General features: G+C 44.0%; 2 protein-coding genes across 8 annotated transcripts; both read left to right on the forward strand.

The window, feature by feature from the left end:
• Positions 1–552: 552 nt before the first annotated feature.
• LOC106609351 (uncharacterized) lies at positions 553–58,081 on the forward strand. 5 transcript variants are annotated; one of them, XM_082977714.1, is made up of 7 exons: positions 553–847; positions 40,244–40,414; positions 42,809–42,896; positions 55,273–55,497; positions 55,637–55,740; positions 55,870–55,955; positions 57,779–58,081. In XM_082977714.1, the coding sequence occupies exons 2-7, from the start codon at positions 40,365–40,367 to the stop codon at positions 57,961–57,963; spliced, it is 738 nt and encodes a 245-aa protein (XP_082833840.1). In that variant the 5' UTR covers positions 553–847; positions 40,244–40,364; the 3' UTR covers positions 57,964–58,081. The 5 variants fall into 5 exon arrangements, with proteins under 5 accessions (XP_082833840.1, XP_014063571.1, XP_014063574.1 ...); XM_014208093.3 differs by lacking the exons at positions 553–847; positions 40,244–40,414; positions 42,809–42,896 and adding exons at positions 53,743–54,401; positions 54,503–54,591; positions 54,808–54,905; XM_014208096.3 differs by lacking the exon at positions 553–847 and having other exon boundaries at positions 39,118–40,414.
• A 386-nt stretch (positions 58,082–58,467) lies between these two features.
• LOC106609352 (neuroepithelial cell-transforming gene 1 protein-like) lies at positions 58,468–95,415 on the forward strand. Of its 3 annotated transcripts, none has more exons than XM_014208104.3 (10): positions 58,468–58,720; positions 74,711–74,777; positions 79,143–79,205; positions 90,804–91,088; positions 91,811–91,873; positions 92,075–92,248; positions 92,439–92,696; positions 92,808–92,978; positions 93,331–93,517; positions 93,627–95,415. In XM_014208104.3, exons 1-10 carry the CDS (start codon positions 58,578–58,580, stop codon positions 94,070–94,072), a joined length of 1,857 nt encoding a protein of 618 aa, XP_014063579.2. In that variant the 5' UTR covers positions 58,468–58,577; the 3' UTR covers positions 94,073–95,415. The 3 variants fall into 3 exon arrangements, with proteins under 3 accessions (XP_014063579.2, XP_045577997.2, XP_014063582.2); XM_045722041.2 differs by lacking the exon at positions 58,468–58,720 and adding an exon at positions 74,276–74,331; XM_014208107.3 differs by lacking the exons at positions 58,468–58,720; positions 74,711–74,777; positions 79,143–79,205 and adding an exon at positions 87,017–87,272.
• Positions 95,416–140,032: the final 44,617 nt, after the last annotated feature.

Raw genomic sequence — 140,032 nt, forward strand, 5'->3', positions numbered from 1 at the left:
TGGAGGGGCACTTTTTATTCCTGACTTTTTTGTCCAATGCACAGCGGACAAGAGATTATTGAGTGACATTGAGAAGTATAGGCTATATAAAATTATGACTCCTTTTGTAAACTATTTCATTTTTCACTCACTCAGTTATGTATTCGAAATTTGGTAAAATTATAGGCTACATGTTTATCATAAAACATATATTAACCTATAGGTCTATGGACCACGAGGTCACTAGACACTGCATTGGTCCTATAATAGCAATAAATGCACCTGCTCCTCTCATTCCTGAGTCATGGTCATTTTGATGTTATAGCCTATACATGAGCTCATATATGCGGGAAATAACTCACTATGTGAATCTTTTGGAGACTTATACTATTATGTAGGCTAGCTTATATTATATGGGCCAGAACTTGGACGCTGTAGTCTTTATTATGCGATCAATGGCTCATTGCTGTTTACAGAGCGCAGTGGACTTCCCCCTGCCCATAGTGACTGCGCATGGACTGGATCACGTGGGAGGTCCCTTTAAGTTTCCATTGAAAGGCTTGGCCATGTCACATGATGGTCATGATATAATGAAATAGCAGGAAAACAGAGACGGAGTGTACCCTGAGCTGATAAAAAAAAAAATCTACGCACTCATCTGCAATAACACCCGCGCAATTGCCTCGGAGCAAGTGGGGACCAAGTCCGGGACAGTGGCGGTCCAGAATACGTCCCCATCGGACGGGACATGTCTGTCGATTAGCGATTGTACTTGCAGATATTAAGCACTTTTTGAAGGGGAAAATCCCTTGAAAGTGCGTGTTTATTCCATCCATCTACCTGGGAGTGGAATCGGTGCTCATCTCACGTGAGTAAACTTATTTATATAATGTCCCAGATGGTTGATACGCAGCTGGGTAGAGGCACTGTTTCTCTATGCTCTTCTCAGCTGTCATTTCTGCGCGTTACCGCAGGTGCTTTCCGCGTGTTATTTTGGCTTTCTCGTGTTGATACAGCGGAGGAATCGCATTGTGTTCTGTGTTTTCTGTAAGTGCGTGATACGAAAATTCCCTCCTGCGCTTGTGGCTGAACAGATTTTTTTTTAATTTTCTGCCAAATTTTTGCTCTATAGCTTTGCCAATGTCCGCATTCCAGTTTGTGTTGCGCAGATTGAAGTTGAAGTAAGCTCGACAACTGGGTCTTTGCTTTCTACACATATTGCATAGCCTATTGAATGTATGTTGTTTAAAAAATAATGCCTATAGGTCGTCCACCTCACCCATATCTTGAAGGATGGCACCGCAACAACACACAGACCGCTGTCTGGTCCAAGGCTAGAAAATACGAGCAAGAAAATGTTTTGTTTAAACTAAAATTGAAGTCGCCACTATAGTCTGATTTTGCGTTGTCGAGACAGGTTATTTGGAGCTTGCATTGACAGTCGAGAGGGCGGCATTTTTATGAGGACGCACTTTCATAACTTGTGATGTTCAGATCTCTCCAATTGTCATCATTACGCAACATTAACAGAACATAACTACTCATCTTTATGATTTATTGCCGATTGTGATGTAAAATATTGGGTAGAAAAATCATTCATAACCTGGTTAAAGTGTATTTCTGTTAAATAATTGTAAAGTTCTAGAATTAACCGGGTAGCCTTTATATGTCCGATGCATGGAGAACTTTCTACTGTCAAATCGGAAACTGCGTAGCTGTAGGACCGTCCCCATTTGATACATCCTATACCCCCCTGTTATCCTACAGGTGGGGCCAAATCCATTATCAGCATGTTCTACAGTCCCTCTGTCGGACGGGGACGAGATGTTAAGGAAATGTGGCAATAACATGCGACGTCACTGCCTTGTACCATATGTCGGAGTAATATCAGGGACAAATGAGCGTTCAAAACAGGTAGGAATTCGAAAATCTCAGACTTCAGTGTGTTCATGATAACTGGGAACTCGAAAAAAAACTATCTCTGAAAGGGAAAAATCGTTTTGAAAGTTCATCCAACTTGGAATTCCAAGTCGGAATCTCGGATGTACCAACCTGAATATTTTTTATTTTATTTTATTGAACCTTTATTTAACTAGGCAAGTCAGTTAAGAACAAATTCTTATTTGCAATGATTGCCTACCAAAAGGCAAAAGCCACTCCTACAGGATGGGGGCTGGGATATATATATATATATATATATATATATATATATATATATATATATATATATATATATATATATATATATATATATATACTTTAGCCTGCAGCTGTGATATGTGCTGAGAGAAGGACAGTGTACTGTCTAGCCATACTCCCAAGTACTTGTATGTTGTATGAGGTGACTACCTCAAGCTTTAAACCCTCAGAGGTAGTAATCACACCTGTGGGGAGAGGGGCATTCTTCTTACCAAACCGCGTGACTTTTGTTTTGGAGTTGTTCAGAACAAGGTTAAGGGTAGAGAAAGCTTGTTGGACACTAAGAAAGCTTTGTTGTAGAGCGTTTAAAACAAACTCCAGGGAGGGGCCAGCTGAGTATAAAACTGTATCATCTGCATAAAAATGGATTAGAGAGCTCCCTACTGCCTGAGCTATGTTGTTAATGTAAATTGAGAAGAGCGTGGGCCTAGGATTGAGCCTTGGGGTACTCCCTTGGTGACAGGCAGTGGCTGAGACAGCACATTTTCTGACTTTATACACTGCACTCTTTGAGAGAGGTAGTTACCAAACCAGGCCAAAGACCCCTCAGAGACACCAATACTCCTTAGCCGTCCCACAAGAATGGAATGGTCTACCGTATCAAAAGCTTTGACCAAGTCAATAAAAATAGCAGCACAACATTGCGTAGAATCAAGGGCAATGGAGACATCATTGAGGACCTTTAAGGTTGCAGTGACACATCCATATCCTGAGCAGAAAACAGATTGCATACCAGAGAGAATACCATAGACATCAAGAAGGCCAGTCAGTTGATTATTGACAAGTTTTTCCAACACTTTTGATAAACAGGACAAAATAGAAAAAGGCCTATAACAGTTGGGATCAGCTTGATCTCTCCCTTTAAATAAAGGACTAACCACATCTGCCTTCCAAGCAATGGGAACCTCCCCAGAAAGGAGAGACATGTTAAAAAGTCGGAGATAGGCTTGGCGATGATGGGGGCAGCAACCTTTAATGAAGAAAGGGTCTAAACCATCTGACCCAGATGTTTTTTTGGGGTCAAGTTTCAGGAACTCCTTTAGCACCACAGATTCAGTGACTGCCTGCAGTGAGAAACTTTGTAGCGGGGCAGGGGAAAAGAGGGAGAAGCATTGGGGATAGTCGCATTAGAAGGGGTGGGAGATGAGGAAATGTTGGATGGGCAAGGAGGCATGGCTGAGTCAAATAGGAATCCTGACTTAATGATGTGGTGATTAAAGAACTCAGACATGTGCTTCTTGTCAGTAACAACCACATCATCAACTTTAAGGGACATGGGCAGCTGTGAGGAGGAGGGTTTATTCTCCAGGTCTTTAACCGAATATCACTGACACCATGATTTGACATTGTTGTTTTCCGAGTTCCCAGTTCTCTTGAATACACAAAAAAATACTTGCAACTGACCGCCTTTGGAACGAGCACAGAGCGCGGGAATGCGCATCTCCATCTCCTTTGCACGTATGTGACAAGACCTAGACAGACCAATGGCCAATTGATAGATTGTGACATTGCCCAGGACAACTACATTTTATCATTGTTTTTGAGTGTGTATAAGAAAAGAGCACATCAGTGTAGTCTAAATCTCTATCCATCTCATCCCTTTAAATCTGACAAGGTAACCAACAACCAGGTGTTTACCTCTAAATTGAATTCCCTTTATCCACAAAAACTAGCTTAAGAGCCAAAAAACAGGTGGCATGAACTCTCCTTCTGTCACAGCAGAGCAGGCTGACATCCCTCTGTACAGTATAAGAAATATGCTTTTTAGCGATGGGGCTCTCTAACCCAGCACTCTCAGTAAACACAGCCATAGCTGCAGGAAGTAGGGGTGCTGAGGGTGCTGCAGCACCCTCCTAAAATATCAGAATTAAAAAAAGAAGAAGAATTAAAAAAATTAAATAGCGCAGCACCCTCAAACTACTTCCCGCGGCTATGAACACAGCTATAAAAATGCTCTCATGTCCTGTCCTGTCAGCAAAACTAGTAAGATAGTAATGTACACATAGCTACATGCCTTTCTCCACTACAGGTTACCTTTATTTGCTCACAACTCTATGCAGGCTTAAGGCTGTACCTACTGCGGTCCATTGTCCATTTATGACTTTATTTATTGATTGAGTCACTGCCAGCCTGAATCACTTTACATAAAAAGAGGAAGCATTGAAGGACGTGGTAAATTTCACAGGAATCGAGCTCTTTTTCATGTAACACCTTGGGGTGTGTGTGTCTGTGTGCATGTCTCTTTGAGTGTGTGTTTTGGTGTAGGTTTCCATTTCTGTGGTATTACAGGTGTGTTATTCTAGAGAAATGTTGATGTATTGTCCTCTTTTAATATGTTTCCTTTAATCTTGTGTTGGACCAGCATTTAATTAATTCTGAGGGATTTTGGTTTTGTTCCTCATGTCCTTGTCAACAAAGTGCCAAATTGTCCTAAATTCTAGACCTCAGCTCAATCTGATAATTCATAATCTAGCTATTGAGCAAATTGAAGAGACTAAATTACTTGGTGTCACCTTGGATAGTAAACTGTCATGGTCAAAATGTATTGGTTCAATTGTTGTGAAGATGGGGAGAGGTCTGTAATTGATAAAGAGATGCTATGCTTTTTGACACCACACCCCACAAAGCAAGTTCTGCAGGCTCTAGTTTTATCTTATCTTGATTATTGCACAGTCATATGGTCAGTTGCGGCAAAGAAGGACCTAGAAAAACTGCAGCTTACCCAGAACAGAGCAGCATGTCTTGCTCTTCACTGTAATCAGAGAGCTAATAGCAATACTATGCATACCAGTCTCTCTTGGCTAAAAGTAGAAACTGAATGGATCACTTCCTGTTTTTAAAAGAAACATTAATGTGTTCAAAATTCCAAATTGTTTGCATAGTCGACATACACACAGAACTGACACACACACTTACCGTACCAGACATGCCACCAGGGGTAATTTCACAGTTCCCAAATCCAGAACAAATTCAAGAAAACGTACAGTATTATAAAGAGCCACGATTGCATGAAACTCCCTTCCATCTCAGATTGCTCAAGTGAACAGCAAACCTGGTTTAAAAAAACAGATAAAGCAACACCTCACCACACACCTCTCCCCTATTTGACCTAGATATTTTATGTGTCTGTACTGTACTGTACTGTATCGTTCCAGCCATTATTATGAGCCGTCCTCCCATCAGCAGCCTCCACTGATGTACTGATATGTAGGCTATGTGGGATGTTTAAAATGTATGTAGTTCTGTTCTTGAGCTGTTCTTGTCTATTAATATTCTGTATATGTCAGGTTTCATGTTTTATATGGACCCCAGGAAGAGTATTTGCTACTATCGCAACAGCTAATGGGGATCCTAATAAAATACCCCAAATAAACAGTTGTCAACAACAAGCAGAAGAAATGTGAATGAAGCATGTTTGAGTTGAGCAGGGTTGACATTCCAAAGCGTTGAGTGAGATTGAGTGTGTCAGCATAACTCATGTTATTATAGTTGTTATTAGTGGGGATATTCTAACACCCATTTCAAAGGAGAGGTTCAGGGATATAAGCAGTTGTTTCCTCTGGAGGGTGCATGACTTAGCTAAACTATGCGCTGCACTTCACTACAGAGGAAGCAGCGAGATTAGTGACATGTTTAAAATGGCTAGAGTGTCACTCAAGTACTGAAGTGTATTTGTGTTTGTGTTTGTGTGTGTGTGTGTGTGTGTGTGTGTGTGTGTGTGTGTGTGTGTGTGTGTGTGTGTGTGTGTCTGGTGTACGTCCATGCTGAAACCGACATCGCAGTCTGCGTCACAGGCCATGTATGAAGTCCAGTGTTAACAGTCTCCCTGTTACAGGCCAAATAGGTCTGTTCTTGTCCATTACAACAAACATACCATTTAATTGAATGATATGTTGTTGTGTTTGTTTTTTAGCCACGGCTGTATTTAAAGTTGAAGCACACAGACAACGCCTGTGTCTGGGTAATTTGCAGCAGACTGCAATTTAATTCCTGTCCTCTTTACCCTCCCTCTCTTCCTCCCTCTCTTCCTCCCTAACTCCATAAGCCATCACTACTGGTGAGTCAACAGTAGCTCAGCAAATGTTACTTGAAAACACTTGGATTGCAGACTGATGTGAGTACAGAGATCACTGAGGTTGGTGGTTTCACTGTGTGTGGGATGTTGTTGAATTATTGCATTTCCTCCGGCAGGTGTGTTGTACTCAGAGTGTTGGTGTGTGTTGCTAGTTATACATTTGTCTCTGTATGTATCTGTGTGCCTCTGAGTAGGAGACAGCTGGTTTCTAACCCAGCTGTTAAAGTTGTATTTCCGCTTGTGGTTGTGATTAACAACTCCCTTTGTGTGTGTGTGTGTGTGTGTGTGTGTGTGTGTGTGTGTGTGTGTGTGTGTGTGTGTGTGTGTGTGTGTGTGTGTGTGTGTGTGTGTGTGTGTGTGTGTGTGTGTGTGTGTGTGTGTGTGTGTGTGTGTGTGCGACTGCGACTGTGTGTGCGACTGTATTTGTGCGTGCGTGCGACTGTGTCTGTGCGCTTATGCAAACGAGCATGGGTGCGCTTGTGTTTACATCTCACAGTGTACTAGGAGGGGAAGTGACGCAGGAAGCAGCAGAAGAACAAGATCTGCAGACATTAGGCTACACTGTTGCAGAGAAACGGAGGGAGAAACGGAGGGAGACAGATGGAGAGAGAAACTAGCTGTACGTGCGGCGCTGCTGAAATGCTCCATCATTTGCCTCTGCTCACAAGAAACAGACGTAGACAAGTTTAGTGCGTCTGTTTGAGTGTGTGTCTGTTTGAGTGTGCGTCTGTTTGAGTGTGCGTCTGTTTGAGTGTGCGTCTGTTTGAGTGTGCGTCTGTTTGAGTGTGCGTCTGTTTGAGTGTGCGTCTGTTTGAGTGTGCGTCTGTTTGAGTGTGCGTCTATGTTTGAGTGTGCGTCTATGTTTGAGTGTGCGTCTATGTTTGAGTGTGTGTCTATGTTTGATAACAAGATGTTAACCGTAACGTGGCATGGCATTTGCGTATCCAGAGCCCTCCCTGTTCCTGCTCTCAGCAAACTCTACTGTTGCCAGAGCTACAACAGCTCTAACACAGTTCTAAGTCTCTCTTGAACACTAATCTAGACTGTTCTAGAATGGAAGGGTTTTAGCCCTGAGGTGAGCAGCTGGCTCTAGTCTAGAGCAGGTTGATTCCAGAACCGAGCAGTCTGGTGGATGGGTATGCAGTGTCAGTGTGTCTGGGCTGGCAGAGTTGGCACAGGGGTGTCCTGGGGAGGGTGTGAAATGTAACCTCAGTAGGGTACTGGCAAACGAGGAGAACACTCCTGCCCGCACCTTTATTTAATGAAAAATGAGATGTCTACAAATTGCCTGAAAAGATCTCCCTTATGTAACAAAGGTTTTCAACCTTTTTTAATTTCCATATCAGTTATTTATCATTCTGACAATAACTGCAGTTGCATTCGGGTCTTTGTCAGTGGGTAAATGTTATGTAAAAATTATAAAACAACTCTGGCAAGGCTGTCTAAATGGGTGGGCCCACCAATTAAGCATACTGGAATTTGGATGAGAGAGAGAGGGAGAAAGAGACCGAGAGATGAATAAAGAGAGGTGAAAGAAAGAGCGAGCGAATGAGTGAGAGGGTTGGTTGTCAAGCTGACCGGGAGAGGGGTGGGTTGGGTAGAGAGCGGGATGCATTTTCACACAGCAGTCACATGAGCTGTACTTGGCAGCCGCCATTTGCTTTGATTCTGTCCAGCCAGGGAGAACAAGACGTTCTCATTCCGGAACCCATCCCGGACCCTGGCCTGCCATGAGGAAGTGGAGCAGTCGTTAAAAGAGAGAGCGAGAGAAAGCATGGAGCCTCATTCAACCCAGAGTGAGAGTTAGAGGGGAAGTGCAGAATGCTACGGCTAGCTAAGTAGGCCACAGGCACAGCGACTGTCACATGAACGCTGCTGCAGCGTTAGCCATTCTCTAGTGTATGTGTTGCCACAGAGTGGAAGAGAGAGTTCATCATTTACTGTACATTAGACCTAATGGGGTTGGCTATATATGGAGAAAGACAGAGTGCTTTAGGTAAAGCAGGGCAGTGACTAGCTACGTCAGAGCTTCCGATATCCTGTGAAAGACAAATATCGACAGTCAAACTTTGGTATTTGATTAAAAAAAAATAAAAGGAAAATTCAGATGGCTTCTTGATGACCCCCCCCCCCCATGATCACATGACCCTTGGATCTCAATAACCACTAGATGAAGTGGAAGTACTATTGTTCCCTTATAGATGAAATCCACAGTAGGGGAAACGGTGCCACGGTCCGCCCCACGGCCGTTGTTATTGTTTTTGTTTTGTTGTCAAAGCAGAGCTGGGAAGCGTTGTGCATCATGGTAAAAGGATTCCAGCTTTAAACACTAGTTAATGATCTCTCTAACTCACCTAGTTAAAATACAGAAAAAACCCTGAGAAGAAATCAAATGTTAAGGGATTGTGTCCAGTCAGAGAGGAAGAGGCGAAGCAAGAGGCTCCGTTCCCATCAAAATCTGTCTACGTGAGAATACAGCGATAAGCAGACCAAGTGGGGATTTTTTGTATGGTGGTCTATAAGAGAGATTGGATTTGGATTTGGTCAATAAAATGTTGTATTGCTGATTTTCTAAGTGAGGCTTATTTAATGCAATAAAAGTTTCATAATGTTAAGGTTGTTCCGAATGTATTGATATGCATTGAGTGTTCAATACACTAATATTGAGTTTCACCCCCTTTTGCCCTCAATTGCACCCCCTTTTGCCCCACAATTCGTCGGGGCATGGACTCTACACGGTGTCGAAAGCGTTCCACAGGGGTTCTGGCCCATGTTGACTCCAATGCTTCCCACAGTTGTGTCGAGTTGGGTGGTGGACCATTCTTGATACACACAGGAAACTGTTGAGCGTGAAAAACCCAGCAGCGTTGCAATTCTTGACACACTCAAACCAGTGCACCTGGCACCTACTACCATACCCCGTTCAAAGGCACTTAAATATTTTGTCTTGCACATTCACCCTCTGAATGGCACACATACACAATCCATGTCTCAATTGTCTCAAGGCTTAAAAATCCTTCTTAAACCTGTCTCCTCCCCTTTGTCTATATTGATTTGAAGTGACATCAGTAAGGGATCATAGCTTTCACTTGGATTCACCTGGTCAGTCTATGTCATTGAAAGAGCTGGTGTTCCTGATGTTTTGTACACTCAAATATTTGATATCGGAGTTGTCTGTTGTTCACACGAGTATCTGCCCAAACAGTGTGCTAGTCTAGTGCGAGAATGTTCCCACCTGATCTCACCTGCTCCCACCTGCCTTTTCGCCTTTCTGACAACGACTCTCATTGTTAGGGCAGAGACAAGACCATTTCAACATAATATAGATTATCTCTGGTCCAGTTCTTATCTGAAGTCACAGGAAATGAGGTCATCACTTCACTCTAGTCTAGTGGTGAAACAGCGTCTGCTGCTCCCTGAGTCCCTGCTCAAATTCTCAGCTATCCCTCACCACCCTGACATTCTCTCACCAATCAACAAGTCACACCACTACTGTAAGGAAGATAGCACTATCCCTCTCTTGTGTGAGGATCTAACATCCAGAGAGAGAGAGAGAGAGAGACACACACACACACACACACACACACACACACACACACACACACACACACACACACACACACACACACACACACACCACACACACACAGAGGGAGAGAGAGGGAACAGGAAAGAGACAGAGCGCAAACAAATAAAGCAACAGATCGATGGAAGCCCATTTTGGGGCCCCTGTTGTCAACAGACTTGTATTTACATTTGGATTTATTCCCTGTTCTGTCTCTGTGAACACCCGTCTCTGAGTGCTACTGCTGCTGCTGCTGGGAGATTTACCCCCAGCCTGTCATCTGTCTTTGTCTGACTGGAGGAGGCCTCTCTCTCTCTGTCTCTGTCTCTCTCTCTCTCTGCTTCTCTCTCTCGCTCGCTCTCACTCTCTCTTTCTATCTCCACGGAGCTGTGTCGTCTCCCAGTGACTACATGAAATGTGATGACTGGGGGGGGACTTTGGTTCCCAGTATGAGATGGAAACAGGGTTACATGGGGATAGAAACTGGTACATTGAGGATTAGGATTCCCAGGAAGATGTTTAAAACTCTTGTTCTGGTCTAAATGATGGTGACAGTGGGTCTCTCACCTCACTCACTCACTCACTCACTCACTCACTCACTCACTCACTCACTCACTCACTCACTCACTCACACAGGTCGTCAGATCCAGGATCATTACATTCGTCCCACCCATTTCCAGGCGTGACTGGCCTAGATTGATGAGTGACTGGCCTAGATTGATGAAAATGGACCTGGAACACATACCATTTTAAGACTTCCCTCTGCTTCTACCCAAGCAAGGTTTTCCCCCAAAAGTTCCACTGAGTCTGACCATTTTGTAGTGCATCGAGTCTATGAAATTATATTTGTTTTAGCTTTACAAAGTTGTTTGATGTTTTGTGCCAAATATATAATGTGGGATAAAGAATAACTTTTGTGCGTATATAGTACCAGTCAAAAGTTTGGACACACCTACTCATTCCAGTGTTTTTCTTTATTTGTACTATTTTCTACATTGTACATTAATAGTGAAGACATCAAAACTATGAAATAACATATGGAATCATGTAGTAACCAAAAAAAGTGTTAAACAAATCAAAATATATTTTATATTCTAGATTCTTCAAAGTAGCCACCCTTTGCATTGATGACAGCTTTGCACACTCTTGGCATTCTCTCAACCAGCTTCATGAGAAAATCACCTGGAATGTATTTCACTTAACAGGTGTGCCTTGTTAAAAGTTAATTTGTGGAATTTCTTGCCTTCTTAAAGCCAATCAGTTGTGTTCTGACAAGGTAGGGGGGGTATACAGAAGATAGCCCTATTTGGTAAAAGACTAAGTCCATATTATGGCATATTATTACATTACATTTACATTTACGTCATTTAGCAGACGCTCTTATCCAGAGCGACTTACAAATTGGTGCATTCACCTTAAGATATCCAGTGGAACAACCACTTTACAATAGTATATCTATAGCTTTTTTTGGGGGGGGGGGGGGGGTTAGAAGGATTACTTTATCCTATCCCAGGTATTCCTTAAAGAGGTGGGGTTTCAGGTGTCTCCGGAAGGTGGTGATTGACTCCGCTGTCCTGGCGTCGTGAGGGAGCTTGTTCCACCATTGGGGTGCCAGAGCAGCGAACAGTTTTGACTGGGCTGAGCGGGAACTGTGCTTCCGCAGAGGTAGGGAGGTGAGCAGGCCAGAGGTGGATGAACGCAGTGCCCTTCTTTGGGTGTAGGGACTGATCAGAGCCTGAAGATACGGAGGTGCCGTTCCCCTCACAGCTCCATAGGCAAGCACCATGGTCTTGTAGCAGATGTGAACTTCAACTGGAAGCCAGTGGTGTGTGCGGAGGAGCGGCGTGACGTGAGAGAACTTGAGAAGGTTGAACACCAGACGGGTTGCGGCGTTCTGGATGAGTTGTAGGGCTTTAATGGCACAGGCAGGGAGCCCCGCCAGCAGCGAGTTGCAGTAATCCAGACGGGAAATGACAAGTGCCTGGATTAGGACCTGCGCCGCTTCCTGTGTAAGGCAGGGTCGTACTCTGCGAATGTTGTATAGCAGGAACCTACAGGATCGGGTCACTGCCTTGATGTTAGCAGAGAACGACAGGGTGTTGTCCAGGGTCACGCCAAGGCTCTTAGCACTCTGGGAGGAGGACACAATGGAGTTGTCAACCGTGATGGCGAGATCATGGAACGGGCAGTCCTTCCCCGGGAGGAAGAGCAGCTCCATCTTGCCGAGGTTCAGCTTGAGGTGGTGATCCGTCATCCACACTGATATGTCTGCCAGACATGCAGAGATGCGATTCGCCACCTGGTTATCAGAAGGGGGAAAGGAGAAGATTAATTGTGTGTCGTCTGCGTAGCAATGATAGGAGAGACCATGTGAGGATATGACAGAGCCAAGTGACTTGGTGTATAGCGAGAATAGGAGAGGGCCTAGAACTGAGCCCTGGGGGACACCAGTGGTGAGAGCACGTGGTGCGGAGACGGATTCTCGCCACGCCACCTGGTAGGAGCGACCTGTCAGGTAGGACGCAATCCAAGAGTGAGCTGCGCCGGAGATGCCCAACTTGGAGAGGGTGGAGAGGAGGATCTGATGGTTCACAGTATCAAAGGCAGCAGATAGGTCTAGAAGGATGAGAGCAGAGGAGAGAGAGTTAGCTTTAGCAGTGCGGAGAGCCTCCGTGACACAGAGAAGAGCAGTCTCAGTTGAATGACTAGTCTTGAAACCTGACTAATTTGGATCAAGAAGGTCATTCTGAGAGAGATAGCAAGAGAGCTGGCCAAGGACGACACGCTCAAGAGTTTTGGAGAGAAAAGAAAGAAGGGATACTAGTCTGTAGTTGTTGACATCGGAGGGATCGAGTGTAGGTTTTTTGAGAAGGGGTGCAACTCTCAATCTCTTGAAGATGGAAGGGACATAGCCAGCGGTCAAGGATGAGTTGATGAGCGAAGTGAGCTAGGGGAGAAGGTCTCCGGAAATGGTCTGGAGAAGAGAGGAGGTGATAGGGTCAAGCGGGCAGGTTGTTGGGCGGCCTGCCGTCACAAGTCGCAAGATTTCATCTGGAGAGAGAGGGGAGAAAGAGGTCAAAGTATAGGGTAGGGCAATGTGAGCAGGACCAGCGGTGTCGTTTGACTTAACAAACGAGGATCGGATGTCATCAACCTTTTCAAAATGGTTGACGAAGTCATCCGCAGAGAGGGAGGGGAGGGGGAGGAGGATTCAGGAGGGAGGAGAAGGTGGCAAAGAGCTTCCTAGGGTTAGAGGCAGATGCTTGGAATTTAGAGTGGTAGAAAGTGGCATTAGCAGCAGAAACAGAGGAAGAAAATGTAGAGAGGAGGGAGTGAAAAGATGCCAGGTCCGCAGGGAGGCTAGTTTTCCTCCATTTCCGCCACAGGAAAGGAAGACCCAGAGTTAAAGGAAATTGCAGCCCAAATAAATGCTTTACATAGTTCAAGTACCAGACACGTATAAGGACATCAATAAGAAGAAGAGACTTGGGCCAGGAAACACGAGCAATGGACATTAGACTGGTGGAAATCTGTCCTTTGGTCAGAGGAGTCCAAATTGTAGATTTTTAGTTCCAACGGCCGTGTCTCTGTGAGATGCATAGTAGGTGAAAGGATGATCTCTACATGTGTGGTTCCCGCTGTGAAGCATGGAGGAGGTGTGATGGTGTAGGGGTGCTTTGCTGGTGACACTGGCGGTGATTTATTTAGAATTCAAGGCACACTTAACCAGCATGGCTACCACAGCATTCTGCAGCGATATGCCATCCCATCTGGTTTGCGTTTTTTTTAATTAAACATTTTATTTAACCTTTATTTAACTAGGCAAGTCAGTTAAGAACAAATTCTTATTTTACAATGACGGCCTACCCCGGTCAAACTCTCTGGGCCAATTGTGCGCCGCCCTATGGGACTCACGATCATGGCCAGTTGTGATACAGCCTGGGATTGAACCAGGGTCTGTAGTGACACCTCAAGCACTGAGATGCAGTGCCTTGGACCGCTGCACCACTCGGGAGCGTTTAGTAGGACTGTCATTTGTTTTCAACAGGACAATGACCCAGAACACCTCCAGGCTGTGTAAGTGCTATCTGACCAAGAAAGAGAGTGATTGAGTGCTTCATCAGATGACCTGGAAAAGCAGTCAACAAGTGCTCAGCATATGTGGGAACTATTTCAAGACTGTTGGAAAATCATTACAGGTGAAGCTGGTTAAGAGAATGCCAAGAATGTGTAAAGGTGTCATCAAGGCACAGGGTGTCTACTTTGAAGAATCTAAGATCTAAATATATATTTTGATTTGTTTCACAGCTTTTTAGTTACTACATGATTCCGTGTGTTATTTCATTGTTTTGATGTCTTCACTATTATTCTACAATGTAGAAAATAGTAAAAATAAAGAGAAACCCTTGAATGAGTAGGTGTGTCCAAATGTTTCACTGGTACTGTACATTTTCTATATGTTTTATGTGGAATGAAGAGCTGATTACATTCTATAGGTTGTATCTCTATGGCGCTGACTGTGCTGCTTCCAGACCTTTCATTAGCTCAAGGACTTTGCTTTGACTCCACGCCAACCAGCGCCAGACACGTAGGTAGCTGTCTGGAAAACACACAGAGTCAGAGCAGCTCAACGTCACACACACACACACACACACACACACACACACACACACACACACACACACACACACACACACACACACACACACACACACACACACACACACACACACACACACACACACACACACACACACACACACACACACACACACACGTACACACATAGACAAGTGTATATGCAATAAACATTATATTACCAATGTATAATAGTATGTGTGGACAAAAACATGTCACATGTCATGCCATGTCACATGCTATGTTTACACTGTGTCTGTATCTGTGTGGGTTGAGGAGGAAGTTATTTGTGACTTTGTTCCTGGTGTTGTCATGCCCTTGTTGTCATGCCCCACTGGCCGCCACAGAGCTGGAGCGGGATAGAGCTGGGGACAGGGAGGCAGGGGATCAGAGCTGAGGCAACAACAGACCTCGAGCACTCTGTTCCAGACTTATCAGTCTCATCACTCACAATGACGTGCGTGCATCATCCAATAGATGTGAGTATTACACACTCATAAACACAAACTGACACACTCTGTCCCTCTCTCTCTCTCTCTCTCTCTCTCTCTCTCTCTCTCTCTCTCTCCCACTTCCCCCTCTTGTCTTTAACACTTTCCCAAAGGGATGTCTGGTTGTTGAATGCATATAGTTATGTCATCAAAATTCATCATGCTTGACACTGGCAGTAATAGTGGTGTCATGGTTACTACTGAGCGGAAGAATAAAACACGACGCAACATTGTTGCCCTCATCATACTTATGAGCCAAGGTCATCTTTCTTGTATTATTTATCAGTAATGTTGACTCAAATTTCTCCCCAAATGTATATGTGTTACTGCATCATGCATGGTGATTACTGAATGTGTTCATGCGTACTCTAATAGTCAATTTGACAGCTGTACACTTTATCTCCACTAGGTGTCCCTACCACCTCAGCACTGATGCACTTTCTGTTAATCTAGTTTGCTCTGAAATACCGGCTCTGTTGTTCATAACATGTACAAAACATGGTTTTAAATAGTGAGTTAAAGAGGTTAGTGCTACTGATCCTCACTTTCTTCAGGTTTCACCCTCCTACTGCCCTGTGTGTGTTCAAAGGAGCACTACACAGACACTCACCATAGAGCCCCACAGTGGAGGTGTCATAATACCCATAAAACCTAGCGGTCAAACAGGTTCCAATTGTTTTTCCACCATTCATCTTTCTCATAGAGGATTTTAGAAACACTTAAAATAAGGGCTATGTTTCGTGCAGGCTTATCGTGGCGTGACTTTTTGATAACATGTAAATCTCTCTCGAACAAGATGACTTATCTATATATTCACCTCTATTTACTCTCAGATTCAAAAATGATAATCAGCATCAAAGTAGACATCAAGAAAGACTACAAATCCCTGCAAGCTTCTGCACGTCATCTCTAGCTTACACCTTTTCTAACAGGTATTGTGTAAATTTAAAACTTGCACAAAACAGTTCACAGAATTGTCAATTTAAAGAAATGTAGCCAATTTATTAATTACTGCATTTAGCTAACATTAGATAGTTAATCCAGAGATTCTTAACTTTGCCTCGATTCGGCAGTCTCGTCCAGATCATGATGGCATCTGTAGTTCTTTATGATAGCCACATTAGCAGCTAATTAGCGTTTCATTTGGGAGGGAGGGGGAACAAGTCACCTTGTCCTAGGGAGATTTACACGGTTATCAAAACGTCACGCCAGAGTAAGCATACACGAAACGCAGCCCTTATTTTAAATGTTTATAAAATTACCTATGAGAAAAATGAATGGTGGAAAAATGATTGGAACCATTTCCCTGTTTGACTGCTAGGTTTCATGGGTATTATGAATCATACTGTGGTACTCTATACACGTGCAGAGTTACCTGGAACTCTACTGTTTTGTGTGTGTGTGTGTGTCCACTGTCTTGCTGTGATGATAAATGGTGATGAATGTTTCTCCTTGCCCCCCGTGTGGGATCCTGCGTTGAAATCAGTGCAAAGTGCATCTGTGGGAGTGGTACATTGCATCGAAGTGTCCTCTCTCTTACACACATAAACACATGTTTGTTTTACTATCCTTGTGGGGACCAAACAGTTGATTCCCATTTAAAATTATATTTTCCTTAACCTCTAAACCTAAACTTAACCCCTAACCTTAACTCCTAACCCAAATTGTAACCCCAACCTTAAACCTAAACCCTACGCCTAAAATATCATTTTTCCTTGTGGGGACTGGTGAAATGTCCCCACTTGTCCGAATGTTCCTTATTTTACAATCCTTATGGGGAACAATAAAACTAAAAAACACACACACGTGGAGAGTGCTGCCCTCAGATCCCCTCTAATGGCATTAGTCAGGCCTCACCAAAGGAGCACAGCTGCTGTTCATTTCAATTAAGAGCATGTCAAGACCAAGTCCCACACGGCGCAGGAGTGAGCTCTGCCTATTTGAGCTCATTTCTTATTTATGAGAGCGAATGCAAGTAATACATAAACATTCTGTTCTCTCTCTCTCTTGCTCATTCTCTCTCTCTCTCTCTCTCTCTCTCTCTCTCTCTCTCTCTCTCTCTCTCTCTCTCTCTCTCCTCTCTCTCTCTCTCTCTCTCTCTCTCTCTCTCTCTCTCTCTCTCTCTCTCTGGATGTTAGATCCTCACACAAGAGAGGGATAGTGCTATCTTCCTTACAGTAGTGGTGTGACTTGTTGATGGGTGATGTCAGGGTGGTGAGGGATAGCTGAAAATTAGAGCAGGGAGCAGCAGACACTGTTTCACCACCAGACTAGTGTGAAGTGATGACCTCATTTCCTGTGACTTCAGATAAGAACTGGACCAGAGATAATCTATATAAGAGATCAGGTGGGAACATTCTAGCACCAGACTAGCACATTGTTATGGCAGATACTCGTGTGAACAACAGACACATCTCCGATATCAAATATTTATTCTCAAAGTTTCCAAGATGCCACGTGTGTCCACTAACACTGAGTGTACAAAACATCAGGAACACCAGCTCTTTCAATGACAGACTGACCAGGTGAATCCAAGTGAAAGCTATGATCCCTTACTGATGTCACTTCAAATAAATGCAGATAAAGGGGAGGAGACAAGTTATAGAAGGATTTTAAAGCCTTGAGACAATTGAAACATGGATTGTGTGTGTGTGCCATACAGAGGGTAAATGGGCAAGACAAAATATTGAAGTGCCTTTGAACGGGGTATGGTAGTAGGTGCCAGATGCACTGGTTTGAGTGTGTCAAGAACTGCAACGCTGCTGGGTTTCCCGTGTGTATCAAGAATGGTCCACCACCCAAACGACATCCAGCCAACTTGACACAACTGTGGGAAGCATTGGAGTCAACATGGGCCAGAATCCCTGTGGAACGCTTTCGACACCTTGTAGAGTCCATGCCCCGACTAATTGTGACTGTTCTGAGGGCAAAAAGGTGTACAACTCAATAGTAGGAAGGTGTTCCTAATGTTTTGTACACTGTGTATATCAATACATTCAGAACAACCTTACCATTAGGAAATTTATATTCGATTTAAATAAGCCTCACTTAGAGAATTAGCTGTACACCATTTTATTGACCAAATCCAACACTCTCTCATAGACCTCCATACAAAAAATCCCTAGTTGGTATGCTTATCGCTGTATTCTCACGTAGACAGATTTTGATGGGAGTGGAGTCTCGCTTCAGTTCTTCCTCTCTGACTGGACACAATCCCGTAACATTTGATTTCATCTCAAGGTTTTTTTCTGTATTTTAACTAGTTGAGTTTGAGATCATCCAAATAGTTTCAGGACTAGAGTTTAATGGTGAACATGTCATGCCCATTTGTAATATTACAATAACAAGGAAGTTACTGCAAACATCCAACCCTGTTTTTTTCCCCTCTGACATCATTGCATGCGCGATAGAACAGCCGCATATGTAATGCAACAATGAGACAATGTACTGTAATAAAGCTCCCAACTCTCTTGTCTTTACGACCTGTGCTGTGCTGCTGCTCTCACTGTGACTAGGCCTGTTGCTATAGTACCCCACCAACCCTGCTCTATAAATACAGCCCAGACTCAACACTGGGGAGGCATTTCGGTGGATGATATGTAAATAAGCTTTTTCCCTACCCACTCTGTTACCTGGTGTTGGGTTTCAGAACTGATCCAGGGACAATGTTTTTTTCTGCTCATATTGCTACATTTTAGGATGGGGATGGAGTTGGGGAAAGGTGCCATATTGTAACCTTCTTAGTGTGACACAGTTACAGTAGGTTCAAAATGCAGTCACTTCCTCATACCATCAGAGTAGAGTAACTTATTAGCTGAAGAGCCTTAGTCATTATGACGCTGCGTCTGTTTGTGGGTGCTCATATTTGTGCTATTTCACACATGTACAAGTGTGTATTAATGTAGTGTGTGTGAAGGGGGTTGCAGACTCCCGCAGACTCCCGTTTATGTGGAACAGTATAGATTTGAAAAGCCATGTATTTTCCTGTCATACTTCCTTCCTCCAGTAATTGATTAAATCAATCAACTTCGTTGTGGCGGGGCAGGGTTTATACTTGCCCGTGAATAAAGGGTTATTGGTCATAAACTGACAACGATACACTTATGATTTGCTGAGGAACACATATTTGTGTTGGGTATCGCGTGCGTCATTGGCTGATTGCTTCAGGTCTCACTCTCTGATTGGTTCTAAGACTCCGTCTTCAGCTGCATCAACGCCGACGGTCTTCTGACGGAAGCCTGTGATTGGCTGAGAGCCACAGGTCATCCATTCTAACAGGGAGGGACTGAACTTTACACAATGTGTTTCCATAGCAACTGCATGGAGGTCAGTTGCTGGTAAAGCATGCATGAGTCCTTTAGTAATAAACTCTCTTTATAGTGTTTTTTTCTCAGTCACTATTTCTTTCCCTCTCCCTCTCTGTCCTCAGAGCAACAGCAAACATGCCTAAACTAATACAGTCAAACAAGACGAAGAGGAAGAGAGAGAGAGACTGAGGGAGATTCGGGCAAAAGACTGTCCTCTTCTTGACTCCTCCGTCCTCTTACCTCTGTGACCCGGAAACCGATAATTGGGGGGTGTCAAATCATTAGTAGACGAATGAAGGAGGCTGCTTCCCTCCCTGATTACCAGAAAATGCTCAAGAGTGTGGAAGTGTTTTATAATTTGCCACATCCCCTTTGAATCAGCTGTTGTTTTCTAGAAGAAGAAAAGCAATTACACATTTAAAAACAATATGCTTCTTATCCTTTTATCTAAAAAATGTCTTGCCCAACTAGCCATTATTACATTTTTTTTAATCAATTTACACATTTATTTTGGGATTGCACCCCTGTAAATGTAATTTGCCTGATGATGCGCGAGTGGAAGAGTGTCTCATTTCATGCAAGCGCATTTGTTTCAACATTTCCTCCCCTCCCATCTTCTCCTCGATTACCTTTGAACTTGTTCAAAAAGAGGCGGGGAGAGAACGGAGGACGGAGGAGTTAGCTAAACCAATAGAGAATCTCCCTGAGGGGGAGACTGAGAAAGTGATGAGTGAAAAGGAGAGTGGGAGAACCAAAAACAGGGAGGGAAAGAGAGATGCACAGAAAAGAGAGAGAAAAGGAGCCAGGCTTGGCAAACAGAGTGAAGAGGGGAGGCTTTAAAAGAGAGGGATTCCAAAATGATGGCCTTCTTCTCCATTTTACTGGCTTGATCCCAACTTTGTGTACCTTGACCTCGTCTTTATGGCCTATTATTGTGTCCCTGACCCATTGTACAGTGGGGATGTTTAATAAGCACTGGAAGTGAAACCAGGTCACAAAATAGTAGCAGTGTAGTGTGCTGACACTTTGGACTGCACTGTGACCTCCAAAGCCAGAAGAACCATTCATACCCGTTTGTTAATGTCGACCATTTTCTGGAACCTACTATGGCAAAACAAACCATTTGTTTCCACTGTGTTCCCAATGTGTTCACAGTTTAGTCCTTGGCTATGATAAAGTAATGGAAAGTTTTCAAACAAAGAAACTCTGGAGAGAGAGATAGGGAGATAAGGAGAGAGGGAATGGAAAAAGTGGTAGGCTGGTATTTGCATCTGTTTGCGGCTTGTGATAATTTTAAACCTTTAAATGATTCATTGTTGTCAGTGTTTGAGGTGGTCGCTTGATATAAACCCTCAAATGGGTGGGGATGATGCTGCATCTCAGGGGTGTAAGCAGTGGAGCAGACGTCATAACAAAGGTGATAACTAAAAGGAGATGTGTGCCGCCTGCCTGAGGAAGAGTGGATGAAGCTAGCTAGCTAACGAAGAACAACAAAGAATATCTAGTTAACAGAAGAAAAGAAAGAGAAAATCAGGACAGAAGAAAAAGGATATCAAAGTGAAACAGTTCTCTAAAGACACAAGAGACAATAATACAAGAAACAACACTTCTGTAGCTTGTCAACTATGTGTCTGTCTATCCCTGTTCTCTCCCCTCTGCACAGGCCATACAAACGCTTCACACCACGTGGCCGCTGCCACTCTAACCTGGTGGTCCCAGCGCGCACGACCCACGTGGAGTTCCAGGTCTCCGGCAGCCTCTGGAACTGCCGGTCTGCAGCCAACAAGGCTGAGTTCATCTCAGCCTATGCTACCCTCCAGTCCCTAGACTTCCTGGCACTGACGGAAACATGGATTACCACAGATAACACTGCTACTCCTACTGCTCTCTCTTCGTCTGCCCACGTGTTCTCGCATACCCCTAGAGCATCGAGCCAGCGGGGTGGTGGCACTGGAATCCTCATCTCTCCCAAGTGGACATTCTCTCTTTCTCCCCTGACCCATCTGTCTATCTCCTCATTTGAATTCCATGCTGTCACAGTTACCAGCCCTTTCAAGCTTAACATCCTTATCATTTATCGCCCTCCAGGTTCCCTTGGAGAGTTCATCAATGAGCTTGACGCCTTGATAAGTTCCTTTCCTGAGGATGGCTCACCTCTCACAGTTCTGGGTGACTTTAACCTCCCCACGTCTACCTTTGACTCATTCCTCTCTGCCTCCTTCTTTCCACTCCTCTCCTCTTTTGACCTCACCCTCTCACCTTCCCCCCCTACTCACAAGGCAGGCAATACGCTTGACCTCATCTTTACTAGATGCTGTTCTTCCACTAATCTCATTGCAACTCCCCTCCAAATCTCCGACCACTACCTTGTATCCTTTTCCCTCTTGCTCTCATCCAACACTTCTCACTCTGCCCCTACTCGGATGGTATTGCGCCGTCCCAACCTTCGCTCTCTCTCCCGCTACTCTCTCCTCTTCCATCCTATCATCTCTCCTGATTCTGCCTCCTCAACCCTCCTCTCCTCCCTTTCTGCATCCTTTGATTTACTCTGTCCCCTATCCTCCAGGCCGGCTCGGTCCTCCCCTCCTGCTCCGTGGCTCGACGACTCACTACGAGCTCACAGAACAGTGCTCCGGGCAGCCGAGCGGAAATGGAGGAAAACTCGCCTCCCTGCGGACCTGGCATCCTTTCACTCACGACTCTCTACATTCTCCTCTTCTGTTTCTGCTGCTAAAGCCACTTTCTACCACTCTAAATTCCAAGCATCTGCCTCTAACCCTAGGAAGCTCTTTGCTACCTTCTCCTCCCTCCTGAATCCTCCTCCCCCTCCCCCCCCTCCTCCCTCTCTGCGGATGACTTCGTCAACCATTTTGAAAAGAAGGTTGACGATATCCGATCCTCGTTTGCTAAGTCAAACGACACCGCTGGTCCTGCTCACACTGCCCTACCCTGTGCTTTGACCTCTTTCTCCCCTCTCTCCAGATGAAATCTCGCGTCTTGTGACGGCCGGCCGCCCAACAACCTGCCCACTTGACCCTATCCCCTCCTCTCTTCTACAGACCATTTCCGGAGACCTTCTCCCCTTCCTCACCTCGCTCATCAACTCATCCTTGACCGCTGGCTACGTCCCTTCCGTCTTCAAGAGAGCGAGAGTTGCACCCCTTCTGAAAAAACCTACACTCGATCCCTCCGATGTCAACAACTACAGACCAGTATCCCTTCTTTCTTTTCTCTCCAAAACTCTTGAACGTGCCGTCCTTGGCCAGCTCTCCTGCTATCTCTCTCAGAATGACCTTCTTGATCCTAATCAGTCAGGTTTCAAGACTGGGCATTCAACTGAGACTGCTCTTCTCTGTGTCACGGAGGCTCTCCGCACTGCTAAAGCTAACTCTCTCTCCTCTGCTCTCATCCTTCTAGACCTATCTGCTGCCTTTGATACTGTGAACCATCAGATCCTCCTCTCCACCCTCTCCGAGTTGGGCATCTCCGGCGCGGCCCACGCTTGGATTGCGTCCTACCTGACAGGTCGCTCCTACCAGGTGGCGTGGCGAGAATCTGTCTCCGCACCATGCGCTCTCACCACTGGTGTCCCCCAGGGCTCTGTTCTAGGCCCTCTCCTATTCTCGCTGTACACCAAGTCACTTGGCTCTGTCATATCCTCACATGGTCTCTCCTATCATTGCTATGCAGACGACACACAATTAATCTTCTCCTTTCCCCCTTCTGATAACCAGGCGGCGAATCGCATCTCTGCATGTCTGTCAGACATATCAGTGTGGATGACGGATCACCACCTCAAGCTGAACCTCGGCAAGACGGAGCTGCTCTTCCTCCCGGGGAAGGACTGCCCGTTCCATGATCTCGCCATCACGGTTGACAACTCCCTTGTGTCCTCCTCCCAGAGTGCTAAGAACCTTGGCGTGATCCTGGACAACACCCTGTCGTTCTCCACTAACATCAAGGTGGTGACCCGATCCTGTAGGTTCATGCTCTACAACATTCGCAGAGTACGACCCTGCCTCACACAGGAAGCGGCGCAGGTCCTAATCCAGGCACTTGTCATCTCCCGTCTGGATTACTGCAACTCGCTGTTGGCTGGGCTCCCTGCCTGTGCCATTAAACCCCTACAACTCATCCAGAACGCCGCAGCCCGTCTGGTGTTCAACCTTCCCAAGTTCTCTCACGTCACCCCGCTCCTCCGCTCTCTCCACTGGCTTCCAGTTGAAGCTTGCATCCGCTACAAGACCATGGTGATTGCCTACGGAGCTGTGAAGGGAACGGCACCTCCATACCTTCAGGCTCTGATCAGGCCCTACACCCAAACAAGGGCACTGCGTTCATCCTCCTCTGGCGTGCTGGCCCCCCTACCTCTGAGGAAGCACAGTTCCCGCTCAGCCCAGTCAAAACTGTTCGCTGCTCTGGCACCCCAATGGTGGAACAAGCTCCCTCACGACGCCAGGAGAGCGGAGTCAATCACCACCTTCCGGAGACACCTGAAACCCCACCTCTTTAAGGAATACCTAGGATAGGATAAAGTAATCCTTCTAACCCCCCCCCCCCCTTAAAAGATTTAGATGCACTATTGTAAAGTGGTTGTTCCACTGGATATCATAAGGTGAATGCACCAATTTGTAAGTCGCTCTGGATAAGAGCGTCTGCTAACTGACTTAAATGTAATGTAAATGTAATGTAATGAAGAGCAGCTTGGGTCGTAACAGACCGCGCTGCTGTACCCGTCTGCTGCTGTGTTTGATATAACCATTAGGGATCTGTTTTTCCTAAACACTATGTTTTTACATAGTCTTACAGATTCCTTCTACTTTGCGAAGACCAGGTGGGTATGTTTTCGATGACTCCATGAGTTTGGTCTAGAAAAGAACCAGTGTGACAGACACAGAGAGGCTGACATGTTGACTATTTCAGCAGCCGTGTTTCCTGTCTCTAGTGTTCGGGGGTGTTAGTGTGTAGAAGGCCTTTAGACGTGTTTTGTTACTTGTCAAAGGGTGCAAAGGTAACTTCATCTTATTCACCAAAATACCCCTCCCCCCCCCCTCCTCCGCCCCCACTCACCACTATGCAAGATCATTGCTCAAGCTTGTTATTTTACTGCATGTGTCATCAATAGCCCTTTCTATTTTCTATCCCTCCGCTCTCCCCCCTTTCACTCTGCCTCTTAAAGAGACGTTCCTCCTCTCTCTGCCTATCTCCTTTCTCTGCCTCTTTCTCTCTCTCTCTGTGGTCAGTTTCCTGTTTGTCTGTTTGTCAGTTAGTCTCTGTTTCAGAATGACCAATTGCGCTGAGAGCCAGTCGTCCATTCTATTTCCTGGAAGAGAGGCTTATGTTGTCTCATAGGAACGGGGGATTTTCTCCACACAACAATCAGCCAGTACATAACCCAATTCTAATTACTGATAGAGACACTGTGACATACTGAATCATAACTGGAGTACTGTAGTGACTGGTGTGAATGGACAGAGGTGACTATGTTCACTGTGGTTATACAAGGCCTTTTGGATGATTGTGTCTTGTGCGTGTGTGTGTGCGTGAGGTGCTCCTCTTTTCCATGTGTTGGTTTGTGCCATAATCCATATATACAAAAGTATGTGGACACCCCTTCAAATTAGTGGATTCCTCTACTTCATCCACACCTGACAGGTGAATAAAATCGAGCACACCGCCATGCAATCTCCATAGTCAAACCTTGGCAGTAGAATGGCCATACTGAAGAGCTCAGTGACTTTCAATATGGCATCCACCTTTCCAACAAGTCAGTTCGTCAAATTTCTGCCCTGCTAGAGCTGCCCTGGTCATCGGTAAGTGTTGTTATTGTGAAGTGGAAATGTCTAGGAGCAACAACAGCTCAGCCGCGAAGTGGGAGGCCACAAAAGCTCACAGAATGGGACCGCCAAGTGCTGAAGCGCGTAGCGTGTAAAAAATCGTCTGTCCTCGGTTGCAACACTCACTACCAAGTTCCAAACTGCCTCAGGAAGCAACGTCAGCACAATAAATGTTCGTCGGGAGCTTCATGAAATGGGTTTCCATGGCTGAGCAACTGCACACAAGCCTAAGATCACCATGTGCAATGCCAAGCGTCGGCTGGAGTGTTCGATGGAGAGTACGATGGACAAATCTGTGTTTGACGGATGCCAGGAGAACGATACCTGCCCCAATGCATAGTGCCAACTGTAAAGTTTGGTGGAGGAGGAATAATGGTCTGGGACTGTTTTTCATGGTTTGGGCTAGGCCCCTTAGTTCCAGTGATGGGAAATCTTAACGCTACAGCGTACAATGACATTCTAGACGATTCTGTGCTTCCAACTTTGTGGCAACAGTTTGGGGAAGGCCCTTTCCTCTTTCAGCATGACAATGCCCCTGTGCACAAAGTGAGGTCCATAATGAAATGGTTTGTCGAGATCGGTATGGAAGAAACCTGCAGAGAGCCCTGACCTCAACCCCATCGAATACCTTTGGGATGAATTGAAATGCCAACTGCGAGCCAGGCCTAATCACCCAACATCAATGCCGGACCCCACTAATGCGCTTGTGGCTGAATAGAAGCACGTCCCGGCAGCAATGTTCCAACATCTAGTGGAAAGCCTTCCCAGAAGAGTGGAGGCAGTCATATCAGCAAAGGGGGGACCAACTCTATATTAATGCCCATGATTTTGGAATGAGATGTTCGACGAGCATGTGTCCATATACTTTTGGTCATGTAGTGAATGGTTAATGGCTCATGTGCCTCTTAGCGGGAAAAGGCTGTCACCTTGTTGATAAGTTGTGTTCATTCTTGGAAACAAGTCTGGCGGTCTGACATCACCAGAATGGGAGAGGCAGAGAGCGGCAGGTAGCCTAGCGGTTAAGAGTGTTTTGGAATGACCGAAAAGTAACCGAATCTCGCGCCGGGCCGTACCCATATCCGCAGCAGGTCTCCAAGGTGAACAGCCTCTGGCATGTTAGAACAAGTCGCTGGTTCGATACCCCAAGTTGGCAAGGTGGAAAAATCTGCTGTTCTGCCGTTGAGCAAGGCAGTTAAGTCCCAACAACCACTGCTCTCCGGGCGCCGTGGATGTCGATTTAAGGCAGCGCCCTGCACAACTCTGATTCAGACGGGTTGGGTTGAATGCATTCAGTTATGCAAGTGACTAGGTATCTTCCCCCATCCTCCTTCTCAAGTCCCGATCAGATAAAAAACTAATTAGGTTACTTCAGAGGCAAGGGCACTGTATTGCCAGAAGTCAAGCCATTTCATCATATTCATTTCATCATATAATACACACACAGTTACGCACATTTTGCAGTTAATCACAAGATATCGGATCACTAAGCCTCCTTAGGCTGTGGCCTAGTCTTAGTGTGTCTCTTATGGGGCCACTCAATCAGAAACCAAACATTTCTCATATGATGCTCTCATCTCACAGTTGGTAACTAACCATCAAACCACACCAGCACAGTCAATGACAGTTTATTCATTCAATGGGAAAAGTACCTGCTGTCTTTGACAGGGTGAAATTAGTGTGCCAACCAAAAGCATTCAATAGAGTGGAACTGAGACAGCCTTATTCGGCTGTTCTTTCAGATCAAAACACATCATCAACTGTTGAGATTTGAATCAGAGATCAGCACCATTAGTTTCAAACAAACCTCCCTCATTGGTCATTGGTGATGTCTTAGTATTGTGTGTTATAAAAAAATGTCTGACATTTTATACACTGCCAGTCAAAAGTTTTAGAACATCTACTCATTCAAGGGTTTCTCTTTATTTTTACTATTTTCTACATTGTAGAATAATAGTGAAGACATCAAAACTATGGAATAACACATATGGAATCATGTAGTAACCAAAAAAGTGTTGGGGCTATTTTACCAAGAAGGAGAGTGATGGAGCGTTGCTTCACAATACCCGTCCTCAACCAAATTGAAATGGTTTGGGATGAGTCGGACCGCAGAGTGAAGGAAAAGCAGCCAACAAGTGCTCAGCATATTTGGGAACTCCTTCAAGACTGTCTGAAAAGCATTCCAGTTGAAGCTGGTTGAGAGAATGCCAAGAGTGTGCAAAGCTGTCATCAAGGCAAAGAGTGGCTATTTGAATAATCTCAAATATAAAATATGGTTACTAAATTTGGTTACTACATGATTCCATATGTGTTATTTCATAGTCTTGATGTGTTCACTATTATTCTACAATGTAGGAAATAGTACAAATAAAGAAAAACCCTTGAATGAGTAGGTGTTCTAAAACTTTGACCGGTAGTGTACATAATTTCGGTTTGTTATTAGATGAAGGCATTTCTCAGGAAATTCTTGGAATATAAACCATTTATTATCAGTACTATCTCATGATGATGTCATACTGTATCCTGTTGCCTCCCTTTTAAGCGAACGTTTCATTTCCTCCTAAACGAAACTCGCCAAACCCTCTGACGGTTGTGCGACCCCACCCTGGTAGGGTCAGTTCAACGATGAGGTTTTGCTCTTTGAGAAGGTCACAAGTGTGGGTCAGTGCTGGTGTTGAATCGTAGGGCTACTGTATGCTTACCTTCACTTCTGCACTGCAGTATAGCAACTCTTACCATTTCACATACTAATAAGGCTATAGGACAGACTCCTACTGTACACTGTAGTACAGAAGGCCCTTCACCAAGGTCTTGCTATAGCATGAAGCATGTCTGTAGGGATGATAAAGTGCTCGATGTTGTATCTTCATACTTTGTATGTATGGCGTGTTGTAGGGGTTGGTAGCATAGCATGGTCTGCATGTTGTGCATACCAAAGGGAAGGAGAAATGAGTAAGGAAAGGAAAAGGTGAGATAGGGAGGACAGGAAAAGGAGGAGAGGAGAGAAAAGGAGTTGAGATGAGACGATGCCAGCAGGGCAGATTAAGTCCAGTATGTTAACCTCCAGCGTTGAGAGGTTTATTGCAGGGCAGGCACTCATACATACTCTCACACTATTAGTACGTACAGGGGACAGCGCTGTATCCCAGCCCACAACCCACGTTCTTATCAAATGAATTTGATTGGGCCATGTATCCCCATGAGCTTCAGGTCAGTCTCACACTCCCCTTAGAGAATCAACATTGGACTGGTCAGTGATCCGATGGTGTGAAGGGGACCGAGGAGTTCTAGAAGGTTCTAAAATGAGTTTCTGATTTCAACACACTCATGGCTTGACCTCTATCACTCACTCGTTTTCCTGCTTTGTTGTTGTTGTTTGGATATGATGTTAGATTGCATCATCCTCGATCCCTCTACGAAGCACAACATGTTGGGTAACATGATTGACAGGTCACAGAGACACTGCCCTAACATGAGTTGCAATTTAGTTTATATTCATAGGAATCTTACTGCTTGAGACTGTTGACTGTCTGTTGACAGAGATGGTTTCTCACTCTTTGGATGGACTTAGATATCAAGACAGATTGAACAGGTAGTTAAGACATTGCATTATTCCTCCCCTTTGTCTGTGTGGGATGTCCTGCTGTCCGTGGGTGCATGTGCCTGCCCTGAGCTCTGCCTTGGCAGTGTTGTATTAGATGAATCATGCAGTTACCCAGGTCATAAAATGCTGCAGTTCAAAGGGAGAGAGAGAGAGAGAGAGAGAGAGAGAGAGAGAGAGAGAGAGAGAGAGAGAGAGAGAGAGAGAGAGAGAGAGAGAGAGAGAGAGAGAGAGAGAGAGAGAGAGAGAGAGAGAGAGAGAGAGAGAGAGAGAGAGAGAGAGAGAGAGAGAGAGAGAGAGAGAGAGAGAGAGAGAGAGAGAGAGAGAGAGAGAGAGAGAGAGAGAGAGAGAGAGAGAGAGAGAGAGAGAGAGAGAGAGAGAGAGACTGACTACTTTATCAGTCTCAACAGCATGCATGGAGAGATACAGAGGGGTGAGTACAAACTCAGCTTGTGGATGCTATTATCTTGTGTTTTTTTTTACCAAAGTGACTTGGCTGGTGGATGTTGTTCTGACCTCTTCCCCGTGTAGTTGTGCTTGTTTGACAGAGAGAGGAGATGGTTCAGAGGTCAGGGATGATCCGGGGTGTTGTTTTTGCAACTATTTATATTAGTAAATTAAGCCCCTATTTACATTTACGTCATTTAGCAGACGCTCTTATCCAGAGCGACTTACAAATTGTTTTTGCGTCATTCATTCCATGATCCTTGCCTGAGCTTCCAACACTTTCATGGTTGAACTTCTTTCAGTCTCCTCAAGGTATTATGATGGGATGGACTATAGTGGAATGGAAGTGTGGATACAGATGTAATTTTTCCACTGTGTTATTGGTAATTGGTGAACACAAGGAGTTGTTAGACTGTCAGAATGACCACTTCACGATCAGTTATTGTAACACAAGGTACATCCATGCTTCAGGACAGCCATGCTGTGTACTGAGATTGAGCAGACAGATTCACTTAGAAATTGGATGTCCATCCATGTCCCGAGGACGTCGGGAGATGCCTTCAAAACCCTGCTAGGGCATTTTGGATGGAGATGGTGGATGGGCGTAAGCCACAAGCCGTGTTTTCAATCCCAGTGCTAGACAGTGGTTTTACATTTATTTGTTTTAACCCTATCCCAAACCTTAACCTTGTTAGTTCTAGATCTGTCATTCTCATTGAAATCAAGTCTACGAAGTAGTAGATCTGTCATATGCGCACTATATCTATGCTTCCCGTTCTTAAGTTTTGTTTTTGTTTCTTATACTTTCGGTTTTGTACACCAACTTCAAACAGCTGAAAATACTATATTTTTGGTTATTGAAAATATATTTCACAGCAGTTTAGATGGCACAATGATTCTCTACACTATACGGTTAAAGGTGCAATATGCAGAAATCGCTCCGCCATTTCCTGGTTTCTAAAATCCGAATAGTTCACCTAATTTCAGTTTATGCTAAATTGCTTGTTTTGTCACATAAACTGAAATTTTTACCTTTAACCATTGTTTTTGTTTGAACCTTAAACTCTTAACTTAACCATTCAGAATGAGAGACAGCAGCGGTGCAACAAGAGATACAGCTGCAGTAGAAGGAGCAACCTAGGGTGTCCAGAATTTAGACATTTTACGTTTGAAGAAACATGGAAAAACGTCCGAACCTGAAGTCAAATTGGTCAAACCGTAAGATCTTGTTGGATCTTTCTTCAAGGCGTCTAGTTTCTCTATATTATAGACTTCACAGTCACTACGGGACAGCAAGGTACACTAATCTGTGGTGAAGAAGGAACTACCCAGATTACTCTACTACGATAGGGCAGTTGTGAAATGACTCAGTCGCGAATGGCTGGTTTCTGAAATGAGTTGCCACCGATTGGTTGGATGATGTGTCAGTCACAGAAAGGGGTAGGGCTGCCTGGCTTCATTCCAACCAGTGATTCAAACCACCTGTGGGGACTTCACCTGAAAGTAGCAATGTGCTTGTTTAAGGCTATAGGCCAGTGCTCTTTTCTCAAGCACACACACACCATAGTTTCCAAGGCTATGGTAATACAAATACAAGAGAGTCAATTTGAATAATATGTGTGTTCTCTCACTCTCTCTCACTTTGTGGAAATCACACTGACATTGTCACTGTAACCGGGCCTTTCAGAGCTGTGGGCAGGAATGACTGTGACATCTCATTTTCACAGAGAGAGCAAAAAGGGACACGGTTGTCAAACAGACATTATCACCATTTACACTTCACGCACTTGAAAATCCCTCTTCAAAACCGTGTAGGAAGGGCAATGACATTTTAACTTGAGTATGAGTGGGGGTATAAAAGAGAATTTGGTGGGAAATAGAATACGCTGTTGGACATGATTAGAATTGTAGATGTATGCATGTTGGGAGTACTTCAGTCTTCGTTTGAGATGCTTTCGCCCTGTCAAGGGTCAGAGAAAATAAAAATCTCTAATTTGTGAAATTCTTACTTACGAGTCCTTTTCCAACAATGCAGAGTTAAAGATACAGATCAAATGAAAATAGAAACAGTGACATGAGGAATAAAGATACAGTAAATAACAATAAAGAGTAAAAAATAAGATGGCTATATACAGGGAGTACCAGTACTGAGTCAATGTGCAAGGGGTATGAAGTAATTGAGGTGCACTACATGACAAAAGGTATGTGGACACCTGCTCGTCGATCATCTCATTCCAAAATCATGGGCATTAATATGGAGTGGGTCCCCCCTTTGCTGATATAACAACCTCCACTCTTCTGGGAAGACTTTCCACTATATGTTGGAACATTGCTGCGGGGACTTGCTTCCATTCAGTCACGAGCATTAGTGAGGTCAGGCACTGATGTTGGGCGATTAGGCCTGGCTCGAGGTTGGCGTTCCAATTCATCCCAAAGGTGTTAGATGGGGTTGAGGTCAGGGCTCTGTGCAGGCCAGTCAAGTTCTTCCACACCGATCTCGACAAACAATTTCTGTATGGACCTTGCTTTGTGCACGGGGCATTGTCATGTTGAAACAGGGAAGGGCCTTCCCCAAACTGTTGCCACAAAGTTGGAAGCACAGAATCGTCTAGAATGTCATTGTATGCTGTAGCGTTAAGATTTCCCTTCACTGGAACTAAGGGGCATAGCACGAACCATGAAATACAGCCCCAGACCATTATTTCTCCTCCACCAAACTTTACAGTTGGCACTATGCATTGGGGCAGGTATCGTTCTCCTAGCATCCGCCAAACCCAGATTCATCTGTCACACTGCCAGATGGTGAAGCGTGATTCATCACTCCAGAGAACGCATTTCCACTGCTCTAGAGTCCAAAGGCGGCTAGCTTTACACCACTCCAGCCGACACTTGGCATTGTGCATGGTGATCTTAGGTTTGTGTGCGGTTGCTTGGCCATGGAAACCCATTTCATGAAGCTCCTGATGAACAGTTATTGTGCTGACGTTGCTTCCAGAGACAGTTTGGAACTCGGTAGTGACTGAGGCAACCGAGGACAGACTCCACTACAACCCCATCAATGTGGATCGGGGAGTGCTCGCCCCTCCGTTTCCTGTAGTCCACGATCAGCTCCTCTGTCTTGCTGACATTGAGGGAGAGGTTGTTGTCCCGGAAACCACACTGCCAGGTCTCTGACCTCCTCCCTATAGGTTGCCTCATTGTCATCGGTGATCAGTCCTGCCACCGTCGTGTTGCCATTGTGATGATGCTGTTTGAGTCGTGCGCGGCCACGCAGTGGGTGAACAGGGAGTACAGAAGGGGACTAAGCACACAACCCTGTGGGGTCACCGTGTTGATGGTCAGTGTGGCGAATGTGTTGTTGCCTACCCTCACCGCCTGGGGGAGACCCATCAGGAAGTCCAGGATCCAGTTGCAGAAGGAGGTGTTCCGTCCCAGGGTCCGGAGCTTGGAGGAGACTATGTTGTTAAATGCTGAGCTGTAGTCAATGAACAGCATTCTTACATAGGTATTCCTGTTGTCCAGGTGGATGAGGGCTGTGTGGAGTGCAATAGAGATTTTGTCATCTGTAGATCTTATGGGGCGGTATGCGAGTTGGAGTGGGTCCAGGGTGTCTGGGATGTTGATGTGAGCCATGACCAGCCTTTCAAAGCATTTCATAGCTAGATGTGAGTGCGTTCTTGGAAACGGGACTATTGTGGGCTGCTTGAAACTAGTTGGTATTATAGACCGGGTCAGGGATAGGTTGAAAATATCAGTGAAGACACTTGCCACAGCCTTGTCTTACCTGAGGCTGCCGTCCTGTCTAGATGATGCATAGAAAAACCAGTGAGATGTAAAGTACCAGTCAAAAGTGCTCAGCATATGTGGGAACATGATTCCGTATGTGTTACTACATAGTTGTGATGTCTTTACTATTATTTTACTATGTAGAAAATAGTTTAAAAAAAACTTTAATGAGTAGGTGTGTTCAAACTTTTGACTGGTACTGTATATCTATATCCTCGTTCATCAATGAGAGAGAGAGAGAGAGAGAGAGAGAGAGAGAGAGAGAGAAAGTTTCTCCGGCTGGTGCCAAAGATGACATTCTTTGGCAGGGCACAGGGCTGCTGTAAAGCACTACTCAGGAACACAATGTTCGGGATGCTGGATGTAGCAAAGAAGCACTCTTAGATTAAACAAGACCAATGCAATAACTGCTGAACACTGTTGAAACATTACAGGAACAGTCACTTGCCAAAGTTGTCCTCTTTTTTTCGGTTCACTTTGTGGAGTGATTGATTGAGTGGCCTATTGGCTGGAGGAAGTGTCAATCTCCTGGCTGTGGTCCTGGCCCAACAGAGGGGAGTTATTCTGCCTGCAATGCCAAGGGTTTTGAGAACAACGCCACCACTGTATCAGGCTTCCGGGGTCTGTGCCAGTCTAGGGGCCTCTCTCGCCATCCATGGCCGAGCTCCCCTCACCCTCAGTCAGCCACAGATGGGTGATGTGTCCCCTGGGGGTGGTAGTGGAGAACCAAGAGACTGAGCTGAGACATCCGGCCAGCTCCTCTGATGTGCTGTCAGATAATTATATAAAATAGCCATCATTATAGCATATTAAATGGACATTTGACAGACTTCCAATAGCAATCCATTAGTTTATTAAGATGTCCTGTGAAGAGGCAGGTACAACTATTTTTGCATGGAGGTGTATTGTTTGTCCACTAGAGAGCAGTGTGTGCTGGACTGTATTGTATTTTTTTGTGCCAGCTCAGACTTGATTTGTTAACTTCCTGTAAATTTGTTATGACTGGTGGAATATCAGGGGAATGTGTCAGGGATTGACTGGTGGATTATCAGGGGAATGTGTCAGGGTTTGACTGGTGGATTATCAGGGGAATGTGTCAGGGATTGACTGGTGGATGATCAGGGGAATGTGTCAGGGATTGACTGGTGGATGATCAGGGGAATGTGTTAGGGATTGACTGGTGGATTATCAGGGGAATGTGCCAGGGATTGACTGTTGGATTATCAGGGGAATGTGCCAGGGATTGACTGGTGGATTATCAGGGGAATGTGCCAGGGATTGACTGGTGGATTATCAGGGGAATGTGTCAGGGTTTGACTTGTGGATTATCAGGGGAATGTGTCAGAGTTTGACTGGTGGATTATCAGGGGAATGTGTCAGGGTTTGACTGGTGGATTATCAGGGGAATGTGTCAGGGTTTGACTGGTGGATTATCAGGGGAATGTGTCAGGGTTTGACTGGTGGATTATCAGGGGAATGTGTCAGGGATTGACTGGTGGATTATCAGGGGAATGTGTCAGGGATTGACTGGTGGATTATCAGGGGAATGTGTCAGGGTTTGACTGGTGGATTATCAGGGGAATGTGTCAGGGTTTGACTGGTGGATGATCAGGGGAATGTGTCAGGGATTGACTGGTGGATGATCAGGGGAATGTGTCAGGGATTGACTGGTGGATTATCAGGGGAATGTGCTAGGGATTGACTGGTGGATGATCAGGGGAATGTGTCAGGGATTGACTGGTGGATTATCAGGGGAATGTGTCAGGGATTGACTGGTGGATTATCAGGGAAATGTGTCAGGGTTTGACTGGTGGATTATCAGGGGAATGTGTCAGGGATTGACTGGTGGATTATCAGGGGAATGTGTCAGGGATTGACTGGTGACACTATCGCTCATACTAATATAACACACTCTATCTTTCTATCTCTCTTTCTTTCTCTCCGTCCCCCGGAGAGAAATGGCTGTGTGTGGTAGGGCTGGCTGTGTGTGGTAGGGCTGGGTTAGAGGATGGAGATGGCAGTATGGCTGTGTGTGGTAGGGCTGGGTTAGAGGATGATTTTATATAAGGTTCGGTCAACATATGGACATACTGTATACTTAACGTTGTCATGTTACTGTATGTCTCCGTTTCCAGTAATTGACCCCCCCCTGCTTTGTTATTGATCCAGGATCTCCTGGTAGTGATGGACTCAGGATGCGGCTCTGTGTGTGTGCCTGGGTGTTTGTGTTCGTCTGTGTGTGCATGCGTGCCTGTCTCTGTGCATGTGTGTGTATTTGTGTGTCACTGCCACAAATGAGTGTGGAAGCTGTCCATAGGGGTTCATTTCCTCCATATGAGGGGGGGAGTGGAGGGAGTGGGCATGGAAAGGTACTCATTGGGTTGTTGGACCCAGCAGCTCTAACAAGGCTGTATGTGACTCATCACAATGTGTGTGCTGCTAACAATGTGTGAGATTTGCTCTGGCTGGCATTACGAAACCCAGTGTTTAGCCCCTCTCACCCAGTCCAGCCTCGGAGAGGGAAAGAGAGAGGGGGAGAGAGAGAGTGTTTGTGTGTGTTTACTGTTAAGTGATGTTTATGTAAAATCTCTCCCCGCCTCTTTGCTGGGAGTGAGAGGCTTGTTGAAGATTTATCAGCAAGGACAGGCAATAAAGAGATGATGTCCTTATAACACAAAACTTATATAAGGAGCTCTCTCTCTATCTTTCTTTCTCTCTCTGTTTGTCTCTCTCTATTTGTCTCTCTCTGTTTGTCTCTTTCTGTTTGTCACTCTCTGTTTGTCTCTCTCTATTTGTCGCTCTCTGTCTGTCCCTCTCCCTCTATGGCCTTGAGTGGAATATCTAGAAGGAGATCAAAGGTTATATTGAAGATGTACTGTAATCAGGAAGGCAGAAGTTTTCCTCTTGATCCCGTCCACAGTGTTGTTGTATGGTGATGAATGTTGAATTGTTGTGCACATTTTGTGTATGTAACGTACAGTAACTGATGTGTTTGCATAAAGGTGTGTGTTTATGTGTTTGTATGTGCTTAGGGGTATATGTCTTCCCTGTGGCTCAGTTGGTAGAGCATGGTGTTTGCAACGCCAGCATGGTGTGTGCAACGCCAGGGTTGTGGGTTCGATTCCCACGGGGGGCCAGTACAAAAAAAGAATTAAAAAAAAAAAATGCATGAAGTGAAATGTATGTATTCACTACTGTAAGTTGCTCTGGGTAAGAGCGTCTGCTAAATGACTAAAATGTAAAAATATGTGGTTGATTGGGATCTGTACATGATATGTATTCGTTGTCAAAGTTGAAGGCTTTATGTTTGTGGGGTGGGTGTTGACGGAGGTTATTTTTGGTCACTAGTGTGTGTGTGTGTGTGTGCGCGTGTGCGTGTGTGTGTAACAAGATCTCATGTTGCTCCAAATGTCACATTTCTAAGTGGTTTTGACAATCTAGATTCCTCCTTCTGCTCAGTATCATTCTGTTTCTCCAAACATAACATTTCGAAGTTGCTTCATACCGCAAATGTCAAAGTTAAGGGTTAAGGTTTGGGATAAGGTTGGATCCGCAGTCATGGAATTACGTCCATTCACCACCCCTGTCCGCAGCTCCCTAGCAAAATCCAAGCCTACTCCGTGGCATGTATCCATGGATGCCAAGGGAAGCCAGGCTTTCCCCAAAAAATGTACCAAGAAAAAAACAAGATAATGAAATATTTAGTCTCTGTGTTTCATAATTTTCTTTCAGTTTGGAGGAGGCTTTATGCATCCGAGCGAGCAAAATAGCGCCCCTCTGTCTCTGTATGTGTAGCCCATCTATCTGAAGCTGTCTGGTCAAAAAGAGTAAGATATTGTTGCCGCCCATACATTGAATGCAAGGGAAGCCAGCGAGCATTTGGCCTCTCTTAATAAAAAAATTATAAATAGTAGCCAATCAGCATTGAGCTAAACTGAGCAAGCTCAACTGTGAATGGTCCTGGCGCACCTGTCAAGGGAAGCCAGGTTGGAGTTGGCTTCACACCAATCACATCACATCAAAAGCCAAACGACATTGACAGAAAAATCTTAATTTGTTGCATCTCGTTGTTGTTGTCCTCCAGTGGCTAGCTAAAATTGTCCCTTTCCTAAATTAGCCATGGATGGAGATAGGGATTTGGACTTAATTCTCCGTACTCACCAATGATTATAACTGCGATTCTGATCCAACTATAAATTCATACATTTTTGTGCCCCTGGCCTGAGAGGATGGAAGTTCAATATGTAGCTAGATGTAGAAGGCTAATGTTAACTAGCTAACGTTGCCCATGAAAGGAAGTTAGGTTATTGAGCAAGCATTTTAACCAGGGTCATAGACTGTTTTGGCAACATGAAAGAAAGGAGGATGCCATTGGTGTTTCTCCACAAGTAGGGGGAGTCAATATTTTATTCTACTTGCAAACACACACACACACACACACACACACACACACACACACACACACACACACACACACACACACATCAGTACCATGGACAGCCACATCATTTTTAGCTTACATTAATTGGACTGAATTGTTTTTGGTCTTTTAGTTGTCACTGTATTGATTAAGCAGAGGTGATTTGATGATGTTGAAATGTTGAAGATGAAATGGTGCTGGAATAGTGGAGGCAGCTCATGTTTTCTTTGTGACTTGCGGTAACTCTCCGTGGTTCTAAATCAATAGTCCAAAAATGTCGGTAACATGAACCTGCTGGACCATGCTGTAGGTTATGTAACTGTTTGTTACATGCAATATGCTTTGTGGACTTCACCGGACAGATGTTGCTCTCCAGTTTTGTGATGAAACAAAGGTGTGGTTGAATTTATTCTTCCACTGTGTCTTCTTATTGTCTCGGCCTTAGGCCTATATATCAATGTGTCAAGGCATATGAACTAACATGTTTTAGAGCAAACAACTAAATTATCCCAACACGTTGTAATATGACATTTTCTTCTGGCTTGGCTTCCCCAGTGATTTTACTCACGCACCGCTACTGAGCCTACTTGACTTCGATTTCACCACCGCCATTCGCAACGCTGTACCAAAACCCAAGCCGACTTGATGGTAATAGCGCTCACTCATGCCCCTAGTGGACGGTTTTCAAGGCATTTCCCAACGTCGTTAGGAGATGGACAGAAGTCCAATTTCTGAGTCAATCTCGGGCGCTCTGGCTTGTGTGTGTGTGTGCGTGTGTGTGCGTGTGCATGCATGTGTGTGTGTGTGTGTGTGTGTGTGTGTGTGTGTGTGTGTGTGTGTGTGTGTGTGTGTGGTGTGTGTGTGTGTGTGTGTGTGTGTGTGTGTGTGTGAGTGAGCACATTCTAACCCTTCTCTTTCTTTACTTAATTGTTTACCTGGCCAGAGAACTTAAAGAATGTGTGTGGGCAACTTGCAAGGTCATGTTGTGTGTGTGTGTGTGTGTTTTGGACTGGCCATACACACCACACTACTTCATTCACTCCGACTCTGCCTCACATACATACCCAACTATTAGTTGTAGGATGTACTGTATGATGATGCTGTTTTTGACAGATGAATGGAAGTTTGGAGGGAATGATTAAATGGAGGGAGGGATAGATTAAAGCAGGTGGAGGAAGGAGGTAGTATGAGGCAGAGGGGTTGTGGGAAGTGAGAGGGACAGGGTCAGAGTATCGGGTGACTTGGGATGGGATGCAGAACTAGGTGAAGGGTTATGGACTGGAAGACAGGGGCTGTTAAGGGGCTGTGGTGGCCACACACACACACACACACACACACACACACACACACACTGAAACACACACACTGAAACACACACACTGAAACACACACACAGACAGTGCTGGCTGCTGCACCTGATGAAGAACATCAAGAGTGAAAACCTCAGTGACTCATAGTCCAGTCATGGAACCATAAATGCAGAGAACTTATGTGTTCATGGATGTGGACATGTTTAACTAAACTGGTGGGGACCAGAAGTCTCCATAAGAATAGTAAATGAACAACATTTTGACCAACTGGGGACATTTTGTTTGTCCCCCCACAAGTTCAAATGCTATTTCTAGGGGGTTTAGGGTTAAGGTTAGAATTAGTGTTAGGGTTAGAATTAGGCTTAGGGTTAGTTTTAGGGTTAGGGTTAGGGTTTGGTTTAGGGTTAGGGTTGGGGTTAGGGTTAGGTTTAGGGATAAGTTTGGGGTTAGGGGTCAGGTTAGGGTAAGGGTTAGGGAAAATAGGATTGTAAATGGGACTGAATTTTGTGTCCCCACAAGGTTAGTTGTACAAGACTGTGTGTGTGTGTGTGTGTGTGTGTGTGTGTGAGACAGATGTTCCCGCACAGTGTGAAGTGAGTCAGGAATGAGGAATCCACCAGTGAGGGTTAATTTATTTTGGCGGGAAACAGAGAGGTACCCCTCAACACACACACACACACCGCTGGCCACACACCATGCATACTCAACGAGAAAGGACCACAGGCAACTTCCTAGCATTCCACTGGTGTGTGTGTGCGCACGCGCGCGTGTGTATGTATATATGTTTGCATGTAGACGTAGTGCCTCCATGTGTTTCCATTCCAGTGAAATGGTGTTTAACATCTAGTTTGAGCAGATGTCTCTCTCTCGATATCTCCCTCTCACCAAGATTACAACCTTTGAAGGCCAGCCAAAACATTTTGTTTAATCTGTTTAATCTTTTCAATAAGTTGTTTTTGATTGTTGACTGAGGATTCCATTGCCCCCTTCTACCCTCCCAGCTTTCCAACACAATGGCAGCCCATCATAACCACAACCACAATAACACAATCCCAACACAACAGTCACACTAACCATTACAAATGGCAGTCAGAGGATGTTTTCACTCAGAAACAGTGCCGGCTGCTGTGCGTTAGAAGAACTGCAACTGAGGAAGACAACCCATCTATATACAGAGAGGAGTAAAGGGAGAATCTTAGAGAGTGTTTTGGAGAGTGGCAGAGAAAGAAGGAATTGGAAAGAAAAGAGGATAAGTGGAAGAGGGGGAGAGGAAGAGAGAGAGAGAGGCTCACTGCCTGTTGACTCACTGAGCGGGAATGACTTGACTGGTCGTGATCTGTATGACTGAGCAGCGCGCGCACTCTCTCTTTCACACACACGCTCTCTCGCGCTCTCTCGCCACAGACACACTCACCCGCTGAGTGGAGAGCTCCAGGACAGGCTGCTCTCGCAGCACAGCCTCAGGGACTTAGAGGGACTCTGCCGGGGAAGAGAGACAGGCAGGGACCCCCTCCACCCCGGAGCTCACTGGAACTTACTCTGTTTTTCTCTCTCTCTCTTTCTCTCTCTCTGTCTGTTCCCTCTCACTCAGTCTCTCTCCCCTTTCTCTCCCATTATCTCTCTATTTCTACTCTCTCCTTCTGTCTCTTTCCCTGGCTCTCTTTCTCTCTCTCCTTCTCTCTCTCTCTGTCTATCTCTCTCTCTTTCTCAGAATGGACACAGGATGTGAAGAGAGCAGGTGGCTGACAGTCTCACAGCAACAGTAGGTCACTTTTTCTATTTTAATTTTCTGTGTTTATAATATATAACAGGAGTTTGTTAGTGTGTTTTCGTTTCAAGGACACGGAGTCATACCGGAACATATTACTGCAAGTCAGGACAGATTCAGAGGAGATTCAGATCTTGATCTTAATAAGTTGATTGTGTGATTATTCAATCGCGTGATTTATTCAAACGCTGCCGCTTATTCTCAGAACTCATTGTTCGTATACTGCCAGAGTTTGGCTTTGGGCTACCCTTTGGCTAGGTTAGTGATGATATGTTGCAGCTCTGTGCTTAGTCATTAGTAAGGAACTATGATGTAGTCTGTCTATTTGCTGATGATGACAGAGGTATTATATCTATATCTCTTCCTCCTCTGATTGCTGTGGAAGACGAGAGGCTAGAGAGGGAGTTAACCTACCTACTGTACAGCTGTGAACGGGTCAACTCAAATAGGAGCCAATATCAATTAGAAAGGGACACCAAGGGACATTGGAATGGGAAAGACATTCCAAGGCGTGTTTGAATCAGATTTATTGCGCAACATTCTGGTTTCTGAGACCAATCTCACAGAGACAAACACACACACCTACACCTGAGGTACCTATAGCTGTTGACTCAGCTTGTTTTGTGTTTTTGTGAGGCTCCTCCCCACGCCTCCGTATGTTCTTGGAATCAGCGTGTGAATGGCTGGGAGGGGTGGGTGTGGCACGCACCACTGTACCTTGAACTAACATCCGCCGCAACGCCCACACACTCGTAAACCTTTATCTACACAAGCAACACTTACATACAAGGTAAGGGCATGGCAAAGTTTGTGATTTATATTGGACTAGTTCAGGTAGGGGCTACTTCCTTCTCCCTATCCTTTGGATGATAGAGGAACACACCTGGATTGTCCTACTGTGTTTGTGTCTGCTGTAATACAAAGGCCTCACTCTGTCAGTATGGCTGATTCACTATATATATACATACACACACACACACACACACACACACACACACACACACACACACACACACACACACACACACACACACACACACACACACACACACACACACACACACACACACACACACACACACACTCTTATCTCTGCTGGTCAGACTTAGCATTGTGTTTGTGGGGTGTAATCATGGCCATAGATAATGTCTCTCTAATTGAAAATGCAGCTCCTGTTCTCATGGCGCTGGATGTATGGGGGCTGAGGGGGCTGGAGTTGTCTTTGTGCCCCTCTAGAGTTGCCCAGATTAAGTCAGGTCAGCTTGGGTCTCCACTTCAGGGTTGGTAGACAGGTCAGGGTCAATGGCATGGTTGTTTACGTATGTGTAATGTGTACATGAGTTGATTTAAGAGATTTTTGTGTGTGTGTGTTTTGTGTTTGCGTTGGTGGGGGTTGTGTGTGTGCGCGTGTGTGCGTGTGTGTGGGTGTGCGTGTGCATATGAGAGAGAGAGAGAAAGTGGGATACCACAGAGAGAGCATGTGAACTGGGTCCTGTTTCCCACAATGCCAAGTGTGTACAAAGATATGAGACGTGGTCACTCCAGTGGAACCCTCCTCTGTTCCTACATCACCACGGAAACAGGCGTCTCATTTTGTTATCACAGACAGACTAAATTGGGGCTTCATTGGAATTGCCCCACTTGACCAACAATCGCCCGCCCTATTATGAGGGATTATGCTCTTTAAGGAATAGCTAACACTTGGGAACTGAATGGTGGGATTGACAATAATCTGTGGATAATATGTGGATGTTTAAACTTCCTCTTTGCTGTTTGGTTGGTGTCTCTACTGTTTGGTTGTCAACAGCCCTGTGGTGTGCCCAAGCCTGTGGCTATTCCCATTTCTCCTGGTATTCCCAGTCCTCCTCCTGGCTTGGCTGGGCTCCTCTCCAGCTTCCTGTAGTGGAGTGGTTGGCATCACGCCGTGCCCAGGAACACACACTGCAGCCATGCCTGTGAGCATGAAGTGTGCGTGTGGGAGAGAGAGAGGGAGAGAGAGGGAGTGCCAGAGAGTAAAGGTAGTGTCTCTCTCAAACACACACACACACACACACACACACACACACACACACTACTTAGCAGTGCCATACTTTCTAACATGGCTGTGGGCTTCCTTTTCTCTACTAGTTTTTGTTGGTCGCTGAGAAAGACATACCCTCTGTGTTTGGTAGAGCAGGAGAGAGAGGAGAGGACAGGAGAGAGGCCAGACTCACCCAGGTGGACAGAGGTAGGAGTGGACGGAGGGGTCACCCATGGAGGAAGGTCATTCTGATATTCCCCACTACTGACCCTCTTGTCTTGTGTAGCCAGACATCGTATTCTTGCAATCACAAAAATCAAAGCTACTAACACATTGATGACTCGGCTGGTATCCTTGTGCTTTCTCAGGAAATGGGAGGCTGTAGAGGATATGACAAGCAGCCCTCATTCAGTCAGCAGACTAACTGGACAGCTCTACTGTACGCCACAGGAGACAGTGAGTAAACCTATTTATTTACTAAAGACCATACGTTTGTCATGGTCCTGTTAATGACTAATTAGTGTGTGTGTGTGTGTGTGTGTGTGTGTGTGTGTGTGTGTGTGTGTGTGTGTGTGTGTGTGTGTGTGTGTGTGTGTGTGTGTGTGTGTGTGTGTGTGTGTGTGTGTGTGTGTGTGTATTTCCATTCTGAATGTTTTTATTTGTTAGTATTGTGTAGAGTATGCGTGTTTGCGTTTTTGTGGGTGTGTGTATTTGTTTACATCTGTGTGTGTCTCTGTGTGAATGTGCGTCAGTGGATGGTAACCAAATCTGGCCTGCTCTGACCCATCCCTCTGGTGATGCACACACACACTCTGCCACGTCTCACAGCTTTGTTGTAGTGGAATGAATACCTGTTACATACAGGGAGGGAGAGAGGGAGAGAGGGAGAGAGGGAGAGAGGGAGAGATGGGAGGGGGTGTTTGTTTAGTTGTGATGGATGGATGAAGTTGGATCCAGTACTGTGGTTAGGGTAAAGGGTAGGTCAACAGAATAGTAAATATGAGTTATGTGTCCCTCCTCTCCTATACTGGTGTCTGTAACAGTAAAACACAGGGAATTCCCTTTTCTGCTCCCTCTGATAAATACACCTCCGGGGGATGATTTCTGAGTGTTTTTTGTGGGCCTTACACAGAGACACAAAGCATCAGTGGGCGTCAACTGAGTGTTCTCAGAATAGCACAGGAAGTGACTTGATTTGACTATGACATCACTTCCATGTGGGGTTGTCCAGAACAGTTTGTTTCCTTTGGAACAAACGGTTTTGCTTATGTCATCGGGTGTGTTTATGTGTGGTAATCCATGTTTACGTGTCAAATTCACCTGGGACGACTTCTCAGTTCGGAAGCGTTGAAGCTCGCTCCCACACATGATGGAGCACGGTCACTGTTTGGCTGGCCCCAAGGGTGTCTACACATCAGGCCCTGAGTGTTGCGAGAAACCAGGCCAGCCTGTTCCATAGACACACACACACACCACACACACACACACACACACACACACACACACACACACACACACACACACACACGCACCCCTCCGTAGCTATCACTCTGTCAGAGCTCCCATTAGCATCATTGTTCCCTTGACAACAACAGGGTCAGGGGTCACTTAGCAACGGCAGAATGTTGAGGACAATTCCTGTGAGGGAGACTGGAGCTCAGTGCTTCTGGCCTTTTGTTCCAGAACATACCCTCAAGTCTGGAAATAGATATGGGCTGTAATATTTCCACACTGTTTTCCTCCTCAAAGTGATGACACACTCTTCTATGGTAGTCAGATGACGTCATCACAGCTGATGACATACGTTAATGTATACTTAGAGAATCTATGTCCTTCTATGATATGAGGAAGCTGGCGTGATGTTCTACATGACACTGAGTATGATGGAGTGTCTCCTCTCCTTCTGGCTCGCTGCCAAGAAGGGGTTTGCATGTCTTAGAGTAGGCTTCCTCTTTCCTTATTCCCTCTCTGATCAGACAGCACACAGTAAACACAAGACGTGGTGATCGATACAAGCAGTGTGATAGTTATTCCCAGTAACAAATGTTTTTGACGAGGTCAACAGCGGTGATAAATGACTATAGTACTGGAAAAGCATGTGTGTACATTTATGACACCACCAGGTTGTGCTGCCGTGTACCTGTGCTTCATGTACTAAACTCAGCAAAAAAAGAAACGTCCCCTTTTCAGGACCCTGTCTTTCAAAGATAATTCATAAAAATACAAATAAAGGGTTTAAACACTGTTTCCCATGCTTGTTCAATGAACTATAAACAATTAATTAACATGCACCTGTGGAACACTAATAGCTTACAGACGGTAGGCAATTAAGGTCACAGTTATGAAAACCCAGGACACTAAAGAGGCCTTTCTACTGACTCTGAAAAACACCAAAAGAAAGATGCCCAGGGTCCCTGCTTATCTGTGTGAACGTGCCTTAGGCATGCTGCAAGGAGGCATGAGGACTGCATATGTGGCCAGGGCAATAAATTGCAATGTCCGTACTGTGAGACGCCTAGACAGCGCTACAGGGAGACAGGATGGACAGCTGATCATCCTCGCAGTGGCAGACCACGTGTAACAACACCTGCACAGAATCGGTACATCCGAACATCACACCTGCGGGACAGGCACAGGATGGCAACAACTGTTACACCAGGAACGCACAATCCCTCCATCAGTGCTCAGACTTTCCGCAATAGGCTGAGAGAGGCTGGACTGAGGGCTTGTAGGCCTGTTGTAAGGCAGGTCCTTACCAGACATCACCGGCAACTACGTTGCCTATGGGCACAAACCCACCGTCGCTGGACCAGACAGGACTGGCAAAAAGTGCTCTTCACTGACGAGTCGCGGTTTTGTCTCACCAGGGCTGATGGGCGGATTCGCGTTTATCGTCGAAGGAATGAGCGTTACACCGAGGCCTGTACTCTGGAGCGGGATTGATGTGGAGGATCCATCATGGTCTGGAGTGGTGTGACACAGCATCATCGGACTGAGCTTGTTGTCATTGCAGGCAATCTCAACGCTGTACGTTACAAGGAAGACATCCTCCTCCCTCATGTGGTACCCTTTCTGCAGGCTCATCCTGACATGACCCTCCAGCATGACAATGCCACCAGCCATACTGCTCGTTCTGTGCGTGATTTCCTGCAAGACACGAATGTCAGTGTTCTACCATGGCCAGCAAAGAGCCCGGATCTCAATCCCATTGAGCACGTCTGGGACCTGTTGGATCGGAGGGTGAGGGCTAGGGCCATTCCCCCCAGAAATATCTTGGAACTTGCAGGTGCCTTGGTAGAAGAGTGGTGTAACATCTCACAGCAAGAACCTAATCTGGTGCAGTCTGTGAGGAGGAGATGCACTGCAGTACTTAATGCAGCTGGTGGCCACACCAGATACTGACTGTTACTTTTGATCTTGACCCCCCCCTTTGTTCAGGGACACATTATTCCATTTCTGTTATTCACATGTCTGTGGAACTTGTCTAGTTTATGTCTCAGTTGTTGAATCTTTTTATGTTCATACAAATATTTACATGTTAAGTTTGCTGAAAATAAATGCAGTTGACAGTAAGAGGACGTTTCTTTTTTTGCTGAGATTACCTGCGTCACACTACCTGTGCACTCTAATGACCAGTAGAGGAGTGGCCCTATATAGTCCTTACAGTGCACTAAAAACTGAATAATCAGATAAAGATGATATTATGACAAAGCTTATCATATGCTGGGAGCCACGTACAGTGAGGGAAAAAGTATTTGATCCCCTGCTGATTTTGTACGTTTGCCCACTGACAAAGAAATGATCAGTCTATAATTTTAATGGTAGGTTTATTTGAACAGTGAGAGACAGAATAACAACAAAAAAATCCAGAAAAACGCATGTCAGGAGAGGAGAGGAGCCTGAGGAATGATTTGTAGGGAAGGAGAGGAGCCTGAGGAATGATTTGTAGGGAAGGAGAGGAGCCTGAGGAATGATTTGTAGGGAAGGAGAGGAGCCTGAGGAATGATTTGTAGGGAAGGAGAGGAGCCTGAGGAATGCTCTTCAGATGTACTGTCATTGATTCTAGAGGTGGAAGACAGAAGTGCTCAGACTCAGAGGGCTTTGGACTGGCCGTGACCCAGCAAGCAAACACTGGGCGTCTTTGAGGAGAACCGCTATGGTGCTGGCATTCACCTGAGAGAGAGGAGATGAGAGAGAGGAGATGGGGAGGGGGGGGGGGGGGGTCAGAAATAGTTGGCTCATATTCCATCTGCATATCCAACGATATATTCTTCTCTGGAGAACGTGACATAAAGTTGTAGCCTAATCATCAACCATTCCCCACTCACTCAAACACACGCCTACACAGTACTATCAGATCAGATGTCTGAACCTGAAGATTTCTCTCTTGATAAACAATGTTGTACAGTCATAGCGTGGCTGCTGTTGAAGCCGGCTGGGGTTTCCTGGAAAATGAGTTTACGGTAAAAAGGAGCTCTCTTTTTGGGAAGTTGCCTTGGCGATGGGCCAAGGACTCTGTGTGTGTGTGTGTGTGGTGTGTGTGTGTGTGTGTGTGTGTGTGTGTGTGTGTGTGTGTGTGTGTGTGTGTGTGTGTGTGTGTGTGTGTGTGTGTGTGTGTGTGTGTGTGTGTGTGTGTGTGTGTGTGTGTGTGTGTGTGGAGTTTTTGTTATTTGCCGCCATGTTGACAGACATTCTGCTTCCTGATATTTTGAGTGTTGTTGTGACTCAGTGTTTGTGGGCTGTAGAGAACTGTGTCAAAATTAAAAGCAAATGTGTCTCATCTCAAATGGATTTTAGGGCTTTAGTAAGAAAATAACAGTCCTCAGTTTGCTGTGGTAGATGTTTGTCAGAGACTAAGAATGTACTGAAAAATAATCCTGCAGCAACAGGAAATGTGAAGTATTATGTGGATTGTAATTAATGGACATTTTTGTAGGGGTTGATTCATTAAATAAATGTTTTTTTATTAAGTCTGACAATTTAAAGTGGAAATGACAAACTTAAGAAGCCCTTTTAAACCTTGAATACACTACAATTTACATTTCCTGTTGCACTGAAAAATTATCTGCGACAACACAGTGAGCAAATTACGATATCATATCTGTGTATAATTTGTTTACTGTAAACATGAACCACTTTGTCAAAATGTGTGAGTTTTGTCTCAGCTTAATTCCAAGGAGCGTGATGGTTCCCCCCTTTCCCCTCTCTTGCAATACACACACACAAACACACACCCTGTCAGTTGGGAGGTGTGGAGATAAACAGGAGGCAGATCACAGCGGCCCTGACTGCCTCATAATCTCTGCTACCACCCGTCATCCGGGTTTAGTGACTCACCCTGCCGTCATCCACCCCCTCTGGGGGTCACACAAGTCACCCAGAGCCCCACAACACACCCCCTCTACCTGGCTTGGGCTAACTCTGCCTGCACCCCCCCCCCCCCCCTCTCTCTCTGGCTTCCTGGCAGCCTGCTCCTGAGCCGGAGGTGAAGAGAGCCTCTGTTTTTCCCTCTCGCACATTTCCAGAGCCTTTCATTCTCATCCGCAGAAAAACAAGGGCTATTTTTTAACCCTCCTCCAATTAGGCTGTTAAGATTGTTTATCTGTTTCCGTGAAAGACGTGTCCTCCCGGCTTGCAGTGGCACAGAAAGTGGACCAAAGTTCGTCCCGTTCCCGGAACTGGATCCAAACAAAGCCAGATGTTTAAGATTCTCTAGAAAGCTAGGAGACAAACTTGTTATTGTCCTTTTTTTCTCTGACAGTGGAAAAATACTTCGGAGGGTTATGGAGAAATGTCAGCCTGCCTTGTTTGTGTTCTGAAAAGCCAGGAACTCTTAAATCGTGTCTTATGACGTGGGCTTATTTTCGTGTGTATGTGTGGCATTCAAGTGTCTGGCACTGTACTGTATTCCTAGCTTACTGCATAGATGCTTGTTAGATAGTATTTGATTAAAAGCCCCCACTTACTCCACAACCATGATGAATGTTCTGTTCTCCCTTTATCAGACTGATCTTCCATTAGCATAGCTCCAAACACACAAGGGGCTAATACCTGCCATCAGTACAGCCTATTACTCTACATGGCCCATGCATGAACCCATAGCGCAGCTAGCGCTCGCGCACTAATGCACATTAACACACACATGAGCCCAGCGATACACGCTAGGCTTAACCGCATTATCTGGAAAGAGTTACTGACAGAGACACTTATCCAGTAATGTAGGGTCTTTATTGGTTAACTCCAGGAATGGCCCTCAGAGAATGGCCCCATCATCCAGTTTAATGCCTTATCACCACATCTGTACTGAACGTGTGGCGTCATCTGTCACGGTTCACATACTGTACAGCACAGGGGCTTTGACAGTGCTGCAGTCTTTAGCTTCTTCCATTGACTTTCCATTGAATTTCCATTGACTTTCTTGATCAGGAATCCAATTAAGGGACTTAAAAGCCAGAGTTTCCAGGGGTTCTGAAAAGACTAGGAGGGAAGGTATTAATCAGTAGTCTGAAGGTATTAATCACTGTCTCTGATGAAATGCCAGTCACTCCTTTGAGCCTCTTCAGCACTGCATTCCGCTACACAGTTCCTAGAACAGTTATGTCAATATAATGGCTCAGATGCTATCTTTACAGGAATGAAGGATACGCTCAGGTCAGTGATGATGTAGTCCCAGGGGGATAGAGGGGTTTGACGTGCTGCCTGTTGAAGACAGGAGAACTTAGAGAGGAGTCAGTCATCAGGCCTCATAAAGCTCTGGATGACTCAGTGTTTTAACACCTCAGCAGTTTATCCTCTCTATTCTGCTATAGTGAGTCACATTTATCAAATGACTGATTTGCATTATATTAGATGTGTTGTCATGAAGGTGGGAAAGATGCTCTGACTGACGACTCATAGTCCCTTTACCCTTCCACACGTATAGCCCCACACACACACACACACACACACACACACACACACACACACACACACACACACACAAACCGTAGGTAATGCCATATCCGGCAGGAGGGGTAACCTTGTCGTCTGATTATCATACAAGCAGTGAGTAATTCTTCCTGTGTAATGATGAGAACATCCTGTCCATCAGTGTCAACCCTCCATCATCCCCCATCTCCTTCATCCTTCATCCTCCTCTTATGCACCTTGACCACAGCCGACCCTCTCGGAGCCCCCCCACATCCACAGAGCTCCGTCTGTCTGTCTCCTCCTCTTGTGTGAGGCGTTTTATGTGTGTTTGAAACTCAGAGTGGACGACTTGCAGCGCACACCGTTTCCACCCTTTTCTGAAACTAACAAATGAATAACCTCCTGTCACTTTTTTGGATGTGTATAAGATTAAGTCTAATCTTATGAAATAGGTGCTCCGCAAGGCAGATGTGCCCATACAAGTTTGGACAAAAGAAAGATGCTAATCTACCCAGCATCGGAATAGGCCGGCCTCTCCCTGAAAAAGGAATCTCATATCATTTTCAGGAAAATGACCCCACCACCCCCCTCCACCACCATCCAGGCTGTTATATAAACACACCACCGTCACTCTCTCTCTTTCTTGCTCTCTCTTGATCTTTTTGAAACCCTGAGTGACATCACCGTCACCCGCGGCAGCTAGGGCCTGCCGGGCCGGTGTGTGGGAGTCTCTGTCTCTGCATGTCACTTCCTGGGAGAGCGCAACGGCCAACGCTCCACAAGGGCTCCTTTCACATGGGGGGGGGGGGGGGGGGGAGAGAGAAAGAGAGCGGTAGAGATGAAATGTGTCTCTTACTTATTCATTCATCCCACAGGGTGTTGTTGTTGTTAGGTTTGAGGTTGGCTTCTCTCTTTCCTCTCCCTACCATGCCACGGACTGGTGCTGGTGGGTGACTACGTATGGTGTGGTTTATGAGATGTTATGCTGCCCCCTGGTGTCCAAAGGCAGGATTGTATAAAAGTGTCACGTGGTGATGATACTGTTCCATCCAACTGTGTTTTCCTTCTTTACAACATGCTCTGACTTACACTATGCTATATGGCCATTATAGGTTATCCAACACCCAGCATTCAGACACCTGTGATTAACTGTGAGAACCTCTGGGACCAACAGCTATTAAGCTGTGTTGTTATGGCGATGCCATGGTTACGTAAGTGTTTTGGCTCGGTTCTCATAGTCACACAGCACAGAGCTCTTTGTGTCCCAGTCGTTTTTTTCCGACACTGAACACCCCAGCTGCGATCTGTTCACTCACTGTACATTCCTCCACCTGAATGTGATATGAAGAAGATCAGGTGGGATACACAGGTGTGTGTGCTGCCTGCCATGCTCTACGTGAAACACGCGTGGTGTGTGTGTGTGTGTGTGTGTGTGTGTGTGTTTGTGTGTGGTCATGATGTCATCGTCAACACTAGCCACATTGTAAATAGAAATATGGTTTGGGGAGGTGCAGAGCGGTGTCACCCTGTCACATGGACAGCAGCCTGTGCCCTGCCGTGTCCATAGATACCTGCAGGACACAATAAGGAAGGCTATGAGGCAAGCACTGTAAAACAGGTAAGATAACACGGCTAGTGTTTAGTGGCTGTGAGAGTAGTTGGTTTGGTTACTCATGGATGTGGAGTGTTTGCCCAAACACACACTTACACACACACTCACTCTCAGGCAGAGCGGTTGCTGAGCTTTGAGAACAACAGTTAGGTGGGTAGGTGAGTAACATTGTGTTCCTGTTTGTTGGATGAGTTCCAGAATAGAAGACTAGTAGACTGGTTAGATGTTGTCACAACCAAATAACTGTGACGTATTTCTTACAGTTGTTGATAGATAATGATTGTTGTAATGAATTGTGCATACAAAATTGTATCATTGTCCTATACTGTCTAATATTGTAATGTGTTATGTTTTCTTTATGTTGACGTGAAGATAATAGTATCTAAAGATATGATATTGTTTGTATAAGGTTACTGCAGTTCTTCACAGCTCTTCTGTTAAGAGGGGTAGTGTCTGAAGTGTGGAGGATGATGTCACCCTTCAGCTGTCCTCATAGCTGGGCTACCATGGCAACGACATTCATCAGAATGACTTCCGGCAAAAGCAAAGCACTGTCACGATCACTTTCTGTACTGACAGATGACTTTATACGGATAGTTATTGTGTTTGTGTTTAGGTAAGGTTAATCATGAAAATGCTGAGCCAAATGAGTGGACTGTCTTTGTAAATCTACTTGTCATCCATGTCACAACTGCTGCACAGAGTTTCTACTTGTCATTACAGCCAGAGAGAAATAAGCAAAGTATCCTCCAAAATCTTTGCTACTGCTGCGCGTCCACTGCATCCCTATTGTCCGGCAGGGAAAGTCTTCCCCCAGAGGCTGGTTTCACATGGTGGTTTAGATTAATGTTCCCAGTGTCTAGCACCATTTGAAATCAGTGTTCTTGGTGACAGGAGAACAGCACTGGGCCTCTGGTAGTGTCAGTCTACTTGAGCCATCCTCTCTCTTGCCCCTTTAAAGGATGACTGATTTCTTCTGGTGTTTAGAGCCCCTTACAGCCTTCTAGCACCATTTGAAATCGGTTATAATAACTGGGGATCAATGCCTCGATGTCTTCACGATGTCTACATGTCAACGCTACAGTCAAGCAGACAGGAAATGAATTGGATGAATGTTCATATTGTACGTGTCACAGGGTTCTGCTCTACAGATCCTGGAATCGAAATGAGTTGGACGGGAGTTCATTTCCAGTGGGACAGTTTTAAAGTATTTATTGAATAAATGTTCAATTAAACTGAATTGATATCTTACTTTTTCCTGTGTGCATGTTATTATATTTGTGTCCGTGGTTCTGAACCTGCATGTGAACTATATAACCCTGTTCTGCTAGGTATAAAACCTATCCGAGCTCAAGGGATCATAACAAGTCATTTCACAATACCCTCTCTCATAACAGATTCAGTCACTGTTATATCTAGAAGCACTCAACACAATCCAACACTTACTTTATAACATGACAATGGAAACAGGAAAGGCATTTTATTGCAGGACTTGTGCTAGACACTGCACAGAACCACAGAAGTCTATTGAGTACAGAATCTTAAACCAGGAAAGTTCCTGTTCTGTAATGTGGATGAATGAGTTCCAAGGAAGCCTGATGTTCTCAATAAGATTTTAAAGTTGTGGAAGTTTATCTTATCTCTGCTCGGTGTCTCTGTCGCCTGTGTTACCATGTCACTCTCCGGGTCTGACAAGACATGCAGTGCACAACTGGCATCTATTCATATAGTGTGTTGTTAGGTGTAGATAAAGGTGTTGTGGATAGGGCGATGGCATTGATGGTAGTTAGCATGGTAGTATGAACATGATCATGGTTGAACTTGGAGACCATCCCAGAGAATGCAGTTGAACTGGGAGAGGAAGAGGAGGAGGCGAAGGAAGAAAAATAATTGCCTCTCCACATTCAAATCCTACAGACGAACAGGTTTGACCAGAGGTCATTCTGTGTACATGATTATTAGCTGAGATACTATGTAATTTCAACTTATATCATTATTTTAAAACCTGCCATTATTCCGTAATGAGCTATTTCCCTGAAATCAATGGGGTTTTAATGGGGCCTAGTTGTCCTTGCATCTTAATGGGGCCTAGGCACTGCAGTAGTACTCTTTTCCTTTCACCTTGATGGTCTTATATGAGTCAAATGCAAACAGACATCAATGCTCCCAGTGTGTTACCCATCTCCTGATTGTATGGGTGTTTCAAAACCCATACGTGATCTTTTCACAGGCGGCAGGTGGTACCCTAATTGGGGAGGACAGGCTCATTGTAATTGCTGGAATGGAATGAATGGTATGAAACACATCAAACCTGTGCTATTATGAGCCATCCTCCCCTCACCAGCCTCCTGTGGAGCCCGTATTGGCTAGGTTGAAGACAAAATAGGTAAGGACAAGTTGTATTCATGTGCGTAAGCTTTTGAAATTAAACAGATTCATGTTTATTCTAGTTGATAACTACATTTACATTTAAGTCATTTAGCAGACGCTCTTATCCAGAGCGACTTACAAATTGGTGCATTCACCTTATGATATCCAGTGGAACAACCACTTTACAATAGTGCATCTAAATCTTTTAAGGGGGGTTAGAAGGATTACTTTATCCTATCCTAGGTATTCCTTAAAGTGGTGGGGTTTCAGGTGTCTCCGGAAGGTGGTGATTGACTCCGCTGTCCTGGCGTCGTGAGGGAGCTTGTTCCACCATTGGGGTGCCAGAGCAGCGAACAGTTTTGACTGGGCTGAGCGGGAACTGTGCTTCCTCAAAGGTAGGGGGGCCAGCAGGCCAGAGGTGGATGAACGCAGTGCCCTTGTTTGGGTGTAGGGCCTGATCAGAGCCTGAAGGTATGGAGGTGCCGTTCCCTTCACAGCTCCGTAGGCAATCACCATGGTCTTGTAGCGGAGATAGCGGAGGAGCGGGGTGACGTGAGAGAACTTGGGAAGGTTGAACACCAGACGGGCTGCGGCGTTCTGGATGAGTTGTAGGGGTTTAATGGCACAGGCAGGGAGCCCAGCCAACAGCGAGTTGCAGTAATCCAGACGGGAGATGACAAGTGCCTGGATTAGGACCTGCGCCGCTTCCTGTGTGAGGCAGGGTCGTACTCTGCGAATGTTAGCAACTAGCATCGCTGGTCTGTTTGTTTAGAAATCTTCCACATTTACGCAAAGCTTTATGGGATATTAGAAATCCTTCTAACCTGGGTATCTTCAACCTAGCATATTATTGGTTCGATGTCACAACACACAACTTTGGCGGTGTTTCATCAACAGTGCAAAGTTCTATATTATAGTTCTATAGTACACTATGACATCACCCAAAGACCTGTAGAATGCACTGTTGCATTCTAAATATGATGGAACTACTTTCACTTAAGCCTCTGAATCACAATGTCAGTATTCTCATTGTAGCAACTTGTTTTTGAATCCTCCATGCAGGCTAAAAAGTACGGTTTTATTTGATAAATTATTTGATTTTGTTATTATAATGCTTATTGTTTGCAATATGAATTGGCTGTAGTGAGATGGTCCATGCATTGATTTACAGGGCTTTAGGGAATAAGGCTTTCCTCCAGCCAGTGAATAAGGATGAGATTATTGCTCCAAAGGCCCGTGAGATCTATCAGAAAGCAAAAGGTGAGAGAGTCATTCTAATAATGCAAATATATGACCGAGTTCATGCTCTGAAACACAATACCAACCATCACATTTGTATCTGTATCTGGGTTTTGCAACATTGCTGCTATCCTTGATACAGTAGGCAGACTACAGTAGGCTGACTACAGTACTAATGAGCAGTATTGTGTGTTGAAGTCGATGACGTTTGACATATTTTCAATATGTCTGTAACAGTCCTTGATTCCAAAGAGATCTGGAACATTCTTAGGGAGGAGTCTGAGTCCAAACTGGCTATAATGGAGACAGCCATTGGCGGGCCCTCAGTGATCAAGGTTTCCCTGATACTACACACAGAACACATCCTGTCACAATGTCACACACCGTTACCAACCATGACCTGTGTCATCTTTATAAGACATTCAACCAATGCAAACTCTGTTGTCTATAAAAACAGTCATGAATGAAAAACCAACAAGTAGATTTCTAGATACTTGCTTAGATTAGATTTCTTTCTTTCTTGCTTTCTTTCTTTCTTTCTTTCTTTCTTTCTTTCTTTCTTTCTTTCTTTCTTTCTTTCTTTCTTTCTTTCTTTCTTTCTTCGGTCTTTCTTTCTTCTTTCTCGGTCTCTCTCTCTGTCTCCCTCTCTCGGTCTCTCTCTCTCTCGGTCTCTCTCGGTCTCTCTCTCTCTCCCTATCTCAGGCGTTTAATGACAGGATGGAGTGTCAGAAGCTGCTGGAGGTTCAGGGGCAAGGGAAGTCTAGCCGCCATAAGAATCGAGTGACGCTCATGTTCAAGGCCTCAGAGGCCAACCTGGACAGGACAGCCTTACTCATAGCCAACAACCCCCTGCCTGACCTCCATAACCTGAAGGAGGGTGACAGCCCCACCAAATACCTGGCAGGCAACCCCCCCGACCCCGCCAAGGTAAGAGGTCATTTCAAAAAAATAATGTGATGTTGAGCAAAACCCCCAAGCCTGACTGATCATAAACCAAGAGTAATGTGGAAATCTTGAATATTGAATATTGAATGCTCTTAAATTGATCAATTGGCTGTTCCCTCAGAGGCTTGAAGCCATTCGGGGTCGTCAGAGTGGTTTGCCTCCTCTGAAACATCCTCTTAAATTGCCATCTGGGATGAGAAGAGATGGCAGCAAGCGGAGCAGCAGGTGGGTGTGCTGGGAAAGAGTTGAGTGGTCTTGAGTTGTTGTCACAAATCATTTGAAACATCATATTTTTCTCCATTACCATGTATAGTTAGGGATGTTGATGAATGGCAGTACTTTGTGTTCCCACAGAGCTCCATCATGGGTGCAAACAAGTCTCTGTGTGCAGTTCTCTGAGGATAGGTCATCGTTTTCAGACCGGGACAACTGGCAAGAAGGTATTTCATTGTATTGCAGAGCTGGCTACAATTTCAATTTCATCCCCCTGAAAAGATAGAACAAATATTACAACAAATATGGCTGAACTCAAATGTGCTGGTTGATAAAATACCTGTATTTATGAAAAATTGAAAATGGTATTTTGTTCTTAAATTATATTGTAAATTGTAATGGTAGAGTTATGTCCTTCATGTAGTTATCAGAATTGTACGAGAAGGTCTGCTCAATCCAAGAGTTAAAACCAATTGATTACAGCATTGCCCCAAAAATGGAGGAGGCGAGTGGCAGCGGGAGGAGGTAGGGAACTGGTCTGTCTGCCCAATATAAAGGATCAAAACTGGCAGAGGAATAAAAATAGCATAAATAGGAAAGTATACCAGTTTCATTCGAGGACCAGGATGTTGACAACTGTGCCATACAGATTGCAAAATAGTTGGGAAGAGATTTTTGATGTACCAATTCCATGGTACAGGGTGTATGAGTTGATATATAAAACAACGCAAGATTCAAGACTTCGTGCTTTTCAGCTAAAATTATTATATAGAATTCTTGCCACCAACAAAATATTGAATATTTGGGGCATAAAATCATCGAAACTCTGCAGATTTTGTTGTGAGGATACAGAATCAATAGACCATTTATTTTGGTATTGCCCTCAGGTAGCCTGTTTCTGGTCTCAGGTTCAGGAATGGCTGAAAATGCATAGCATTGATCTAAAATTGACCCTAGAAATAGTACTGTTAGGAGATCTGGAGAGACCGGGTCAGTCAATTACTAATATACTAATACTCTTAGTAAAAGTATTTATCTTCAACACGCAATCTGTAGTTTCTATTCGATTAGATAGATTGAAATTGTACGTTAAACATCATAGCATAGTTGAAAGATATGTGTTGCGTAGAAACCCGAAGTGGGTGGCCAGCAGAGATGGAAGGGATGGGCTGAGGGAAGCTGAGGGTTGGTATGTGGAATTGGAGACAAGTGGGAGTGGAGTTGCTGTGTGTGAGAGAGAATGATGGTCAAAAGATAAAGGAAAAAAAAGAGTCAAAATAAAAGATAATAAAAGTACATTTGAATGACACTAAGTGGCAGTGTTTTTACAACTAATGCCGGTTTGCCTGAGGCTGATGCCCTGCAGGTGTTTGTACACATGCATATACACACACTCTCATTCAAATAAACACATACAAGAACACACACATACATGTAATAGTGCCAGACATGCACACAAACATATACAGTTGTCCTTGATGTCCTTTGTTTTAAATGTTTTTTTTAATTTATTTTTTAAATGCATTGTTGTTTGCTGTTTTCTTCTGTCTTTTCCTTTTTTCTCTTTAGTTCATTCTCTTGGTTGTTGGTGTATTGGGGGACTCTTGGGGGTGGGGAATGGAAAATATTGTTTTTCTTTTTTTTTTCTTCCAGGGGGACTGTGGGAGGGGTCTCGAATGGTTGAGGGACAGCTATTGGGGAACTGTGGGGCGATCTTGGAGGGTTCGGGTTTCACAAGACTGTGATCATGAAAAAGGAAACTATGACATATATTTTATATCACTATCATGCACACGCACCCTCACACATAAGGATGGCTCTGTTGCGGAAAGACTGATACATGTTTGATAGTGTCTTGATGCTGTATTGTTTGTCCTTCATGTTATAATACTTTAATGTTACCCCTTCCTTGTGTTTTTTGTAATAAATAATTTAAAAACATTTTTTTTAAAAGAAGGTATTTCATGACACGCACAAGCCATTGATTTTGGTGATGATGATGATTACAATGATATAAATATTTTGTGTGTGTGTGTGTGTCTGTATCTAGGTACTGCCCTAGATCTGACCCAGAGCACTGAGGTCAAAGATCAGTGTAGTGAACTGTGTGAGCCCCTCACTCTCTCGGCCCTGCTGGAGACTGCAGTCACAGTAACAGCACCAGGACAGGGGGCGTTCCGCTATGGACAGACCGCCTACTGGAACGTGACCAACAGCTGTGAACTGCCGCCATGATATCTGATGCCTGGACCTTTCAATGCATGCACGCAATAGCTGTTTGCCCTCTATATTTGGAGCGGTTTGCCAACTATGTGTTGAAATTCAGCAATAAATGCTTTATGGTTTAAATTACTTTTGGGACATGTGTGTGTGTGTGTGTACTTTAAAGCACTACTTAAGAAGTTTTGGGGGAATCTGTACTTTACTTTAATATTTATATTAAACTTTTACTTCACTACATTCCTAAAGAAAATATTTTTTACTCCATACATTTTCCCTGACAACTCAGAGTACCCGTTACATTTTGAATGCTTAACATAACAGGAAAATTGGGTCAAAGGGTTGTTGTTTTGTGCTGATAATAGAAGCGAGGTCATTGTACTACAGCATTCCCAATTGTTAATAGAGGGGCTGGCCCCGCCCAGAGTCGTCTGTTTACGGTATGACCCGCCCATTTAACCATATATCCTAGCAACTAAAACCTCAGGTCTCTCCTTATTGGTCATTGCTCGGATTTCCGCCATATTCAAAGAATTTCAAACATCCGTCTACTGTTCTTATTATTTTTTTTTATAAATAGTTAGCTATTATTCTCACCTTCAACATTGATTTCTGGTTCTGCATTTCAAATGGAGGAAACCAATGAAGCACAGGTCCAAAGTTCAATACCAGAGAAACAGAATGACAGACCGAAGAGAAAGGTAAACAAGAAGAGGAAGTTCTCCATCGATGATGAGACGTTCGGCGAGAGCAATAACAATACCAAATCAAGGTGAGACAAACGCTGCCTGAACTTTTGAATGCACGCTATGAAACGAATAGAAATGTGTAAACTATTTATATGGTGTTAACATTATGTAGATAGCTAATGTTACGTTCTGTAACGTCAGTTGAATGTTTGATTCAATGGCTAGCATGTGGCTGGCTGAGGTTATAGTTCGAGCACGTAGTCATTGTTACACATCCCAGCTAACAAATCTAGGGAGAGGGGACGTTTTCATGTTACCTGTAATGTTCCTCTGATGTTTAACATTCTACATATGTTTGCAAAAACCTCCTGAGAACCAATATGCATTTGTTTTGGTGTTGGAGTTAGTAGAACATTCCCTTATTGAAACGTGTCTAGAACATTAATATCTTATTATAAACCTGTGGTTCGAGCCCTGAATGCTGATTGGCTGACAGCCGTGGTATATCAGACCGTATACCATGGGTATGACAAAACATATATTTTTACTGCTCTAATTTAGTTGGTAACCAGTTTATAATAGCAATAAGGCAGCTCGGGGGCCAATATACCACAGCTAGGGCCTGTATCCAGGCACTCCGCATTGCGTTGTGCATAAGAACTAGCCCTTACCACACCTCCTCAGGCCTTATTGCTTAATCCCCCCCCCCATGGCTGGTTTTGTTGGATTTGTCACAAGTATTAATTTATGGAAAACTTCACCACAGATGGAAACCACTGGCCTACCTTTGACTTAACTTGAGTTAACACTAAATGGCTTTGTCATCTTCCATAAAACCATTAATTTTGGAGCGAAGGGGGTAGCTGTTTTGCAAAATGCTGTCATAAAACGCAATTATACAATTTTATTTTATATATTAGTTGAAGTCAGAAGTTTGCATACACTCAGGTTGGAGTCCTTAAAACTCGTTTTTCAACCACTCCACAAATTTCATGTTAGAAAACTATAGTTTTGGCAAGTCGGTTAGGACATCTACTTTGTGCATGACACAAGTCGTTTTTCCAACAATTGTTTACAGAAAGATAATTTAATTTATAATTCACTGTATCACAATTCCAGTGGGTCAGAAGTTTACATACACTAAGTTGACTATGACCTTTAAACAGCTTGTAAAATTCCAGAAAATGTCATGGCTTTAGAAGCTTCTGATAGGCTAATTGACATCATTTGAGTCAATTGGAGGTGTACCTGTGGATGTATTTCAAGGCCTACCTTCAAACTCAGTGCTTCTTTGCTTGACATCATGGGCAAATCAAAAGAAATCAGCCAAGACAGACAAAACAAATTGTAGACCTCCACAAGTCTGGTTCATCCTTGGGAGCAATTTCCAAATGCCTGAAGGTACCACATTCTTCTGTACAAACAATAGTACGCAAGTATAAACACCATGGGACCACGCAGCCGTCATACCGCTCAGGATGGAGATGCGTTCTGTCTCCTAGAGATGAACGTACTTTGGTGCGAAAAGTGCAAATCAATCCCAGAACAACAGCAAAGGACCTTGTGAAGATGCTGGAGGAAACGGGTACAAAAGTATCTACACTGCTCAAAAAAATAAAGGGAACACTTAAACAACACATCCTAGATCTGAATGAAATAAATAATCTTATTAAATACTTTTTTCTTTACATAGTTGAATGTGCTGACAACAAAATCACACACAAATAATCAATGGAAATCCAATTTATCAACCCATGGAGGTCTGGATTTGGAGTCACACTCAAAATTAAAGTGGAAAACCACACTACAGGCTGATCCAACTTTGATGTAATGTCCTTAAAACAAGTCAAAATGAGGCTCAGTAGTGTGTGTGGCCTCCACGTGCCTGTATGACCTCCCTACAACGCCTGGGCATGCTCCTGATGAGGTGGCGGATGGTCTCCTGAGGGATCTCCTCCCAGACCTGGACTAAAGCATCCGCCAACTCCTGGACAGTCTGTGGTGCAACGTGGCGTTGGTGGATGGAGCGAGACATGATGTCCCAGATGTGCTCAATTGGATTCAGGTCTGGAGAACGGGCGGGCCAGTCCATAGCATCAATGCCTTCCTCTTGCAGGAACTGCTGACACACTCCAGCCACATGAGGTCTAGCATTGTCTTGCATTAGGAGGAACCCAGGGCCAACCGCACCAGCATATGGTCTCACAAGGGGTCTGAGGATCTCATCTCGGTACCTAATGACAGTCAGGCTATCTCTGGTGAGCACATGGAGGGCTGTGCGGCCCCCCCAAAGAAATGCCACCCCACACCATGACTGACCCACCGCCAAACCGGTCATGCTGGAGGATGTTGCAGGCAGCAGAACGTTCTCCACGGCGTCTCCAGACTGTCACGTCTGTCACGTGCTCAGTGTGAACCTGCTTTCATCTGTGAAGAGCACAAGGCGCCAGTGGCGAATTTCCCAATCTTGGTGTTCTCTGGCAAATGCCAAACGTCCTGCACGGTGTTGGGCTGTAAGCACAACCCCCACCTGTGGACGTCGGACCCTCATCCCACCCTCGTGGAGTCTGTTTCTGACCGTTTGAGCAGACACATGCACATTTGTGGCCTGCTGGAGGTCATTTTGCAGGGCTCTGGCAGTGCTCCTCCTGCTCCTCCTTGCACAAAGGCGGAGGTAGCGGTCCTGCTGCTGGGTTGTTGCCCTCCTACGGCCTCCTCCACGTCTCCTGATGTACTGGCCTGTCTCCTGGTAGCGCCTCCATGCTCTGGACACTACGCTGACAGACACAGCAAACCTTCTTGCCACAGCTCGCATTGATGTGCCATCCTGGATGAGCTGCACTACCTGAGCCACTTGTGTGGGTTGTAGACACCGTCTCATGCTACCACTAGAGTGAAAACACCGCCAGCATTCAAAAGTGACCAAAACATCAGCCAGGAAGCATAGGAACTGAGAAGTGGTCTGGGGTCACCCCCTGCAGAACCACTCCTTTATTGGGGGTGTCTTGCTTATTGCCTATAATTTCCACCTGTTGTCTATTCCATTTGCACAACAGCATGTGAAATGTATTGTCAATCAGTGTTGCTTCCTAAGTGGACAGTTTGATTTCACAGAAGTGTGATTGACTTGGAGTTACATTGTGTTGTTTAAGTCTTCCCTTTATTTTTTTGAGCAGTATATATTCACAGTATAACAAGTCCTATGTCAACATAACCCGAAAGGCCGCTCAGCAAGGAAGAAGCCACTGCTCCAAAACCGCCATAAAAAAGCCAGACTACGGTTTACAACAGCACATGGGGACAAAGATTGTACTTTTTGGAGAAATGTCCTCTGGTCTGATGAAACAAAAATAGAAATTGTTTGGCCATAATGACCATCGTTATGTTTGGAGGAAAAGGGGGAGGCTTGCAAGCCGAAGAACACCATCCCTACCGTGAAGCACGGGGGTGGCAGCATCGTGTTGTGGGAGTGCTTTGCTGCAGGAGTGACTGGTGCACTTCACAACATAGATGGCATCATGAGGTAGGAAAATTATGTGGATATATTCATGCAACATCTCAAGACATCAGTCAGGAAGTTAAAGCTTGGTTGCAAATGGGTCTTCCAAATGGACAATGATACTTCCAAAGTTGTGGCAAAATGGCTTAAGGACAACAAAGTCATGGTATTGGAGTGGCCATCACAAAGCCCTGACCTCAATCCCATAGAAAATTTGTGGGCAGAACTGAAAATGCGAGCAAGGAGGCCTACAAACCTGACTCAGTTACACCAGCTCTGTCAGGAGGAATGGGCCAAAATTCACCCAACTTATTGTTGGAAGCTTGTGGAAGGCTACACAAAACGTTTGACCCAAGTTAAACAATTTAAAGACAATGCTACCAAATACTAATTGATTGTATGTAAACTTCTGACCCACTGGGAATGTGATGAAAGAAATAAAAGCTGAAATAAATTATTCTCTCTACTATTATTCTGACATTTCACATTCTTAATAAAGCGGAGGTCCTATCTGACCTAAGACAGGGAATTTTTACCAGGATTAAATGTCAGGAATTTTGAAACTGTTTCAATATATTTGGCTAAGGTGTATGTAAACTTCTGACTTCAACTGTGTGTGTGTAAAATATATATATACACACACACAGACACACTATCCACCCAAAAAAGGTGACAAATTATCAAATGTATCCTTTAAAAAAAAAAAAGTGTAGGTGCAATAACATGTTTGCACCCTCTATTTTAATTTGCTCCATGGTTCAGGTGGCCAAGTGCACACAAGGCTGTTTGGCTCATCTATCGTGAAGAGGAGTAACTTTGCAGCTGTTTCTGATTTAATAAGCCATGCTGGTGGGTGGTAACCAGTGGAGATTTTAGCGTGTATATCTTGGTGGGGCAACCTCTACAAAAAAAAAAAATGTTTTTCATGCCAGCAAAGCCACAACACTAAACAATACATTAATTGTACTATAACGGTGACAAACGGTGCCCACAAACTGTTAGGGCCTACATAAAGCTGTCCCAACAGCAGCCCCAACACCTTATCACTGTTACACCTGGATATCAGCGGAGAGTCGTCTGGCAGCGAAATAGTTCATTCAGCCTCATTTACTGCCTTTAAAAAATCATAACTGACCTGCTGAAACAAATGTGGATAAGAGGCAATCTGTCATTTCGATTCAGACATTAATGAGCTAGAACAGACATGGTCAATATAACTTTGTTCAGCACTTTCGAAAGTGTTTTATTTTATTTAACCTTTTATTTAACTAGGTAAATCAGTTAAGAACAAATTCTTATTTACAATGACGTCCAAACCCGGATGACGCTGTGCCAATTGTGCACCGCCTATGGGACTCCCAATCACGGCCGGATGTGATACAGCCTGGATTCGAACCAGGGACTGTAGTGACACCTCTTGTACTGAGATGCAGTGCCTCAGACCGCTGAGCCACTCGGGAGCCCGAGTGTACGGCGACAGAATTCAGAACATAGGCTGTTCTTACAGTATTCTCCCTGTACAGAACTGTAGTATAGATAAAGGGGGAATATATGCAGACAATGAAAGCTCTTATAATCTTCGATGATTACATATCTCCCTGACATATTACATCATTTATGCAGTAGTATACAATACATTTTTGGACTCACCTTGTGCTGTGCTCACTTGGAACAGGAAGGTGGCACGGTGGTCCTTCTTGGGCTAATTTTGTCATTACAGTCTGGCATTCTTCTGGTTTTATGGTGCTTTCAAGACAACTGGAAACTCTAGGTGGGGAAAAACAAAGTTGAGTCATGTTAGTGGTTTTCTCTAGAAAGTGCCCCGAGTTCCCGACTTGGAATTCCGAGTTGGATGACCCTTCAAAACGTATTTTCCCAGTCGGAGCTAATTTCTTTCAGAGTTCCCAGTTGTCTTGAACTCAATGAATTCTGGGATTTCCGAGTTTCCAGTTGTTTTGCAAGCGGCAGAAGTAATGCTGGATTGACTGCATGGCCAATGTTGAATGTTTATCATTTTAAGCTGTGAAAAAATACCCTTAAACCTAAACTTGGACCACACATCCACTCCACATAATAATAGGGTAATGATTGCTTTGCAATGCTTGCAGTTAGCCACTGATTCCTTCCAAACCACTCATTGTTGAATTTGCGATTTCCAACTTGTGTAATGTTTATGGCCGATGAGCCCCGACACGTTTTATCTGTAATTTCTCTTTATAATTTGTCTTCCTATGACAAGGATTGAAAAGGATTTGCCAGTAGATTGTCGACTTGATTCATGATGAGGATTTTGAAAGTAAGATGTTGACATCAGTCTAATCAAAGCTACTGTAGGTATGTGATTTGATGTTATTTTATCTGTGGCCAATGACCTTGAGCCTTCTTGGATGGGCACTTCTAATGTAACTCTATGGCAGCACCCAAGGGACCTGAATTTTCGAGCTCTCCCTGCAGATTCTCCTCATGAGTGACAGAACACTGAGCCAATCGCAGCGTAACTAGAGAACCAACCCCTACGCTCTGTATTTTCCTCTGGCCCACCACCACAGAAAGCACTGATCTAGTCTGAAACACCTGCATTTTGGAGCTGCCTTAATCAAGAAAGCAAAAAAGAGACCAGCTTCATTAACTTAATGATTTTTTAAAAACTTTTTTTATACGTTGTTTGCAAACTGATATGTGACACTTATTAATGCCAAAAATAACATGCAAAGCAGGCTCTTCCCCACCTGCCCTGAATGACAGGTCGCCACTGGTGTTAACAGTCATATAAAACCCTGCCCTGAAAGGAAACTTGGACTGAAAATAATTTGTATGACATAGGAAAAGACCACACATTCACATGGATTTGCACAAAGTGTGCCGTTCAGATTTGTCACTTCAAGCACAAATGTATCATACTTTGAGTAAAACTATGGCTCACTGACTTAAAGCAACAATATGTAACTATTGGGAGACCTGACCAAATTCACATAGAAATGTGAGTTATAGAAAGGCCCTAAAAATTGTCAAAGACCCCAGCCATCCCAGTCATAGACTGTTCTCTCTACTACCACATGGCAAGCGGTACCGGAGTGCCAAGTCTAGGACAAAAAGGCTTCTCAACAGTTTTTACCCCCAACCCATAAGATTCCTGAACAGGTAATCAAATGGCTAACCGGGCTATCTGCATTGTGTCCCACCACCCGCCAACCCGTCTTTTACGCTACTGCTACTCTCTGTTTATCATATATGCATAGTCACTTTAACTATACATTCATGTACATACTACCTCAATTGGCCTGACCAACCAGTGCCCAAGCACATTGGCTAACCGGGCTATCTGCATCGTGTCCCGCCACCCGCCAACCCGTCTTTTACGCTACTGCTACTCTCTGTTTATCATATATGCATAGTCACTTTAACCATATCTACATGTACATACTACCTCAATCAGCCTGACTAACCGGTGTCTGTATATAGCCTTGCTACTTATTTTTCACTCTTTTTACTGTTGTTTTCATTTATTTACTTACCTATTGTTCACCAAATACCTTTTTGCACTGTTGGTTAGAGCCTGTAAGTAAGCATTTCATTGTATTCATCGCAAGTGACAAATAAACTTTGATTTGATTTATAGATGTCACTCATTGAATGCGGTAGATATGTTTTATGTGTTTTATTTCTATGCTCCCCGTTTTTAATTTCGGTTTTGTACACCAGCTTCAAACAGCTGAAAATACAATATTTTTGGTTATTTAAAATATACTTTTTCACTATATATTGCTTGTTTTGTCACAAACTGAAATTAGGAAAACTACAATTTTAGCAACCACGAAATGGCGGAGGGGTTTCTGCATATTGCACCTTTTAAATCGTTGTGCAACAACATCTGATCTTTCAGCTCTAAAAACTGAATTTCTACTGGTGTGGTCGTTTTATATTATATTCATCTTATATTCTGGCAACCATTTTCTGTGTCTGTTTGGTGTAACGTTGATGTAATATTCTCCTAACCCTCAGAACTGGATACTGGAATATTTTTGCAATGTTCCAATTAAACTTGTCTTGAACATCAATATTGAACATTCGGAGAACATGGTAACCACGTTCTGGGTAAGTTCTGTTTGACACATCATTGGAACATTCCTATGAAAACGTTTTGCTAATGACTTGACGAGACTCTAAGTGAATGTTCTCTAACGTTTGTTAGCTGGGTCGCTATGTCATAGTTAGCTAGATCATTTAAAATAATATATTATTAGCGAAATCGCTACCTTGCTAGTTATTTTGGCTATACTTCTTAAAGCCTGTTAACAAGCAAACAAACTTATATTGCAGCTAGAATGGAGTGCTGGTTGCATATTCCAAGTCGTTGGAAAACTGTTTTAGCTGGTTACTTTTGCATGTTCCCGTCAGGACCTAATCATCCCTTTGCGTCAGCACATGCCATAATTGTGAACTTTTACAGACAGTCGGCTACAGATAGCTAGTACTGCAAGTAATTGTGTACTACGGACAGTTTGCTGCAAAACTGTAATATACCCTAGTTCACCACAAGGTGGCAGTAAATACCAACAAATTAATCAAGGAACCATGAATAACAGTTGGTGTGGACGTTTGATGGATGATTAGTAACATGTGTAGGGACGCAGATGTATTAGTAACATGTTTATTAGGAACATGTGTAGGGACGCAGATGTAATTGCAGGGTACAGTAAAAATATAATGTGCCGTGCTCCAACAGTGCAGGTCAAATAAAAAATGAATAAAAAGAAGAGTGAGACAAGATGATGATATAATAATATATAACTGGGGGCAGGGTAAGAGTGAATGAAACATAAATATAAAAAATAATACTATATACTTATTTACACTGTAGCAATGATAAATGTCCATTGGGAGTAGAATATCCATAAAGGGGAAGGAAGTCCAGGGGTAGCAGGTACCTAGCTGCCTAGTGGCTGTTGAGCAGCCTGATGGTCTGGGGGTAAAAGCCAGTCTGACAGTTTGTCAGAGTTGGGATGTCCCAGGTATACCGTTTAGACTTTTCCTATCAATTAAATTCAAAGGGCTTTATTGGCAAGGGAAACATATGTTTACATTGCCAAAGCAAGTGAAATGGATAATAAACCGTAAACAATACTCTCAAAAGTTCCAAAGGAATAGAGACATTTCAAATGTCATAGTATGGCTATATATAGTGTTGTAATGATGGCCAAATAGTTAAAGTACAGAAGGGAAAATAATAAACATAAATATGGGTTGTATTTACAGTGGTGTTTGTTCTTCACTGGTTGACCTTTTCTTGTGGCAACAGGTCACAAATATTCCTGCTGTGATGGCACACTGGTATTTCACCCAATAGATATGGGAGTTTATCAAAATTTGATTTGTTTTCAAATCTCTGTGGGCCTGTGTAATCTGAGGGAAATATGTGTCTCTAATGTGGTCATACATTTGGCAGGAGGTTAGGAAGTGCAGCTCAGTTTCCACATCATTTTGTGGGCAGTGTGCACGTAGCCTGCCTTATCTTGAGAGCCAGGTCTGCCTACGGTAGCCTGCCTTATCTTGAGAGCCAGGTCTGCCTACGGCAGCCTGCCTTATCTTGAGAGCCAGGTCTGCCTACGGCAGCCTGCCTTATCTTGAGAGCCAGGTCTGCCTACGGTAGCCTGCCTTATCTTGAGAGCCAGGTCTGCCTACGGCAGCCTGCCTTATCTTGAGAGCCAGGTCTGCCTACGGCAGCCTGCCTTATCTTGAGAGCCAGGTCTGCCTACGGCAGCCTGCCTTATCTTGAGAGCCAGGTCTGCCTACGGCAGCCTGCCTTATCTTGAGAGCCAGGTCTGCCTACGGCAGCCTGCCTTATCTTGAGAGCCAGGTCTGCCTACGGCAGCCTGCCTTATCTTGAGAGCCAGGTCTGCCTACGGCAGCCTGCCTTATCTTGAGAGCCAGGTCTGCCTACGGCAGCCTGCCTTATCTTGAGAGCCAGGTCTGCCTACGGCAGCCTGCCTTATCTTGAGAGCCAGGTCTGCCTACGGCAGCCTGCCTTATCTTGAGAGCCAGGTCTGCCTACGGCAGCCTGCCTTATCTTGAGAGCCAGGTCTGCCTACGGCAGCCTGCCTTATCTTGAGAGCCAGGTCTGCCTACGGCAGCCTGCCTTATCTTGAGAGCCAGGTCTGCCTACGGCAGCCTGCCTTATCTTGAGAGCCAGGTCTGCCTACGGCAGCCTGCCTTATCTTGAGAGCCAGGTCTGCCTACAGCGGCCTCTCAATAGCAAGGCTATGCTCTCTGAGTCTGTCAAAGCTTTCCTTAATTTAGGGTCAGTCACAGTGGTCAGGTATTCTGCCACTGTGTACTCTCTGTTTAGGGCCCAATAGCATCTAGCTTGATCAGTTTTTTTTGTGAGTAGTTTTCAATGTGTCAAATAATTATGGCTTTGTTTTCTCGTGATTTGGTTGGGTCTAACGTTGTTGCTTTGTGGGGTCTGTTTGTGTTTGTGAACAGAGCCCCGGGACCAGCTTGCTTAGGGGACTCTTCTCTAGCTTCATCTCTCTCTGTAGGTGATGGCTTTCTTGTGGAAGGTTTGGGAATCTATTTCCATTTAGGTGCTTGTCGAATTGAGTGGCTCTTTTCTGGGTTTTGATCATTAGCGGGTATCGGCCTAATTCAGCTCTGCATGCATTATTTGGTGTTTTACGTTATACAGATAGTTTTACAGAATTCTGAATATCTCTCTGGCCTACAGAACAGCATATGTCTCATGAAGGGACTTTGCACTTCTTGTTCAAAGTCTCATAAAGAAAGTGTTCCCTTCTGAGTCCAACCTCTACTGTTCCACATCTTGTAAGGAAGAAAATACTTGATTTGTTTATACTTTTTTTAACCTTTCCTGTTTGAGTATACGCTTTATGACAAAAATAGTCTTTGTGAATTTCCCCAGGCTTTTTAAATAAGACTTTTATCATTTCAGTCAGACAGCAGACTGATAGAACCAAAAGTCAATTTTTATTTTGGGATGATCAGTACTGAGAAAGTTTATGTTGGCAAGTGGCACACTGGTAGGCTTTCCATGCTTTGTGCCAAAAGGCCCCTGCCCACTGTTGGGAAAACATGGAAAACTGTGACTATAAATATGACCCCAATAGCCAACTCTGCAGGAAAACAAGGAGAGTGTTGCTCAGTGGACTTTGGACTACTAGGTAATAGGTGTGTGATTGACTGTTACCTTTGTGATTATTGAGCTCCGTGCTCCTGTCTCAATCGTTATTCGCTGTCCTTCAGCCTCAATTATGTCAACATTTTCTGACTTACTTGCTTCCAGCCTATTCCGGTGTTATTCACCCAGAGAAGTGTGTAACAGATAGGTCTACCTCTGAGTAAGAATCATACCACTGCCTGTGACGTCCAATCACAAGCCCCAGGGACCGACCTTTGTCCCCTTTTACAATGGACAGGTGTCGTGGGAGCAGAATGGTCAGTAATGTTCTAGAAAAATAACCAATGTCATGCAAACCTAGTTTTTAGACCCTTTAACAATAGCGTTCACCTGTATCCAATGTCACATTTCCCCCACAATGAGCTGTTCAGAAAGCTGATACCAGCCAATGTGCTGTTGCATGGGGCCTTTTAATGCATACGTGATTGATGTCACTTCGAATTCACTTGGTCATAGCAGTCAGGCCGGGGGCAAAGGCCACTTTCACTGTGCCAGTGTGTGGGAGCTGTATGTGCTGTGAGTCAGTGGAAAGGCATCATACTAGGCCCTGCCTTTGTTTTCCAGGTTAGTTTATGTAAAACTGATTCCAACCCCCCCCCCCCCCCCCCCCCCCCCAACTTCCACTCTTCCAGTATTTCTCATGAGTTTACTTCACCTGGGAAAAACTGTCTCTTGCCCCAGGTAAAGATTTCAGAGTAAATTACCTTCAGGCATGCACAGTCAGAGGGGTTTTTATGATAGAGAAGTCTGTCAGGTGCACCACATTGCTAGGCTATCTCTGTTTTTAAGCAGGTCAGCGTCTGTAAACATCCGGTCCACACAGGTAAGGTCAGATATAAAAGGAAATCATGTCTAAAATAATCTTTTCTTTTTTTTTATCATTGGGATATTTTTTCATTTGAATGACCCAGGCTCCTGAGTGGCCCAGCAGTCTAAGGCACTGCATCTCGGTGCTTGAGGCGTCACTACAGACACCCTGGATCGAATCCAGGCTGTATCACAACCGGCCGTGATTAGGAGTCCCATAGGGCGGTGCACAATTGGCCCAGCATCGTCCGGATTTGGCCGGTGTAGGCAGTCGTTGTAAATAATAATTTGTTCTTAACTGACTTGCCTAGTTAAATAAAGTATTTTTTTTATTTGTTTTACCCTCTAAACAAGATTGCATCCCATCATTACAGCATCTGAAATAATCGATTTAGGCTAAGGTCAGGTGTGACTGTTATCTGGTGTGTGTGTGGGTCAGAAATGTGAATAAAAGCAATGCTGGCCTAATCACTCTAGGATGATACATCTTTGTCATTAACTGTACAAAGTGTGCATCAGAGGAAGAACCTTCAAAAACATCACATGATTAGACCTAAATCCTTTTAGGAAACACCTTTCCCAGTCTCTGGGTGGAATTATTTTCTGCATTAAAGGAGCACTACAGCCATTCTATCCTGCATTATTACATAATGTACCTTTTTTACTGTGTTTGTGTGTGAGAATGAGGGACAGGGCTGGTGGTGATATGTGTGTTGTACACACATCCCGTGTTGGGCTCAGGCCTCCATTCCCTGCATGTTTTGACCACTGTCTGAGAAATAGCCCGTCCCTTGGCTTCTCCTGAGGGAACTACTGTGATTGTCTGGTGTTCCTGTGAAGCCCGGTTGCATTCCTCAGACACCACCACCAGGCAGACACCAGTGAACCACCCAGATTGTCGCAGCATCGCTTCATACATCTCCTCACATACCTTGGTGTTCCTGGTGTCTACGGAACACACCGGTTCCCAGAACATAGAATAACACAAAGCATCACCTCACTTTATGAGCTCGTAGGCAGCCAGATCTCACTGGGATGTTTATTGGACAGGAATGTCTTACTGAGCAGAGACATTCTCATCGCATACTGTTGATAGACCTATTAGGCTACTTATTACTGGTGTCTCTTCAGATTTGTTTCACATCATGGCGCATTGTCAGAGGTAATGACATTTGGAATAATGTACACATCAATACACACACCCAAAGGCGTTCTCCTTGACAGCCGTCATAACCATCCCCCACACCTCCAGGCCACAGCAGATCCCGTAACTAAACTCTCCCTCCTTTTTCCCACGTTATGGTGCGTTCCGTTGAATATTGAGTCAAACCGATCATCCAGTTCAGGCTGCGGTTCTGGCTCATGCAGGAGCAGCACTGCTTGCGCGTAGGTCTGTCGCTCACAATGCCTGTATGGTCTCTACCATGACTGTCACTGACCACAGTCCTCATGATGTAAAATGGTGGAGGAGTGTGGGGTCTGCTGACCACCTGTAGTGACCTTTGACACCTCCAGTGCCACACAGACACAACTCTCTCTTCTGCCCAGGTCTCTCGCTCTCTCGCTCAATTCAAAGGGATTTATTGGCATGGTAAACATGTTTACATTTACAAATGGATAATAAACACAAGCAAAATAAACAAATGACATTACACTCATAAAAGTTCCAAAGGAATAGAGACACTTCAAATGTCATATTATGGCTATATACGGTGTTGTAACCATGTGCAAATAGTTAAGGTACAAAAGGCAAAATAAATAAACATAAATATTGGTTGTATTTACAATGGTGTTTGTATTCACTGCTTGCCTGTGTGGCAACAGGTCACACATCTTGCTGTTGTGATGGCACACTGTGATATTTCACCCAATAGATATGGGAGTTTATCAAAATTGGATTTGTTTTCAAATTCTTTGTGGGTCTGTGTAATCTGGGGGGAAATGTCTCTAATATAGTTGGTAGGAGGTTAGGAAGTGCAGCTCAGTTTCCACCTCATTTTTGTTGGCAGTGTGCACATAGCCTGTCTTCTCTTGAGAGCCAGGTCTGCCTACGGCGGCCTCTCTCAATAGCAAGGCTATGCTCACTGAGTCTGTACATAGTCAAAGCTTTCCTTAATTTGTTTAGTCTTTTTTTTTTTCTTGTTGATTTTTGCTCTCCCATCCCTCTCTTTATCCGTGCCCTTATTCCCTATAATCTACTTTCCACCTTTTTAGTCCTATATTTTTCTTCCTGTTTGACTTGTCTGAACTCCCTATGTTCTTCGCTCTCACACTGTCTCACACTCGGGCTCTCTTTCTCTCACACTCTTTCTCTTGCTCCCTCTTTCTCTCACTCACACTTAGGGAATTCCTCCACTGTCCTCTAGGCCTCCACTACTAGTCGTACTGATTCTGAGTGCAGACCACATAGGAAGCGGTAGAGTGGCACTACAGCTGCGGTCAGTGCAGTCTGCCCTTCACTATAGACAAGTACTGTGTCACTGTGCACAATGCCACCTGTAGCAACGAGGCAGGAAGGCCAACGGAAACACTGGAATGACTTGACCCAGTAACAGCAGTACAACAAACACATGCTGGAGACACGTGGTTCAGAGGAATCAAGGAAAGAATGTCAGGATTGTAGAGCCTGAGTGTGAGAGCGAAGAACATAGGGAGTTCAGACAAGTCAAACAGGAAGAAAAATATAGGACTAAAGGTGGAAAGTAGATTATAGGGAATAGGTTGATTTCCTTTGAGGTCTCTCAATATATTCACACCATTATCCCCAATCTGTTTATATTGGAACATATTGTTGACGGTTTCAGAAGCTATCTAAGTAACACCTTGACATTGACCCAAACCGTGTGGAAATTGGTCTTTTGAAAGCTGTCAAATTTGGCTTCATCCCTCATGTGGGTTGTTATCAGCGTCAGACAGGGCCATAATATAAATCCAATCCTTCTGTCTCAAAAGACTGACAGAGGCTTTTAGGTGTGCTGACAGGGTGCCTGTCTGAAGGGTAATCGTCTAGTCAGACAGAGGGACTAGATTATGCTTTGTCTAAGAGCCCTCAATTTGTCCTGATCTGACTTAAACTAGCCCACTCTAAAGGCCAGACTGATGTAATCCCTCAAAAATCCCTCAAATACAGTTCAAATCAAATGTTATTGGTCACATACACATGGATAGCAGATGTTGTGAGTGTAGCGTTATGCTTCTAGATCTGACAGCGCAGCAGTATTTAACAGGTAATATCTAACAATTCCACAACAAAACCTAATACACACAATCTAGTAGAGGAATGGGATAAGAATATATAAATATAAAATATCTGGATGAGCAGCGACAGAGCGGCTAAGATGCAATAGATAGTGAAGTATATGCATATGAGATGAGTAATGCGAGAGATATATTCATTCATTCATTCATTCTTAAAGTGACCAGTGTTCCATTTATTAAATTGGCCAATGATATCAAGTCTGTAGGTAGGCAGCCACCTCTATGCTAGTGGGTGGGTTTTTGGTGACAAGCCACATTTTTTTTTTACATTTTTTTCTTTCTTCAGCCTCCTAAGGTTGAAGAGGTGCTGTTGCTCTTTCTTCACACTGTCTGTGTGGGTGGACCATTTTAAGCTTGTCGGTGATATGTACACCGAGGAACTTAAAACTTTCCTCCTTCTCCACTGCTGTCCTGTTGATGTGGATAGGGAGGTGCTCCCTTTTTGCTGTTTCCTGAAGTCCACGGTCAGTTCTCGCCCTCATCAGGTTATCGTCAGTGATCAAATATAACCTGATGTTTAATCATTGAGAACCTGATAAGGGTGAATATTGTATTTGAGGTGTTACATGAGGTTGGGGGTGACCAGAACGGAGCAGGGGCCTGCTTCATCTGTTTCCTAAAAAGCACTCCCTGCTTAGGCTCTCAGCAAACGAACTTCCGACAGGAGGCAACAGTTGTTTTCTTCCCCCAATTAGGAAAGGGGTGGGTAGGGTCCTCCTACACATGTGAGAGGGGTAGGCTGTCTGGCCTATAGATAGAAAGAGAGAAGAGTATTGTGAGGACATCTAGGCGACCTGGTAACCCTGTGGGTGCTGCACAGAGCGTGAGGGGTGAAGGACAGTTCTCTGACTGAGTCTTCTCTGCTGGGTGGCTATCCTAGCTGGCCGTCTGAGGATGCAGCGAAGGGGACATCGCTATGGCTACAGCAGGCTGTGGTATGTACTAGAGCCTATACTCCCATACAGCGTGTGCCACAGACGTATCTCTCTGTCTGAATGGGTCATTGGGGAAGGCACTGAATGACTGAAGGAGTAATTGTGTTTCTGAGGCACTTCCTGCACTACCGTGATTGAGCGTTCACAAGGCAGGGGTGAGCTTGCGTTGTTGCATGCAGCATCGGACATGGTGGTATTGTGTGGTTGTTACCTGGTGGAGTTGTGTTGGTGTGTTATGTCATCTCGTGCCCTGCGACGTAAAGGTCTTAGTGGTGTCACCTTTTTGGATCCGGGTGTAGGGTATGGTGTTATTCATGTTGTACTTGTTGAACAAGCAATCATTTCCTGCTCTTTTTTTCCCCCCATCTTCATCGTGTAGGCCTGGACTGCGAAGAGGGAGCTCCTTCACCTTCCTCACCTCCGGACCTCAATGGGACTTCAGTCTGGTGAGTACAGCCTCCATCCAGCTCCTCTTGTTTTTGTGTCTCCCTATTCCCTCACAGGACCAGTACCGTGGCTCATTCCATTATCCTCCCCATTTTGTCCTGGCATTATTTGGGATGATTATGGCTATCTGGCCTGTTTGTGCGGACAGGGAGTGACTGTCCCTGTTATAACTCTGTCATAACTGTCTGTTTTGGCTTCAAATCAGGCCTTAGTGTTTTTAAACAGGCACGGAAGCAAATGGACCTGTTCATTCTCAAAGCTGTAAAGTTCCTCTGACTTTGACCACAGACTCTGTGCACTTAAGTTTAGGAAAAAGTAATTTATTAGTAAACGATAATGACAAATGACTGATCCACTTTGGTCTTCAGGTTTTGAGGGGAGGTTTGGACTGCATCTTGGATGCATCCGGCATCACCTGTGTATCGTTATTCAGAACATAGTCCATTACTCCATAGTGGATGATGTTGTCACTATTACACACGTATTACTCATCTGGAATCTGCGTAGTTCATGATAACCTTGATCGTCAAAAGTAAAGGCATTCAAGCTAAACCTTGAATCACTCATGCAGCATCAGAAACCCTGTAAACTGATTAACTATGTATGCATGCCGCCAGTGCAGTTTGTTTAGGCAACTCGCAATCACCTCTGAGTGAGAGGTGACGTAAGCCCTCTGCAGGTCTATCTGATCCTCCATTCAGGAACGTTTTAATTGCATGACACCCTCACAGCTGATGCCGGGCACAGGACAGACTCCCCACACTACCCAGTGATCCAACAGTGAACAAACAAGAACAATCTTCCTGTTTCTATTTCCCCTTCAACATAATGGAATCAACATAGCTCTTGTTCCTCTCAGATTGGCCGGCCTGCTGTTTACAGTAAAACCTAGACCTAAATACGATCGCTGATTGGAAACAGAGTTGAGATTAGAGAAAGGAACTGAACGACAAGGCCTGGACTATTCCAGGTTTTATGAGTGAACTCCAGCTGAAACCCTATCCATCGTTCAACTGAGTCGGGGAGAGGAGGAGATGAAAAGCAGGAGGGAGGGAGGGAGGGCGGGATAGAGGAGAGGAAGACAGAGGCTCTTCATCTCGTGCCAAACGTTGCCTTTGAATCCACACATTTTCTTTAACTGGCACGCTTAGCTCAACCACTACAAGCATACGGCGCTTGTTACCTAGGCTACCCCCCCCCCCACCCCCACCCATCAACTCCACTATTATCTCCCCTTTATAAATCTACCCAAAGAGACAGAAGTATAGACAGACAAACTGTGGGCTCCTTTCTTCTCCTTTGTCTCCCATCCCCTCTTATCTCTACCTTGAAACTTGAATAAAGTCAGGAGGATCCTGTGCTTTGATGGGGGTAGGTAGGGGACTTTCTGGAGGCTGGGGCAGGCATAGTACAGTTTAGGTGGGGGGGGACCTGTAGTGTTTTTCATATTATCTCAGACTACATTAGCAAGGCCTCAGGGCAGTTCTGTAATGTTGAGAATGTGATTTAGGTTTCCAGCTCTGCAAAAAAAACAGCCAATCAAACCCACCTGCTTTTGTGTGAATGTAGGCAGGTAATTAATAGGAGAGATGGCAGCTTTTCTGTCTCTCCCAGCGACGTGTTCAGACAGCCAGAATGTCAGTCAGCATCTCTTTCCATGCAAACGTTCCCACTTCAAACAGGTGTGCGTGCGCGCCTAGGAATTGAGATTTGTATTTTGATGTGCCTATATGCATGGAATGTGCTTGTAAGTGCAAGCACCCTAATTCAATGACATCACATTAACCTACCCAGCACATACCAAAAGACTGAGGTGGGGTACTAACTATATGACCTCTGATTATCATAGTCTCTGTTCTAGAATCTCTTGAGGGTCCATTGCATTCCTTAACACAGTGTTGACCCCACTGCCCCCACCTTTTTCTAGGCCTACCTACCTACCTCATAGCTTTGCTTTGTGCTGGTAATTACATAGAGCCTGCCAGGTTGTGTATTCTGGCAGCTGACCAGGTCATGGTTTTATGGTGCCATTATCACATGACGCACACAAACAGGCCAGCACAATAATAGGCCAGGGGTGTGTGTGTGTGAGAATAAAGAACTCCACTGTTGCCTCAGTCCCAACCACCACTCTGCCCTTTCTACACTTCTCCCCATCCTCCATCTACCACGCTCTTCTTCTCTGACTGTATCAAGCTTAACAAATATCACCTAGTTCTTTATAGCTAATCCCACATGACAATTTTTTTCTCAGGCCTACGCTGGGTTTGTTTAAAAGTTCAGTTTAGCCTAGCCTGTGATGTCATGGTAATGTAAAACTGTATCATTTGCATGGGCAACAGCAGTCAACAGAGACGCCGCAAACTGCCCTCAAACAAGCCCCGTTGTCTGGGGGAGGCTCTGAAGAGAAGACCCCTCTAGCCCAGACTTGCATTGCATCGGCACTAGGTTGTTAGGTTGGGGCGGCAAGTAGCCTAGTGGTTAGAGCGTTTGACTAGTAACCGAAAGGTTGCGAGATTGAATCCCCGAGGTGACAAGGTAAAAATCTGTCGTTCTGCCCCTGAACAAGGCAGTTAACCCACTGTTCCTAGGCCGTCATTGTAAATAAGAATTTGTTCTTAACTGACTTGCCTAGTTAAATAAAGGTTAACAAATAAGAGCTGAGGAACTTCTACATTATGCCTCTAGTCCAGTGTAAACTTTCCATCTAACCTGGCCCACCCTTTTGATGATTTAATCAAAAAACTGATCCAAAACCCATTGTTATTTTAAAAGCTAGCCTAGCACTATACAGTTAAGCCCTCTGATGATGATAATAACAAGACATTAAAAGGGTTTTTCTCTGATCAATCACTCAAATTCCTTTTGAATGGGGATCAGCTTAATGATTAGTCGTTCAGTCACTAGCTGATTAAACACACTAGTCTAAAGCTATTGGCTAATGAGCATTTTTTATGGATAGTTGATGAATGGCTGCACTGTAGCCTTTTGATCAGATTTCCAGTTTCAGCCTCTCCTTTTACCATCAGCTCTACTATAAACAAGAGTTTAATTGATTGATCCATGATCCCACTTCCCTCATTAGCTTCAGGAAAGGTCCTAACTGCCTCAATTAGATTACCTTAAAAAAAAAAATGACAGAGCATGAAACTACTGTATTCAACAGCTGTAGCACTCAATGAGAATCTCTTGATTAGGAGCTGTACTGTAGTGTTGCGCAATTCTCTCTTAGCCAAAGCATTGTTCACTCCCCTTAGTAGGCTAGTTAATCATCTAGCCTTGTTCTCTCATCTGGAGCATTGCATATGTAGGCCCCTTGTGTCCCCTTTACGAACCATGCAAATGTACATTTTCTCACTTTGTGTGATCAGATATTGCACAAGGTGTTCTCTTTATATTGCACAATGAATTCTCTTACTGAAGGAAAGCTAACAGGTTTGAGGAAGAAATGGCCATTTACCCCCTTCAAAACCAACTATTCATAACAAACAGCTACCTCAACTTACAGTCCTACCCTGTCCGGTCTGTCACCCTGTACACCGGTGGTCACTTCTCGGCTTCCTAAATGCCCTGTGATGCCCCTCTACTCCCTCCGTGGTTAATGTGCCCTAATGACAGCGCCCTAAGAGCCCCGGCAATCAGGCGACGTCAGCGCTCCTCCAGCCTTTACAACCCTAGTCACATACACACAAACTCAGGGCCAACCATCTCACCTGCCAGCTGGTCTTCTCCCCAGGTGTTCAAGTGCTCTTGTGCTTCACCCTTTCCTGTTCCCAATGGAACCTCCAGGGGTGAACATTGTCCCTGGGGCAATAGGGCTTAGCAATGGGGCAGTTCTTCTCTTCACTGGGGCTATTCTCATACCAATGAGACCAGGATGGGACAGGGTAATGGGGCAGAGTGGTGGTGTTTTGTCTATTCTTATTGAACTATTTCTAACATCAGAGAGCAGCAGGAGTCCAGACGCGATGTAACCGTTTTGTGTGAATTGGAGAGACTTGGGCTCCCGAGTGGCGCAGCGGTCTAAGGCACTGCATCTCAGTGCAAGAGGCATCACTACAGTCCCTGGTTCGAATCCAGGCTGTATTACATCCGGCTGTGATTGGGAGTCCCATAGGGCGGCGCGCAATTGGCTCAGCGTTGTCCAGGTTTGGCCGGGATAGGGTGTCATTGTAAATAAGAATTTGTTCTTAACTGACTTGCCTAGTTAAATAAAGGTTGCACACACTCATGAGTGTCTGTGTGTAGCTTTTTGGGTATCTGCCTAAGAGTGTCTGTGGGGGTATTGGTGTCTACCTGTGTATAGATATTGGTAAGTTTCTGTCAATTTTTATAATAACAATCTCATTTCCATCTGTCCCCAGAAGCGGAAGCTGAGAGAGAAGGATGACTCTGATGCAGTCAGCCTGTGCAGCTTTGACTTCAAGGTAAAACACACAATGAACCGTCCCATAACACTGATCTGAGTTCACAATATAGATACCCTGAACCAGCATTACTGATCCTAGATCAGTTTGTCAAGGTGACGCACACAGTTCTGTAAACTGTTGTTGTCCCCAAGAGTTGTTGACATTCATGAATGTACGGGAAATTGCAATCTAGACTTAGAATGACATTACAATGGATCATTTGGTGCCAACATGGACAGTTTCCTGACCTCTGTATATCTTTGGCTGAGGTCTGAAGAAGCTAGGCCTATAGGCTATCCAAAGTCTAGCCCTGTCCTGTTTGTTTGTGATACTTGAGCATATCACTGAAAACCATCCAGATAAGGACCATGTTTGTTTACAGCAACCACCACAACACTCATCAACTCATGTTCAGGGAATTTTATCACCAAATCTACTGCAGTTACTATAATTCTTGTTTTTAGTAAATTGACGAGCAGAACTCATTGGTTGGAAAACATCCTTGTAATGTGGGTCTATTGGTGTTTCTGACACACCCTAGGCCTGTCACCAGTATTCCAACGTGGGATGATTTTCAGAGCAATGCTCTGTTTCGACAGAGGTTTCATTATCACACTCAATCTGGAGGCGAAAGAAAAACACACCTGTTGAGGCGAGGTGCTGGCTAGCGGAGTAGAACACTTGGTAAAGAAAAGGAGAGCTGCCCACTCTATTATTGAATAACCAATGTTTGGACAGACAAACTGTCTTCATCAGGGTGTAATTATCACACTCAAAACATAACAATCACTCTTCTGAGTAATCAGATGATTTAATAGTATCCTGTTAAATTTCTCACAAACCTATATGACAGGCCACATTTCCGGTGAACACTTTTTTAAAAACTTTTGATGACAATATGGAGGACATTAGTCCGTTCCTACCCAGCGGAGCCTAGTCTTGTGTTTTTGATCGCTTCTAATTTCTTCAGTAAAATGTTTGGGTCGGAAATGACTTGAAAGCTGAGGGTGGCCTGATGAGACTGTTGATAGTAGTGCATTAAAAAGATTTGCACCATCACAATTTCTAAACAACCCCACATCATTATGCTCAATCAGATTTAAGCCATCTCACTGGTAGTCTCTATACAAAGACTTGTTATTTTCCTGTAGCATCGTGTGTTTGACGTTTTGAGGTGGACTATAGGCTGGTCTATATTTGTCTATACCAGGGAACTCTGTCGGGGTCTTGACTTACTTTCTAGAGTTAAAATACTAGAATACACAAGGTGACATTTCAGAATGATGTTGTGCATCAGCAGTTTCTCTGTCAGTCACTGATAGTCAGTCAATTAGCTCATGTCCGCTAATATTTTTTTAGACTGCTAAATTAGATTAGCTGTCAGCTATCTGAACTGAACATGTTTCATGAGCTGAAATAAAAGATCCCAGAAATGTTCCATACGCACAAAAGCGCATTTCTTTCAAATTTTGCGCTCAAATTTGTTTACATCACTTTTAGTCAACATTTCTCCTTTGCCAAGATAATCCATCCACCTGACAGGTGTGGCATATCAAGAAGCTGATTAAACAGCATGATATTACACAGGTGCACCTTGTTCTGGGGACAATAGAAGGCCACTCTAAAATGTGCAGTGTTGTCACAATGCCAAAGATGGCTCAAGTTTTGAGGGAGCGTGTAATTGGCATGCTGACTGCAGGAATGTCCACCAGACCTGTTGCCAGAGAATTGAATGTTAAGTTCTCTACCATAAGCCGACTCCAATGTCATTTTCGAGAATTTGGCAGTAAGTCCAACCGGCCTCACAATCACAGACCACATATTTGGCGTTGTGTGGGGGCGAGTGGTTTGCTGATGTCAACGTTGTGAACAGAGTGCCCCATGGTGCAGGTTATGCCATGCCTTGTCTCTGTTGCTTCATTCAGTCCATGATTCTTGCCTGAGGTTCCAACACTTTCATGGTTGAGCTGATTTCAGTCTCCTCATGGTATTATGATGGGATGGACTATAGTGAAATGGAATTGTGGAAACAGACGTAATCCTGTCTGTCATTCAACGGTATCAAAGTCTTATTTTTCCAACGTGTAATTGGTCAACACAAGGAGTTTTTAGACTGTCAGAATGACCACTTCACGATCAGTTATTGTAACACAAGGTACATCCATGCTTCAGGACAGCCATGCTGTGTACTGAGATTGAGCAGACAGATTCACTTAGAAATTGGATGTCCATCCATGTCCCGAGGACGTCGGGAGATGCCTTCAAAACCCTGCTAGGGTATTTTGGATGGAGATGGTGGATGGGCGTAAGCCACAAGCCGTGTGTTGAATCCCAGTGCTAGACAGTGGTTTTACATTTATTTGTTTTAACCCTATCCCAAACCTTAACCTTGTTAGTTCTAGATCTGTCATTCTCATTGAAATCAAGTTTAAGAAGTAGTGTATATGTGCGCTATTTATATGCTTCCCGTTCTTAAGTTTCATTTTTGTGTCTTTAACTTTCGATTTTGTACACCAGCATCAAACAGCTGAAAATACAATATTTTCAGTTATTAAAAATATATTTCACAGCCGTTTAAATGGTACAATGATTCTCTACGCTTTACAGTTGAGTTTTCTTTTTTTTTTTTTAACCCTATCGCCAACCCTTAACTCTTAACTTAACCGTTCAGAATGAGAGACAGCAGCAGTGCAACCCCAGATGCAGCTGCTCCAGTAGGAGAAACCCAGGGTGTCCAAAACACTTAGACGTTTGGCGCAACTTCTACATTTTACATTTGGAGAAACATTTGCAGTGCAGTGATTTAAGCAAAGTTTAAAGGCTCTTGTAGTGTATGACTGAGGTCAAACCACTCACTGACTCACACTAAACACGATCAAAACAAGATTAAGCTCCACTGAGGAAGAACGGACTAATTACAATGAACTTGCCAAGTGAGATTTCATAGAAGTCGTAGTTTGGCAAGGACGGAGAGAGGAATGATTCACTGAACCACTCCTCTGTCATCAAAAGTATGTGTGTACTAGAAATATGACCTGCCATAGAGGTTTGTGACAAATTGAACAGGGTACTATTATTCATCTGATTAAAAAAACCTGCCGTTGTGTCCTTGAGCAAGGCACGTAACCCTAACTGCTGCTGTAAATCGCTCTGGATAAGAGCGGCTGCTAAATGACTAAAATGTCAAATGAACTCATTCGGCTGCTAGGTGAACAGTCTAGTCTGGCGAATGGTCCTCGTTTAATAAAGTTAGCTCAAAGCTGAATCAATGTCTGCATACAAGATCACATCATAATGGTATTCTACATAACATAACTGAGTATAATAGCATATTATAGTTTTACTGTAAGACAAACACCACCTCATTATGAGATTTCAGGATGATTGTGTGACTTGTTGCATTTTTCTCCCATGTGGCCAGACCTTAACAACGTGCCCCAATAGGTTAAATATGTGCTTTGATTGAAACTCAACACACTCATGCTACAGTTTGCTAACCCATCTGCTGGAAAATCTGCCCACTGTACATAATTCTAAACCACACTGTAGGCTACTTCGGAACAACGCTGTGTAACTCCAGAAGATCTAAATGCATCTCCCCATGATACTGATTGAGATCCAATAGTTGGCATGCAGACGCTGCATGGATGTTTCACCGGTGAAAGTGAGCAATGTGCAGGGAGGGTGCCACGAAAATGTGTGCGTAAATTCCCCCCCACATGCGCAGAATGTGATTCGGATCTTCAGCTCTGGGGAAAAGGGCTCTAGGCGCGGACGGGGCGGTTACCTATGGATTCGCAGTCTCGGCCTATTCACAAACCTGTTGCACCAGATCTGCTCCCATCCCCTGCACCTGTCCCCAAATCCACCTTCAACCACCTCTTTGCTGTCTGGCTCCTTGGCCCAGGTGGAGGGGGTTGAGGCAGGTAAACAACCTATGAACAATAGGCTACTTCTATAGTTCTCTGCCAAAATGTTGCCACAATAAAAACAGTTCAGGGGGGTTGAGTACCTGACTAGAAGGTGTTTGCTGTAAATGCTGCACGCTTGTATTGAGTATTGCCAGTCCTGGCTGGAATCAGGGTTCCTTGAAAAACCTGAAGCCACAAGTTGTAACTTTCCAAGCTTCTTTGACCACCCCTTTTTTCTCTTCTGTGTGTGTGTGTGTGTGTGTGTGTGTGTGTGTGTGTGTGTGTGTGTGTGTGTGTGTGTGTGTGTGTGTGTGTGTGTGTGTGTGTGTGCGCTCTATGGAATGTGGCATTGATCAGTTTCATGACAAAGCTGTGCTTCTTGGTTACCTCCACACTGTTTGGTAGCAACCAAAGAAGCCCTGGTTGTGTGCACTGAGTAAAACTCACTTAAGTAAACTATTGAGTAACCAGGGGATGTTTGTCTGGTGTGAAGTCTATCGCTGGTATTGTGTTTAATGGCTGCTCTGTGATGGTTTTAGTGGGGCACTGCTGGATAAGAAGCCCTGTCCTCATCGCCCCTCCAATAGCTGCTGAAGAGACAGACTACTTTAGTTATAGGTTGATTGGCGGTAAGGCAGAGGAATGAGGGACAGAGAGAGACCACAGGAAATTGGGAAACAGGTAGAGGGGGAAGATGGGGAAGAAATGGAGCGAGAACAAAGGAGGCAAATTACAAATAGTAAGAAATGGGGCAATACAGGAGTTGGTGTATCAGAAACGAAACTGTTTTTGTTTTTCTCTTGGCCCACTCAATCTGGCAGTGCCTGGACTTGATACGACCACACTAAAGCCATGAGTCATTATAGTATATGAACACCCGTAGGCCTATTCTCTTCCTGTCTGCTCAAATAAGGACTCACAGACCAAATGTATATAGGGAGGAATAATCCAATAATATCAGATTCATTCCATCTATTGTACCTGAACTCCTGCACCAAACTCCCACCACCAGGGGGCAATGGTTCCACTATTTGTTGAGTGAATTAGTCCCCTTGGAAAGTGTTGGCTGGTATGCCTTCCCCAGAGCTCTAATTAAACACGAGCCTTTTCCTGTACTGCTGATGTGGAGGGCATGTTCAGTTCAGTCCGAACTGTAAGCCCCAAGGCTCTGTTTGTTCCTGGCAGGGAGGTACCGCAGAAGAATAGAGGCTAACGCTATGGCTGAGGTGACTCACTCCTGCCTGCCTCTCTCTGTGTGTGTGTGGGGGGAGGATAGTAAAGTGTGGGTGGGTGTGTGTGAGAGGGTAGTATTAAGTAAGTGTGTGTGAATACACATTTGTTTGTCAGACCTTTTTATTAGAGCTGTTTGGACCCGGCGGGTTGAGGGATTTTGTGTTTGTTGCGTTCACGGCCCACCCACGGGTGATGGCCCAGACAGAGGGGTGGCTCAGCCTCCGGTATCCCCGAACGGAGTGACTAACACTGAAATGCACCGCGTTGTCTTCCCTGTGTCTGGATGATTGCACGAAACAGACTCTTTTCCTGTATACACAGACATTCGCATACAATCAATCATGACTTTCTGCACTGGAAATGAACACTGGGGCAGTGGTGTGTTTTTATAGTCTATCTCCTCCAGACTGTCTGTATCCTGGTTCATATTCCAGCAAACAGACATTTACTAAATATTATTATTCAGTCTTATCTGAATAATCATTCACACCATCCTCCCTTCTGGCAAACTGCTCTCCCTTTTTCACAAGTAATCCAGTCATCACCCAAATCAACATGTAGTGAGATTTTCCCCCTGGGCTGTTATTTACCATTTCATTCCTTGCCCGGAGGTGTGAATCCTAGCCACTAGGTGGGTTAGTTTGTGGAGTGGACTCTGCTTGTGGAGTGATGTATGCCAGACTGTCAGAGACCTGTTGGTCTGTATAACATGATCAGTTTTACCTCAGAGTAAACAGTCCTGATGAACACATTCCCAACCATGGTGCCAGTCCTCATGTAGTTTAGCAACAATAACCCATCTGGGCTCTCTCACTTCTGTCACCACACACACACTCACTTTCTCACTCTCACACATGCTTAGTTGCATATGTCCTGTTTCACACCTCAGTATTGACACAGGAGGGTGAATTCGAGCCTTCACATTGGTTTAATTTGTTTGCTACACACACACGCACGCACACACAGACTGGCTAAATGACTAGCAAGGTTTTACATCCCTTCTACCACATAGCACCTCAGCACATTATCCAGTCCATCACACAGTCAACACCTTGGATTCTGTAGTCCATTTGCGCAGCAGTTATATTGGCATGTAGCAACATGTGCAGGGTTTAATGGCTTGCCACAGGAGTTTTCACGTCTCAGTTCACTTTTATTCAAATGGAGAATGAATGTGTCTGGCAGGAAAAGGGAAGCAAGCTTGTCTTTTACTTTAAAACTCTGTTTCAGAATGGCCTGAGTTTAGTTTGTCACTTCGTTCGTTCTACTGTTAAACTGGGTGCAGATGTAAATGCCCCCCCCCCCCCCCCCCCTTAAAGGGGTACTTTAGGATTTTGTCAATGAAGCCCTTTATCTACTTCCCCGGAGTCTGATGAACTTGTGTGCAGTTTGAAGGAAGTTGATTAGCGCAATGACTGGAAGTCTGTAGTATCTACTAGCATTCTGGGTAATAACGAACTAAACACCCTTCATTTACATCCACCCCACCCCCACACACTACACTTCTGCCCTCAATACACAGGGTCTAGTGCAGACCGTGCGTGCGTGTGATATAATAAGGAGGTGAATGAGTCTTATTGATATTCTAATTGATCTTCATCATCCCCTGCTGATCAGAGCCTGGTAACAGCTCTCTGTCGTTAGCTAAAGCAGACAACAAACACTGGTGCACTTTACACCTTTCACACCAGAAAGCCAGGGGACAAAGAAGTGCTCCATATTTACTCACTCAATGAGATGTGATATTTATTACATGATGGTTAACTCTAGTTATTGGTTCTGTTTGAACTAGATTCTATAGGTGGAAATGTACAACTGCTGTTTCCAAGGAAGTGACTTAATTATCTGAAGTAGAATTCATCTAAGCCTACTTTTTGACATGATTCATCAGTATGAGCGCATTTAAACACATGAAGCAAGTTTCTCTCTTAGTTAGGGCTGCTCAATTAATCGAAATTGCAATGTTGTAAGAGGCTGCATTTTTTTTTTATGCCATGAATGTAACATTCAAATGTAATAAGGGTCTCCTGGGAAACTCTGACCAACACTTTGGGTTCCTTCCCTTTCACAACAACGTCTACTGCACCTGGCTTTTTCATTAGTTGTCATGCCAAACACCAACCATAGAATTGGAATACTCATTTTATTTCTATGATTCTTACTGTTTTGATTTAAATCGGAAGTAAAATCGCAATCATAATATTGGGTTCAAAAATTGCAATTAGATTATTTGCCCATATTGTTGGACTGTAACTTGTTCTCTGATGCGATAGCCACAGATCTCTCATCAGATCTGTGAGTGAATCAGCAGCTATCCCTATTCTCTCTGCTATCTCCACTGGACACTGCACCTTAGCAGGGTGTGTGTGTTTAGTCTCTGGCAGATGACTGCCTTGTTCAAACCTGAACTTTTAGAGATCATTGTTCTGTAATACTGTCTACACATGATGCGTAACTTTTCCTTTCATTTTAACAACAAACCTCACTACATGGAATTTTCCTAGCACTATTGTGTGTGTGTGCGCGCTTTTTGTTGGTGATTCACACACAAACGGGCTGCTTCGACCAGTATAGCCCTTCAAGAAGAGTCTGATTCCTCCAATAGTAACGCCCCTAAACGGTGGGAGGGGTTCGGAGAGCTTGCTCCTCCCTTTACCAAGGAGTATTTAAACCGCCCCCTCCCTAACTCCACCTCAGACCAAAGTTTAGAATGAGAGAGCCGTAGTGTGTAGAGTGAATTTGTTCTACTCTCACAAAGATATTTTGAACAATAACAAGTCTTTCATATGGAATAATGAAGACTAACTGGATATAGCAGAAACCTTGTTGGATTTTTTTTCTCAACGCTATGGTGGCTTACGATGTACTGGGTAGCTTGGTGCCTATCAAACGGACTCTACAAGCTATAGACTGTCAAAACCAAGCCAACAAAGACTCAGAGGTGAGATTCTGGGCGAAGTAGTGATTTGATCTAGTATGTTCTTTCTGCTGGCTTTGTCATTTGGTATCAGTTGGATAGGAACTTGTTCTCTGCTGCGATAGCCACTGATCTCTTGTCAGATCTGAGTGTATCAGCACCTTGCCCTGTTCTCTCTATCAAAACAAAAAAATTGTCCCATGTTTCGTGAACAACAGCTTCGTCACAAGCATATTTGTCACATACTTCGTATCTCATCTGAACACTGCACCTTAGTAAGGTGTGTGTGTGTGTGTGTGTGTGTGTGTGTGTGTGTGTGTGTGTGTGTGTGGGTGGTGTGTTTAGTCTCTGGCAGAACCTTGTTCAATTCAAACTTTTTAGAGATATTTGTTCCATGATACTGTCGGACTGAAGATAACTTTAACCTGTTGCGCAGAGGTCATAAAACCATCCATCCCTTTAGATTCACACAAAAGCCAGCAAAGCTATCTGCCCAGACAGGTAATGTATCCTAGCTCTGGGGGATGAGTAGTTCCTCATCAGCAATGTAACAGCAGGGGACAAATAGCCATACAGAGATCAGCACCATGTTTGCGACTTCTCACCAAATTCTTAATTCCAGTAACATTCTAACTTGGAATGTGTGTGGTTGGAAGTTGGAACTTAATGCCAACATTATTGCACATTTTTAGTTTGCCAGTTGGGATTCCCCCTCCTTTTCTCAGAGCCCTGGGGCAGTGAGGGCAGTGGCTCTCAGGTGTGAGTGCTCACACAGCAGGCTGGGAGCATTCCTCACACACAATTAAAGGGATGGGGGGTAGAACCCAGGTGTGCCTCTTCTCTGACTCACACAGAGCCACTGGTCAGCAGCAGCCTTTCTTACTCACTTCTCTAGTCTCCTTCCTTCCCCCATTCAAGGTTTCTGTGGTTAGATTTCGGAAAGGGCTTCAGGGGGAAGCCAGCGGCTACATTTTCGGTATATCAGAAAGGAGAAGTTGAGTTCTTCAATGAAGTGAGTAGTCGCATTTCTCAACAGATGTTCATGATTGTGACACCCATTTTTAAACCTAAGTCACTCCACAGTTACTCTTTGGGCTCTTTTGTTGGAATCCAGGTTAAACAGTGGTGTTCCACTCCCTCAGAGCCCTGCTATCAGCTATGCTGTAATCAGTGAGAGAGCTGCAGGAGGGACAGCCAAGCCAGCAGGGATTAACATGTGGGGTTACATCAAAGGGAGGCCAGGGGCACAGGAAGGTGCTTTTGGGGGGGGCTGGCTGAAAAAGTGGATACATTTAGTTGATGAGCCTTTGGCTCTTTGGTTGGAGATAACGAGGTAGGAGAATTGGGGGGGGGGGGGGGGTTATTAAAATCTCACCAGAGGCCAATTTAGGACATTAGGGAAGATTTGAGTGAGTACCCATGGTCCCTCAATCTGTGTTGTGGTGGGTGGTGAGGGGGGGGGGGGGTCGGTTGTTCCAAAGATGGTACAGAACGATACAGTCCGGCAGCACAAACCCCGGATATGTCTGGCTTCCTGAAAGGAGCGAGACTGAACAGTATTCCAGGGAGTTCCCTGTAGTCAAACTGCCTGGACTAGGACTAGTTTCTATCAGTCTACATGTTGCTCTCTCCAGCTGATAGTAACACTGGGTGGGCGTACATAGAACCGCACTAGTGGCCTTTGTTATTCCAGGGCCGGTCCCCAAATGACAGGAAAGGCACAATGGGCAACACACGTTTCCAAAGTTTACATTGGAAGACCCCATGATTTCCAAAGCAAATTCACCCTCTCTCTGTTTCCATTGTCCAATGGGGTTTACAGCAGAACTAGTTGGTCAGTGTGGCCGTTATGGTCCTCTCTCCACTCAGTAATGAGGCCCATTAAAATGAAGTCTAAAGAGGTTTAAACCATGCCTGCGTTTTAGGATTGGGATCCCTTTCTGACCGCACCATTTCTGGACCACCGTCAGAGCGGTTCGGATGTGGTCAGCGTTGGTCCTCTCGGTTTATTGGCTCTGTGGTTTAGATAAGTTCCTGGACTGTCTGGCGGTCCTGGTCAAAGACCCTGACCACATTTGGACCATGACCCTAGCTGGCCGCAGCCACTGTGGCTTTCACGCCAGCAGATTCACGCCAGACTCTGGGGTGGATCTGTTCTGCAGCTGTGGTCTGCTTCTGGGGCCAGGAGGAGCTTGAATGGCTCTCTGTTTCGCTGAGCCGAGGCAAAACCCCATTCATGCTGAGTCAGGAGAAGGCTCAGAGAGTTTAAGAGCTTGGGGGTTCCAATAGACATGCAGCATAGATTTCACAAGACAGATGTTTTTATTCACAAAACATGTCTAATTGCATGATATTTATGGTTGTTTTTGAAGAGGTCTCTTTCACAGTCTATGAATTCATAACCTCAGATCTGCAGTGTGATGTTTGTGGCTGTTGGCAGCGGGCCAGTGCATTAGCAGGGGAGTGTTGCGCTCTCCCTGCCTCAGGGCTCAGTACAGGGGAGTGTTGCGCTCTCCATGCCTCAGGGCTCAGTACAGGGGAGTGTTGCGCTCTCCCTGCCTCAGGGCTCAGTACAGGGGAGTGTTGCGCTCTCCCTGCCTCAGGGCTCAGTACAGGGGAGTGTTGCGCTCTCACTGCCTCAGGGCTCAGTACAGGGGGGTGAAGCGGGATTACCTGGCACAGGTGTGGTGCTTCTCTCACGCGACGAGGGCTCCAGGGCCTGTTCCAACTCGCACCCACAACCTCCCACCTGTGACTCCTAAAAAAGACTGAGACTTCCAGTATTCTGGTGCCTGTTTAGGACGAGGCCTGTTAGTTGCTCTCTGTCTCTCACCGGTGGTCTTCCGTCCAGAGTCACATCAGTTTTACTGTAGCTGTCCAAACACAGCACCGTCCTGTCCCATACCTCACTGAACTCTGGGAGACGGGAGTTAAACGATGAGGCCTTTTGTCTTCCCATGTTTGAGTGACTGAACAGTCCCAGTCTCACGGCCCGTTTGCTGTGGTCAGGCCATAATGCTGTGTGTGTGTGTGTGTGTGTGTGTGTGTGTGTGTGTGTGTGTGTGTGTGTGTGTGTGTGTGGTGTGTGTGTGTGTGTGTGTGTGTTGGACAGCTGAGAGCAGGGGTGCATTCCTGGCATGCCTCCAGGCCCCTTCTCTGGTCGGCGCCTCTGGGCTGCAGTCTGAAAGAGGGTCTTTGTGCTCCCCCAGCCTGCCCTGGGCTCCTCAGTCCTCACATGATGGAGGCAACAGCTGCTGGGGCTGCTGCTTCCTCCTGCCCGCTGTCTCTATGGCCTGACCCCAGGGCCAAACCCCTCCTCCCTGGTAACAGTTTCCTGACCAAGTCCCTTGTGGAGGTAGTGTCATCAATGGGGATTCATGGCTGGCATCATGAGGGCCATGTGATATCAGTCATGGGGAAGCTTCTAGCTGTTTCCTGGTGAGGCTTCTGCTAAAAGAGTTGGAATTCAGATGGTTTGGTTTATGGTAAATGATAAAGGAAGTTGAGGATCCAAAGCCTAATCTGTGTTTTCCCCCTTCTCTCTCTCCTCTCCAGGAACCCAGCAACAAGCGTGTCCGTCCTCTCGGCAGGGTGAGCTCGCTGGCTAACCTCATCTCCCCCGTGAGGAATGGGGCCGTCCGGCGCTTCGGCCAGACCATCCAGTCCATGTCCTTCCGGGGTGATGGCAATGGTGGCAAGACGCCGGGCGTGCCCCAGAAGCCATGCAGTAAGGCGGTGGCGCCCACGCCGCCCAAGAGACGCAACAGCACGCTGTGGTCGGAGACCTTAGACGTCCACCAGAAGGGCACCTTCTCCACCAAGGAGATCAAGAGACAGGAGGTGAGAGTCAACACCGTCACCATAGACTTGTATTCTCAAATCTCTCTTCACACAAATCCCAATAGAGAAAGAATGGGAACTCGGCTGCAACAATAGATGGTTGGATTAGCTTAGAACAGTGTGAGGTGAGAGACTGAACCACATACCTGATGTCTAGTCTGGCTGGCCCTGCTAAAGCGCTCCAGATGACTGAGTGCGCTCCAGGTCACATAGCCAGACGCCACGGTATTCAACCTAGCCTGGGACAGAGTTATTAAAGCCAGAGGGCTGGCCGCTTTTCCTGTTCTCTTCCCCCCTCTTTCGCTCTGTTTTTCTCTTTTGATTCTCATACAAGAGTTCAGACTTTTGTTTGTTTTGAAAGCCCCCTCGGTATTTGTGCTGCGTGAGCTAAGTGGGGTTAGAAGCGGTCAAGGCCCAGTCTGTCACCAGTCTGTTCCAGAGCTGGTGTCTGGCGTCACTAATGTACCCCTGGCCTGGCAGACCTCTCAACCAACTGTCAGAATAATCTCAAACCATAAACAACACAGAGAGAGACTGAGAGAGAAGGGACCCAAGAATTTGGCAACTCATTTGGCGTTGATTTGTCCTCTTACTTTAATATGTACTCAGTAATTTGGTGTCCTCTTTAGTTTTATACGGTTTAATATGTACTGTGTTTTAATTTGGCATGACATCCTGTTCCATGGTGTTTTAAATATGTCTTTCATCTCCTTCCCCCTCAGGCCATATTTGAGTTGACTCGCGGGGAACAGGACCTGATTGAGGACCTCCAGCTCGCACGCAAGGTTCGTACTTTATTTCAAACCCTCCGAGAGAACATACCAGGCACACAGATTAAATCTGACTAGTTGGCAGCTCTCCTCTACCCATTAGCTATAAAAAGAAATGGAATGGAATCCTAGAGCTATACTTAGCCTCCCCCTCTCTTTCTAAATAAACCGTTAGCCGTTGAATGACCGCTTGGCTCTATTTTCTCTCTCCTCCAGGCGTACCACGACCCCATGCTGAAGCTGAGTATCATGTCGGAGGAGGAGCTGACCCATATCTTCGGGGACCTGGATGCCTACATCCCCCTCCACGAGGACCTGCTGGCCCAGCTGGCCAGAGCCACCGGCCCCGACGGCACCGTGGGACAGATAGGACAAATCGTCGTCAGCTGGGTACGTACCAGGTCCTGTGCCCACTCAACTTTGGCCTCTCTCTTTCTCTACCTGTATAAGTATTTATCTAGCAGGGACCAACGTGTTGAAGATGTCATAAAGATGCCCCTTTATGACATGACATCTGTATGTTTATCTAGCAGTGAATGGCCAAAGTGCTAACAGTACGGTACATCTCTCTCCCCACCAGTTGCCAGGGCTGAATGCATACCGAGACTACTGCAGTAACCAGGTGGCGGCCAAGGCCCTGTTGGACCAGAAGAAACAGGACCGGAGGGTGCAGGACTTCCTGCAGCGCTGCCTGGAGTCTCCCTTCAGCAGGAAGCTGGACCTGTGGAGCTTCCTGGACATCCCCCGCTCCCGCCTGTTCAAATACCCCCTCCTGCTCAAAGAGATCCTCAAACACACGGCGCCCGAGCACCCCGACACGCCCCACCTGGAGCTAGCGGTGAGTGGAGACGCCCACAAACACTTATGAACACAGCGTTCTGAAACATCAAATATATCATTGTGTCCTATCAGTTTGTGACTATAACAGTGTGTGTGTGTGTGTCTCCAGATCACCATCATCCAGGGTGTGTTGTCTGACATCAACATGAAGAAGGGTGAGTCAGAGAGCCAGTACTACATAGACAAGCTGGAGTATCTGGACGACAGGCAAAGAGACCCGCGCATCGACCAGTGCAAGAGTCTGTTGTGTCACGGCGAGCTACGCAACAAGAGCGGAACAGTGAGTTCAGAACACACACATTATAATGCTAAAATACACACACTCGCACCCCAATCCACCTAAAGCAATGATTCTTCCCTGGCTCCTAACCGTCACGTGCACAAACTTGAGCTCTGCACCCCCAAATAAGGCAGTCCAAAACCTGGACCTTTTTCATTTAAAATGAACCGAATAACACATGAATTACATAACCACATGAGAATCTCTACCAATAAGTCCTCAGGAAAAAAATAATTATCTGTTGGCAGAATGTGAGAAACTATGCCTGAAATTAAACAAAACGTTGGCAATGATCTGATTTTAATATTATTATTTTTTTTATCTTCTCTCCTTTCTTTTGTCCTCCCTCCAGAAGCTGCATGTGTTCCTGTTCACAGAGCTGTTGGTGATGACCCGGTCTGTGACGCGGAACGAGCACCACTGTTTCCAGGTGTACCGGCAGCCAATCCCGGTGCAGGACCTGGTGCTGGAGGACCTGCAGGATGGAGACGTCAAAATGGGTGGCTCCTTCAGAGGAGCATTCAGTAACTCAGACAAAGGTGAGCCCCTGACCCCTCCCCTATGACCTTCCATGTCTATCTGGAGGTTAAAGCCTGTAACTGAAACTGATGGTTAATCTAACCTCTTGTTCTCTGTTCATCTCCTCAGCCAAGAACATCTTCCGTGTGCGTTTCCATGACCCGTCTCAGGGCCAGTCCCACACGCTGCAGGTCAACGATGTCTTCCACAAGCAGCAGTGGCTCAACTGCCTGCGCAGCGCCATCTCCGTCCACCACCCGGCCGACGCCGCAGTCACCACGCCCGCTTCCTCCCCGGCAGCCGACGCCCACTCCAAGCGGCACTCCTCCAAAATCTCCTCCATCATCCACACGGAGGAGGCCGACGAGAACTGCCCTTTGACGCCCGCAGGTGCAATGTCCGCCTCCAGTTCGCTATGCGGGGACGAGACCCCCAGTCCCACCTCAACGTCTCCCTCCTCCCGCTCCTCATCCTCCTCTTCATCACCACTATCCTCCCCGTCGCCCAAACACAAAACCAAAAAGGACAAGCGCTCCCTCTGTGCCTTAGGGAAGAGGAAGGAGACCATGGTGTAATTAGAGGGGAGAAAATGGACTCCTGGGCGAGCGGACTATATGTTTGTACATAAGGAAGGGGGAGCAGAGTGGGGGGGGGGGCTGGGTGTTCCCTCCCCGTGGGACTTTTTATTTATGTGTTTGTGTGTTTTATTATTACAACAGTATTTTGTGTTACTGTCCCCATTGGCAGCTATTTACTTTACTCTTCCATCCCGCCACTTGGTTCTGTCCACAAAGGGGCTAAGTGCATACCATTCTGGAGAGGCCTGCTTGGCTTTCAGTAATTAGAGAGAAGTTGTGCATATTGTCCTGTTTACTGTTTGATTTTTTTTTTATTAAAGTTTTACTCCTTTTTTTTCAATCTGAACTTACTGTAGCTCTGTTTAAAACAGCACTGTTTCTAGCTTTTAGCTGAAGTTATTTCACACTTTTTGGGGATGTGAGGTGGATAGAAGGGAAGAGTTCCCACAATAGATGAGATGTATACGAAACTGAAAACTATACAATTTAATAAGTCTGATTTGTAGGTGTACTGGAGGACGGGTCTTATTTTTGTACATTCCTAATAACAGATATTTTTTTATGATCCGGCCACGTTTTTGCATCTACTGCAGTTGAAGGCATTAATTTTAATCAAATCGCATTTTAATGGGGGAAAAAAAAAAACATATCAAATGAGGTTTTCTTTTACTACAATGTAAAAACAATTTAAACTGAGCCATGTTGGTTTAAAAAGCTGACTCTTCCGAATGAAAATCTATCACTTTTCAATGTAGCAATCTTCCACGGAGCTTTAGTTGTTGACGCTGCCACTGCCCAGCCACGGTACTGGCAGGAGCATGTACATACTTGTCTGATGGGTTGGGATCTACTGAGGAGATGACGTATAGCTGAAAGAAACCACAAAGATGGGTTGAGAAATGCAAAAGAGTATGTTAAGAAGAAGAAGATTTAAGAGATGTGGAAAAAAGATGGAAATGTTGAATGTGTTTGAACTGAGAAGTTGGGGTTTTTGTTTCAAGGTGTGTTTTGCCACTAGCCACGCAATGATGGAGCTCCGAGTGAGCTGGAATGTGGTGCCTTGTCAAAAATGGAGGTTAGAGGCACTGGTCAAAAGCCAGTGAGAAAAATGTAAAGAAAGACTATGTATGTTTTGAGGGAGAAAACAGATGAAGGTGTTGTGAAACTGTTTTGTAGAAGGAAAATGAGTGTAGAGGTTTGACTGTTTGAAAAGGGGATGGAAAAGAACTGTACTGAAAAGTGAAGAGCTAGTAAACGGCTGTGATATGACTGCCATGGCCTGTATGTATGTGGTATAAAAACAACACAAAAATCTATAATAAAGATCTGTGTAAGAGTTGCATCTGACTTGAGTTACAATCTTTCTTTCTATTTTTTTTCCACAAAGTGGACTGAATAAACGTACATGTGTCATACATAAACACAATCATCATCGGCTGTTGGTTGCTGTCTTGGTAACTGTTTTTGAGTTCTCTGAATTGTTTAGATTGTTAATGGCGTGACGACAATGATTACACCATTACGGCATCTCTTAGTCTTGGTTATAACCGACAAATGACTTAACTTTCTATGGAGCTGTGATGACCCCACTAAACAATGCAGAGCTCATAATTTGGAAATCTTTTCTAAACATTCACCCACATTTCCTCACATGGGCAACTACAAGCAAAACATTTTCACTTTAAGAGTTACGATGAATTCCTCTTCCCAAACAAACCAGCCCTCGTCCCTCTATCTTAGAAAAATACAATGCGTTTGGAAAGTATTCAGACCCCTTGAATTTTTTCACATTTGGTTACGTTAGCCGTATTCTAAAATGGATTGAACTGTTTTTTCCCCCCCCCCCTTATCAATCTACGCACAATACCCCATAATGATAAAGCAAAAACAGGTTTTTAGAAATGTTTGCAAATTTATAAAATAAAAAAAACGTATCACATTTACATAAGTATTCAGACCCTTTACTCAGTACTTTGAAGCACCTTTGGCAGCGATTGCAGCCTTGAGTCTTCTTGGTTATGACGCTACAAGCTTGGCACAACCTGTATTTGGGGAGTTTCTCCCATTCTCTCAAGCTCTGTCAGGTTGGATGGGGAGCGTTGCAGCACAGCTATTTTCAGGTCTCTCCAGAGATGTTTGATCGGGTTAAAGTCCAGGCTCTGGTTGGGAAACTCAAGGACATTCAAAGTCTTGTCCTTGTCCTCCTGCATTGTCTTGGCTGTGTGCTTAGTGTCGTTGTCCTGAGTGCTCTGGAGCAGGTTTCCATCAAGGATCTCGCTCTACTTTGCTCTCTTAATCTTTCCCTCGATCCTGACTACTCCCAGTCCCTGCCGCTGAAAAACATCCCCACAGCATGATGCTGCCATCACCATGCTTCACCGTAGGGATGGTGCCAGGTTTCCTCCAGACGTGTGTTTGGCATTCAGGCGAAAGAGTTCAATCTTGGTTTCATCAGACCAGATAATCTTGTTTCTCATGGTCTGAGAGTCTTTTAGGTGCCTTTTGGAAAACTCGAAGCGGGCTGTCATGTGCCTTTTACTGAGGTGTGGCTTCCATCTGGCCACTCTACCATAAAGGCCTGATTGGTGAAGTGCTGCAGAGATGGTTGTCCTTCTGGAAGGTTCTCCCATCTCCACAGAGGAACTCTGGAGCTCTGTCAAGTGACCATCAGGTTCTTGGTCATCCTCCCTGACCAAGGCCCTTCTCCCCCAATTGCTCAGTTTGGCCATGCGGCCAGCTCTAGGAAGAGTCTTGGTGGTTCCAATCTACATCCATTTAAGAATAATGGAGGCCACTGTGTTCTTGGGGACCTACAAAGCTGCAGACATTTTTTGGTACCCTTCCCCAGATCTGTGGCTCGACACAAAACTGTCTCGGAGCTCTACGGACAATTCCTTTGACCTCGTGGCTTGGTTTTTGCCCTGACATGCACTGTCAACTGTGGGACCTTATATAGACAGGTTTGTGCTTTTCCAAATCATGTCCAATCAATTGAATTTACCACAGGTGTACTCCAAGTTGTAGAAACATCTCAAGGATGATCAATGGAAACAGGATGAACCGGAGCTCAATTTGGAGTCTCATAGCAAAAAGTCTGAATACTTATGCAAATAAGGTATTTCTGTTTTTTATTTTTAAAACATTTAGAAAAAAATTCTAAAAACATGTTTTACTTTGTCAGTATGGGGTATTGCGTGTAGATTGATGAGGACATTTGTTTATTAAATCCATTTTAGAATAAGGCTGTAGCGCAACAAAATGTGGAAAGGGAAGAGGTCTAAATACTTTCTGAATGCACTGTGCCTCAGTCTGTCCCCAGATCTTCCATTCCTCACAACACCACTGACTGTATTTACAGCAAATCCGGACTTAACGGACGGACCATCAAAACCTTTTAATACCATTGGCATGTTAACAGTGGCAATTGGGGGTTCATACAGTGGGGGAAAAAAGTATTTGATCCCCTGCTGATTTTGTACGTTTGCACACTGACAAAGAAATGATCAGTCTATAATTTTAATAGTAGGTTTATTTGAACAGTGAGAGACAGAATAACAACAAAAAAATCCAGAAAAACGCATGTCAAAAATGTTTGAAAATGATTTGCATTTTAATGAGGGAAATAAGTATTTGACCCCTCTGCAAAACATGACTTAGTACTTGGTGGCAAAACCCTTGTTGGCATCACAGAGGTCAGACGTTTCTTGTAGTTGGCCACCAGGTTTGCACACATCTCAGGAGGGATTTTGTCCCACTCCTCTTTGCAGATCTTCTCCAAGTCATTAAGGTTTCGAGGCTGACATTTGGCAACTCGAACCTTCAGCTCCCTCCACAGATTTTCTATGGGATTAAGGTCTGCAGACTGGCTAGGCCACTCCAGGACCTTAATGTGCTTCTTCTTGAGCCACTCCTTTGTTGCCTTGGCTGTGTGTTTTGGGTCATTATCATGCTGGAATACCCTTCCACGACCCATTTTCAATGCCCTGGCTGAGGGGAGGTTCTCACCCAAGATTTGACGGTACATGGCCCCATCCATCGTCCCTTTGATGGGGTGAAGTTGTCCTGTCCCCTTAGCAGAAAAACACCCCCAAAGCACAATGTTTCCACCTCCATGTTTGACGGTGGAGATGGTGTTCTTGGGGTCATAGGCAGCATTCCTCCTCCTAACATGGCGAGTTGAGTTGATGTCAAAGAGCTCCATTTTGGTCTCATCTAACCACAACACTTTCACCAGTTGTCCTCTGAGTCATTCAGATGTTTATTGGCAAACTTCAGACGGGCATGTTTATGTATTCTCGAGCAGGGGGACCTTGCGGGCGCTGCAGGATTTCAGTCCTTCACGGCGTAGTGTGTTACCAATTGTTTTCTTGGTGACTATGGTCCCAGCTGCCTTGAGATCATTGGCGAAAATCTATATCAAGTTTGGAGTGGACAATTACATGAAATTTTCTCAAGAGCAATTCCTGAGGGGGACACCAAAAGTAGTGCTGTAACACATAGCCTACATTGTAATATGGTAAATGTATATTGAGGAACCAAAGAAATAAGGTGTTTGCCGTACTCCTAACTACCGGTACCCAAAACTACACAACTAATCACAACAGCAATACCATTGCTTTTAACAAATCTTAGTTCAGTCACCAGTTTAAGTTGAGAGTGGGGGTATCCATGGCATTTTCCAATTATGTTCCTATTTTACAAGTCAAAAAAAATTAGAACCTTTCATAATGTTGCCAAACAAAGACTCAACAAACTTACCTGAGACTGTCTCTGCCAGTCTGTCCCTGCATATCTGTCCCCAACTCTGTGTGCCATCTGTTGCCTGCTCTGCCTAATAACATCATTGTGAAACATTGTGAAACATTTCCATTAGAATTTCATTTCTTTCTTATGAACATTTTATCAACTAGTCTTTGAGATATTAGGCTACTAGGGTTCTTACTATGCGTTTTGGTGTATTGAAAAATACTCTGATGTCCGTCTTTTATTTTTCTGCCATTTTTCTACCTGGCTGGCTGGCTGGCTACACACACAGTGTGTAGGTTATTTACAGTAGGAGATGGGCTTCTATCATCTTCAATCATTCTATTTGGGCTTCGATCTAAAAGGTAGCTAGCAAATGTGAAACGGATTAAAATGACAAGAGTTGACAGCTGTATGAGTTCACCATTTACACAACATATGCTGCAACCTTTTGTAATTTTAATAGTCTGTTTCATATTGGCTGGCTTACAACAATAGCTGAATTTGCAAAGCTAGCGAGCACCAATTCAGTTTCAGTGGTGTTTGCTATAATCTTAAATAAAGGTGAAATAAAATAAATAAATAAAAGTTCACTTGCGACAATTTAGCTTTTGCAACGAGACCATTAAATATATTTAAGACAATGGTAGAAGAGAGTGTAGTTCTGTTCAGTTTGGATTTCAGTTTATCGCTAACCTTATCACAGTGACTTTGAAGCACTAACTTACATCATCTGCATGCTGATTCCATTTTTGACGACGCCACATAAATGGAATAGGTACTAGCTAGCTTAATAGTTAATATTTGCGCGCTAGCTCTGCATATTCAGCTAGTGTGTGTGCGCGATTGACTGGATTAACCTCACGTCAGTTACGTGCATTGAGTGCCTTTCAGACAGTAGATACGACCTCTCTGTTACCTAGCAAGCTAAGGAACTGGCAGTGGATCAAACCATTGTGAGGCATAGGGTGGGGGGGTTGCAATCTTTTGAAACTTAAAAACGCGCTATTAAGTGTCTATAATCAGCACAATTGCTTTCATTGCGTATTATTAATATTATTTAAATTACATAGTTATGTTTCAGTGATATATTGGGGGGGACAAATCATATTTTTCCCAGGATGGGGGGGTCGTGTCCCCCCCCCGTCCCCCCCGGGATTTCCGCCCCTGCTTGAGATCATTGACAAGATCCTCCCGTGTAGTTCTGGGCTGATTCCTCACCGTTCTCATGATCATTGCAACTCCATGAGGTGAGATCTTGCATGGAGCCCCGGGCCGAGGGAGATTGACAGCTCTTTTGTGTTTCTTCCATTTGCGAATAATCGCACCAAATGTTGTCACCTTCTCACCAAGCTGCTTGGTGATGGTCTTGTAGCCCATTCCAGCCTTGTGTAGGTCTACAATCTTGTCCCTGACATCCTTGGAGAGCTCTTTGGTCTTGGCCATGGTGGAGAGTTTGGAATCTGATTGATTGCTTCTGTGGACAGGTGCCTTTTTTACAGGTAACCAGCTGCGATTGGGAGCACTCCCTTTAAGAGTGTGCTCCTAATCTCAGCTGGTTACCTGTATAAAAGACACCTGGGAGCCAGAAATCTTTCTGATTGAGAGGGGGTCAAATACTTATTTCCCTCATTAAAATGCAAATCAATTTATAACATTTCTGACATGCGTTTTTCTGGATATTTTTGTTGTTATTCTGTCTCTCACTGTTCAAATTAACCTACCATTAAAATTATAGACTGATCCTTTCTTTGTCAGTGGGCAAACGTACAAAATCAGCAGGGGATCAAATACTTTTTCCCCCCACTGTATAGGTTGTTATGACAAGGGAGACCGGATTTTTAAAACCTTTATTTGACAAGGCAGTCAGTTAAGATCAAATTATTATTTACAATGACGGCCTACCAAAAGGCAAAAGGCTTCCTGCGGGGACGGGTGCTGGGATAAAAAATATATATGTAGGACAAAAAAAAACGTCACGACAAGAGACACCACAACACAACATAAAGAGAGACCTAAAACAACAACATAGCATGGCAGCAACATATGACAACAACATGGTAGCAACAAAACATGGCAGCAGCACAACATGGTAGCATAACAAAACATGGCACAAACATTATTGGGTACAGACAACAGCACAAAGGGCAAGAAGGTAGAGACAACAATACATCACGTGAAGCAGCCACAACTTTCAGTAAGAGTGTCCATGATTGAGACTTTGAATGAAGAGATGGAGATAAAACTGTCCAGTTTGAGTGTTTATTGCAGCTCGTTCCAGTCGCTAGCTGCAGCGAACTGAAAAGAGGAGCGACCCAGGGATGTGTGTGCTTTGGGGACCTTTAACAGAATGTGACTGGCAGAACGGGTGTTGTATGTGGAGGATGAGGGCTGCAGTAGGTATCTCAGATAGGCCTACGAGGGTTTTATAAACAAGCATTGACCAGTGGGTCTCGCGACAGTTATACAGAGATTACCAGTTTACAGAGGTGTATAGAGTGCAGTGATATGTCCTATAAGGACCATTTGTGGCAAATCTGATGGCCGAATGGTAAAAAACATCTGGCCGCTCGAGAGCAGCCTCACCTGCCGATCTATAAATTACTTCTCCGTAATCTAGCATGGGTAGGATGGTCATCTGAATCAGGGTTAGTTTGGCACATGGGATGAAAGAGGCGCAATTATGATAGAGGAAACCAAATCTAGATTTAACCTTAGTCTGCAGCTTTGACATGTGCTGAGAGAAGAACAGTGGACCATCTAGCCATACTCCCAAGTACTTGTATGAGGTGACTACCTCAAGCTCTAAACCCTCAGAGGTAGTAATCACACTGGTGGGGGAGGGGCATTCTTCTTACCAAACCACATGACCTTTATTTTGGAGGTGTTCGGACAAGGTTAAGGGCATAGAAAGCTTGTTGGACACTACGAAAGCTTTGTTGTAGAGCGTTTAACACAACATTTGGGGCCAGCTGAGTGTAAGACTGCACCATCTGCATATAAATGGATAAGAGAGCTTCCTACTGCCTGAGCTATGTTGTTGATATAAATTGAGAAGTGCATGGGGCCTAGTATCGCGCCATGGGGTACTCCCTTGGTGACAGGTAGTGGCTGAGACAGCAGATGTTCTGACTTTATACACTGCACTCTTTGAGAGAGGTAGTTAGCAAACCATGCCAAAGACCCTCAGAGACACCAATACTCCTTAGCTGACCCACAAGAACGGAATGGTCTACCGTATCAAAAGCTTAGGCCACGTCAATAAATATAGCAGCACAACATTGCTTAGAATCAAGGGCAATGGAGACATCATTTAGGACCTTTAAGGTTGCAGTGACATATCCATACCCTGAGCGGAGACCAGATTGCATACCAGAGAGAATACTATAGACATCAAGCCAGTCAGTTGATTATTGACAAGTTTTTCCAACACTTTTGATAAACAGGGAAAAATAGAAATAGGCCTATAACAGTTAGGATCAGCTTGATCTCCCCCTTTAAATAAGGGACGAACCGTGGCTGCCTTCCAAGCAATGGGAACCTCCCCAGAGAGGAGAGACATGTTATAAAGGTCGGAGATAGGCTTGGCGATGATAGGGGCTGCAACCTTAGAAAAAAGGATCTAAACCATCTGACCCAGATATTTTTTGGGGGTCAAGTTTCAGGATCTCCTTTAGCACCTCAGACTCAGTGACTGCCTGCAGGGAGAAACTTTGTAGCGGGGCAGGGGGAAAAGAGGGAGAAGCATCGGGGATAGTCGCATTAGAAGGGGTGGGAGATGAGGGAATGTTAGATGAGGCAATGAGACATGGCAGAGTCAAATAAGAATCCTTTGTTCACACATTTAGATATCAATCAAGTGCTTTTTATGAAAGAGGAGATATACACTGAGTATACTACATTTTAGGAACACCTGCTCTTTCCATGACATAGACTGACCAAGTTTAATCCAGGTGATAGCTATGATTCCTTATTCATGTTACTTTTTAAATCCACTTCAATTAGTGACGATGAACGGGAGGAGACCAGTTGAAGAAGGATTTTTAAGTCTTGAGACAATGTGTCAAGAACTGCAAAGCTGCTGGGTTTTTCACACTCAACAGTTTCCCGTGTGTTTCAAGAATGGTCCACCACCCAAAGGACATCCAGCCAACTTGACACAACTGTGGGAAGCATTGGAGTCAACATGGGCCAGCCTCACTGTGGAACGCTTTCGACACCTTGTAGAATTCATGACCCAATGAACTGAAGCTGTTCTGGGGGCAAAAGGGGGAGGTACAACTCAATATTAGGAAGGTGTTCCTAATGTTTGGCATACTCAGTGTATAATGTGTGTGTCCAATAATGTTTGGTAATATAGTGCCAACATAAGTATGGAGTTAAGTTATGGGCGAGAGAGAGAGAGAGATAGTGAGTCCATTGCAGACATCACTGTAAACACATTCATGTCCAGCAGCATAAAGTCATTTGTTTGACTGGTTTAACTTAAAGCCATTTTAAATGGTCTCTGTGCAGCCAGTGCCGCTTGGCAGGGCCGAGCTCGGGTTCAGCTTTTATGGAGAAATGGCCTCATGTCTGCTTTTCAGTAATAGGAGAATTCTCAGAGCATTCGCTCATTCTCTCCACAAAGCAAACATGCTGTTGCATATTTACTTTAACCCAGGCCTTATATACACAAGTACATAATTGTCACAATTCAACAAATGGACACTTAACTTCATTTGCCAGTGAGGTAATGTAAGAAGGGTCTTATCAAGCGTCTGTAGTCAGTAGAAACTAAAACATTTACTTTTATTGTTTTTATCTACTTGAGGAAAGGGATATTTTGTGCTTTTTCGGTTGGATTCATACAAAGAAAGTCCAAATGAGAAATGATTGTCAGTGATTGTCATTTAACAACCCTGACTGAGACTAAACATTAACCAGTGTCAACTCACTGCTTGAGGGGTTGTTAGGCTCCAAGCCCTCTGAAAGTATTACAACACACTCATCACTGTGTAAAACTAATGTCTCGTTTCTTGTGTTTTCGTTTGACCCCCAATAAGGAGAACTGGGTAACATCCATCGTTGTGCAACACTATTATACACAATTTTACTTCGTCTTTGGAGCGGAAGGGAGGAGGGGAGTCACTCGGGAGAAAACCCCCAGGCGTTCGCTGTTGTCTTTTGTGCTTAAGGTGTTTCTAAACAAACAAGGGACCGTTTGGCTTAAAGTGGTCGATAAAACTGCCAAGCACCCCATTAACAGTAATAACTGTGGTTGCGTAACAGGCCTTTGTCTCAATTGTGTACTTTTGAGGTGTGGATGTATGTAATTCAATACATGGTCCTTGAAACAGACCGTTACACCATATTACTCTTCACGAGACTACAGTGTCAAAGCATTGCTCTGGATACTGTTATGCCTGTAGATATTGATATGGAGAAAGATATTGATATGGAGAGATATGCAGAGACCATATCAGAAAGTGATTGTGATACCACAGTGGCATCAGTTGTCAAAGTCATTGGGTCGGGGGACATTCAACAAAGCTGGCTTGTATCCAGCATGGCAGGAAGCTGTCTCTTTAGGCCATGTGGTTGAAGCTGCCCAGTGCCCTAACAATCTATCAATGTACACCTCCGCAAACCATGGCCAAAATCCCCTATTGCATGATACCATATAATCGCTACTAAATGTTGATATGTGAACCCTGAAGAATGCACAAACAAACACATATCAAAACTCTCGTCCACCCTAAAAAACATTCCTCTCAGCAGCTCATGGGGACATGTAATTGAAATGGCTTGGGGGAGCTGATTGAGACAGACAGCTGTGGCTCGTTACAGTAACTGATCACCCCTCCATCCGGTAACACTCATCCTAAACCCCCCACCATGCAGCACTCATCCAAACTCTTCCGGATAGACAGCCTACTTCTCTATTACCCCTGGAGTGACAAAGAGATACAGGGATATGATTCAGACCAAGTAGGGAAGCAGCAACTTTTCTACTAAGTGACTAAGTTACATACACATATTACCTTAACAGTGCCATGGAAGTGACACTGTTACTCAATTCCGGAATCAAACCAACTTGACAAAGACTACAATGGAGAAAGGCGATAACACACTGTCCTCTATACACACTCCCACTCCCATATCAGTGCACTACCCCCGGGCTAGCTCTATGACCTAACTGTTTTGTATTTCCCTATTGCAACCACACACTCCAATGCTTTGGACAAGCTCCCCAACTCAATTCTCACCACCCCCAGTGAAAATGTAAAACATATGCACACACCATCAAAGAGTCCTTTGACATCAAATTGGTTCTGAAGTGAGGTCCATGAATAGCCAAAAGGTCAGCCTCCCCTACACACAAGTACATACATATTACAGAACAAGGATTATCATGTGATAGATGTTATGTTTGATGAAAAGCCCTCAACAGCGTTGCCTCCCTTATAGAGCCTGCGAGTCAGAACAGAGTGAAACTGCTAAACTCTTTGTTATGTCAGTGGGTCAGACTCTCAAGGTAGAAATTACCCACTTTGCACAGACCTAGGATCAGTTTTCCCAAATGACATCTCAAACTGAACTAATTTGGAGGTAAATATAACATATGACTTGAGACCAGTGCTTAAGGCAACTTCTATGGACTCCAGGTCACATGGGTACACAGACGCCCCATTTGAGTCAGCCTTCATGTTTCTGTCACAGAGACAGTCCTCCGTCCACACCCTAACATACCAGGGCATCAGAGTGTAGAATTAAAAGGCACGTTCAGTCACCACTAACACCGTGTCAAAAGGACCTGTCAGCAAATTGCATTTTCCTCTAAGACAAACAGTCTCAGGGATTTCCGACATAGACAGTCGCTTCAGGTGAGTGAATTCACCCTGAAATACAGCTCAAAATTGACTCAAAATAAGATGAACCTGTTTCAGTCTGAAATGTAACTTCAACTTTGTCTTGCTCTAATGGCAGTTATAAATCCTTCATTTCTTAAGCTCCAAAAGATACAGTGAAGAATACCACCAAATACCAAGTAGGCCGTCATTGTAAATAAGAATGTGTTCTTAACTGACTTGCCTAATTAAATAACGGTTAAATAAAAAATAAATGAATACAATTCAACACCACTGACATTTAGAAGTCCTTAATCATGTCTTCAAGTGCAGAAGGTCACTAGTTTAGCAGAATGGGTGGATAAATCTCTATTGACAATGGGATGAACTTAATTGTGACTGAGTCATGTGTGGTATTCAACTAACTTAATATGTAACCAATTTTTATCTTGACAGCTATAACATTTTCTGGTTCATATAAATCTGATGCTCAGTACTATCTTTCCAACCTAGTTTTTGAAGCATGATACTTCTGTGTAATCACTCTCACCCACTTCTCAAATATTTAAATAGAAGATGTTTAAGTAGAAGATGTATAAAAGGGTATAAACATGCAAGTGTGGCTTTAGGCGAGTAACCCAGATACGACACACCTTGGTTAACTCACAAAACCAAAGGGATTAGCAGTGGGGTAAAGTACTTAAGTATAAATACTTTAAAGTACTACTTAAATAGTTATTTTTGGGTATCTGTACTTTACTTTGCTATTTATATTTTTGACAACTTTTACTTTTGCTTCACTACATTCCTAAAGAAAATGATGTACTTTTTACTCCATACATTTTCTCTGACACCCAAAAGTACTCGTTACATTTTGAATGGACCAATTCGCAAACTTATCAAGAGAACATCCCAGGTCATCCCTACTGCCTCTGATCTGGCAGACTCACTAAGCACAAATACTTTGTTTTTAAATGATGTCTGCGTGTTAGTGTGACCCTGCTATCCATAAATAATATAAGGAATTTTGAATTATTCATACTTTTACTTTTGATACTTAAGTATATTTTAGCAACTACATTTACTATTGATCCTTAAGTATTTTTAAAACCAAATACTTTTAGACTTTTACTCAAGTAGTATTTTACTGGGTGACTTTCACTTGTACTTGAGTCATTTTCTATTAAGGTATCTTTACTTTTACTCAAGTATGATATTTGAGTACTTTTTCCACCATTGGGGATTAGTTTGCCATCATCACAAGTGCCTAATGGGCAGTGCATGGCAGGCTCATGACCCTTGCTGTCTCCACCCCGTTGCCTTTGTGCCAATGCCATTTTTCATGCCAGTCACAACACCCCAATCCTGGTTCATGTCTGGCCTCTTTACACACATGGAATTTTACTAGTGTTGTGTTATACAAGCGTATTGAGCATAAATCTATGGTGTTATGCAGAGGTTGAGTTGTTTTCTCCCACATTTAGGTCATATCTAATGATTTTCAATATGTCTGGAATATGTTTGTGGAATATGGGGAACGGAAATTGGATACCTAGTCAGTTGCATAACTAAATGCATTCAACTGAAATGTGTCTTTTGCTTTTAAAGAGACGTAGGCTATTTTGTCGACAACAGTAAGTATTTTTAAACCTCCCTCTATGGGTTGGATGTGTCAATATGTAGTTCATAAATGCATAATCTATTAGCAGAATTACTGTTTTACCTTAATGCAAAAAGATGTTGAATTCAGACTGTCATTGTTTTACCACTATCCACTAAGTTTTTTTAAACTACGGTGAGCGACATGATTCAACATGACAATAAATCAGCACAATATACTTTTTATGTTTTTTCATATTGCCGGTGTACACTGGCTAATGACGACACAAAAAAAAGAGTAGGTCTAAAGGAGAGAAATGTACCATACAGAAAACTTAGCAAACTAGGCATTTGTGGTGAGTGCATGGGAGCCGCCATCTTTTTGCTCCTCCGCTATTAGCCACGAAATCCCTAGTTTGGAAGTGATTGTTTTCTGCAAGCTGTGTGGCGCCATTTTGAGTTCTACAGGGCTGCTGGCCTTTGTTGACTCCAATGCTTCCAACAGTTGTGTCAAGTTGACTGGATGTCCTTTGGGTGGTGGACCATTCTTGATACACACAGGGAACTGTTGAGCGCTGCAGTTCTTGACACAAGAACTGGCACCTACTACCATACCCCGTTCAAAGGAACTTACATATTTTGACTTGCTCATTCACCTTCTGAATGGCACACACACACAATCCATGTCTCAATTGTCTGAAAGCTTAAAAATCCTTCTTTAACCTGTCACCTCCCCTTCATCTACACTGATTGAAGTGGATTTAACAAGTGTGAGAGAGAGAGAGAGAGAGAGAGAGAGAGAGAGAGAGAGAGAGAGAGAGAGAGAGAGAGAGAGAGAGAGAGAGAGAGCAATGATGAACTGCTCATTATCTGCACATATATGACATAGTGTGAATTATTATGTGTATAATAATTAATGGATATTTTTGTGGCGGTTGATACATTTTTCCGTATGTCTGAAATGTAAAAGTGGAAATTACAAGCTTACGAATACTTTTTAAACCTCAAGTTTAAAATGTCCTGCATGGCAGGAAAGTTATACTGCAGCAAGATGATCAAATTAAGATCCTACTTCTGTATGTAGACTGTTTGATTTTTGCGGTGGGACAAAGTTTTGTACAGTATCGCCAGCCAACTGCATCTTGGGAATGTACTAGTAATGCAGCCAAATAGAGCATACAGTTCATGCTTTTTGAGGCAGAACATTATTAGATGCCTTATAGTTGAAATCTGTGTTTACTCCCCCAGTATTCTACCCATTTCTGGTGTGACAACCAGGTAGGCTACATATTGCTCTTGAAGCAGTCCTTTAATTTCCTCTGTGAAAGCCTGTGGCTTTAGGGGTCTGAACCACTCACTCTGCTCAGGCTGAAGTGGAGTTTTTCTTGGATGCCTGCACAGCTACGTCAAGCATTTCCCTTTCCCAGTCATTTGTAACGCTGTCCTGTGGTAGTGAGAGTGTAATCGACCGACCCTTATATGCCAAGATATTGAGGCCAGCAAGGAGAGGGGCTATTATTTCTGTCTGCCCAACTGTCTGCCAAGACTGGCATAAATGCACACAAACAACTTCACAGATGGTTATCACACACACACACACACACACACACACACACACACACACACACACACACACACACACACACACACACACACACACACACACACACACACACACGTGTACGCACGCACATACGTATGCGCACACACACACACACACACACACACACACACACACACACACACACACACACACACACACACACACACACACACACACACACACACACACACACACACACACACACACACACATATCCATCCATCTAGATTCACATCATACTATTTTAGAGGCACGCACACTGCAGACAAGTTATTTTTATGATCTGTGAGAAGTGCTAAAAAACTTTCCACCCCTTCATTTTACTTTACTCTGTCTGTCACATCACAGAGGCCCCGAAAAGGAATCTACATTTCCTTCAATATCTATAGGCTCAGATTGTCTTGACTAACGGTGTCTTGGCCTTGCCTTTGCTTTGGCACTCTCAGCAGGTACTTATATGAATGGTTCAGTGACAGTGGCGACCCGTCATTCAGGGCAGGTGGGGCAGAGCCTGTTTGAACCCCACATTTTTATTAAAAAAATGGGTGAGGGGGCTTACCTGTTTTGCATGTTATTTTGGCATTAATACGTGACACATATCAGTCTGCAAGCAACATAAAATAATACAAATAAGCATTGAGTTAATAAAGCCACAAACAAACATGGTCTCTTTTTTACTTTCATGAGTAAGGTAGCTCCAAAATGCAGGTGTTTCAGCCTGGATCAGTGCTTTCTGTGGTGGAAGGAATCAGTGGCTAACTGCAAGCACTGCAAAGCAATCACTAGCCTGCTATTCAGTGGATGTAATGCTTGGGCGTAGTGGAGGAGGAATCAGATGCAGAAAGCAGCGATACGGGTGATGGCTTTTAATGAGCGACACAGCAAAACACCTGCCACCCCAAATAGCGAACTGAGCGCACACAAAAATCAAAGTGCCCCAAACATAGGGGACAAAACACAGTGAGCGTAAACCCACGCACTAGCGCTAAATACATACAGTGCGTAACAAAGCAACCAACAGAGAAACAATCCCGCACAAAGAGCAGGCGGGCCAACTAGCTAATATAGCCCCGCTAATCAACCCAACTAAGGACAGGTGCAAACAATAACAGAAAGGGGGAAAACAAAAGGAATCAGTGGCAGCTAGTAGGCCGGTGACGACGACCGCCGAGCTCCACCCGAGCAGGAGAGGGCGCCACCTTCGGTGGGAGTCGTGACAGTGGAGTGGCATTGTGGTCCCAAATCTGGGATTAAGTGTCTCTTTTCAAAGTTTAAAATGATAAACATTCAACATTGGCCATGCTGTCAATGAAGCATGATTTGTGCCGCAGTCAAAACAACTGTTAGCTGCGAAAACGTGACTTTAAGGAGTTAAGACAACTTGGAATTCCAGAAAAAAATTGCTCCGACTGGGAAATACGTTTTGAATGGTCATCCAACTCGTAATTGTAAGTCAGGAACTCGGGCCTCTTTCTAGAGCTACGACCTGAAGATCAATGACGTCATCATGATTCAACTTTGTTTTTTCGGAGTTCCCAGTTGTCTTGAAAGCACCATAAATCCAGAGAATTCCAGACTTTGATGACAAAATTTGCCCATGAAGAACCGCTGTGCCACCTTCCTGTTCAAGTGAGCACAGCACAACAAGGTGAGTCCAAAAATGTCTTGTACGCTGCTGCGTAAATGATGTAATATGCCAGGGAGATATGTATACTGTAGCTAAGAAAGTAATACTAAGTGTATGTTGTGTAGTAAGCTGTTAGTAGCCCATGTGCCTCACCCTAATAATTTGGTATATTTACCCCTCTTAATTTTGCCTACTGTTTTGACTTGGTGGTGCACCTGTAGCTTATAATCTGTTTTAGAGAAATATAATCATTACATTTTGTAAGAGCTTTCATTGTCTGCTTATATGCCCCTTTATTTATCCTACGGTTCTGCCTTGGTGACAGGGAGAACACTGTAAGAACGGCCCATGTTCAGAATTCTGTCTCTGTACATTTCTCTGTACATTTGCTAAACAAATTGTTATATTGATGTCACGTCCTGACCAGTGAAAAGGGTCATCTTGCCATAGTAGTATGGTCAGGGCGTGGCAGAGGGGTTGTTTTGTGTGTTTTGGGGTTGGTTTGTTTCTAGGGGAATTTGTTCTAGTTTTCTGTTTCTATGTTTCATTTTCCATGTGTGGCCGAGTATGGTTTCCAATCAAAGGCAGGTGTCTTTCGTTGTCTCTGATTGGAAGCCATACTTAGGCAGCCTGTTTTCCTTTGGGTTTTGTGGGTGGTTGTTTTCTGTTTAGTATGTTAGGAGACCTGACAGAACTGTTTGGCTGTTGTTTGTTTTTCTTTGTGAAGTGCTTTTTCATTCAAAAATAAAAGATGAGCACTCAACACGCTGCGCCTTGGTCTGTTCACTACGACGGCTGTGACAATTGACAACGTCCATCCTAGCTCGCTCATTAATGTCTTAATCAGAATTACGGATTGCCTCTTATCCGTTTGCCGTCCCCTCATGCCATAGTTTCCACATCTCAGTTGTCAGTAGAACCCACATTTGTTTAAGCAAGTCAGCCGTATCAGCTATGTTTCTTTAAAAGGCAGTAAATGAGGCTGAGTGAACTGTTTCGCTGCCAGACAAGGCTCCGCTGATAGTCAGATGTAACAGTGGTAAGATGTTGGGACTGCTGTTGGGACAGTTTTATGTAGGTCCTAACAGTTTGTGGGCACCGTTTGTCACCGTTATAGTGCAATTAATGTATTGTTTAGTGTTATGTAGTGGCTTTGCTGGCATGCATCCCACTTTTCTTTTCTTTTTTGCCCCACCAAGATTTACATGCTAAAATCACCACTTTTCAGTGAACATGATTTCTTTTTCTTCCCTAAACCGTCTAATCCTCCGTCTGTCTAAGGAAACACACACCGGCTGAAAAACAAATTCACACCACACAGAAAAACACAATTTCAAGCCGTTCTGTGACTGCTGAACATTCCGCATGCGTTCAGTGACTTAACAAGAACTAAACGTTTTCTCAAACTCTGGAGAATTAATGGATATATGCTAATGTAATACACACGTTAAGATTTCATCCAGGAGTTTTCTTAAAACACAATAGCGCCATTTGAAACCGATAGCCTACCTACTAATGGAGGTTAACTCAAATCTGTGGCGGTGTGGTCGTGTGGTCGTGTGGTCGTGTGGCCGTCTGGCCGTGTGACGGCCGTGTGGCCGTGTGTGGCCGTGTGACGGCCGTGTGGCCGTGTGGTAATCGGCCAGTAGTATGTTACATCCTACTACATCTCTGCCCTGCATTGTGAATGGAGGGGCCTGTTCAGAGTATACAGCACTGGACACCTCGTAGGCCCAGTTGGCTGGTATTATAGCAGGCTGGTGTCCGAGAAGGATGTGTGTGTGTGTACACTCTGGTGCCTGGTGTCTGTCAGTTGGCACGGGGAGCTGCTGCTGTCAGTTTTGTAACATGGGATTAGGGTGTTGTGTGTAGAAGGTGGTGCACGTCTAAGCAGCATACAGCATTTTAATGACCAAAACCTTATGTTGGTAAAGAAAAACAAAAGTGTGTAAAGATCTCTGATTCCTTATAGATTTCTGTTGACAGGTTTGATGATGGTCCCGGAGAGACTAGTGTTAGTTAGTGTGTCTCTGTCAAGGTAAATCCTCCTTCATTACCGATTTATGTAAGGTTGGTTCTCCATATCTCATGCTCTGCCACTGTCGCCAGATAAGGAGAAGGGAGGAGGGAGTCGTGTGTGTGCGTCTGTGTGTGTGTGTGCGTGTTTGTATGTTACTAACTGTGTATTTATTCCTTGTGTTATTATCTTTCTATTATTTCTCTTGTTTCTCTCTGTGTTGTTGGGAAGGGCCCATAAGTAAGCATTTCACTGTTAGTTTCCACCTGTTGTTTACGAAGCATGTGACAAATAACATGTGATTGATTTATTGTATATGTGTGTGTTTGCTTGTATACTTTGAGTAAATGTGGACGTGACAGTGTGTGCGTGTGCAATACTAGCTTTTATTGTTTGTTTGCATACTGTACAAATTTGTATGTCTGTTCTGTTTCATTTTTGCTCTCGTGTGTGTGTGTGTGTATTCCATTGTGAGTAAGTATGTATTGTTAATATGTGTGTGTGTGTGTGTGTGTGTGTGTGTGTGTGTGTGTGTGTGTGTGTGTGTGTGTGTGTGTGTGTGTGTGTGTGTGTGTGTGTGTGTGTGTGTGTGTGTGTGTGTGTGTGTGTGTGTGTGTGTGTGTGTGTGTTTGTCAGGAGGCTCTGTATGTACAACAGACCAGGGTTAGAGAACACTGCCTCATAAACAGAGGAATGGGATAGTGATTTATAGGTGTCCTGAGTTACACAGTTCTCTTTGTGTACACAACACGGACCTTTAAATGAAGACTTGGCACAACCAACCTCCTGCCGTACTGCCTTAAGGCTTTAGTCTCTGTGTTCCTCTCTGGAATTCTACTTAGAAAAGTCAACTGAGATTGAATTAGCAGGCTTTTGTTACAGATGTAGGAATTTAATTTGATCACCCCGTCGCAAGAGAACTTTCCTGCAATGCAGGAAATGTAAAACTTGAAGTGTGTTTGAGGTCGGTGGCAATTTTTTTCTCGAGGCAAGCCGACGTTGGTAGCCCGAAGTCTATGCCCCCTCATCGGTGATTGGTCAACAGTAGGGATTCTTCAATGAAGTGTTTGATGTCATTCAGCGAGAGACAAATCGTTTTTATGCAAATATTTTCACTTGAGAAATACTGCAATAACATCTTAGTTAGATTGCACGACTAAGATCTCCTCAGCAAAAATGTCAAAATGAATGACAGATTTCTTGAGTTATCTTTTTTTAAATTTTCGCCTAAAATGACATACCCAAATCTAACTGCCTGTAGCTCAGGACCTGAGGCAAGGATATCTATATTTTTGATACCATTTCAAAGGAAACACTTTGAAGTTTGTGGAAATGTTCGATTAATGTAGGAGAATATAACACATTAGATCTGGTAAAAGATAATATTAAGAAAAAAAACGTGTTTTTTTGTACCATCAACTTTGAAATGCAAGAGAAAGGCCATAATGTATTATTCCAGCCCAGACGCAATTTAGATTTTGGCCACTAGATGGCAGCAGCGTATGTGCAACATTTTAGACTGATCCAATGAACAATTGCATTTCTGTTCCAAATTTTGTATCAAGCCTGCCCAATTGGTTTATTAATACATTTTCAAGTTCATAACAAGTTCATAACTGTTCACTCTCCTCAAACAATAGCATGATATTCTTTCACTGTAATAGCTACTGTAAATTGGACAGTGCAGTTAGATTAACAACAATTTAAGCTTATATCAGATATGTCTATGTCCTGGGAAATGTTCTTGTTACAACCTCATACTAATCACATTAGTCTACGTTAGCGCAACCGTCCCGCGAGGGACCCACTGATCCTGTAGAGGTTTAATTAACCCTCTTAGAGTTGGGGAGGAGGTGGGTTCTGGGTTATGTGGATGGGTGGGTGTAAACTCAAATCCTTCCCTGAGGCTATGTGGTTATCTTGAGTTATTTAGTCTTGTTGAAAAATCCCCCATGTCTGTGTTCCTGGTAAACCAGATTTAGAAGTTTTTAGGGAGCTGCAGAGGAGGCAGCATTGAACTACTGGTCCATTGTTCTTCAGTGGTCCATTGTTCCCCTGTCTTCGCCCGGTGGGTTTCTAACAGGTTAACTCCAATTTGTCATGTCTTCACACTGGGCTTAGCATGGTCGATGAGGAGTAGTCACAGAGATGAGTGTTTCCTCTAGGATTATTTGAAGCAGCGGTGGGAAAGTTGGTGGCAGGGTAGTGGGCGGGGTAGTGGGCGAGGTAATAGGCGTGGCCAATGGCATGGTCTCCGGCCGCAGAGACAAAATGTTGCTATTTAAAGCAAATTTTCTGCAATTCTACACGTTTTACCATAGCTTATGTCATCTTCTTAAGCTATCCCAATTTGTAAGTCGCTCTGGATAAGAGCGTCTGCTAAATGACGTAAATGTAAATGTATCTGAGTAACTAAAACCTTTTAACAAAATCAATAGGGCCCCATGCCATGACATTTGGGACATTTTTTGATTCTTCCTGACTGTTGGTTTTTATTCTGGTGGTTGTTAGTTCTCAAAGATTATTTTATTTAAAAATATATAGCTCCATTATCTTTTCTACATAATGTATGTCTGGTTTTAGTCATTTAAGTTTACACTGAAAACATTTTATTAACCCTAAAAATTAGGCCATGTTTTTTTTCGGGAAAACACTGGACAACTATTGCTTTTGTTCAGGAACAATGTAATCTAGTTTGGTTCAATTTGAATAATTTCCCATAGCGAACAAAAACAAAAATATTCCTTTAAATTAAGGAATTCTGAATGGCAGTTTTATGTAGGTTTTACCTTCTGGTTTCTGAGAATCAAGGTCCCCCGTCATGTAAAGTATTAGCGTTCTGAACAATATCCAACTCTGTAGCGTCAAACAGCTAGAATATACAAACACCAACCCACAGCCCATCATTGTACAAACAATCTTCGTCCTCCCTGCCCGCCCTCTTCCCCATCTGGTCCTCTGCCTGCTAAACGAGGTGAGCGAGGTATGTAAAGTCAAGACCAACATCAAAGCAAGAAGACAGTGTCCTCACGCTCCAATGATGTGTTCCCTTTTCTGACTGTTGAGAAACTTAATGTCTTTGATTCTAACACAGCAGGTTGTTTTTTTAATCCCCTCTGTCTCTCTTTCCCTCTCATGTCTTTCTTCTCATCAGTTTTTTTTCCATCGCTGTCTGTCTCTCATTTCTTTCTTGTCTCAAAAGGGTCATCCGGACCGGGAACATCTCATTAAAATCGACGCTCAGTTTACTAGCATCAACGTCATCCTCCTAAACTATTATCCATACTGCTTAGAAATGACATTCACATGCAATGTTCAAATAATGGAGTGTGCTCTTATGAAATGCTAATTTGACTGTAATTATATTTCATAATCACTACTTAAGGGCAAATTACTAATGATCACGTCAGGCTGCGGGTAATAACACGTGTTCTTGACTTTGTGTCCCTGACATGTTAGCATGGAGAACATAGCTACTTAGATCTGTACATGTCAAAATAGACAGCAGGTCGATTGTGCCGATAAGGCAGAGAGAGGCTTCGACTTGCACCTGTAACCTAAAAGAACGTAGCGGTACACATACATGCTCTCTACATGGGGGGGGGGGGGGGGGGGGGGAGTTCCACAAAACCAAACCAGAAGCCATAGTTGTTTCCTATAGTGTTATTGCACTGCAGCAGCACAGGTACTGTCAGGTGAGAGGTTGAAAGGTGAGACTGAGTGTGTTCCTAAGAAAGAATGAGTGTTTGTTTCTTTTTTGCGCAATATGTGGTAGAAGACTGTTTTTGTGTGTCAACAAGAAAGAGATTGAGGAACAATGTGTTTCTAAGTGAGCGATTTAACAATGAGTGTGTGTGTCTGTTTGTGGGTGCGTGCATGTGAGTGCAGGTTTGGGTGGAGTGCTGGATTTCTTAACCACCGATGACTGACACGTTGGTGTCGGACAGCCGTCTGGGCACTGAGGTATGTCCAGTATGCGAACTCTCTGCTCTGAAAGTTTCTGCACACAATTCCCAAACACACACCCTTCTGTCTCTATATTCTCTGGAGCTGGGAAACCCCTCCCAGAGAGTCACTGGGCCTGGTCTGGTCCTTACCTGGGTCAGGTCAACCCATTCCCTGCAGCCGATCGCGTGAGAGAGGCCCAGCCATCTGGATCTCATCCATGTCCTCAGGGAACACGATGTGTTGTTCAAGGTGTTATTCACTGTGTTACTCATTCACTCACTCAGTTTACCTCGGGCCTAGCAGTACACTCTCCAGTACACACTTCGGCCTGACACCTTTTTGTGGGCGGGCCTTGCTTTGCCAACACTGGTAGAGTCACCCCTTGCCAATAGTCAACTTGGCTACGGAGACAAACAGAGAGAGAATACAGAGCTGTGCCGTCCATTAGGCTGCCGGCGAAACATCAGACAGCACGCCTCAACAGTGCACTTCAAGTTGAATTTCAACAACACAGGTTACATAATGCCTTCAATAACAAAACTCTTCACCCCAAATACAATCATGGCCGACAAGCTGAAACATCAAACAGCTGCAGCACAGTACAGTAGTACATCCCTCAGCAGGCTAAGAAGCTCAAACATGACAATATTGTCTTTCTCCACAGGAGTATCCCTATGAAAACACTGGCCCTCGTCTTTTGTACTCTCTTCAGCCCCCAAGCGACAATAGCAACCGTCTGGGGTTTAGTCCTGGTGGTCAAAACATGTGAGCGTGATGGAGGGCCCACTGTACTGTCTGTGCATACCAGTCCTTGTCTGGCCCTCTAGCAGACTGACTTGGTTGACAGAGCCTCATCACTGCGGAGGATAAGGCAATGTCCCCTTTTTTTATTTCCCTGGAGGGAAGGAGGTTCTTAGGATATCCATCCCAGTGTGTTATAGGCCTAACTGCTGCGGGGTTTATCTAGGTGTAATATTGACTTTGGTATGCTCTTCAAAGTTGTTGTAATACTTACCTTTATTTGACCAGGATTGAACACATTTACAATGAAGGCCCTAGGAGCAGGGACTGTAAACCAGTACACCTGGCAGAACCATGCACTCTCCAACCTGTTCCAAGGTGTCCAATGTCTCCACTCTAAAACCATCAGGTTTACACCTGGATCACGCCATTAAGGTTTGGCTTACTAGGATTTTGGGGCCCATAAGCCTCTTGTTCAGAAGCTTACTGAGGTGTTTCTAGGACAGATTTAGATCATGTCTCCTTTGTCTTTGCATGCCTTCTCCAGACTGATACCTCTTGCAAGTACGGGACAGAAGAGGTAAACAGGTGAGTATGAAAAAAGACCCAGTATAGGAACAATAGAACACCCTTAGAAAAAAAGGTTCCAAAAGGGGGCTGTCTCCATAGGATAACGCTTTTTTGGTTCCAGGTAGAACCCTTTTGGGTTCCATGTAGAACCCTGTGTGAAAAGGGTTCTTCCTGGAAACAAAAAGGCTTCTCCAATGGGGACAGCCAAATAATTATTTTAGTTTCTAGAAAGCACTTATTTTTCTAAGATTGTAGATGAGAGATCACATAGCTTCAAAATAAATTAAAATAGCAAAACTATCAATATAAATTACATTATTCTTTATCTATCCAAATTTCCTACATAAATAAAACAATAATCCCTGTGAGTTTAAAATGTCAGAGGCAGGCAGTCAACCAGAACAGTGAAATCAAGCTGTTTGTGAGAAGAGTCAATTTAACTGAGCCAAAGGGCAAAATGAAATGGAAACATTCCACTGCAATAAGTGCAAAGCCCTCATCAGTCTAGTAACAATGACCACTAAGACATTAATAGTAATACATTATCCAGTGGTGGTAAAGTGGGGGGTATTTTCAGAGGGCCCTAAAGTATTACCATAAAAACACAGGAGTGGGTGTGGAGGATGTACATTTCTCTGCTAACATAATGCTTCGTTAGCTATTATTTTTCATTCAAGGGTCATTACATGAAGTCATGGTTGTAAGGTTTTATTATCTTTCATTTTAAAGAGGGAGTTGTTTCCTCTCCGTTTTCCACTAACTGAAAAAAAAGGCTTTCCAAAGTGGAACCTTGGCAACAGTATCGTGAGCTGTTTACGTGTAAAAAAAAAAAATCTGCACAAAAAAATACATTTGAGATGACCAACCCATGTCAGCTGCCTGAAGCTAAACAGAAGGCCCTCGGGAACAGCAGTTAGATCAACCCCTAGTAAGACCTGTCAGCTGCCTAAAGCTAAACAGAAAGCCCTCGGAACAGCAGTTATTGTATTCCAATAAGTAATCTATATCTAGCCTTTCATTTACTGCATGTTGTGACCCATACTTATGGGGGAACACCGGTTTACATTGTGCTACATCAGTAAAACACAACTACACTCAATTTAGGGATGATCGTCTGGTATGGATGACATGCAACACTGTACTACACACCCCCAACTCCACTTGAGTTTACAGTTCAGTGGTAAGCTGATCTGCTGGGCTTTGGATACATACAGTATACATACAGTATACATACAGCGTGAGAAAGGCAAAGGGAAAACTCCCCTTCTCATTATGGTTAATCAGACATAATATTGCAGCATGAGATCTCGAGGGCAGGTTGGTTTAACCCTCAAGCAGTGACAGAACACTTGGGAAAGACGTCAAGCTTTTGTTGAATTGATTAGAGATTGATTGCTTGTGTGTCGGTGGCACGGTGGGGTGAGGTAGGGTTAAACTCCCAAAGTAGGTCAGAACATGCTTCAGATGTGGTAGGGCAGGGGCAACACTGGACCGGTAGGGATACAGTGTCAAATGTGTGATAATGTTGAAATTGCAGTCAACTTGCCATTTCTGATAATACTGTTGTTTTTGATCCTCTGTGGTCTTTTTAAAGGCTGAATTGAGGCAAGATGACTCCATTTCTCCTCAAAGCTGATGTCAGGGGTTTGTTTATCTGGTCTGTGCTGTGTCGTTGGTTGCCAGGGTCCAATGACAACATAGAGAGGAGCTACCACGTGTGGCAGTGCCATGCGAGCCAGCAGCAACACCTGCATGGCATGTTGTCTGTCAACAGTGAGACATGGCACTCTGTTTTTCCTGCTGTGAATTCAGAGAAAATTTAAGCACCACCCTGGTGATTTTCGGAGAAAACCAAATGCCCCTGCTTGGACATAAACAACTAATTAAGAACGTCTAAGTGAAAGAAAGAAATCATATTATTTAACTCTTTAATGTCGCAACAGGGTGTTAGGAAAATCCCCACAGAGAAAAGAGTTGATGTGCAAGATTATTATTCCTTGTTTGTGTGCTTGTACTTGTAATCACGTTCCCTCCCAATTAGCAGTTGTACATTGGACTAACAAATATCAGATACCACCAGTTACAGTAGATATCAGATACCACCAGTTACAGTAGATACCAAATACCACCAGTTACAGTAGATATCAGATACCACCAGTTACAGTAGATATCAGATACCACCAGTTACAGTAGATACCAAATACCACCAGTTACAGTAGATATCAGATACCACCAGTTACAGTAGATATCAAATACCACCAGTTACAGTAGATACCAAATACCACCAGTTACAGTAGATACCAAATACCACCAGTTACAGTAGATATCAAATACCACCAGTTACAGTAGATATCAAACACCACCAGTTACAGTAGATATCAAATACCACCAGTTACAGTAGATATCAAATACCACCAGTTACAGTAGATATCAAATACCACCAGTTACAGTAGATATCAAACACCACCAGTTACAGTAGATATCAAATACCACCAGTTACAGTAGATATCAAACACCACCAGTTACAGTAGATATCAAATACCACCAGTTACAGTAGATATCAAATACCACCAGTTACAGTAGATATCAAACACCACCAGTTACAGTAGATATCAAATACCACCAGTTACAGTAGATACCAAATACCACCAGTTACAGTAGATATCAAATACCACCAGTTACAGTAGATATCAAACACCACCAGTTACAGTAGATATCAAATACCACCAGTTACAGTAGATATCAGATACCACCAGTTACAGTAGATATCAAATACCACCAGTTACAGTAGATACCAAATACCACCAGTTACAGTAGATATCAAATACCACAAGTTACAGTAGATACCAAATACCACCAGTTACAGTAGATATCAAATACCACCAGTTACAGTAGATATCAAATACCACCAGTTACAGTAGATATCAAATACCACCAGTTACAGTAGATATCAAATACCACCAGTTACAGTAGATACCAAATACCACCAGTTACAGTAGATACCAAATACCACCAGTTACAGTAGATACCAAATACCACCAGTTACAGTAGATATCAAATACCACCAGTTACAGTAGATACCAAATACCACCAGTTACAGTAGATACCAAATACCACCAGTTACAGTAGATACCAAATACCACCAGTTACAGTAGATATCAAGTTATGCATTGAACTGTATGTTCAGTCGTGGCCAACATTTTTGAGAATGACACAAATATTCATTTATGCTCAAAACTTTTGGCCACGACTGTACACTATATAGTGATGTCAGACACACAGGCATTCACTGTTCTTTGTTGTGTGGACAACCTTCGCATTATCGACTGTGACTCAGGATAGAGAGAGAGAGAGAGATTGAGCAAGAGAGAGATTGAGCAAGAGAGAGATTGAGCGAGAGAGAGAGAGAGAGAGAGAGAGAGAGGGAGAGAGAGAGAGAGAGAGGGAGAGAGAGAACAAGACATGACAAGGACATGGCCACCCTATCAGATGATAAGATAAAGACCCCTAAAGGTGTGAGGTTTGGGATCAGTACACAGAGAGAACAAACAGTAGCTTTCCAGTTCATACCCTATCTGAGTATCACTTAGTTCATTCTGAAACAATGCTGAACTGTCTAATCTGTCCTTTCGGCTTTCATTAAACGATTTGTGCTGTGCTACCAAAAAAACAGCACCTGACGGTTGCTATCGATATCCATTCCTGATGGACATTAAAGACAAGGTGACGCATCACATTCCAGAATGGTTCCTTAAATGTTCCAGGGACATTGAGGGAACTGTTTGTGCCTGAAAACCGGTTGGTAGACATAGATGTGACTGTTAGTGAGCTCATGTTTCGTCCTCAATGCATCTTTTGTCCAGCTGGGCCTGCCTTGTAGCTCATACATGACTTTCTTGTTTTGTTGTTGTTGTGTGGGTGTTAAGGGTTGCAGTATGGCCAACCAACACACTGAATGAGGCTACAGAAAAAGGATGCGAGAATCAAAATGAGGCCCCATGCAAACATGACAAACTGTGTAGTGTTAACCCATGTCAACATAATGCTAAAGATTGACTAGGCCCACTACTTGGAAGTGATATATGATGGGATTTGGGCTCATAAAAAGTAGTACATCACTTCTGATACTCCCCTTATTCGCCAGTGCTGAACTTCTCTCTCAGTCTTTTCCCTGGCCCTAAGCCCTAAGCCCTAAACCTCCAGCTGCAGTCATGGGTCCTAGCAACAGCTGGTGGATGCATTACTCGCCCTTTCTCAGACAAAACAAGGTCCTCTCGCAGCGAGCTGCACAGGAAGCCCTGATTAAAGCACTTCCTGTCTGACTGCCTGCCAGGAGCGAGGTGGCGGTTGCGGTATTATTTTACTCCCGGCCGCACCGAGCGAGGTCGCCTGATTACCCCTTGATGAAGTTTATTACCGAAATATGAGAAGCCGCTGTCGACCGCAGAGCTCTGTTAATCAAGGAATACAGGGAAGGTTGTGTACAAGGAGGGACAGTGGGACAAGGGGAGGAGTGCAGGGAAACGGGTGGGAGGTGAAATTGGTTCTCTATGTTACTTAGCTCCCTACAGCTGAGGGTTTTTGGGTGTACATTGAGATAAACTGGACCCATATAGGAAAATGAGACTTTTACTTGACTTAGGTTTTGCACTTTATTCATCTTTTGTTAAACTTGATATGAGGGCGAGGTCTTGGTATGTTAGTTAGCGAATGCACTTTCTCATTTGAATACGGTTGCCTAAAGTTTGTCCCGTTCTCTTTTCCACATTAGTCACAATTAGGTTTTAATAGGATGGTCGTGTCTCCACTCGGCTCATTACTTATAGCAACTTATGGAATCGTTGTGTAACAGCTGTGTCAATCTTTATTGAATTGCTGTTTTCATTCAAGTATGCGGAGGGGTGGTAGGATGATGTTGAGACTGTTTGTCACTGTCTGGGCGACTGGCGGGGGATAGGATGAGACTGCAAAAGTCTGGATTTGTATTCCTCTGGCTCTCTCTCTAAACACTGTGATTCATCGGAGGAGGACATCAGTATACTCCCTCTGAGAGTCTACTAAACAGGAAGCTGTGTCTCTAGCTGTGTCTATCAGCAGCCTGTCTGCTTAAGTCACGTGTGCGGCGTATCAGTTTCTGTGTGATCCTATCATCCTATATAATAATAGGTATCATGAGGTAATTAATACTCCACAGATGTGATACTCCATGCATCATGCACATTGTGGATTTGGTTTAGCTAGACGGATGGTGAAAAACACTGATGTGGCCAGTGTCTTTATACAGTAACAAACATATTGCTGTAATGTATTAGTTAGATTCACATTTTTGGGAAAATTGTATTTTGTCATTGGGTTATCACATAATATACGTACATTTTTCATTTTCACTGTGTGATTAGTATGTGTAGTAATTTGTATGTGTAGTAGTTAGTATGTGTAGTAGTTAGTATGGGTAGTAATTACTATGTGTAGTAGTTAGTATGTGTAGTAGTTAGTATGGGTAGTAGTTAGTATGGGTAGTAGTTAGTATGGGTAGTAGTTACTATGTGTAGTAGTTAGTATGGGTAGTAGTTACTATGTGTAGTAGTTAGTATGGGTAGTAATTACTATGTGTAGTAGTTAGTATGGGTAGTTATTAGTCTGGGTAGTAGTTACTATGTGTAGTAGTTAGTATGTGTAGTAGTTAGTATGGGTAGTAGTTAGTATGGGTAGTAGTTAGTATGGGTAGTAATTACTATGTGTAGTAGTTAGTATGTGTAGTAGTTAGTATGTGTAGTAGTTAGTATGTGCAGTAGTTAGTATGGGTAGTAGTTAGTATGGGTAGTAATTACTATGTGTAGTAGTTAGTATGGGTAGTAGTTACTATGTGTAGTAGTTAGTATGGGTAGTAATTTGTATGTGTAGTAGTTAGTATGTGTAGTAGTTAGTATGGGTAGTAATTACTATGTGTAGTAGTTAGTATGTGTAGTAGTTAGTATGGGTAGTAGTTAGTATGGGTAGTAGTTAGTATGGGTAGTAGTTACTATGTGTAGTAGTTAGTATGGGTAGTAGTTACTATGTGTAGTAGTTAGTATGGGTAGTAATTACTATGTGTAGTAGTTAGTATGGGTAGTTATTAGTCTGGGTAGTAGTTACTATGTGTAGTAGTTAGTATGTGTAGTAGTTAGTATGGGTAGTAGTTAGTATGGGTAGTAGTTAGTATGGGTAGTAATTACTATGTGTAGTAGTTAGTATGTGTAGTAGTTAGTATGTGTAGTAGTTAGTATGTGCAGTAGTTAGTATGGGTAGTAGTTAGTATGGGTAGTAATTACTATGTGTAGTAGTTAGTATGGGTAGTAGTTACTATGTGTAGTAGTTAGTATGGGTAGTAATTTGTATGTGTAGTAGTTAGTATGTGTAGTAGTTAGTATGGGTAGTAATTACTATGTGTAGTAGTTAGTATGTGTAGTAGTTAGTATGGGTAGTAGTTAGTATGGGTAGTAGTTAGTATGGGTAGTAGTTACTATGTGTAGTAGTTAGTATGGGTAGTAGTTACTATGTGTAGTAGTTAGTATGGGTAGTAATTACTATGTGTAGTAGTTAGTATGGGTAGTTATTAGTCTGGGTAGTAGTTACTATGTGTAGTAGTTAGTATGTGTAGTAGTTAGTATGGGTAGTAGTTAGTATGGGTAGTAGTTAGTATGGGTAGTAATTACTATGTGTAGTAGTTAGTATGGGTAGTTATTAGTCTGGGTAGTAGTTACTATGTGTAGTAATTATTATGGGTAGTTATTAGTCTGGGTAGTAGTTACTATGTGTAGTAATTAGTATGGGTAGTAGTTACTATGTGTAGTAGTTAGTATGTGTAGTTATTAGTCTGGGTAGTAGTTACTATGTGTAGTAGTTAGTATGGGTAGTAGTTAGTATGGGTAGTAGTTAGTATGGGTAGTAGTTAGTCTGGGTAGTAGTTACTATGTGTAGTAATTAGTATGGGTAGTAGTTCTTATGTGTAGTAGTTAGTCTGGGTAGTAGTTACTATGTGTAGTAGTTAGTATGTGTAGTTATTAGTCTGGGTAGTAGTTACTATGTGTAGTAGTTAGTATGTGTAGTTATTAGTCTGGGTAGTAGTTAGTATGTGGAGTAGTTAGTATGGGTAGTAGTTAGTCTGGGTAGTTGTTAGTCTAGGTAGTAGTTAGTCTGGATATTAGTTAGTCTGGATATTAGTTACTATGTGAAGTGATTAGTATGTGTAGTAGTTAGTCTGGGTAGTAGTTACTATGTGTAGTAGTTACTATGTGTAGTAGTTAGTCTGGGTAGTAGTTAGTCTGGGTAGTAGTTAGTCTGGGAAGTTAGTTATTTTTTGTAGTAGTTAGTATGGGTAGTAGTTAGTATGTGTAGTAGTTGCTATGTGTAGTAGTTAGTTTGGGTATAGATGTACTTTCACTCATTAAGTCTGAGTCATATGAGAGGGTCACCAGTATTCCCTTTACTCAACAGTACTCACTCTACTGAGGAGGTCTGCTGTCTACAGACCAGGAAGCTCTGTCTGTGTCTCTGTGTCCACCAACCTCTGTCAGCTTTGCTCATGGGACGTGTGTGTGTGTGTGTGAGCTGTGGCATCACGAGGGAAAGCATTACTCCCCTGGAGTGATGGGCTGTACTCTACACCACCTTGTCTCACTCGCTCCCATAATTAGCCTCTATAGCAGCAGGGAGGAATGGGGAGGCGGGTGACTGCGAGAAAACACGGCCAACCTAAATATTGACTTTATTTTAGGTTGTGTCTGTTCCCTCAGAAAGAACACCACTGCCTGTGTGTCCCAGAGCCCACAGCCTTTCATAAATGGTTGTTATTAGTGTTGTTTACTGATGGTATTACTCCATCTGTGGTTAGATAATGGATTCTCCCCCGGAGCACTGCTGCGTACTGTTCTAACCCCACAGTCAGATTGGCTCAGCAGGTCGCCAGATTGGCCCTCTGTTTAGAACGTTGACGTTTATTGTCCTCCAGGCAGAACTGAGCAATGTCCGCTAGATGGGCCAGCAACAAAGTTTAAAAATTCTATATCGTAAAAATTCATGAAAATAAAAAGTAGCTTTTTGGTCTTCATTTCAGGTTAGGGTTCGGCATTATGGTTAGCAGTGCAGTTTATAATCTGATTTTCTGACTTCGTAGGCTGTGCCAGCTGGTGACCATTCTGCAGATCTGCCTCAGGGAAAGATTGATAACAATAAATGCCAATCTGCATCTGTTTAGTCCATGTCAATATGCCCTGCGGAGAGAGAGCTAGAGAGAGAGGGCCCAGTGATGTATTGAACACTGCTGAGCAGATACTAAAGCATATATAGTTATTTTTATGCCACTGTTACGGGGTGAAGCTTTTGCTACTGTACTTTGTGTGACTATTTGTAATCGAGCCCAGCAGCTCTTTTCAGTTTTTGTATTACGGGTGCCCTGAAACAAAAGTTACAGCGTTATTCTGGAATCATTCCCTCAGCTCAGCGTGACACAGGGGATAAATCCAAAATATGTCTTTTCAAAATAGAGCATATGCCTTATGAACCTGTTTTAGCGATGTCAGCAAGGGGCACCTTGACAAAAGTAGATAGAGCACAATGAAAAATACTTCCATTCTATCTTTAGAACCCCTCCAATTCTGTTAGAATTGTGTTTAGAACAATGGAGTCCCAAAGGAGAGTACGCTTTCTTTAAATCTGTGACACAGGATGAGTCTGAAATGGCGTTCTAGTGCACTACTTTTGACCAGAGCGCTATGGCACCCTATTCTCTATATAGTGCACTACTTTTGACCAGAGCCGTATGGGCCCTGGTCAAAAGTAGTGTACTTTATAGACTAGAATAGGATGCCATTTCAGACACAGACACAAACATCCCTAACATGACATCAGTGTTAATAAATTCAACCAAGATGTTGACTCTGTCTGTCGACTCTTATCCTTTCCTCTCATCTCTCTGCTGTCTGGCAGACTACAATTAACCCGCTTCTGTTTGTGTACTTCTAAACATACCATGCTGCCATGGTTGAAACTGTCACTGCCAACCATCCCTCATAGCTTTGACTTTCAGCCTCCAGGCAGGGGTAGATTATGAACAATAGTCCCAGTCTGAGTGGAGATAAGGAATGAAGAAATGTCATTTGTCACCTGCAATAATCTCGACCTCAGACTCACTAAGAAAGGCTCCTTTGATGAAGCGTTGTGCAGGTGACTGTAATCAGATTTCTACTACGTTCTTGGACCGCATTGTCTTTCTGCCAATAGTTGTTCAGGTACAATCTCAGCTGGTGTCATCATTCTTACAGAAAAACAACATTACATTTGCAATTTCACATTTTTAGATGTTGAGGTAAAATGTCACATGTATTAGAATTAGAGTTCACATGTTAACACCACCTTTTCTCATGTGAGGAGAAAACCATGTTTTCACCTCACATGTGAATTGCAGTTTCACATGTGAAATTGCAAGTTCACATGTAAAAAATAATCACGTGAAAATCACATTAAATTCATGTCCCAGTGTCTGGTGGAAAGCAGACTGAACCAGGGTTTCCTCTAAGATTTTGCCTGTGCTGAGCTCCATTCTGTTTCTTTTTTACCCTGAAAAACTCCCCAGTCCTTAACAATTACAAGCATACCCATAACATGATACAGCCACCACTATGCTTGATCATATGGAGAGTGGTAGTCAGTAATGTGTTATATTGGATTTGCACCAAACATAACACTTTGTATTCAGGACAAAAAGTTAATTGCTTTACCACATTTTTTGCAGTATTACTTTAGTGCCTTATTGCAAACAGGATGCATGTTTTGAAATATTTGTATTATCTACAGGCTTTCTTTATTTTCACTCTGTCAATTAGGTTAGTATAGTGGAGTAACTACACTGTTGTTGATCCATCCTCAGTTTTCTCCTATCACAGCCATTAAACTCTGTAACTGTTTTAAAGTCACAATTGGCCTCATGGTGAAATCCCTGAGCTGTTTCCTTCCTTTTTGGCAACTGAGTTAGGAAGGACGCCTGTATCTTTGTAGTGACTGGGTGTATTGATACACCATCCAAAGTGTAATTAATAACTTCACCATGCTCAAAAGGAAATTCAATGCATGTTTTTTTTACCCATCTATCAATAGGTGCCCTTCTTTGCAAGGTATGGAAACCCCCCTGGTCTTTGTGGTTGAATCTGTGAATCTGACTCTCTCTGTCTTTCCTATATACAGTTTAAAGGCCTGGAAAAAGCATACTCACCTGTACATCAACAAACTCTACCAACCAATGCATTTACATTATTCAAATCTGTGTCATGCAAAGACATTCTTCTTCCACTTTTCAAAGGACTTTTGTGACAAAGAACACTGTTCCTCAATGTGTGTGTGCATGTGCGTGTGCGTGCGTGCATGTGCATGTGTGTGTGTATGAACGATATACATGTGTCTCTGTGTCACATGTATTGTAGAGAGAAGGGACACAAGGGACATGCAAACACTGGCTTCTGTTGGCGGGGGTAACTCTATATCCCTCCACCGCTGCCAACTGCCTCTCTCACACTCCTCTGTCAGTCTGTGAGTGTAGCCAGTGGTGTAAAAAGTACTAAATTGTCATACTTGAGTAAAAATAATGATACATTAATAAAAATTGACTCAAGTAAAAGTAAAAGTCACCCAGTAAAATACTACTTGAGTAAAAGTCTAAAAGTATTTGGTTTTAAAATATACTTAAGTATCAAAAGTAAATGGAATTGCTAAAATGTACTTAAGTATTAAAAGTCAAAGTATAAATAATTTCAAGTTCGTTATATTAAGCAAACCGGACGGCACAATGTTTTATTTTATTTTTTATTGACGGATAGCCAGGGGAACACTCTAACACTCTGACAATTTACAAACAAAGCATTTGTGTTTAGTGAGTCTGCCAGATCAGATGCAGTAGGGATGACCAGGGATATTCTCTTGATAAGTGTGTGAATTGGCCGATTTTCCTGTCAAAATGTAACGTGTACTTTTGGGGGTCAGGGAAAATGTATGGAGTAAAAAGTACATTATTTTATTTCGGAATGTAGTGAAGTAAAAGTAAAAGTTGCCAAAAATATAAATAGTAAAGTACAGATACCCCCCCAAAAAACTTAAGTAGTACTTTAAAGTATTTTTACTTAAGTACTTTACACCACTAAGTGTAGCTAACATGCTAACTTAACCCTAGTGCTTCTGTGTAGAGTGTTTATCATGTGTGTAGCTTGTGTATTAAACAGTCCTGGTGACATTGTGAGAACAGTGTGTTGGCTATGGTTGCAGTGTGTAACCCAACCTTATGGTGGTAGCTGTATGCATGATGTCATGAGTGTATGTGGTATACTCATGTCTTCTCATCTCCGTTAGAGGTCTGCGTCTGTGTTTTAACATCATTGTCCTGTTTTAGCTCTGGGTAAAATGTTTGAATGTAGCTGGGCCAATGGTTGGGGTTAGGGAGTCATTAGCTTCTTCGTAACGTGTGGGTTTTCCCTGTTTCTCTCTCATGGGAAAACTGACACCGAGACACACAATCACACTGAGATATGGCTTCAATCACCAAGGTCACACACACACACACACACACACACACACACACACACACACACACACACACACACACACACACACACACACACACACACACACACACACACACACACACACACACACACACACACACACACACACACACACACACACACACACACACACACACACACACACACACACACACACACACAGAGATATGGCTTCAATCACTAAGGTCACACACACAGAGTCACACATACCAGACCGCTTAATTCCAATTTGCCGCAGTCACAGAGAGGGGGGAGGATGTCATTCACCTGTGGTTGCTAGGGTGACAACAAAGAACCCTTTTGTGCTTCTGAAAACACACACTTTTTTTATTCTCTCTTTCTCTGGCTCAAGTGAGGGGACTCAGATCAGGCCAGAGAGAGAGCACATGTGGTTTCCCTTAGCAGAGTGAACCGGGGAATTTATCATTCATTATCTGTCCCATTCGTCATCAACCATTGATCCCATGTGAACCAGTGTGAATTGCTGAAGAATGAAGAACAGTACTGTATGTCAAGAAGTCACCTCTCACTTAGTACGGGTAGCAAACTGGAAGAATAATGAGGCCTTTGGTATGCTATTTTCTGACTTTATTTTGTTGATAGCATGTTTCTTTGCCATATTGAACATTGGACTAGTCACCAGTTTCTTGAACCAACAATGAACTCATGGACCAAAGCCAGAAGTTGTTCTATTAAGTAATTTTTACAGTGTTATTGAATGATATCTTTACAGCTACAACACAATGAAGATAACACCAAAAAATGCTGAGCATCCAAAGTAACATATTACAGTGAGGGAAAAAAGTATTTGATCCCCTGCTGATTTTGTACGTTTGCCCACTGACAAAGAAATTATCAATCTATAATGTTAATGGTAGGTTTATTTGAACAGTGAGAGACAGAATGACAACAAAAGAATCCAGAAAAACGCATGTCAAAAATGTTATGAATTGATTTGCATTTTAATGAGGGAAATAAGTATTTGACCCCCTCTCAATCAGAAAGATTTCTGGCTCCCAGGTGTCTTTTATACAGGTAACAAGCTGAGATTAGGAGCACACTCTTAAAGGGAGTTTCTGCTTAGGGGACAACTTCACCGCATCAAAGGGACGATGTACTGTCAAATCTTGGGTGAGAACCTCCTTCCCTCAGCCAGGGCATTGAAAATGGGTCGTGGATGGTTTTCCAGCATGACAATGACCCAAAACACACGGCCAAGGCAACAAAGGAGTGGCTCAAGAAGAAGCACATTAAGGTCCTGGAGTGGCCTAGCCAGTCTCCAGACCTTAATCCCATAGAAAATCTGTGGAGGGAGCTGAAGGTTCGAGTTGCCAAACGTCAGCCTCAAAACCTTAATGACTTGGAGAAGATCTGCAAAGAGGAGTGGGACAAAATCCCTCCTGAGATGTGTGCAAACCTGGTGGCCAACTACAAGAAACGTCTGACCTCTGTGATTGCCAACAAGGGTTTTGCCACCAAGTACTAAGTCATGTTTTGCAGAGGGGTCAAATACTTATTACCCTCATTAAAATGCAAATCATTTTATAACATTTTTGACATGCGTTTTTCTGGATTTTTTTGTTGTTATTCTGTCTATCACTGTTCAAATAAACCTACCATTAAAATTATAGACTGATCATTTCTTTGTCAGTGGGCAAATGTACAAAATCAGCAGGGGATCAAATACTTTTTTCCCCTCACTGTACATTCCCATAGTGTGTCAGCGGTTATTACCTTTAATCTGGAGGGTTGACATCAGGCCTGCCTGTTAGCTTTTAGCATTGAGGCCGTGCATTGGACCGTTGAGAGCTGAGGTTCAGAGTTGAGGCAGGGTGGGTGTTTGAGGAGACTGTACTGCCTGACGGTACTGCCTACAGTGCCTCCTCACAAGCCAAGCGTCCCAGAGCTCAGCTCAGAGGTTAGCCCGGCTGAAAGATATGCGCTCATGTAAACTCCAAATCCGCCACATGCTGTACATTACACATGGTGGGGGACTGGAAACAGGAGAGGCGGAGTAATGGGCTAGTGGGCTAGCGCAAACACTGATCGACCCAGAGCTCATCTGATATTTTTTAGAGAGGTATAATCTCTGTGAAGTGAAGCTTTCCCATGAAGGAGAAGGCTAGGGTTTTATAGTGTGGACAGTAGAGTTTTGACCAAAGTACGGTCTGTCTGTCACAGAAAGTTTAATGGTCCTTTTTTACACCTTGATGATACCCTGTTGATGTCACTACACTATCCTTGGATATGAGCTCATTCCTTGGTTGTTGTTTCTTTTTTGTTGGGCTGTGCCCAACTCTTCACAGATCCCTCTTTAAACTCCTCTCAATGCCCTCATTAAAACACACTTTGACAGTTATTGGCTACCCACTCTAGTTTCTAGACTTTTCAAGGTGGCTGATTTTTAGAGGTTAAGATTCCAGAGATTAGGTCTTTATGTTAAAGATATCTTTCTTACTCTTTCTAAAGATTTTTTTTTTTTAAATTTCTTGGTATCCAATTGGTAGTTACAGTCCTGTCCCATCGCTGCAACTCCAGTAAATGAAATGAAATGAAATGAAATTTTATTTGTCACATACACAGATGCATGTTAGCAGATGTTAATGCGAGTGTAGCGAAATGCTTGTGCTTCTAGTTCCGACCATGCAGTAATATCTAACAAGTAATCTAACAATTTCACAACAACTACCTTATACACACAAGTGTAAAGGAATGAATAAGAATATGTACAGAAAAATATATGGATGAGCGATGGCCGAACAGTATATACATATGAGATGAGTAATGTAGGGTATGTAAACATTATATAAAGTGGCATTGTTTAAAGTGGCTAGCGATACATTTATTACATCCAATTTATTATTATTAAAGTGGCTAGAGATTTGAGTCAGTATGTTGGCAGCAGCCACTCAATGTTAGTGATGGCTGTTTAACAGTCTGATGGCCTTGAGAGAGAAGCTGTTTTTCGATCTCTCGGTCCCCGCTTTGATGTACTGACCTCGCCTTCTGGATGATAGCAGTGTGAACAGGCAGTGGCTCGGGTGGTTGTTGTCCTTGATAATCTTTTTGGCCTTCCTGTGACATCGGGTGGTGTAGGTGTCCTGGAGGGCAGGTAGTTTGCCCCTGGTTATGCGTTGTGCAGACCTCACTACCCTCTGGAGAGCCTTACGGTTGTGGGCGGAGCAGTTGCCGTACCAGGCGGTGATACAGCCCGACAGGATGCTCTCTATTGTGCATCTGTAAAAGTTTGTGAGTGTTTTTGGTGACAAGCCAAATTTCTTCAGCCTCCTGAGGTTGAAAGGCACTGCTGCGCCTTCTTCACCACGCTGTCTGTGTGGGTGGACCATTTCAGTTTGTCCATGATGTGTACGCCGAGGAACTTAAAACTTTCCACCTTCTCCACTACTGTCCCGTCGATGTGGATAGGGGGCAGCGAAGGTCGAGAGCCACACTGCTTCTTGACACAATGCCCGCTTAACCCGGACGCCTGCGACAGAGCCTGGACTCGAACCAGGCTCTCTAGTGGCACAGCTAGCACTGCGATGCAGTGCCTTAGACCACTGCGCCACTCGGGAGGCTGATATCTTTCTTACTCTTGTTTAAAAAAAACTAAGGTCGATGTCCACGCCCCCGAGGAAATCTAATTAGCATAATAATAACTAAATCTGTCCATTTAAGCTCGAGATATGTTTTTTTGCATTGGATGCTTCTCAATCCACCGCATTCGCCTATGACCGCTCTATGGAAAGATGAGACTCCCACTAACACGATGGTGTTCTCCATTTTGCTATACGACCCCCACAAGCGTCTTGGGACTCTTCTGAAGTCGGAACAGCCAATCTGCCAACTTCTGTCTGTAGCGTCCTAACAGTTTGGGTTACACACTAATATGACTCTCACAAACATGTACATGTCTAGGACACCCACAGGCCTCACAAGACTTGTCTGAAGGTCCCTCGGGTACCAGTTGAAAACGTTTATGGAAGTACAGTGTATATGGAGACTGTTAAGTGACAAAAATAAGGGGTTAAATATATGTTACATTTTGTTCGATGTAGTAAATATGTTACTCAATACGTTTGTATGGGCTAATAGCACTAAGGCCAAATAAAATTTGTCATCAACAATTTGTTTTCATTTTTATACTTCAAGGGGTCTTAAAATTCAAAATCAAACAGCAAAATTCTCCTTGGTATGACCTTAAAACAACTCTATATAGCTTAGTAGAACCCCCCCACCCCTGCTTAGACAGGTTAAACCGGAGTGTGGAAGGTGATGTCAAGAAGAACAGAGTCAACAGCCATTTCTACCTGAAAGTGGATTACAAGTGGTTATGTGAACTATGCTCTCTTCTTGTGACTCTGATAAAGACCAAAGCATTTTTTGAGACATGAAGTCGCCCTGGTGCAGAATGAGGAAGTGGTTAATTATCTTAGGTAAACTGACTGTGTCCTTGAGAAACTCAGTTCTAGTCTTATCTCATTGGGTTAAATGGTAATTGGTCTCACAGAGCAGGAGAGTCAATAGAGAGAGGAGATTCAAATTCTTCCTGAGGAAGAGAACACATAGGCTGCCACTGGAGGTTTGATGGATGTGTGCTTCAGGACAACACCTTGGCCCTCCGATGTAGTGATGTAACATTATGGTTTCGACCCTCATGGTGGAGCTGGAATTGTCAGAAGCGATAACCAACTCTCTAGCAGACAGCTAAAGACTACAGCTGAGATTGACAGAATTGATTGGCTAATGATGGGCGTCCTACTGCTGTGAAGTGAGATGGAGATTGGAATGATAAAATGTTTGAGTGATGACAATTGATAGACGAACAACCTTTTCTTACTTCACATGTCAGTGTAGTGCTGCACTTAGGCCTTAGGCTTCACGGTATTGTAAATAAGTATAGATGCACTGCTTAGTTTGGGAACCTGGATTTAAAAGGAGGTCAAATGATGTCCTAACTGCATTAGTCAGGTGATATGTGTGATAAATAGGGTGATAGATCGTATTCTAAGTCTGGCACCACAGAACTATCTGTCTTTGTGGTTCTGTGTGTATATGTACGTGTGGATTTTTTTGGGCCAACTGGGTTGAAGGGGAGGTTTCTAAATACAGTAGCCAGCCACTGTAGTGATAAGCCTAGACTAAGTCAGCCAGTTTGTATTCAGGCAGGGGGTCCGTCGCAGTCAGCTATTGATAGAGGTGGAAACGCTTTAGAAAAGAACAGTCCAGTTGAAGCCTTCATGTGAAGCTGCATTCCTGCCTAATCCAGAGGAGATTGACACAGCTAGGAGCCCTATTACCTCAGCGTGAAGGGGAGAAAGGACAGAGAGAGAGAGGACTGGGAGAGAGAGAAAGCGACGGAGAGTGGGATAGAGAGAGAGGGAGAGAGAGAGAGAGGACTGGGAGAGAGAGAAAGCGACAGAGTGGGATAGAGAGAGGGAGAGAGAGGGATAGAGAGAGAAAGCTTGAGTGGGAGGCAGAGAAGGGTAGAATGAAAGGCATGAGTAAAAGAGTCATTCATTAACCTTGTTTTCCTCCGCAGTACAGTAGCAGAAATGTATTAATTATTATGAATTAACATTATTATTATGTACAACACATGACAGTACAGTCACATGCTTGCATGCAAACACCTTTAAAATCAAGGGTCAACTCCTATGCCATTTCTCTATGTGATAAGCCCAACCAGTTAGCTGAACAGTTAGTAACGCATAATCGGTCGTATGCAAACCCATTTAAATCAAGATTCAAGAAAAACTCCTTTGCCATTCTCTTCTCTGCTTTGTGTAACAACTCCTGGCCACGCAGTTCTCTGTAATGATGAGCACCAGTAAGGTCTGTGATCCGTGATGCACGCTCTAATCACCAGACTGACTGTCTTTCTCTTTAAACTGATGGCCGTGATACAGGATCCCTTCTTTTATCGCACTCACTCATTCTTTCCATGTCCACTCTCCTCTTAAATGATCCTCCAGCCTCCCTGCTTTTGTTGTTTACCCAGCAAAGCCTGCCTTTGATTCCCCAGTCAAAACGGGTCAAAAGGCAAGATGAAGGGAGAGAGGGAGGGTTAGGAGGGGTTGCACAATTTTGGTAGAAAACAAACTGCGGGGAATACTGAGTACACTTTTGGTCCCAGGTAGAACTCTTTAGAGTTCCTTGTAGAACCCTCTGTGGAAAGGGTTCTACCTGAAGAAGGGTTCTTCAAAGGGGTTTCCTATGGGGAAAGCCAAAGAACCCTTTTCGGTTCCATATACCACCTTTTTTATAAGAGCGTAACGTAGGGTAAGGAAGGTGGGGGGGGATGGAGAGAAGGGAAGAGAAGAGGAGTAGCTAGCTAAAAGCTTGATGCTGAAATCTAATCCTCACCAAACAACAGACCTGCGTGCCACAGCGCTCTTAACCCGGCCCAGGAGTTCTCTTCTGAAACTCATCAAACCCGGGTTGTTGTGAAAGCCGTTCAAACACCCGTGTGAGCCAGTCAAACATAGATAGAGCCACCCAGGCAGGCAGAAATCAGATCTGTAAGCCCTGCTTTTAGACCTGCTCCAGGGGTCGTTCTTTATCCGCCTGCAAACACACATCAGAGAGATATAAACAGAGTGGAGAAGAGAGATGGGATCTTTAAAGCTTTTAATACGGTGTCTTCTAAAGGCCCACAGCAAACACGGCAGATTTTAAACACACACTTTCAAGTTAACAAATGTCCTCAATTAGTTGGAATGGGAAATACAAGGGGTTATATTTTTCAGTTGTATACCTCTGGTGTACCTCTGTTTGCGGAGGAAACGAGTGCTGCACGTGCTACACATTTGAAGTGACCAGCACGATAATGTGTGGCAGTAGTTTTTCCAATTGAAATGGCTATGAATTGATTTTACAGATCCTGTCTTGAAAAAATTCCTGCTGTATCGTTCACTAAAATAACACTTAACTTAAGGGAAATTTGTGTTGCTTTTGCAGTCTATTGCAACGTTATAAAAACGTTGCAGTGTATCGTTAAAATTCAATGGCTTGTCTTGTCCCTCACCTTGTCCTAATGCAGTAATTAGAGACCTCAGATTTTGCTGGCTCGGAGGTAAAACAGCTTACACAAGTCAAATAAATAATTATCTTGCTGAATTTGGATTTAGTTCAACCCATGGCTTTAGGAAAAGCTCTCCCTCAGCATTTTTCCATCGCTTAGCCCTTGTAAAACCTCCCCGGCTCTGTCCCCACCCAGAACCTCGAAAGCTGCGATACAACCTTTCAACTCAGTATCACCGGCCACTGCTTTGACAACGTGCACGCTCTGCTGACACATGGGACCAGGAAGCCTTTGAAAATACGCTTTTTAACAAAAGCGAGGGACCTCTACTTCTGAAACGCATCTACCATGAACTCAATTAGCACCTTATCTTGGCTGGTTGACCAGGTCCCAGGTCCCAGTTCCCCTCCCCTCCCCTCTGATGTTTCCTGAGGAAATGCTGAAGTGAGAAGAGTGTGCAGACCAGTGGTTTGGGTCTTTCTTCTCCTTTCCTGTCTGGCACACTGTCAACCCAGATCTGGCCAGCAGAGCTTGAGAGGACCTTCTCAGGTTCCCCAGCTCCAGACGGGGGCTACTGCTACTGGCCAACCTGCTGTACTTCTCTCCATTTCTCTCTCTCTCCTTTTCTCTCTCTCTCTCTTTCTCTCTCTGTTTTGACTCTCTCCTCTTGTTGTATTTTGCTCTCCTTTTTTCTAATTGCTCTGGCTCTCCTCTCCTCCTAAGAGTGTATTTGGCTGACTCAAGAGTTTAGCCTTTGTCTCTCCCTGCAGCCAAAGAGCTCATGTGTTTATCTGAGTCTGAGGCTGCAGACTGCACAGTATGCACGTGGCAGAAATGACCCCACCACTCACATCTTTCTCGCCCTCTCTCTAACTTCCCTTTTCTATCTCGCATCCTCTCTGTATCCGTCTCTCCATATATCTCTCTGTGTGGTTATTGCTTTTGTTACTGCTCTGTTTCTCCACCGTCTGATGTTTCTCCAGGCGCCAGAATGTCTAACTTTAACACATTGTAGGAACAAGTTGCTGACACACACATACAGACACACTTTGACATGGAGAGAGAGAGAGAGAGAGAGAGAGAGAGAGAGAGAGAGAGAGAGAGAGAGAGAGAGAGAGAGAGAGGAGAGGAGAGAGAGGAGAGAGAGAGAGAGAGAGAGAGAGATTTCACTCCCCTTTTAAATCTATGGAGGGTTGGTAGTGAGATGCCTATGTTTGTGTCCTCCCTCCACTCTCGATCACTACAGTAGCCTAGTAGGTCTGTGCTACCTATGCGTCACACCCCCATGTGTGTTTTTTCTTTACTCTACCCAACAGGGTCACAACCTCTCATGTGTGTCCTTTGTTCCCTCATCAGGGGTCCTGACCTCTCATTGTGTGTATTTCAGGCTCCCGTGTCATCCAATGAGCTTCCAGGGGTGTATGAGTGACAGGTCGTTGGCCCAGATTCAGGCATCCTGGCTCCCTGATTCACGTCTCGGTGACTGGGTGATGAAGTGTGATATAGTCTAATGACGGCCAATTAGGTTCGATTTACCCTTAGCACGCAACCCTGCTGCTGAGCTGCCCATTCACCAGGCCCTGATCATACCTGCTAAACAGAGTTGAGGTAGAAGTACTGTAGCACCCTGGCTGGGCTACTCTGTGTTGAGTGTAATTATTATCTGTCATGTGATGCCGGGGGATCTCTCTGTCTACCTCTGTCTGTCTCCTCTGGTGGATTAGACTTAGTAAACAAGGTGTGGCTGAGGTGAAAAAGTCACAACGTAGCAAGAATGTTGACCTCATTGAACTATAATTAGTAATTCCAGTTCTATGGCCGACCTTTAGTTGACGTAGGGCATTTTGGATGTTTAAATACAGCTAATTACTACAGATATGTTCTCTCTTCTGTTCTCACCAAAAGGATGCAAAAGTTCTGTAAGACGTGTGTGCCTGCATGCGTGTGTGTCTGCCTGCCTGTTGTATAATGGCTTGGCATGCTCAAGGTGTAGGCTAGATGACTTAGCAGATAAGATAGAGCTTCATTTCCCCATAGTCTTCTCTTATTCCCTCTCTCTCTCCTTTTCATCGTGGGCAGTAAACCAAGCAATCAACTGAACTTTAAATCCTCTCTTTGTGAGTATATGAACTAGGGCAGCCAAAGGTACAATTTGTCTGTCCTCGGTTGGAGAGATAGGAACCTGCCAAAAGTACCTATGTGCCTCTCTGCAACAATGGCCTTCAGACTGGAACTGAACTGGAGGAGAAAGTCTAGATTAAACATGGTGGCTCAGTTACAGGGGTATGTACTGTATGAGGGGTGCAGGCCAGGTGGATTGGAGAAAGAAACCCCATGTACCTGCTCTATAATACCCCAGAGTTCCTAGTTCCTACTGCAGGGTACTCATTTCCAACTCCCCATCTCCCCTCCTTCCTCCCGTTTCATTCCAAACCCCTCAGCCCACCTGAGGAGTGTAGGTAGAGGTACCCTCTAAATCCCTCTTCTTGGCCATGTGTCCCACCCGAACCCCTGTCCCACTTCTTTTCGATCCAACTTAATGCAGGTAGTCCACTCCAACCTCTCTGATCCATTACAAACCCTTTAGTAGTCCTGCAGTCGTTGCCACGCTGCACCGGGCTGCATTGTTAGTGAGGCCTGGCACTCAGACAGACAGACAGACCTCATGGAAGAAAGAACAATGGCTGGCGTCCGTCCGCCACTCCCTGGCTGCTGCCTCGCGTTGATCAGCCGTAATCACTGGATGGTGTGATCCCCAGAGAGGGTTACGCAGAGAGTGTGTGTGTGTACTCACTATACACGTGTGTATGCATGTGTATGGTTGTGTGCATGTGTATGGTTGTGTGCTATGTGTGTGTTGGCATGTTAACATGCGTGGGGGTTTGAGATCATTACTGTATCCCCTCTGTTGCTTTTGACTACTGCTGCTCTGGCAGCATGAGGTCAACGTGTGTCGTGAATGCGAACAAGCGCACAAATGACCTCGCTGGCCTGGAATTTATGGTCTCCCCTGTCCACGAGCTTGTCTAACAGTAGTCGTTAATAACAGCAGAGGAGATTGGAGTCTGGGTGTTTGTTTAAGTGCACTCTAGTGTGTTGGAGTGGAAACAGACAACCCAGGGTTTGGTTATTATACGAGTGGATGCGGAGCGTGCTGAACATGCCATTCAAACAAGATGACGCCAACCATCATTACATTAATCATTTGTACCTGTTGGATAGCCAATTTTTATCTCTCCGTCTTTTCTTTCTGCGTCACCCTCTCTCTCATTACTTACCTTCATCTTTTTGTTGCCTCTCTTTCTCTCTCTCTCTCTCTCTCTCTCTCTCTCTCTCTCTCCTCACATACACATACACACACACACACACACACAAACTCACAAAAAGAAATCCCACACCCATTCTCACACCTTTTCCATTATCTTTCCTGTTTATCAGCTCATCTTGTTAAACCCTGCCTTTACAAATGAAGGATCTTAATTTGATCATTCTTTTGTTGCTGAGAATTTTCCTGCAGATGACCTTCGGGATTTATGTAAATTCACTGAAAACATACACAAACTTATATTAAATGGATACCTAAGGATTTTGGCTTTTTTAAATGTATTTAACCTTTACTTAACTAGGCAAGTCAGATAAGAACAAAATATTATTTATAATGACAGCC

Source organism: Salmo salar, chromosome 07 (genome assembly GCF_965601325.2).
Source record: "Salmo salar chromosome 07, fSalSal1, whole genome shotgun sequence".
Lineage (NCBI taxonomy): Eukaryota > Metazoa > Chordata > Actinopteri > Salmoniformes > Salmonidae > Salmo > Salmo salar.

Bases quoted from the DNA above. Each gene is read 5' to 3' on its own strand.
- LOC106609351 (XM_014208093.3), top strand. The intron at 54,906-55,272 runs GTTTCCCTGATA...TCCCTATCTCAG, and splicing joins GCGGGCCCTCAGTGATCAAG to GCGTTTAATGACAGGATGGA. The intron at 55,741-55,869 runs GTGGGTGTGCTG...GTGTTCCCACAG, and splicing joins GGCAGCAAGCGGAGCAGCAG to AGCTCCATCATGGGTGCAAA.
- LOC106609352 (XM_014208104.3), top strand. From the start codon at position 58,578: ATGGAGGAAACCAATGAAGCACAGGTCCAAAGTTCAATACCAGAGAAA. The intron at 74,778-79,142 runs GTGAGTACAGCC...ATCTGTCCCCAG, and splicing joins CTCAATGGGACTTCAGTCTG to AAGCGGAAGCTGAGAGAGAA. The intron at 92,979-93,330 runs GTGAGTTCAGAA...TCCTCCCTCCAG, and splicing joins TACGCAACAAGAGCGGAACA to AAGCTGCATGTGTTCCTGTT.